Consider the following 120,465-nt stretch of genomic DNA (forward strand, 5'->3'; position numbering starts at 1 on the left):
CCATTAAACTTATTTTTGATACGCCATGTAAATATTTTAATTTGACAAATTCTTCATGCTTAAGAGTTCATGCTTAAGAGGCTTGGAGAAAATATCAGTAGCTTGGTAATACACTTCTTTAAGTACTCTAATTGCACATTGTTGTTTGAAAAAATCTCTCTAATAAGTGATAGTGTGTGACAATGTGTTTACTTAGATTATGGAAGACTTGATTCTTTTCTAAAACTATTGTTGATTTGTTGTCCATGAATATCTTGGTCGACTCCTTTTGTGGCAAACCCAACTCCTTTAACAAGTTTCACAACCATATTCATTACAACATTTATTACTTCTAGAAACCTTGTTTAATGCAATGATTTTTTTATTCTTACAATATCTTACAAATGTTCTCTAAAATACTTCTTTGAACAATTTTTAAGGGTTATAATAATTTATCTTTATCTTTATCTTTAATAATATCTGTCAAATGTCCCGCTTAAACAATTATGGAAACAATTTTAAATTGTTACATTATTCTCAACAAAAGACTACAATTTTTAGATAATGCATAAAAATTTCAACAACAACAAAATATTAGGTGACAACTTTTCCTCTAAATATTATAAAATAGATTTAACTATATATATATATATATATATATATATATATATATATATATATATATATATATATATATATATATATATATATATATATATATATATATATATATATATATATAATTACTGTGATTAAATAATAGAAATATATTTTATCATAGAATTTTTTTTTATTAAAGAAGTTGAAATTTTAATTTTTTAATGATATTGTAGTTTAAAAATTAATTAAAATAATAGTAAAATACTATTTAAGAATAAGCTAATATATTATTATAGGAATTGTTATTTTTTATTAAAATTAATTTTGGTATATATGTTCAAAAATATAAATATTTATCCATAAAAATAAAATTATTAATATTTATTTATAAATATTATTTTTTAAATAAAAATATAAATATTAATTGGAATGGAATATTAATAATAGATATTCAATCATATAAAATATATAGATATAAATAATAATAGTTAAGTTTATGTATATTATATTAAACAATTAAAAAAAAATAGTATGATAGAACAAAGGTACCTATAAATAAGGTAATGATCGACATAAAATTAAAATAAATTTAAAGGATAGAAAATCAAAGTTTAATAATATAATTTTGTTGATATATTAATTGAATTAGAAATATGATTAATATAAAATTTTCAATTTCTCCCTTCACTCAAAGTGAATTTCACCTTTCCTCTCATATCCCATCCTCACTTACAGACTAATTTTAATTTGGACAAAACTTAGGTACAATATTTTAGGTGTGATTTTTACTATTTTCCAATAAAAATAAGACAAATATATTAACTATCATTTAGTGGGTGAAGTTAAGAGAAATTTGCATACGTGTAAGACAAAATTATACCCTTGCCATATTTTCATTAGAAAATAGTAAGAACCACACATAAAAATTGTACCTAAGTTTTGTCCTTTTAATTTTTGTGTCACTCATACATCAATTTCAAAATCCCTTTCATTCACAAATCAATTATATATCTAATAATATTAATAGATTTTAGAAAACCAATATTCTTCACGGGCAATGGCGCAATCTTTCCTGCAGCTGTCTTGCCCACTTTTACATGCTTATTGGATAAGCACTTCATTTAATCATGTTTCTCGCCTTCTAATTCTCCTTAAACACTCTTTCTCACCGCAAACCGCTTTTGTAGGAGACGATAACTCCAATCTCGACTCGGCCGCCGCTAGCGATTCCTCCAAACCGCCTTCCTCGTCGTGTATTCAAATATGTGACAATCAACTCTTCCATGTTGAGCTTCGACCTGGCGAGATCACCATTGTGTCGTGGAAGAAGCTTCTCAAGGACGCTAAAAAGGCCAATGAGGGATTCACTTCCGCGGCTCCAGAGCAGGTTCTTAAAGCAAACCCCGCGCTTGAGGCTAGAATGGCTCTTAGACAAGCTGAGAATAATGAACAAGATGTTGTAATAGAGAAGATTAAACGATTTTACATGGGTAAGGATAGTGAAGATGAGGATCTACCTGTTGTTCCTGATGATCAATAGATACAGAAGACTCTTTCATTGATGATGCTGAACTGGATGAATATTTTGAGGTTGATGATTCTGTAATCAAACATGAAGGTTTCTTTATAAATAGGGGAAATTGGAACGCATAAATGAACCTCCGACATTACCTAATTAACCAAACTCTAATGCCATGTTAAGAAATGTGGTTGAGCCTAACTCAACTCTACATTGTAGGGTTGAATTACATATTAGGAATGAATTAGGTCCAATCACATTTTTTAACTGAGATCCCTTGAATCCACATCCCAAAAGAAAATTAAAAAGTGAAGATATATGCTTCTAGAAATTAGATTTAACTAGGGCTAAAAAAAAGATGCAAACTTAGCCTAATATTCAATCACATTAATGTGATCAAATGTAACATAAACTCAAGATTCCAGCCACATAAATAGGATCACATCAAGCTTAAGTGCAAGAATCAAGAAGATAAAAAAATTGTAAACTCCATAAAAGTTTTAATGACAATATATTTGACCTCTACAAAACTCCATAAAAGAAACTTCAAAATTCCAATAACAGGAAATTAAAAATAATTAAATAAGATAAAACTCACCTAATTAAAAATAATTAAATAAGATAAAACTCACCTTATTAACCAAAGAAATTACGGTCGTTGAAATAGAAAAAAATATCTCTAACAAAAAATCAATTAAATCGCATGATAGAGATGTCGCAGAATGAACAAACTTCATCTTAAACCGTTAGAATGAAGCTGCATAATTTAGAACAAGATTTAGTAGAAATAAGAATATCACATATGAATAATATTAAGTAGATCGAAGAATTAGATCTAATGAAGTTATGCAAAAGCGTACTTGTGTTTAAATCAAAATCGTGATATACTTTGTCTCCATTGATTCAAGTTTAGTTGGTATTAACAATGAAATATACCTACGACTGTTGCAAAACGGTTGAAGTTGAAGGGACGCACGTTGAATATAAAGCTAGAGATTGAAATTTATTAAATGGGTTTATAAATTTCAACGGATTATTGTATTCTTTGGCTCAATAATAAAAATATTAATCCATCTTAATATTTAAAAATAATTTCATATTAAAAATACAAGATATTGGAATGAAGTTTTGAATAGGTAGAGAAAATGCTTAACTATTTGGGAGAGGATATAATTTTTTTGAAAAAGGGAAGCCTACTTGTATTATTGGGTGCTTATAATGTTTGGCTTAATATAAACTAAAATACATTAACTCTATTTATACTAGTAGCATTCTTAAATCAACGATTAGGATTTTGCCACCACAAATTTAATCTAATGGCAATAAATCACTTTCTAGAAAAAACTCCAACTTATCTTTATCTTCTAGAGAGCTCCATGGATCTCTCTAGAATAGGTTTCTATGGATCTAGTACAACACACATTTGGGCTTAAAATTCTAGAGACCCAAAATTTAAAAAACACAAAATCAATTTATACAATCATGACCCCTTAAACTTATTTTTGATACCCCATGTAAATATTTTAATTTGACAAAGTCTTCATGCTTAAGAGGCTTGGAGAAAATATCAGTAGCTTGGTCATGCACATCTTTAAGTACTCCAATTGCACATTCTTGTTAGAAACATTCTCTCTAATATAGTGATAGTGTGTGACAATGTGTTTACTTAGATTATGGAAGACTCAATTCTTTTCCAAAACTATTGTTGATTTGCTGTCCATGAATATCTTGGTCGTCTCCTTTTGTGGCAAATCCAACCCCTTTAACAAGTTTCACAACTATATTCACAACAACATTTATTACTTCTAAAAATCATGTTTAATGCAATTATTTTTGTCAGTAGACAAGACAATTCTTGCACTATCTTACAAATGTTCCCTAAAATACTTATTTGAACAGTTTTTAAGGGTTTTAATAATTTATCTTTATCTTTATCTTTAGCAATATCTGTCAAATGTCCCCCTTAAACAATTATGGAAACAATTTTAAATTGTTACATTATTCTCAAGAAAAGACTACGATTTTCAGATAATGCATAAAAATTTCGTCAACAACAAAATATCAGGCGACAACTTTTCCTCTAAATATTATAAAATATATTTATATATATATATAATTACTTTAATTAAATAATAGAAATATATTTTATTATAGATATTTTTTTTATTAAAGTTGACATTTTAATCTTTTTAATGATATTGTAGTTTAAAACTTAATTAAAATAATAGTAAAATTTTATTTAAGAATAAGCTAATATATTAGTATAGGAATTGTTATTTTTTATTAAAATTAATTTTGGTATATATGTTCAAAAATAAATATTTATCCATAAAAATGAAATTATTAATATTTATTTACAAATATTATTTTTTAAATAAAATTATAAATATTAATTGGAATGGAACATTAATAATAGATATTCAATCATATAAAGTATATAGATATAAATAATAATAGTTAATTTTCTTATATTGTATTAAACAAATCAAAAACAAATATAAATATAGTATGATAGAACAAGGTACCTATAAATAAGGTAATGATCCACATAAAATTAAAATAAATTTAAAGGATTGAAAGTCAAAGTTTAATAATATAATTTTGTTGATATATTAATTGAATTAGAAATATGATTAATATAAAAATTTTAAATTCTCCCTTACTTCACTCATATAAAATATATAGATATAAATAATATAGTATGATAGAACAAAGGTACCTATAAATAAGGTAATGATCAACATAAAATTAAAATAAATTTAAAGGATAGAAAATCAAAGTTTAATAATATAATTTTGTTGATATATTAATTGAATTAGAAATATGATTAATATAAAATTTTTAATTTCTCCCTTACTTCACTTATATAAAATATATAGATATAAATAATAATAGTTAATTTTCATATATTATATTAAACAATTCAAAAACAAATATAAATATAGTATGACTGGACAAAGATACCTATAAATAAGGTAATCATCGACATAAAATTAAAATAAATTTAAAGGATAGAAAATCAAAGTTTAATCATATAATTTTGTTGATATATTAATTGAATTAGAAATATAATTAATATAAAATTTTTAATTTCTCCCTTACTTCACTCATATAAAATATATAGATATAAATAATAATAGTTAATTGTCGTATATTATATTAAACAATTCAAAAAGAAATATAAATATAGTATGATAGAACAAATGTACCTATAAATAAGGTAATGATCTACATAAAATTAAAATAAATTTAAAGAATAGAAAATCTAAGTTTAATAATATAATTTTGTTGATATATTAATTGAGTTAGAAATATGATTAATATAAACTTTTTAATCTCTCCCTTACTTCACTCATATAAAATATATAGATATAAATAATAATAGTTAATTTTCGTATATTATATTAAACAATTCAAAAACAAATATTAATATAGTATGATAGAACAAAATTACCTATAAATAAAGTAATGATCGACATAAAATTAAAATAAATTTAAAAGACAGAAAATCAAAGTTCAATAATATAATTTTTTTGATATATTAATTGAATTAGAAATATGATTAATATGAATTTTTTAATTTCTCCCTTACTTCACTCAAAGTGAATTTCAGCTTTCCTCTCATATCCCATCCTCACTTACAAACCAATTTTAATTGGAAATTTCTTCACCCACCTCCTAACCTTCTTGCTCACCCCTGGTGAATTTACAACACTACCCCTTGTTTCGGAAGTTCATTTCCGAAAAGGTACTTTTTTTTGAAAAAAAGATGTTTTCGGAAATGAACTTTCGAAAACGTGTTTTTTTTAATATAAAATATTGATTTCGGAGATGCATCTCCGAAATAAAGTTACATTTTCAGAAAATGTGGTGTTTCAGAAGTTCATCTCCGAACTCACCCCCCTTGGAGGAATTCGGAAATGCACTTCCGAAAAAAGGTCTGGACAGAAGAAAAATAACAAACAAGAACGATTCGCTTTATTTAATCGGATGAAGACGATGGAGGAGACGCTGCAACAGGTTAGAAAGTCCTGATCCTCTAGAAATCCATACCACATTGTAACTTACCAACATAATAAACAACAACAAAAAACTTATGAGCAAACTATACTTACATCATAGTGGTGTAGATCCTTATCAGCCACTCGCAACTGAAAATGATTAGCACGAACTTGAATTTTCCTTCCCAATTTTCCTTCTGAGACGACGGAGCCGACTCTAGAGTAGCCTTCTGTTTAACTTCGGCAGTCAGGCTCTCGATGGAGATCAGAGCCGAACTCAAGGAAGCAATCGGCGCTGCGACAGATGGAACAAACGGCGCTGAAACAGATGGACGAACAACCGGAGCTGCAACAACAGACAAAGGAGAGGTAACCGGGGCCGGAGCATATGACGGAGGAGGTGGATGTCTGGAGGAAGAAGGATTAGAGGTACGTCCACCGCGAGAGCCACGGCCACCACCACCACGGCCTGATCCTGCAGCATTGATGGATGATTGTTGAGAATGTGCAGGAGATGATTTCCTCCACCGCGGCGAGACATTGTGATGAAAGCAGTAACAAGAGATAGAAAACGTTAAAGCAAAGAAGAAGACTTAGGATCGAAAATGATTTGGGATATTTTGAAAGAAAAATGGGTGAGAAGCTTTTAAATAGGAAAGTGTTTTAGAAGTTAACCGTCTGAGAGTGGTGGGGAGAAGGAAAAGGGAACTTCGAAATTTCAAAAGGTTTTTTATTCTTTTAAATAGGGCGTGGCTGTGGAGCTTCCCAATTTTTGTTACGTAGGCTTTTATGTAGGAAAGTGTTACTACATTTTTTAGAAGGTAACCGTCTTAGAAGGCTTACATAGGCACATGTGTCCACATTTCTTACCTGATCAGGGGACGTCATTACAAAAAAATCAAACAAAGGGGTGCGCTGGGAAAGTCAAAGTTCTATGTCTATAATCCAGAAGATGGATAGTGTTCGCGGCGATGAAATCCAAGAATCTACATATTGAAATCAGAACAATCCAAAAACTAAGATGATAAATCCAATACAAAAACACTGTGCGATACAATCCGAAATCAGAACAAAACAAAACAAAACACGTCAAACAAAACAAAAACACGTTATTCTGCCCGACGAGCGTTACAAAATACACATCAAACAAAATAAAAACACGTTATTCTTCCCGACGAGCGAACTCCTCCGAATGAAGATAATTATACCAATCCTCATCCCACTCAGTATCAGAACCATCAGCGTTGATCACGCCTGAAGACTGAGTCTGCACGTCCGAGCCATGGACCCCCAGGGGACGAGAAGCAGAACCAGTCAAAACCTTCTTCTTCTCCTTCACCTCCTTCACCTCCTTCTTTGAAGAACCCTTTCTTCCCTTAGCGCCACCCATTCCTGCGTAAAAATGAAGAAAGAAAGGTCCATGAGACCTCCTTTTATAAAAGAAGAAAGGGACACAAACTTCAAAGAAACAGGCACAATAAACAAAGACGTTAAAAATAAAGTACTTGCAAATTAAAACGGACACTCCCTACCCTCTCTAGAAGACGCAGTCCTGCGTGCTGGTTGATTGTCTGACATGTTCCTGTAAACAATTGAAATCGATTAATATGCGAGACAAAATAAAAAACAAAAAAATTTGAACTTCTGATACATTTCGGAAGTTCATTTCCGAAAACTGGGATGAAGGTGTTTTCGGAAATGAACTTCCGAAACACCCCTGCGATGGAGTTTTCTGCAACTTCCATGGCAGACCCCTAAACCAAACTTCAAACCAAATCAAAATGCTTCTAAACAACCTAAATACTACTAACAACCTAACCATATATCATTTATGCAATTAAAACCCTAAATAACATGCATTTGAATAATATATCTAAAAATTTCAAAACTTACAAAGTGTTAGGATTGAGGGCTTTTGAATGTTGTTTAGCAGTGTGATTGGAGCCTTGATGCAGCTTTGGAATTCTGTTTGCACAAATTTTTGCCTTTGCCACTTTTTGTTTTGATTTAAGGTAAATGATTGGGGGAGGGGGAGTGTTTTGATAAATCTGCAGAAATCGCAGTATTTCGGAAGTGAACTTCCGAATTAATAATTTCGGAAATGAACTTCCGAAATAAGTCAATTTTTTCAAAAAAAGACGCTTTCGGAAATGAACTTCCGAAGCAGGGGTATTTTGGAATTTTCGCTGGGGGTGACCCCCATAGGGAGGTGGCTAAAGAAATTTTCTTTTAATTTTCCTGTCACTCATACATTAACTTCAAAATCCCTTTCATTCACAAATCAATTTCTATCTAATAATATTATTAGATTTTAGAAAACCAATATTACCCATCGTGTTTTCAAGTTCAATTTTCTAACCTTATGAACCTAATAAACCCTAAGAACAAGAGAAAATCAATTTCCTCTCTCAGAAGGTGACTATCCATTCAAACGACATAAAACCAATTTTCTCTTTCCCCTACTTTCGTTAAAGATATCATTTTATTAAACCTAATTTCTTTATTTCCTCCCTCTATTTGGATTGTCAATTTCTTGCTCCAATTATGGTTATCATTTTCAATAAGTTCTAATTATTATTTAAATTTGTAATATTCCATATCCTTTTAAGTGCTCCATTTTCTATATACTCTATAACTTGTTAGTTTGGACAAATAGAATAATTAATGAACTTAGATGAACTTAATTCTTAATCAATTCGATAGATTTTTATTAATTGATAAAAGAAAGGATAGGTTAGTAACATTTTTAAATGGTACAATGTTATTAGGGAACGAAAATATCTTTTAAGATATTTCTCTTCACTCTCTCTTATGATTCCTATGTTACTTTGTTAGTAAGGAAATAAGAGAAGGAAATAAGAAAAGGAAAGAAGAGAAAGAAACAAGAGAAGAAAAGAGAAAGAGTAGAGAAATTAAAGAAGAGGAAAAGAGGAAAAGTTTGGAAAGAGGAAAAAGCTTGGATCAAAAAGCCAAAATCATATCAATTCATCATCATCTTCTTCTCATGAGGTGGGTTCTAGTTTAGTTATAGCTTTGGAAGAATTTTTGTATGAAATTGGGAATTAGGTTTTTGTGAAATTAATAATTATCATTATGTAATGTATACATTCTTGTTTTGGTGTGTGATTATTTATCTTAATTTATTATCTTTGCAATGAAAGAAATACATAGAGTAAAAAAAAGCAGCCATTTAAATTTTGTAAAATAAATAACCTTACTACACATTTAAGCAAGTTACTTGTAACAATCATTCCTTACATATTTAAGAAAATTATTTTGTATAAATCATTCTTTAATACGAGTGAAGTCAGTACATGAGAACATATAGCTAGGAGATAGAAATTTAGCCTTAAGGAGGCTCAGGTGAATCCAATATCATCCATTAGTATTGTGATAATGTGACTTTGAGGAGGATTAGAAAGTATTATGTCTTGCTGCGGCGATGATGCAAGTCCAATCATAGTTTTTGGTAATGGTTCAGGAATTGACGAGAGATTAGATTCCATCTTTTCAGTTGCATTAGTCCTTTCATTCATTGATGATGAGTTTGCTTCCTTCATCAAACTGTTCTCTGTAGTTATTATTTTCAAAAATATTGTAGATAAACTACTTTTATTTTTAATCCCATACATTTCATAATTTATTTAATATTTAAACTTAAAATAGTCAATGTCTCTCTCTCTCCTACAAATTTTGAGCATAGCACATCATAACAATGACGAACATCATATTCATATGAAGTGAAGAATTTCAATGATGTGTTCAAAAATTCTTCGAGTCAAAGGTTTCTGAGTGTTGCCATTAACTCCAGCTTCAAGAAACATTTCTGAATTATGATCACTAAAGTTTGATAACATGCCCACTATTTTGCTCGGTATCCCAATGCACCTATATCCATCACAAACTAAATAAAATACAATAACAAAAACATTTTAGTGGTAGATATAATAACAATTAATCTCAGATTTAGAAAAGAAGAAAGAAATTGTCTATACCTGAGGTTCACTTACACTGAACAAATCAAAGTAAATAAAAATTATGATGTCAAAAGTTGCATTGCTTCTTGAGCACTATTTGTAGGTTCTGTTCGAATGCATATGCCTGTTGATTCAAGTATATGAACATTAATAAAACATAAGAAATTAAAAAATGTAGATATATGCAACTAGAAATTAGTTTTTGCTAGGGCTGAAAAAATACACAAATTGAACCACTTTAATATGATCAAATCTATCGTAAGTGCAATAATCTAGCTACTAAAATGGGATCAAATCAAGTATAAGTGCAAGAATCCAGCAAATACCTAGCAAATAGAGAAGAAAAATAAAAATTTCTAATGACAAACATTTGACCTGATCAAAACTCCATAACAGAAACTTCAAAATTCCAAAGACAGAAAATAATTACTAACATTTAACCAAGGAAATTACGGTCGTTGAAACGGAAAAAAATATCTCGGACGAAAGACCAATCAAATTGCATGGTAGAGATGCCGCTGAATGAACAAACTTCATCTTCAACCGTTAGAATGAAGCTGCATAATTTAGAATAATATTTAGTAAAAGTTAGAAGATCACATATGAATGAAATTAAATAGATGGAGGAATCAGATCTAAAGAAGTAGTGCAAATGCATACCTGTAGTTAAATCAAACTCATGATAGCATTTGTCTCCATTGATTTAAGTTGAGTTGGTATTAAAAGTGAAAAGTTCCAACAGCTGTTGCAAAAAGTAGTAGTGAAGGAGGGGCTTTTGTAGTTTCTTAACAATAGCGTGGATGATTTTTTTTTTTAATATAACTTTTATGAAATAAATTATGTTATTTTATTTTCTTCTTTTGATTGTGCTAGCTTCTGGTTGCAGAAAAATGTTTTGGTTAAAAAAAGTGCAGAAAACTAGACAAAAATGAAATCTAATAAAAAAGGATAAACAACTTTAAGATGTTGGAAGGAAGTTTTGTTAGATGGAAATGTTGTTTAATCATGTACTACATCATCTCTATTTATACTAGTGACATTCTTAAATCAACGGCTAGGATTTTGCCACCACAAACTTAATCTAATGGCAATAAATCACTCTCTAGAATTTTCTTAATTATTCAACAAAAATATTAATTTATCCTTTTCTTCTAGATTAGCCTTCTAGAAGTTGGACCTACACCAAATATTTGGGCTTAAAATTCCTAAGGGCAAAAAGCTAACAAATCCAAAATCAGTTTATATATTCAACACCCTCCTTAAATTTGATTTTGCTATTCCAAGTAAATATCTTAACTTGATAAATATTATTACAAATAATACATTTTATGACAAACTTTCAGCTCAATCAATTAAAAACCGAGGTCAAACGCCCTGGAACGCGCCATTTTAATTTTTTAAAAATTAAATCTTATCCCTTAGTTTTAATCTAAACCGACACAAAATGTAATTTACGGTTTGAGCTTTGATTTTCAGCTCATGTAATTTTGTATTTTATTTAGTACCAAAATGACACCCTTATTTTATTTAATTTTTTAAATTGAAATATAAATCGTCTATTCTCTCGGTTGTTTAATCAACTGACCGAGATATATAGTCTGTTTGGTAAGACCATAAAAAGATCTTTTAACTTTTAGCTTTTAGCTTTTCAGCTCATATAAATAAAAAACCTCTGTTTGGTAACTATTTTTAACTTTTAGCTTTTAGCTTTTTTACTAGCTTTTGTCTTTTTTTTTTAAAAGCTATTTGAAGTAGCTTTTGAGATTGTAGTTTTTAGCTTGTGACTTTTCCTTCCATTTATACCCTTATTATTTTAACAAGAATCTATTTTTACCTTTCAGAATATATTATGATTCAATGCTTAATTTTTTTTTTAATCTTTAATGTTTTTAATAACATCTAAAGTATACAGTAAATTTTGAAATAGTGTTATAATTTTCAAATTAATGAAACGTAATCGAAGAATCAATGAGATTAACCGAGACGAAGAAAATTACAATTTTTATTATATTCTTATGGTATAATATTAAATGATAAACTTATTTTTATCTTTATTTTGATTAATTTAACTGAATTCAAATTTCATGTATTTCGTTAAATTTATATATATAATTTATATACAAATTTAAAATATTTTGATGTTTCTTAAATTTTTCACATATATTAAAATTACTTTGTAAGTTTGTATTAATATATTTATTTTTATCAAATATAAATTAATTTAATAATATAATAATATAATATGATACGATAAATAAATCACAAATTTTTTAATAAGAATGTCCTTTTGTATTTATCAGCTAGTGTAACAGCTAATTTACCAAACACTCAAATTAACTTATCTCCTATCAGTCACCAGCTACCAGCTATCAGTCACCAGCTACCAGCCACCAGCTACCAGACACCAGCTACCAGCTACTAGCTAGTTTTACCAAACAGAGCCATAAAATCCAAACAATATTAAATTTCAACATCAAAATGCTAACTCCCATTCACTTTTGTTAACTCCTCTAAACTTTTTTCGCCCCAACAAAAGAACGAACGCCAATTTTTCATCTTCTCCATCTAACGAACAAAACATCATTATTCATCTTCTCTACCTAACGAACCAAAACATTATTTTTCATGTTCTCTAAATCAAAATGACTGATTGAAGGGACACATGTTGAATATAAAGCTAAGTTGAAATTATGTAAAGGGTTTATTTATATCAACTGGTTATTGAATTTTTTTTGCCCAATGACAAAAATATTAATGCTTTCTTCTGAGTATTTAAAATAATTTTTTTATTTTAAAAGAATCTTAAAATACTAGATTTATTTTTAATATTAAGTGTTTGAAATAGGCAATGATTCTATTAAAGGGAGTTTAATCCACACGGAAGAACAATTCGGAAAGCTTCTACTTCCTGAAACAGAGGAGTGGTAGAGTATTCCAATAATAAAAGTAACATAAGTAAGCTTTTTTACAAAAGGAACAAAGCCACTTCCACGCCCTCGTAACAATTGCCGACATGCAATCATAAAAAATAAAATCATCTTCCTTAAAAATAATGACATTTCACAAAAGCCAAAGGCTCCAAACCGTAGCTATCCAAATAACCGCTATGATAGTCCTTTGAGAAAATAAATCCAAAAAATCCCCGAAGATAAATCCACTAGAGTTCCCATCCACTCATAAACATTATTCCGAATTCAAACCGAATACGTGCAACTACGAAAGAGATGCGATAAAGATTCCACCTCCGTAAAACAAAAGACACAACATAAATATCTAGCTTACGACAAAATTTCACGTCTGAACAATTGATCCTATGTAGGAATCCTATTGAGCAAAAACCTCCATTTGAAAATGAGTAAATTAGAAGGAGCTTTTACCTTCCACAAATGGTTAAAGGAATTCACATCATCTGAAGGCAGAGAAGTAGCTTGTTTTTCAGTAAAAATCTCCAAACCGGATTTAACTAAAAAAACTCTTTCGAATTCTGGAATCCAATCAAATCTGTTCGAAACATTATACTCCAAAAAATCATGTTGCAGCAGTTCATTTAATCATGCCAGCAGACTTGGCTCGACATCACCTGCAGTATCAATAATCTTCCATAAATTCCATCTCCAAATCGAACCCTTCCACACACCTGTTTCAGCCACGCAACAGTCAGAGTTAAAGGACTGCTCGAATAATTTGGGAAACACCTTCCGCAGCGGCTGATTGCAGACCCACTTGGAATGCCAAAAAGTTATATCAATGTCGCAACCCACAGTGCAACGAACAACACTAGAGAAACGATTCTCAACAGGGACGACAGAAGAATAAAAAATCACTAAATGTCTCCACCAAATTGAATCTCTATTATTCAAGATCGAACTGCCTTTAACAAGAACCTGGTTCTCAATATTCCCATATCGATTTCTTGGGATATTTCTCCAAGCGAAACTTTGGTCTTTCAAAATCCTCCACTTCCATTTGTTAAACAGCGTCATATTCATCACCTCGACATCTTTCACACCAAGACCCCCTCTATCACTCGGAGTGCATACAATACTCCACTTCACCCAATGAATTGTTCTTTTAATCTTGCAACCATTTCACAAGAAATTACTTTGGATACTACGTATCTTACTAAATACTTTAGAGGGCGCTTTATAGAAGGATAAAGTATAAATAAGAATAGCGTTCAACGCGGAGTTAATCAACACTACACGACCCAAAAATGTGAGATGTTTACCTTTCCACCTAGCCTACCTATTCTTCAAATGGTTGATCAAATCCCTCCATATAGATAATTTCTTAGGGCTATCTCCCACTTTAACACCCAAGAATTTAAAAGGAAGGCTATCAATATTGCAAGATAAGAAAACCGAGGCCGCATTCAAGAACCACACTCCCACATGAATACCCTAGAGCATACTTTTGTGAAAATTAATCTTCAATCTGGACATCATTTCAAATCCCCTATGAATCACTTTCATACTCCAAAGGTTGTCACTACTATCATCCACCACACTAATCATGTCGTTCGCAAATTGTAACATATTTACTTCCTCCTCCACATTGGTTTTGAATCCCCAAAAGTCCCCTTCCTTCACTGCCTTATTCATAAGGCAAGTTAAAGCCTCAGTGACTAATACGAACAAAAATAGATAAATAGGTTCTCCTTGACTAAGACCTCTCTCCACTTTAAAATCCTTCGTTGTGCTTGCATTTACTAAGATCGACATCGAACTAGAGAACACACAACCTTCCATCCATCTTAACCATCTATCACCAAATCCAATCTTTGTTAATAAATACCTCAAAAAAATTCCAATTCACACAATCAAAGGCCTTTTCAAATTCCACTTTGAAAATCACACAACTTATCTTCACACATTTTTCCATATCCAAAATCTCATTAATCATCAAAACCCCATCCGCAATGCTTCTCCCGGAACAAAAGCTGTCTGATTTTCTGAAACAATGTTACCAATAACTTTCTTAAGTCTAGCCGCAAAAAGTTTGGATAACAACTTGTGCAAGCTACCAACTAGGCATATTGGCCTATACTCTGATAAAGCTTGAGGATTTTAACCTTCAGGATTAGAGCTAGGAAGGATGAAGTGCACACTTTAGTAAGCTTTGCCTTTTCATGAAAATCCTCAACAAGTCTAACCATATCCACCTTAATATCCTCCCAATTATGTTTGAAGAACTCAAAAGAATACCCACCCAGCCCTACACTTCTATTACTGTCGCAAGACCACAACACATCCTTCACCTCCTCCTCCAAAAACGATCTCTCAAGCCACTTCCTATCGTGGTCACTTATGGATTTGAAATAAAGCCATTTCGGAATCGGTCTCAAAACATTACTCTCTTTTAAGGAAGCTTTCAAAATAGAAATTGACCGCCTCCTTAATTTTGACAACTCCCTCCACTCTCCCGTGCTCACCTTCCAAAGAAGTGATATCATTCCTTCTATTTCTTTCCTTAATCGAATTATGGAAGAAGCGAGTATTCTTGTCATTAGGGTATAACTTTAAATCCCATTAGAGTTTTTATCTTTGAACGCGACTGAACACTCCACAAATGCAGGTAACCAATTCTTCATTGTATTAATGGGAATTAATTGATTGGTTAAATCTTGATCATATATGAATTAATCTATTTTAATCTTGTTGAATGGTATTTTGGGAAAAATTCCTTATTCCATAAAGCACATAATATATTTAAACATGATTAGATAAATATAGTAACAAATCTTCAATCAGCGCGTGATTTACTCAGAGCATAACAACTTTTGGGCGCGATAGGATGTCTTACAGAGGGTAACATCCCAGAACGGGCACATGCTTCAAAAGAATACAAAATAGGAACCAACCTAATATAGGGTAACAGGAACCATTATTCTGCTCGTATAGGGCAATTTAAACATTAAAATAATAAAACCCACGTAGGCAATTAGATCTTATTCGAATATTTTAACTAACCACTATTGATGAATGTGCATTACTTGAATAGAATTTACTTTATAGTATTACGACTAATTAACAATAACATTGTACCCAATTCCTTGGTGCACAACTCTCTAATTCCTTAGGAGAATTCAAAGTACAAGTTGGTGATATACATGCGTTAATTCTCTAGTCACAGCTTATAATTACATATCCCTATTATTTTAACTTGAACAATTTCTCTATTTCAGATCGGTAGCCTTACGGTCAATAATCCATACTCATCTGAATTCACTTTGCGCGCTTGTCAACACTTAAAGAGTATTAAGATTAAAAGTAATTGAATAATAATTATTATAAGGTAAAACATTCAAATAACATCAAACATTCATATAATCCAAAAGAGAACAATTAGGTTCATCTTCTAAGACCTAATCTAAAGAAACCTAGCTACTCACAGTGTAATGATGAATTACCATGAGTTAATATGAAGGGGCATGAAAATTAATGAAAAAATATGTCTCCAATGGCTCAAAATCTCTTCAAGTTTGGGCTTGAATATCTATTGTCGTCACTTTACCGCATGGAAACCATAACCCCTCCAAAAGTAGAAAAAATCACTATTTAAAGCTGCAACTGTGTGTCAAGATTTTGCATCATCGCGACCCCATTTTCTTGTACCACGATCGTGATACTTTACCATTGCGCCCACGATGAGAGCATCATGGTCGCAAGAAATCTTGGGGAAAACCCAAGGTTTTTCTTCATTTTTCATCTTAATTTTTCTAAGTCCCCAAGATCTCCACCTTTGGCCAATTTTCTCACTTCTTCGTTATTTTAACTTGTCTTTTGCTTATAATTCCACATATTATGTCAAAAATACTCGCAAAAAATATTACGTAATTACAGAGTGTCATCAATTATGAATTTATTGACTAACTTGGAATATAACTGGTTTATCTCACAGCTAAAAAAAATCTCACAAAGGAATTACTACAACAATGGCCCCACACTAGCTAGAAACAAATACGTCATATATAAGACTCAATCTCAAAAGCACTAAGGAACAGGTGAAGAAATAAAGAAATGAAGATGAGTGGAAAGATATGAATATGAGTGGGAGAAAATGGTATTTGAAATATATTTTCTGGTCTAAATGATACTAGAAATGAGCCCTCTATTTATACGAGAAAATGTGGCTTAGATATGGAAAGAATTTATGGGCCTTTTAAAGCTCAAAATTGATCATGCAATAAGGGTAATCGATTATGTAACACAAAAAAGAAGGTTTTTAAAAGCGTCGTTACTAGCCGATTAGGAGACCTAATAATAGATTATTAGGGTTGCAACAATGATAAATAACTACCCTAATGGGCTAATCGATAATGCAATGTAAAAAACCCCTTCCAATTGTTTACAATGTGTCTCTAATCCATTAGCGACTCACAAAAACATTTTTTTATTATTTTAATAAATTAAGAGAGGATTTTTAATTATTTGAAAGGCGAGTTTAATAACTCCGTCTCTTTCACAACTATAAAACTTCAGGTTTCTTACTACAATATCTTTGACTCTAACACTTCACTGGAACCTTGAATCTTCTCCCTTATGAGACATGAGATAACTCTTCATGGTATACACTATCATTAGATATACAGTTTAATTAGAGATCGTCACTAAATTCATTGAACGCCGCTTGACATTAGGTGGTATCCTTCAAAGATGTGCTTTGTTATATAATTTCCAAGTACCACAACTGGATCACCAAATCAGATGACGAATTAACCTTATAGTGTTATCATCATAAAAGCAGGATGGACTTGATCAACACTTCAGATGAAGAATTCACTTTAGAGTATTGTCATAAAATCCAAATAGATTGCTGCATACATCATGCCTGCGAGCATAGAGGTCCATATGCTTCCCCTTTTGATGATGACAGCGATCTCTCTTGAAAATTATTTAAGGTACTTATTTCAAAGGATGACGATGTTCAATCAAAGGTCACAACATATATGATTTCTTGGTCGAGCAATGACAAATATTACAAACTCTCGTCCTACAAAGCATAAACAAGGGCTTGGGGGAAACTATTCTGAACTGTCCACAAGACCCTTTTCACCACATGAAAGCCTTGAACCATCACAATATACCATAAATTCAACCTCTCCAATCATCATCTTATTTCAGAGAAGAACAAAAATCAATTTTCTGTGTTTCCAGTCTAATTCTTTTTTTAGGGCACCATCGTGTGTCTTCTCTAATTTGAAAATAAATTTTATGTGTACCAATTTCTTTTTGTTAGGAAAATCAATTTGATTCATTATAACAAAATATGTCGGGGTTAAAGAGGAGGGGTTTGGACTATTTTAAAACTTTTTATTTATCATTTTTAGAATAATGAAAGTGGAGGATTCACACTAAAAAAATAGCTAGTGGTATAGAGTTTTGGAGAGTAAATATACATTAAATAATGTGTGAAGATAAAAATGTTTAGGTTAGAGACATAATGCATGAGGATGGGAGCTTTGATGAAAAAGAAATTAATCTCTAGTAGAATTGGGTTAGGAAGAGGAGATTAAAATATTATATAAATGTTTCATGGAATAATAAGTATGAGTGAGGACAGTCTCCTATATGACAGCGCAATATAGAAACAGTTATAAAAAATTTCATGGTCCTATAGGTTTTGAGCTTGTATCATAGTCCTTCAGGTAGTTGGGCCGCTTAATTGACCTTTTCAAACGGCTCAAATTCGTATCACTCATATTGCTCATCTTCATTTTTGTATCACTCATATTGCTCATCTTCATTTTTTTCTTTGGGGGCAATGGAGAAGATTCATTGGGTATGTCATTGTGATTAACTTTGACATTAGTAGGTAATATCTCTTGATCTAAAAATTGATCTGTTAGAAGATTAACATGTTCAATGGTTAATATATTACACCTTCGAAAAAAGTAAACTAGTTTCATGATACTTCAAGAAAAAATTATTGATATAAGTTATATTTATGGCTGAAGATGAGGAAACATACCTTCAAGATTTAGTTTTTGTTTGGACTTAACATTAACAGTGTCTAATTCATGAGTGGATTTCTCTGCTTCATTTTCTTTGATAGATGAAGCAAAAGCAGCATACATATGAACTCCACCTATGCAAGATATCAAGATTGTCAATTTATAATCACAAACACTTCAGATTAAAAATGTGTTTGAAGTCCGCTACAGACGCATATAGGTATATTGAGGTTCTCCTTTAAAGTGATTCTCAAGCAAGAAAGAAGAATAGAGTGAATGAACTTACTCTCTTTTAAGGCAGTGTAAGCAATTTTTGCAGCATCATGTTCTGCCTGTTTTTTAGAGCTAGATGCTTTTCCATGAAACTCCAAGCCCTCAACTGTGACTGTTGAGAAAAAAGTTGGTATATGAGGAGGACCAATCTTTGTAGATTTATATGTTGGTTTGGAAAAACCTTCTTTCTGTGTTAATTCCAGAAGTTTACTCTTGGATGAACCCGAATCACCCTGAATAAGTTGAATACAAATCAAAATTCAATCATAACTATTTCTTATGCAAATAAAATGTTAATTTAGAATCACATGTGAAATTACAGGACACTAACCTGTTGAAACATGTGAACAATATTTATAGCAGCTTGTTCCGCCTCTTTTATAGTGCTGAAAAATGTAGGACTTTCAAATGATTTCCCGTCGATAACAACAGTAGCCTTATAGTGAGTGTTATGAGGTGGCCCTTCTGTTTTAATTGTAAAAACAGGTTGATCGAGATTGTTCTTTCGAGCATAGTTTTGCGGCTGAAGTTTGCTCAACTGATCCTTGCCTGGAAGAAAAAGTTGATTATTGTTGATAGATCATAGATATGTTGAAAGTGAACAATAGTATGAAAACTATCAAAGACTTGCAAACACAAATAGTAAAATAAAGTTAACAACATTTTTCGAAGACTCTACCCGAACACACAATGCTATTCAAGTTCATAAGTAGTTGCTTCATATAGATGTAAAACCTAAAATTCAATGCGTTATTCGAGCAAGCAATTATGAAAAAGTAAGACAAGAGGAAAGAAATTCTTACCATATATTTTATCGGGAGATTGTTGTGGAAATGGACTCTCCTGTGGTTTGGGTTTGGCAGCTTTAACTTCCTCTTTTGAACCATATTTGTTTGTTGGTATTGAAGAACCTATAGATGTCATGAAACACATACATTAGAGTAACCTATGAATTTGATGTAGCTTACTAATTCTTATATCATCATACTTGTAAAACATTCAAGAGCTTAAACAGAAAACTCATTTCCACAATACAAAACCATCAACATTATCATCTCACAGAAAAGATAAAAAAGAGAACATCTTAGCCGCGGAGAGTACTAAGAAAGAAAAAGAAGTGGAGTACATGGAGGTGGAGAAGAAAAGTTGAGGAAAGCATTCATAGCAGCTTGGTTGTAAGCTTCTTTGGAAGAATGGAAAGTATGATAAGAAGAAAAAGTATCGCCATTTACAAAGACAGATGCCTTAAAATTTGGCATGTGTGGTGGACCTTCACTCACGGCAGAGTACTTTGGCAAACTCCACCGTCTCCGTTGACATAGCTCCTGCAACTTCGCCTTGTACATTTTCACTTAAACTCTTTGAACATTCAATTAAATAATGAGGAATTAATCAGATAGTTATATGATAGAACTATTTTTTATAATTTGATGTTATACATATATATGGTGGAAATAACATTGACATTGAAAATATATAAACCATTTGAATGATAATTACATGATATATGGTTGGTTGCATGCAGAGAAAATGTATTAGACGTGAAGGAGAGAAGAGGATCATGAAAGAGTGGTTGGTACTTTGGGTAGTCTCTCTTGAAGCCTATTTTGGAGTTTTATGTATTCTTGTCTTCTTGGTTATGAGGGAACTACTTCAGTACCCTTCAAAAATAGTAGGGTAATTTAAATGCTGCCACATGTTTATAAAATCCATATCATGAAGATGTAATAGTTTATAATATTGGAAAGCTAGATTATTTAATTATATAAATGCATTCCTTTAGACTTTCAAATTGTTTATCATCACATTTTCTTTTCTTCTATTTTTAGAAGAACCTCTTAGAATTTCATCTTCTTCCCATGGACAAGTACAAGCGCCTTTTCTTCTTTTTAGAAATTCCTTTCTACCATAATCATGGTTTAGGTAAGAGTAAGACAAACAAAAGGAAATTAAGTTGGCTGAAAACTCCTCCTAGGTTGCACGTTCACTCGGACAATCATGGAACCTTTGGGCTCTTTCTTCTTTGATTTTCACCTACATCCCAAATCATTTACATCGATAACAACATCTTCTTGCAACATGATCTTATATAAAAAGTATTTATTATAATATATTAAATTAGAGTCGTAATATATTTTGCGACACATGTATTGTTGGAAGTAATTCATATTTAGAAGCTATTGTTAGAGTCAGAAGTTTCTGAGGTGATTACTTAGAAGCAGTGTTGCTCAAAAGCAGAAGTTTATGAGGTGATTTTTTCAGAAGTGTGTTTAACTTCTGGAGTTTGAGTTTATTATGCTTAACTATTAGGTTTAGTTTATTTTGTTTACTTAGTTATTAAGTTTACTTTTGTTAGGGCCTACGTGGCAACCCTAGTTTTTCAGTGTATAAATAGACTAGTAGTAGTTGTCATTTAAACCTAATCTTTTTCCTTACACTTTTGTAGCCGTCATTGCAGAGTAGTAATAATATTCCTTTTGCTTTCTTAAACCTTGTGCACTAACAATTGGTATCTAGAGCTTTAGTTCGGATCCACGGAGAAAAACGGGAAACACGAGTGAAACGGTGAGGTGTTGTGTGATTGGTTTTGGTTCTTGTATTTGTGCTGAATCTTGAACAAAATCGAAACAGAATCACATTTTTTAATTCTGCGGGTATTGGGAAACATCGTGTTTTGTGAGATCTGAGTGACTTGCACAAGGTTGAGGGTGAACGGAAACGGCAGCATGAGTACCAAACTTCTAGTGTTCGATGGTAAGAACTGGAATCATTGGAAGATTCAGATGCGTGTGTTGTTTGGCGCTCAAGATGTTCTTGATCTCATCAACAATGGTTATGTCTTAGTTGCACTTCTAGAAGATGCAACTGATGCGCAGAGAAATGTTTAGTGTGACCTAAGGAAAAAAGATCAGAAGGTGTTGTTCTTCATCCATCAGTGTGGATGTGAACGTGTTTGAGAAAATAGTTGATTCGATGACACCGAAGAAGGCATGGGACACACTGGTTAGATGTTATGGTGGTGACGCATCAGTGAAGAAGGTGAAGCTTCAGTCCCTGAGAAAGCAGTATGAGAATCTCAGCATGAAGAACAACGAGAAGGTATCTGAGTACATCTCCAGAGTGATTCTAACCACTAATGAGATGAAAGCTTGTGGTGAAACCCTTTATGAACAAGTAATCATAGAGAAGGTATTGAGGTCTCTTACTCCTCAATTTGATTACATTGTTGTAGCAATTGAACATTCTAAAGATCTGGACACCATGAGAATAGAAGAGCTGCAAAGCAGTCTAGAGACGCAAGAGTTGCGTCTGATTGAAAGAACTTCTGAGAGGGAAGTTGAACAAGATCTGAAAGTTTCTTTTGTCAAGAAGGACCAGAAGCAGAAAAGACATGGTAAGTCTCATAAGTCAGAAGTCTTCTATTCTTATGAGGAGAAACATCAAAAGGGAAAGGAGAATTATGGCAAGAGAATGGTTCAATGTTACTATTGTAATAGGTTTGGCCACTTTGCTAAAGATTGTTGGTCAAACAAAGAAGAAGCAAAGATAGCCATAGAAGATTCTGATGATGAACCTGTGTTATTAATGGCTTATGAATTTGATGAGGAACCTGTGAGATTTTCTTTTTCTAATTGTGAAAGGGAAGAAGAATATTCTGAACAAGGAGTGCTTGAATATGAGTCAGAATCAAAAGATGACTTTGAAGATTCTGAAGATGAGTCAGAAGATGACTTTGAAACTAAAGACAAGTCAGAATCCGAAGGTGATTTTGAGTCTGAAGGAGAATCAGAAGATGAGTCAAAGTCTGAAGAAGATTCTGCTTCTAAAGATAAATCAGAACCTGAAGATTCTGAAGATGATTTAGAACTTAAAAGTTTTGAAGGTGAGTCAGATTCAGAAGATGAAGAATCCTCTAGAGACTCTTAAGATGAGTCAGATGGTGAATCTGATTCTGATCCAGATTCTGATGATGGTCCAAAATCTGGTGGTGATCATGCTTCTAGAAGGGAAAACTATGAAGACATAGGTTCTAGAGGATAAGCTTCAGGAGATTATCATATTTTTGGTGGTAATCATGACTTTGAAGGTGGACCCCCTAAAGAAGGAGCTTCTGAAGGTAGTCCAGCCTTTGACGCTGGTCATGACTCTAGAGTTGGAACTTCTGAAGAAAGAGCTTCTAAAGGTGATATTTTGAAGGCGGTCCCTTAACAAAGGTGTAGCTTCTTGTGGTAGTTGAGCTTTTGAAGAATGTCCAAAAGGAGATACGGTTATAGAATCAGAAGTAAATTCTGAACAAGTCGGTCTTGAAGAAGCTCTCAAGAAGAAAGTGTGGCTTAATTCCATGAAAGAAGAACTTGAGGCTATAGAAAGAAACAAGTCTTGGGAGTTAACTGAGCTTCCAAAGGAGAATAAAGCCATCAGCTTCAGATGTGTTTTTCAAGGAGAAAACTATTTTTCTAAATGGAGTTGAACACTGTAGCAACTAGAAGCAACTTGCAGATGTTTTGACGAAGGATGTCAAGAATGAACACTTTATTCATTTGAGGGATGAAATTGGTGTAACACATTATATCAAAAAGTCATATTTATTCTGGGGCTTTGCCCTTCATGTAACAAAAAAATGTCATATTTATTCCACATTCATTGATTTCTCTTTATCAGTAGTTGTAACACTCTTGCTAAGGTGTACTTCTCCCATTATGACATCTAGACCTTTTGATAGCTTTCTCTATCCTATGAAATTCTTACTATCAAAAATCAAGTTCTAGATTGTTATATACTTCATTGTCAATCATGGAATGTATTCAAAGTGGAGTATTTGCATACTCATCAACTATATAGAAACACTTATATTAATATACATCTCTATGAATAATACATTTTTTTACAAACCTTTCACCTCAACCAATTAAAAACTGAGGTCAAATGAACTAAAACGCATCATTTTAATTTCTTAAAATTGAATCTTATTCCTCGATTTTGAAGAAAATCAACAGAAAATGTAGTTTAGGATTTGAGCTTTGATTTCTAACTCCTGCAACTTCGTGATTTAATTAGAACCAAAATGGCGCACTTATTTTATAAATCATCTTATCCCTCAGTTTTCTATAAAACCGACATGAAATATTGATTAATATTTTATTTAATTAAATTGAACTCAGCCTTTACCTCATATCTTGTATCTCAGTTTTTTTTCTAAAAACTAAGATATAAAATTTAAGCAATATTTTATTCTGATATCAAAATTTTAAGTCACATTCAATTTTCATTATTTGATCTCATAAAATTTTTGCACCCTAGCGAACGAAAGAAACAACATTCTTCATCTTCTCCGCCTAACAAACTGAAACATTATTCTCCATCTTCTCGGATAAGGAAACTTGAACCTCAAACAAACACTTTTCTTTGACTCTCTCATCACATTTTCAGTATGTGAAGTTTTCTCCATAATTGTACCAGTAATATTGTTGATGTTGATGTTGTTGTTGTTATGGTTTGAGACTTGGGGTATCATATTGTGTTGTTTTTAAGGTATTTGTAGTTGTTTTTTTTATTATTGTAAGACTCCATATAATATAAATCTAGAATAATATCATACACAATGTTAATTGGTACCAGTACAACATAAGTTCTTAACGGCATCATTTATATATACATGTCCAAAATTTACAATGCATCATATGGCTCATGATATACAAAAGGACAAAAAAACACGTTGAAGTCCCTTGAAAATACGTTGAATTTCCTAGAAAATACGTTTAAGTTCCTAGAAAACACGCACCCACAATTCGCCCACACTAGCTTCAAACGCGCCTACGTTGAAAGGCAGCGGCCAACATAGAAAGGTAACGCGCCCGCGTTGAAAGGCATTGCGCCCGCGTTGTAGCTTTTTGGTGACATGTTTTTCAGCATCTTTGTAAGGAATAGAAAGGAGAAAATAGGGGTTCGACGACCAAGACCCGAAAGTGACATTTGGAGAGCGATTTTGGATCTTTTGGAGGCTATTAAAGCCATATGAGACCTCCTTCTTTAGTGATTTTTTATGTTATTCTCATCTAAGTTATTGGTATTGGTTAATTTCAGCATATGAAGCTAGATTCCACTAGGTTAGGTCAAATTTGATGATGAACATGTTTTTTACTTGATTATGGCATATGATCGATAATGTTAATGTTATTGTTCTGAACTATGGTTATTATTGAGTTAATAATAGTGCGCATTGCTTTTTGGTTGTTACAGCATGCGAATCGATATTGATAAATAGTGACTACTGACCCTAAGGCTATTATTTGAACTACTTTAAATGTTGAATTCTCTAAATGACTAGGGATAGTATGATTAGGAATTGTGACTAGGTGATTAACAAGCTTTGTTGCCTAATCTGACAGGACAATTGGCCTGAGGGATCAGGGAGTTGACGCCTAGATTAGTGAGCTATACGCCAAGGAATTAGGTATAATGGTAAAGTTAGTTCGTCATGTAACTCTTTAGTCATCGCATGTCTATTAATGCGGCTCCCGGTTGGAGCTAACTGCCACCTAACGTCTACATGTAAACCTCTAGTTAATCTCTTATCTATTAATGTGGCTCCCAGTTGGAGCTAACTGCCACCTAACGTTTACATGTAAACCTCTAGTTAATCTCTTATCTATTAATGCGGCTCCCGGTTGGAGCTAACTGCCACCTAACGTCTACTTAGAAACCTCTAGTTAATCTCTTATTTAGAAGGCTCATTTCATGGAGGCATGGGTATGTCTCCCTTTGAGGGAGAGTGATCCTCTTTAAATACGTTCTTAATGTCATCCTTATCTTCTTATCTTTTTTGAAGATGTCTATTAAGGTTTGGGAGAAAATAGTGAAGATTCAAAGGAGGTTTCTTTAGGAAGGAGTGAAAAGGGAATCCAAGATAGCCTAGGTTCATTGGTGGATCTCTATAAGCCTAAGAAGTTAGAGGTCTTAGGTGTTCGCGAACTTCGGTTGGTCAACTTGGCCCTCTTTGATAAGAGGAGGTGGCAACTGCTTTCTGGTGCTTCTCGTATTTGGCGTGATATTTTCACTTCCAAATATGGAGTAGCCTTTATGACTTCTATTATGGGCAGGAGAGCTAGTTGTCTTTGACTGGCCTCGCCTTGGTGGAGAGGGGTTTCCCTTCTAGAAGCTAGAGGTGTTGATTCTACTGACTGGTTCAGGGATGATATCTCCTTGAAAGTTGGTTTTGGTTTCCTTACCTCCTTCTAGGAGGATATTTGGATTAGGGACTATCCACTTCGTCTTAGATTCCCTAGAATTTTTCCGATTTTTGACCAGACTAATAAATTTATTGGGGATGTCGTAATGAGATGGGAGAGTTGAATTTGGGACCTCAAGTGGAGAAGACCTTTCCTCTTTGACTATGAATTAGATATTTTTACCGAGTTCCAATATGTGATTAGAAACTTCACCCCTTCTGTTGAAAGTGATGAGTAAATGTGGTGTGAGTCGAGTGATGGGGTTTATTCAGTGTCTTTTGTCAACTCCTGTCTGTTGGCCCGAGCGTTTCCTCTAGTTGCCAATTTTCTCCTGTAGAGTTAGTCATTCCAACTATTTGGTGTAGCTAGACCACTTCTAAAGTTATAGTTTTCTCTTGGCATCTTCTTTAGAAACATATTCTTATCAAAGATAACTTACTTAAGGGGAGAGTCCATTTGATCTCTAGGACTATTTCATGTACCTTCTGCTCATTACACATTTAGACAACCTCACATCTCAATGTGACATGTGAGGTTGCATCCTCAGTTTAGTATAGAATCTTTAGGTGGTTGGGGAGGTGTGTCGTTTTACCTAGAGATACCTTGGCCCTTTTTCATATGTTTATCCCTTCAAATGGAGGTCCTAGAATTAGAGGGGGGTTGAGGATGATTTGGCATGTCATAGTTTGGTAAATTTGAAAAACTCAAAATGGTATTGTTTTTCGAGATCTTCGGTGACATCAGAACACGTGGAAGACATTAACATCTTTTTGACATGAAAATGATATCTTGGTTGATCCGTAAAAAACTCATGTGCCTTCTAGGCCCGACTTAAAATTAATGTATATAAGTGCATCCAAAAATATACTAGGCGATTTTAAATTTTTATTGAATGCTTCTCCACCACTAAGGCTGAGAGTAGGGGTGGGAATAGGTCAGACCAAATAATAGGGGCCTACGGCCTAGCCTACACAGGCCAGACTTTTTTTTAAGTAGAAAAGGCCTAGGATTTTTTATAAGCATATTTAGTTAAAGCCTAAATAGGCTAGGCCGCAGGCAACAGAAAAAGCCTTTTAAACCTATCAGGCCGGCCTATTTAAATAAATATGAATAAATTTATTATTTTTATATTATATTTTATACTTTCTTTTAAAATACAAAATTAAAGTCTAGTTATCTTGAAGAACTTGTAAAAAAAAATTGAAAAAACCTTATGAATAATATCATAAGTGGTTTTCATAAGTTTTCTCAAATAATAATATCACAAAACTTATACTACTATGTAAGCTCACATAAATCGATGTAAACAAACATTTAATCTTATTGTAATTTTGATTCTCTAGTATAATTAAACATTAGTTGAATTACGTATTTACATATGTTCAAATAATATAGGCTTTTTAAGCAGTCTAATAGGTTAATCAGATCTTTGAAAATGTCAGGCTCAGACTGAAAAATAAGCCTATGATAGACCACATGCCAGACTTATGCTTTGAGTTTTTTGGTAGGCCAAACTCAGACTTAGCAAAGTCCAGCTCGGTCCAACCTATTCTCATCCCTGGCATAGGAGAAGTAATTCTCTAATTAAATATATTGAGTTATATTCTACTCCCTCTGTCCCAAAATAAGTGTTTTTTTGTCTCAAAATAATAGTCTCTTTACTTTTCCAATGCAATATTAACTGACTTTTACTAACTTTACCCCTTATCTACACTTTTTTCAAGTCATGTCAATATATAACAATCAATAGTAATTAAGGGTAATTTTGTAAAAATGTTATCTTTATTGATTCAATCATTACTTTTCTTAATCTGTGTGTAAATGACCTTAAACGACATTTATTTTGAGACGGAGGGAGTAAATGAAAATGTTAACTTAATGGAAAGGATCCTAAGACCATCTCCAATGGTGCAACCCATTTTTTAGTTTTTTATGGGTCCCACTAGTCATATCATCTTAAAACATTTTATTTAATTTTTATTTTATTGGTGTAATTATAATGGGTCCCACAACTTTACCTCATAAAGTAATTTGATTGGGTACCACAATTTAGATATGTCATCAACTTCTCTACCCATCACAAAAAAATGGGTAGTGTACCTTCCACCAATCAGATGACATCATTTAATGTTTATGTATTTAATTATTTATTATATAGATTAATTGTTTGATATTTTCAATGCAATTTACACTAAAGGTAACCTTACCCAACTTTTTGAGTTGGGTAAATAAGAATTCACCAACATTTAAATAAGTCATCAAGAGTTTAACTTGATACTGAATTCAAAAACATAAACAACATTTAAATAAGTCTTCTAGAGTTTAACTTGAAACTGAATAACATAAACAACATCTAAATAAGTCTTCTAGAGTTTAACTTGAATCCAAATAGCAACATACATTTAACATCGTGTTTTCTAATACTTGAGACCAAAGTCATACATGAAACTTTTTAACCAGAATCAAACTTCTTTGTCATTGGGACATTCCAAGCTCGCTGCAACCCATTTATCTTCACCAATAGGTACAATTGTAATCCCCTCAGGAAATTTAATATTTGGAAAACTTGTGTACACCCTGTACCTGTTACCAAGTAAGTAACTACTTGGATTTGTATTTGAAGTCTTTCCCTTGTTCAACTCTGAAATCGATACAGGAGGGGGTTTGTTACGTGAAGATGAAGGGAACATGTTGTTTGTCTTTATTTTTTTGTTAGGAGGCAGTGGAAAAGAACCATTATGCATGCCTTCAGAGTAAACACAAAGTCATTAACATGTTCAATGATAAGTAAGATATGAATTTTGAATGAAGATGAAGAAGCAAACCTTCAGAATTGAGGATCTGCTTGGATTTAGCAATGTCTGATGTACGAGTTGATTGTATTGCCGGGTTTTCTTTGGTAGAGGAAGAAAAGGAAGCATACATATGAAGTCCACCTGTGTAGGACAATAATATTATCAAAGTATAATCATATTCATAAGTATATGTTGCATCTAAATTGCACAGAACATGTGATTTAAGGCCAAATTTGTTTGTGATCGGTATGAATGAACTTACACTCTTTTAAGGCAATGTAAGCAATCTTCGCAGCGTCATGTTCTGCCTGTTTTTTGGATCTAGATGCCTTTCCATGAAATTCAACACCCTCTACTTCCACAGTTGAGAAAAAAGTTGGCATATTTGAAGAACGAGACTCAGTAGTTTTATATGTTGGTTTGGATAAACCTTCTCTCTGTGTTAGTTCTAGCAGTAAACTCTTGGCTGGACAAGATTCATCCTGAATAAATAGAGTACAGAATCAAAATTCATTTAGAACTATATTAATGCAGATTGATAGACCATGAAGTGGATACTTGCCTTGTTAAACAAGTCAGCAGAAATTGGCAATTCCTTCAAAGCAACATTTGCAGCAGCCTCTTCTGCCTCTTTTATAGTGTTGAAAAATATTGGGCTGTCGAATGATTTTTCCCCAATGACAACAGTAGCCTTATAGCGAATGTCATGAGGTAGCCCCTCAGTTTTAATTGTACAAACAGGTGGGTCGAGATTGTTCTTTCGAGCATAGTTTTGCAACTGATGTTTGCTCGTCAAACAAGCTGACTCTTGATATTTGGCAGCTACAACTTCCTCTTTTGAACCATATTCATATGTTGGTTTTGAAGAGCCTGCAGGGAAGTCATGAATCACAAACATTAGAGTAAAATTGTATAAATATAAACAACATCTTCTACCATGTGAAGTTGGTGTAATTGTAACCCACTAGCTCCTATCATAATATTGTTTTCCTTATCTTTCAGTTACTGATAAGCACAATAGCAAAGGGAAAAGATACAGGAAAACTTTCTAACAAAAGCGATTTTAAAAGAAGTGATTCCAAACTTCAGAAAATTATGAATGAGTAAGAAACCTTCAATACTATTTTGTGTTTATTTATCATAAATAAATCACTTTTTTATGAAAAATATATCATTTCTACGGCAAGATTAAAAAAACATCTTTTTAAGGAAACAAAGCAAAATCAGAAAGAGAAAGAAGTAGAGTACCAAATGAAGGAGAAGAGAAATTGTGAAAAGCTTTCATAGCAGCTTGGTTTTGAGCTTCTATGAACGTATTGAAAGTATCAGAAGAGGTAAAAGTAACACCATTGACAAAAACAGAAGCCTTATAGTTTGGCTTGTGTTGAGGACCATCATACATGGCAGAGTATTTTGGCAAACTCCACTTTCTCTGGTGGCATAGCTGTTGTAGCTGTGTCTTGTACATATTTGCACTCTCACTCTTCCTTCTATTGCTACAATGTGAAGATAGAATGAAAATGAAAAGTAAAACCAATGTAAACTATATATATTACATATTGGTTAAAATTACATGATATGATATACGGTTACATGCAGAGAAAATTGCCTTGGGCGTGAAGGATCATGGAAATAAAAAGTACACTCATGCATTCCACAAGGGATGAAAGTACGCTCATGCAAAACTAAAGAGAACTGCAAATCATGATTATACTCATGCAGAAGTGAAGAGAACTACAAATCATGATAAATATTTAAAGTTTAACTATGAAATTTGTACACTTTTGGAATTAGTTGTGTAGCAGATAACACGTGTCATGATCCTGGATTTTTTTCACTATAGACATATAGTTAATTTCATTTAATATTCCTATATATTTAATTTTGTTTTATGAATAGCCCTAAACTAACTACTTCTAACTACACGTATTGTTATGAATAGGAGTATTTGGTGTAATTTCATCTAACTAACTTCATTGAATTGAAATGGTGGATACAAGCTCTTACTTATAGTACAAATAAAGTCTACCTATATACAGTGTACAATAACTTATTACAATCTCTAACTATTTTTTAATTTTCATTTTTGAAGTATGCCTTAAAGTATTGGTCGATGAAGAGAAAAAAAACATATTTTGACATTTGTCAAAAATTAGAAAATCAAAATGCAATTTCAAGTTTGACCGGTTTAGTTTGGGAGTCTGTTATTTGATGTTAGAATATTGGGTATATATTATTTGGAAATAGTCTAAATTAATATAAAATATATTATAAGATATTTATAATATTTTATTCTAATAATTAATAGATTGTGTTTTGGGCTTTGTATGTTCGATTTTAGTAATTATGTATCTTTTCCGTGTTTTAAAGTGTGACAATAGGGTTTATGTATCTTAGGTTTGAGTGATTCATATATTGCGAGTTGTAGAGGTTGGAAAACACTTCGTAGAAAATAGAAATTTTCTTTTAACTTATATGTAATCTCTTTTAACAACTTTTTAAGTATAGTGAATTGGAGAGTTGTTCTCTCCCCAAGAATAGATCGTTTGATCGAACTGGGTAAACAACCATTTCGTCTTTTTTCGCTTTATTGTGTTATATTTTCTATTTAGTGGTTATTATTAATGAAGGCCATTTATTTTTGTTGCTATTGTTCTTTGCCTCACATATCAAAGTATTTATTGAAATTGAACCTTGTCGTTATCCCCCATGGAGAAAAACAAAGATGCAATCAATTTTAATTCATAAGAACTGTATTGATGCTTTGAAATGTGAAGTATTGATACCCGCGGCGCTTACACACGCACAGAAGACTAAGATGGTGAATAAGGCCAGGAGTGCGATTATCTTGTGCCTCGGGAATAATGTTCTAAGAGAAGTCGCTAGGGAGCAAACTGCGGTTGTGATGTGGACAAAACTTGAATCATTTTATATGACCAAGTCTTTGGCTTACAGGTTGTGTTTAAAATAACAACTCTATTCATTCTGAATGGCGGAGAACAATCTATAGTGGAGCAGCTTATAGAATTTCACAAGATTATTAATGATCTTTAGAATATTGAAGTGAAGATTAATTATGAACACAAGGTTTTACTCTTGTTGAGTTCATTAACCAATCTTTTGAGTACTTTAAGGATGTTGTCCTTAAAAGAAGGTAATGTAATTATATTTATTATAATTAATATAATTATATTATATTATTATTATTAAAAAATCAAAAATAATATTAAATTATTTTTTAGTTAAAAGAAATTAAATTTATAATTTCAATAATACAAAACAATAATAATAATAATTCTTCGATTAAAATCTCCTTGTTCAAGATCTCTCCCTTTTATTTTTTTAAATTATGGTATTTGATTTTCGGACAGAGTAATTTAAGGAGATCAATCTCACCGCCTATTTGTGGGAGTCCTTTTAAAGTCAAAACAAAGTTTTGTATTGATTTGACCTAGTATAAGAATTATTTTCCCCTAGCAGAATTCAAACCTGAGACATTGAGAAGAGCACATTTTCAAAACTCAAGTCTTCACCACTAGATCGATCTTTGGGGTTACACACCAAAATTGAATAGACGTAAATAATTACGAGATAAATTACTGCTCACAACAGGAACACCTAGGGATGGAAATGAGTCGAGTAGAATCTCGGATCGACTCGTTCAAAATTGGTTCAGATCAAATCTCAGATCAAGTTTGACACGAACTTTTATTTAAGCTTTAACTCGACTCGTTAAAAATTCACGAACAACTCGGTTCGACTCGTTAGGTTCATCGTTAGGTTCAACTCTCTTGCTTCTCGGACTTAAAAGTCATTTTTAAAGACATTTTTTTATATAATTGACATTTTAAATTAATATTATTAAAAAAATATTAAAATAAAATAAAAATTATCATTTTGGAATTTAACTTTGTCTCAAAAATCTAGTAATTTAAAAATTACATAATTTATATAATGTTGATTTTTTTTATTTTTTTTTTTGTTTAGAAATATTTTTCTTATTTGAGAATATAAATTATCAATTAAAATTGCTAGATAAAAAATATAGGGTTAAGATTTAGAGTAAATCTTTAAACCTACTCTTAAAAATAATATAATTATTCTCTTATATAATCGAGTTGACTCATGAACCTAACGAGTCAAACTATGTATAGTTTAAGTTCAACTTATTTAGTTAACGAACTTAATTTTTTGCTCTTATTCACCTCATTATGTTCATGAACCTAATTCAAAGATTTAATTGTCTAACCGAGTTCTAAACTATTTTCGAGTTTATTCGATTCATTGTCAGTCCTAGGAAATAGAGGTGGGAATAGGTTGGACCGAGCTAGGCTTTGCCAAGCCTGGGCCTGGCTTGCTAAAAAATTCAAAGCCTAAGTCTGGCCTGTAGTCTATCGCAGGCCTATTTTTTTAGCCTGAGTCTGGCCTTTTTGAAGACCTGATTGGACTACTAGCCTACTTAAAAGAGCATTTCATTTAAACATTTGTAAATAAGTCATTCAACTAAAGTTTATATAGACTAACAAGTTAAAAAATCAATTAGACTAAATGTTTCTCTGTGTTGAATTATTTGAGTGTACCTACTAAAATACGTTTTGTGATACTATTTATTTGAGAGAACTTATGAAAGCAATTTATGTCATTGTTCGTAAGATTTTTTTCATCTTATTTTCACAATTTCTTCAAGATAATTAATATTTATTTTTAAATTTTAATTTAAAATACAAAATACAATATAATATTAATAATATTATTCATGTTTATTTAACTAGGCCTTCCTGATAGGCTTAAAAAGCTTTTTATATGGCATGTGGCCTAGTCTTTTTAGCTAAATAGGCTTATAAAAAAAACTAGGCTTTTTCTATTTAAAAAATGTCAGAAATGAGTCTGAGCCTGTGTAGATTAGACCGTAGACCTTTGTTAGTCGGCCTGACCTATTGCCACCCCTAGTAAGAACATCCATAATCACTATTCCATTAAATGAGTGCATCATAACTAGCAATAATTTTCCTATAAGTAATATAATTAGTTTTTCCTTTTATATTATACACAATTAAATAAAAGGTCCAACAATTATCCCCCTAAAAATATTTACCTTTTCCTTAAGGTGAGTGTTACCCATGTGTCAATTGGGGTCTCAGAAGAACTCAAACCCTTCTTATTTGGATTTGTCACCATATAGTTATCATTTTTTCTATATTATTCTCCAATAGCATGTTTGTTTGCACATACATGGCCAAGACTAATCTTCTCATCAAATCAGAAACTAAGGACCGGTTTATTTTGCCTTTTTTTTAAAATGATTTTTATAGTGTTATATAATTTTATTAAAAAAAAATTAAAAAAAAAATTTTTAGAAAAGTTTCAAATGAAAATTTTGTTTGAATAGTTATTCTTAAAATGTGATTTTAGGTATTTCATTTATTTGTGGGGAAAAAATTAAATATCAAAATTTTAAAAAATCACTTAATTTTGAAACTATTTCAAATAGATTTTCATAAAAATCATTTTTGAAATACAACTTTTTGAAAAAATTACGATTTTGACTAAGTTTTTATCTTTAATAATGTATATTTATGTTATAGGATGTCAAATTAGTGTTTAATTTTAGAAAAAACAAATATAAAAAACAAGACCCTAAATCCATTTTTTTGAAAAACAGTTTTTGAAAATCTATTTTCAAAAATACAAAAAAAAAATCATTTTTTTAAAGCTGAAACAACCATGCCCTAAATCCTTTACATGATTTATCTTTTATTTGTGTATATGTCAACCTTATAAAGCACATGCCTTTGAAAAGAGTTTAATTGCGACTGATATGCCTCAATCGTGGAACTTGAAGCACCGAAAACATTTTGTGCATGGCTTTTATTCCCTATATCACATGTCATAGTCCTTCTGTTTCTGTAGTTTTTAATGGTTGGTTCACCACAAAAAAAGTTACAATCATTACTTTTACTCAATAAGTTATTTTTCTCATCCACCCCTTTGTGCATAATCAATAAATTCAGTCAAGTCAATCTTTCTACTTGATGTTGTTTGCCCTTATAAAATCTGAGTCCATTAAAAATATTTCCTTCAAATCAGATGGTTGTGTACATTTTTGGTGGCTTGCATATAAATCAAATTGCTCTCTATATTCTTCCACTCCTCCAGTTTGTTTAAAGCAATAATTCAAAGGGGCTTTGGATCAACGAAAAGTTTCTACCAATTGTGCCACATGACATTCTTCACAGTGTTTATCTCATGTCTAACGACAACAGTTCAACCCCACATTCTAATAGTTCAACTTGGGCCTCCATCTTGCTCAAAAAGCATCCAAAGCCAAATTTGATCACATTGTTAGTTTCGACGGTATACTTAGCATTTCTATTGCAGGACTCATTTGTTTAATGAACACTTATATATTCTATTTGTTTTAATCATGAATAGATACTTCTATTTATAGAGATTAAATGCATAGAGTAAATTATATTGTAACAGAAAATGTCAATTAAATGAGGAGAATCCTAAGCATGCATATATAGAGGTTTTATAGTGGAGTTTAACTTTTGTCTCTCTTGAAACTGAATTCAAACAAAAACAACATTTAAATAAGTCTTATAGAGTTTAACTTGAACCCAAATAACAACATAGATTCAATATCATGTCTACTACTACTTGAAACCAAAATCATACATGAAACTTTTTAACCAGAATCAAACGTCTTTGTCATTTGGACATTCCAGGCTTGCTGCAATCCATTTATCTTCACCAATAGGCACAATTGTAATCCCCTCGGGAAATATGATATTTGGAAAACTAGTGTACACCTTGAACCTGTTACCAAGTAATGAAGATGACGGGCACATGTTGCTTATCTTTATTTTTTTGTTAGGAGGCAGTGGAAAAGATCCATTACGTTTGCCATTGTTAACTTTGATATCAGTGTTTAATATCTCCCAATCCAAAAGATCATCTGTGAGAATAAACATAAAGTCATTAACATGTTCAATGGTTAGTATTTTACATCTTAAGAAAAGCGAAATAGTTTCACAATGATTCCGAAAAAAAGTTATTGATAAGTAATATATGTTTTTGGTTGAAGATCAATAAACCAACCGTCCGAGTCGAGGTCCGAGTTGAGGATCTGTTTGGATTTAGCGATGTCTGATTTACGGGTTGATTGTAGTGCCATGTTTTCTTTGGTAGAGGAAGAAAAAGAAGCATACATATAAAGTCCACCTATGCAGGACAATAATATTATCAAAGCATGATCATATTCATAAATAATAATCTGCATTCAAAAATATTCGGCTATATTTTGCATCTACATAGCACAGAACATCATATTTAAAGCGTTTAGTGTTGGATACCAACTTGATATTAAAACTTGTTTGTGATAGGTATGAATGAAAGCGAAGTTAAGTGAACGAACTTACACTCTTTTAAGGCGATGTAAGCAATCTTGGCAGCATCATGTTCTGCTTGCTTTTTGGATCTAGATGCCTTTCCATGAAATTCAACACCCTCTACTTCCACAGTTGAGAAAAAAGTTGGCATATTCGACGAACGAGACTCAGTCGTTTTATATATTGGTTTTGAAAAACCTTCTGTCTGTGTTAACTCAAGCAGTAAACTCTTGGCTGGACAAGAATCATCCTGAATCAATAGTATACAAAATCAAAATTCAGTTAGAACTATATTAATGGAGATAGACCGTGAACATACAAGTAAACTTGAATAAGTTTGAACTTCAAACACAGTTGAGATATTATAGGTCTTGTTTGGATAAGAAAAACTTGATGAAAGTGCTTATCGCATAAGCACTTTTGAATAAGCTATTTCTATAATAATAAACTAAATAAAGTCAAGCTGTTTTCTTATATTTTTTAAGCAATGTATATAAGCTATCCTAGACTTAAATATCCACACAGAAAACATCCATTTGGAATCACATAAGAAAACAAGGACTCTTGCCTTCTGAAACAAGTCAGCGGAAATTGGCAACTCCTTCAAAGCAACTTTGGCAGCAGCATGTTCTGCCTCTTTTCTTGTGTTGAAAAATGTTGGGCTGTCGAATGACGCCCCACCAATAACAACAGTAGCCTTATAGCGAATGATATGAGGTAGCCCCTCAGTTTTAATTGTAAAAACAGGTTGATCGAGATTGTTTTTTCGAGCATAGTTTTGCAACTGAGGTTTGCTCGTCAAACAAGCCGTCTCTGAAAGAATGAGTTCATTATTTTTGTTAGATAATGTTAAAATAGAAAAGAATAGTAATAAGATTTTCAAAGACTTGCAAACACAATAGTGAGTAAGGTGAAAGAAACTGTTTACCAGTCATTATAACAGGTATCTCTTGAGGTTTGGCAGCTCCAACTTCCTCTTTTGAACCGTGTTCATCTCTTGGTGTTGAAGAGCCTGATGAAGGAGTAGATAAGTTGATAAAAGCAGTCATAGCAGCTTGGTTTTGTGCTTCTTTGGAGGTATGGAAAGTATGAGAAGAAGTAAAAGTGACATTGTTGACAAGAACAGAAGCCTTAAAGCTTGGCATGTGTTGAAGACCTTCATTCATGGCAGAGTATTTTGGCAAACTCCACCTTCTCTGTTGGCATAACTCTTGCAGCTGTGTCTTGTACATTTTCACTCTCTTCTTCCTACTATTGCTACAATATTGAAGATAGAATGAAAATGAAAAGTTAAATCAATGCCTTGGGCGATAAGGGTCTATCTTGAAGATTATTTTGTTGTTTTATGTTTTCTGTGTTATGGTAGTTTACAGCATTATGAAAACAAGTGTGTTAGGTACAACTAGTATTATACCATATCATGCCATACATGTTCTGCAGAGTTCTCTGCAACTAGATTGTTACAGACAATGTGTCTGCGATTCAAACTGTGTTTTTTTTTCCTTCACAAAAATGGAAACAAAATTGGAGATACTCCAAAAAAGTAAATCCAACCTTATGCTCAAAATGGGAGAGTACTCTGCAAAATTTGTGTTTCTTCTTTACTCTTTTGAATGTACATTTTAATGTTGGTTTGATTTTCCATTCCTTGAACCTTAAACTAATTGTTACTAGCTAATAGCATGTTGTTAGGATTTAGGGGTGGACAAATTTCAACCGACCGATTCAAACCGACCGACCCATTGTAATTTTTGTACAAACGGTTCGGATTATATATATATATATATATATATATATATATATATATATATATATATATATATATATATATATATATATATATATATATATATATATATATATTGATTAAAATTAAATGATATGACACGGTTGCATGGAGAGAAAGTGAAGGATCGTGAAAACTGTTTGTACTTTTGTGCAAGCTTCATGGTTGAAGCTTGTTTTGTTGTTTTGTGTATTTTTGTCTTGTGGTAGTAGTATATAACATTTGGAAAACAAATACGATTATACCATAATGGTTCTGCAGAGTTCTCTGCAACAAGATTTTAAGAGAGAGATAGTACGATATTATGATCTTGTAGCAGACAATGGTGTCTACATTTCAAACTGTGTTTTTGCCTTCACAAAAACAGAAAAATAATTGCAGATACTTCAAAAAGTAAAATTGACCTTATGCTCAAAATGGGAGAGAACTACAAATCATGATAAACATTTACAATACAGGTTTAACTATGTTTGCACACTTAAGATATTAGTTGTTTAGGAGATATCACTCTTATAACATGCGTCAAGATCCTGGATTTTCTTATTATAGAAGTATCATCCTGGATTTTCTTATTATAGAAGTATCATCGACATGTTCTTCAAGACCAAAGAAACATCTTGAAGATAAACAAATAGTTAATTTTCGTTTAATACCCTTATAAATTTAAATTTGTTAGATTATGAATACCTCTAAACTAATTATTTCTAACTCCACTCCTAATATTCTCTCACAATAAATAAATGTACAGATGAAATTTACCATTTGAGTTAGTCAATGTTTCTTATAAATGGACATTTTTGTTTCTCAGATAAAAAGATAGAGGGAGAATTTAGTTTTAACATATCTACTAGAGATTTTTTAGCCAAAAAATAATCAACTTGAGTTTTAGACTTAAACTCAAATAACATCTATGCCAATCAGAAGGTTCAACTATAAGAGCTAACTTGTTATTATATTTTTCTTTTTCTAAGAAAAACATACTGTAAAATGCAAACCGACAATTGGTACATGTTTTCCAACAAAACATACAAGAAAAACTCAAACAAAAAAATAGATAATTTAACATATTCACATGCTGTATAATGTAAACCTACAACTGAAAGAGAAAAGAGCATCATGTTAGAGACATAATTTGAAACATAAAGCATTCAGTTTTCCAACTGGAGCACGTCCTTTCACATAGATAGATGACTCTGTTGTCTCATCATCAACTCACTTGGTACTAGTTAGTTGGTTGCGAATGAGCTTGACAGCATCAACCAGGTTGGTGAGGGCGGGCTTAACCTCAGTGTATTTTCGGGTTTTAAGGCCACAATCAGGATTGACCCAGAGGATGTTGCTTTCAAGGACTGCAAGCATCTTATTGATTCTGTCAGCAATTTCTTCTGTGGGTGGAATTCTTGGTGAGTGAATATCATAAACACCAGGACCAATGCCAGCACCATATTTAACTCCCTCGCGGAAGACAGATAGTAACTTTTCATCTGATCGGGAATTCTCGATGGTGATCACATCTGCATCCATATCTATGATCGAGTGAATGATGTCGTTGAAGTTTGAATAACACATATGAGTGTGAATCTGCCAAACCACACGTTATATTAAAATTAATACAAGCTCGGTAAATAAACTGCATAATAATCATTAATGAAGATTAGAGCCAATGAAGTGAAGCTGAACCTGGGTAGTGTCTTGAACACCACAGTTTGTAATCCTAAATGAGTGAACTGCCCAGTTTAGATAGAAAGCTTCCTCAGATTTCCTTAGAGGCAACCCTTCTCTTAAAGCAGCCTCATCGATTTGGATGACGGTAATGCCAGCTTTCTCAAGATCCTCAACCTCATCCTTTATAGCCAAAGCAATCTGGTAGCAAGTCTCAAATCTAATAACAAAAAGACAATGTTAAATAAAACTGACATACTGCAAAATGATCATCATTTATAACTTATAAGGTGTTTTTGCATACCTAGGTTGGTCATCTCTAACAAAGGACCAGTTCAGAATAGTAACAGGGCCCGTAAGCATTCCCTTCATAGGTCGTTTGGTCAAACTCTGAGCTGTCGAAGACCAGAAAACAGTCATTGGCTTGGGACGGCTCACATCACCGTAGATAATCGGTGGTTTGACACAGCGGGATCCGTAGGATTGCACCCACCCGTTGGCAGTGAAAGCAAAGCCAGATAATTGTTCTCCGAAGTACTCAACCATGTCATTCCTCTAAATTGGCAAAAGAAATAAATTTATAAATATTTATAGTTTTGAACCGTCTTTTCACATAAGAAAGAAGCCTCCATTAAACCACTAAATAAATAATAAATATCCACTCCATACCTCGGGCTCTCCATGCACCAAGACATCAATGTCGAGCTCTTCCTGGATCTTAACAACATTATTAATTTCCTCTTTAATGAAATTGATATAATCCTCCTCGGAGATCCTATTCATATAGTGACATATAGCAGGTTAAGTGTTAAAATGTGATAATTATGGATTGTAGTAGATAACTGAAGAAAAAGAAGAAGAATTATGCTTACTTTTTGGCCTTGAACTCGCGGCGAACCCTTCTAAGATCTGCAGTTTGAGGGAAAGATCCAATTGTAGTGGTTGGAAGAATAGGAAGATTCAATTTCTTCTGTTGTGCACCCAATCTGGAACTGACATTAGTGGCCCTTCGGTGATCAGAGCCCTTCAAAGTTGCAGCCTGCGAAAAGAAACCAACAATTTAAGAATAATCCTACTAGCTTATAATTAATCAAATACGGAAATAACATCATTGAAATCCAGAAGAGCACTAACAGCCTTTTGGACAGCCTCATTTGTCACCCTTGGGGAGGACTTCCTTGAAGCCAAAGCAAAAGCATTAGAAGAAAAGTAAGCCTGCAAAATAACACGCATTAAGAAGCTGAAAAATATAAAGTATGAATCAAAACATCCTTCGAGAGTATGATTTACCTCATCCTTTTGTCCAGACAATGCCTTGGCCAAGGCATTTACTTCAACTATTTTCTGTGCTGCAAATGCAAGCCAAGACTTAATCTCTTGGTCCAGCTTCGTCTCATTCACCAGATCAACTGCAGTGTGAAGAAGAGAACAGGATGTGGAAACCACAACTTTGTCTGCAGAAGAAAAGCATAACTCACATTTACGTTGTTGCACGTTGAATATATATGTCAACAGGAAAAAAAAAAAAAAAAGACATCCATTAGTAAATACCCTTTCCAACAATGTCCCCAAGGGTCTGCAGGGTGTTTAGAGAAGATTCAAGATTATTGGCCCAAATATTTCTACCATCAACAACACCGGCAAAAAGTAGTTTTCCAGATGGAAATCCTTGCTTGATCAATTCAAGGGTCTTGGTTCCACGGACAAGGTCAAACCCATATGCAGTAACAGCCTTCAAAGAGGTGAGTGTTTTGTACGCTTCAGCAGGGACATCAGCAAAGTATGTCTCAATCAGAACATCCAAACCAGATAAAGTAGATTCTAGCTCAGCATAAGCATGATCAAATGCTTGTAACTGGTGAGCATCAAGATCCTTAACAAGGGTAGGTTCATCAAATTGAATCCAAGTAGCACCAGCCGCCTTCAGTTCAGTGACCACTTGCCTATGAAAAATTACAGTATGATTAAAATTTTAAACAAGTTAAATTCATGATTCAAAAACACATCACTACATTAAGGCCTTACTTGTATACAGGAAGGATCTTGTCAATTAGAGAAAGAAGGGAAAATGACTTCTCAACACCCTTAGCAGGTTTTGACAGCAACAAGTAGGATACTGGTCCTACAAGTACAGGTACAGTATTCACTCCTAGCTGCATAGAATAAAAATACATTGTATAAACATCAGTATGAAATAAATAATTCAAAACAATAGTCTCTTGTAATAAACATTCTTCCCCAGTTTCAATCTATTTTAATATATCATAGGATGGGTAGTAAAGATTCTTCGAAGACCGGAATATTCAGTAATTATTTTTAAAAAATTAAATTAAAGATTCTTATGCTAAAGCAAGTTTTAAACTTACAGCTTTGGCCTCCTTGTATTCATCCACCGCTTTGTGTGATGCATAGGAGAACTTAACGTCTGGACCCAATTCAGGAACAATGAAATGGCTGCACAATAATAGATTATGATTTTGTTATGACTATGATAAATATCAAACTAAATTGCCGATTCAACTTGTATCTAGATATTTTGTATAGTTATGCATCATAATCTTCATTCATACACTAACCTAGCTGGTATCAAACTTAAAATCTCCAGGTATAACTTCAAAATTAAGAAAAACTTTTTGAGTGGGGTTACTTACTAGTTGGTGTCGAACCACTTGGTCATTTCCATAGCTGGCACAGACGCATTTCCTCTAGCCATGGAGAAGTAAACATCAAAGCCAATCTCTCCGCCTTTCCAATTATATCTGTCGGGAACTGCACCGAGCATGGCTGTAGTATCCAATACTTGATCATAGTATGAGAAAGTGTTGCTTGGAATGTGCTTAATTCCGGCATCGGCCATCTGCTTCCAGATGGCTGCCCTAAGGCCCGCAGCAACCTGCTTCAGTTCGTCGGCGCTACTCTTTCCATCCCAAAATGATTCCAGAGCAAACTTAAGTTCCCTCTTTGGTCCCACGCGGGGATAACCAACAATATGGGATGTCATTGCTCTGTTATTTCAGATAAACAATTTTAATATATCATTGGACCAATCCAAACATAGCCTTAATTCAATCATAAAGAACAACTACTAGTAGAATTCTCAATAAACCTAAACCCTAAACCCTAAACTAGTCAAGTGAAATGAAGATAAAGACCAAAAGAGTACTCGTGCAGCATGTTAAGAAACATAGCAATACAAAAATGATATTGTGTGTGAAGTTATGAGAGAAAGGGAACAAACCTAATAGAAGTAGCGCGGAGAGAGAAGCGATGAAAGGAGCGTGGCGAGTGGTGACGAGAGAAAAAGAGAGAAGAGAGTGAGGATGTAAACGGCGTCGTCAGACACTGAGAGAATACTCTGTTCATTTATTATACGCAAGTAACGCAACACGTCCTCGCTCTCTATCTTGTTTTGCCTTCTCAAACTCAACTTCTACTCTTTTTGTAAGTATTATTATTCTAATTTTAATCATTAATTCAAATAGGTGTGCTCGCGGTGCGGTTTGGGCGGTTTTGACGAAAAAAATCATCCGAACCGCAAGAGAAAAAATAGTGCGGTTTGGTTTGGTTCGGTTGACTTTTAAAAAAAATCCGAACCAAACCAAACCAAACTAATGCGGTTTGGTTCGGTTCGGTTGGTTCGGTTTTTTACAAATATTTTATTGAGCCATACATACACATATATATGATAACATAATTTTATATTTAGACATTCATACACTAACAAATAACAACAAAACTCGTCATATTTTGACAACAATTTTTCATGTAATATGTAAAAATTAAATTAGACAAAAGTGGAATATTAAACATAAAATAATAGCATAAAACAATATAAAATTATTATAATGAAACAAAAAGAATAGAAGAGACGAAAGATTAGTAAAGGTGAAAAAGAAAAAGAAAAAGTGTTGAGAGATTAGAGAAGAAGATGTGCGATAAAAAAACTGATATACAGAATATTTACATAAAAATGAGAAGGTGAAAAAGAAAGAATATAGGAGAGTAAAGATTATAGAAGAAGAGGGAAGATGTATGTAGCAAAGAAGGTGAAATAATGTTATTAGAGATTTGAGAAGATCGGGACTGAAATTATATGTGTAAGGATGAGAAAATTGTTCGTATTCATAAGGCTAATGTATAATAGGTTTAATTTTGGGTTGGATGTGAGTTAAGTAAAATTTAGGTTGTAACATAATGCGGTTTGATTCGGTTTGGTTCGGTTTACCAAATACAAACCGCAAACCGAACCGAACCGTGCGGTTTTGTTAAAAAATGACCCAAACTAATCCGAACCAAATGCGGTTTTTTGCGGTTTCGATTTGGTTTGGTTTGTTTTGCAGTTTTCTATTGGGTTGGTTTGGTTTTGAGCACCCCTAAATTCAAATATAAATATGTTGGTTTTGGGGGTTACATAATGTGGGTTTTTTTTTTTTGAATTTCGTGAGAAAAATAAAACTTAGAAAATTTGAAAATGCCCATCACTTTTTAAAAAGGAAAATGTTTAATGTTAAGAAAATATTAAAATAAGAAAGGCAAGAATAAATCTTAATCATTCAATATCACAACCACCTCATGATTCCTATTAAAAAAGAAATTAAATTAAAAACCACTAAATTAATGACACTGGTACATTCTTGTGTTTCTTATTCAAATGCTTTCGTACTAAATAACATTACTCTTTTAAAAATACATTCTCAAATTCATCCTTTGTATTACACAACACGCGTAAAGATATTGTCAATTTTATTCTAAAGATACATCTTTGTACATAGAATACAAATAATTTTTTTATGCGTTACAATATGTGTGTTTGATTTGCTAAAAAATAAGGTATTGGACAGCACAACTCTAGTTGTCTTGTGTTTGATTTAAAAAAATATTTATGGGACAAGAAAAAATAAGGATTAGGAACGAAAATACCTTTTTAATTTCTATTAAAGATATATTCTCCCCCTCTCTCATATTAATATTTACGAAAATATTCTTCTATTAAAAATATTTTTTTCTCTCTCATATTAATATATACAAAAATACTCTTTTATTTTTTATTAAAAATATATTCTCTCTCTCATATTTTTTTTTTTAATAAGCAATTTGTAACTAGCGGGTTTCGAACCTGAGCCCTTGAGAGGAGCACACTCTCAGGACCAAGCGTTTCACCGTTAGATCACACACACGCACACTCTCTCTCATATTAATCTTTAAGAAAATACTCTGTTTTTTTATTAAACATGTATTCTCTCTCATATTAATATTTACAAAAATACACTTTTATTTTCTATTGAAAATATATTCTCTCATTTTAATATTTACAAAAATACCCTTTTATTTTCTCTTAAAAAATATATTCTCTTCCCCTCTCATATTAATATTTACGAAAATACACTTTTAGTTTCTATTAAAATATTTTTTCTCTCTCTCATATTAATATTTACAAAAATACCCTTTTATTCTTTATTAAAAATATATTTTCTGTCATATTAATATTTACAAAAATACTCTTTTATTTTCTATTAAAAATATATTATCTCTCATATTAATATTTACGAAAACACCCTTTTATTTTAAATAAAAAATACATATCCCTCTCTCTCATATTAATATTTACGAAAATACCCTTTTATTTTCTATTAAAATATATACTCTCAAGTATTAATATTTACATTTATAATGAGTATTTTAGTAAATTTAAATTTATTTTTATTTGTCCTGTCCATTTCTATCAAACATTGTACAAGATAAAAAGTTGTCTAGTACTTTAAATGTTTGTATTATTATATCCAACACTTACCCTTTTGCAAATCAAACGCACCCAGGGGGTTATTCAGAGATGTAACTCCGAAAAATTGAAGCGCAAATTTGAAAATTTGGCACCTTAGCATGTCAAATTATTTCGGAGATGTATCTCCAAAAAAATCAAATGTGTTATTGTTAAGAACAACCACCTGCGTGATCAGACATCATATCTATTTTTTCCATAAACCTTTTCCACTAGTCTTGTCATTCTTAATCAACATTTTCACTCCAAAACCTCATTCTTGTGTTTCATCCAATCAAAAGGAGCAAAAGAAGTTGGAATTCAATGTAAAGTTATGTCGTATCCGGAAATATATCTCTGAATTCTTTATGAACTCATCCGGAGATGCATTTTCAGAAGCTATTTGTTCTCATTTTCCAGCAACCTATTTTCTGTTAAGATATTGTTGAGTATTTTTTGTTTTTGTTTTCATTAGAAATTATTCATATTTCTTCAAACCTATTGTGTCTCTAGATTCTTCACGTGTAGTTGTGAAGCAGGTAGATATTGGCAACCAATTTAAAGATGAACAAGAGTTTGAATTTCGAGATCATGTGCTTCAATAAATTCGTATAGAGGCATCTAATCTGGGGTTTAGTATTGTAACTGGAATGTCATACAATGGTTCAGATATAATAGATGCATTTGTGACATTGACATACGAGAGAAGTGGGAAATATAAACATTATCTCCGTAATTTCAAACGAGATAAAACTTGTTCAAGAAAATGTGAGTGTCCTTTTAAGTTGTGTGGTTATTGGTTGGAAAATAACAAGTGGAGTTTTAATGTGTTATGTGGTTTACATAACCATGATTTGTGTGAAAAGTTAGATGGTCATCCAATTGCATGTCGTTGTTTACGGTGATTTCCGGTAAACAACCGCTAGTCTTCCAAACTATAATAAATATGATTTGGTTACTCGCAGGATCGACTAGATTGATCCTAGGACACATAGTCAAAAAGATTGTTATCAATGTTCATTTGAACCATATTCATGATTCGTCTTCTTCAATAAGCGTTGTTCGATTAAAGAACAAGTAATCTTGATAATCACTTTGTTATATGTAAGTATGATTTCAATGAAAAGATAAGTAACATAACATATGAAACTAAAAGGACTGTTAAAACGTAAAGAATCTTAGAATGCAGAAACGTTAAAGACTTTGAAAATAAATGACATGAAAGTAATTCGAAAGTAAATGACATTAAAGTAAAGATACATAAATGTAAATGGCAAGAAGTAAATGGAATGCAGTAATTCTGAAAGATATTTGAAAACGAAAGATAATACACATGTATTAAAGTGGTGGTGTCATACGTACATTTTCTCAGCGAACTCTTTCTCTTAACACTTGATACTTGAGTAAATATGTGAGTGATTTGTACAAAATGAACACACAGAATCCTAATATTAAGACTCCTATTTATACTAGTTTCGACCTTAACGGTCCTACACTAATCTGCTGCCACGTCTCTCATAAGAACTTCCAGCGACGCCATCTGTTACTTGGACAGTTACGAAACCGTCTTCGAATTTCAAATCTTCCCGCCTGAGTCCGTCTTCGACGCGTGGCAGTGTATTAAAAACACTACGAAAACACGCTAAGTAGTAATACTTGAATATATTTTATAAATTTTGTCTAAGTCCCCGAAGACACATACTTTCACTAGCTTTCAGTATTCATTATCTTCATAACGAACTTAGAAATCTTTATTCTCGAAGCATGGCCATCAGTAGCCATCTTTTATTTTTAAGGGATGGCCATCAGTAACCATCTTTCCTTCGATTTTCCACTTCTTCGAAGGACAAATATTACAAGACGAAATCTTCAGCTAACAGTCGTCTCATGCTGAAACAGAAGGAATGTGTTTTTGACATGACATTGAATTTGGTGCAACTTAAAAATCATACTTGCAACCTTGAAGCGTAAAAGACCCGGGAATATCGCAAATATCAGACAAGTGCGCAATAAGAGCTATCAAACTAAATTAGCGTTGAGGGGGGATAGAACTGGAATGCAACACCTCTTGAAACTTCTAGATGATAACAATTATATATCTAGGTACCAAAAGTGCGAGGATGGAGTGATCGTTAGCGATATTTTTTTGACTCATCCAGAGGATAAATGGATGAGCCTCCCTAAAATGAGTCATCTAAAGGGGAGATACATTTGCGAAGAAGTCAAAATTAAACTCACCAAAATATTTTGTTCAAACACAGTGAAGGGCAATTCGAATCAATAATTTTGGAAAGTGACATCTTACATGCGAAAACTACAGCTAGGGTACCAACCAAATATACAATCCTCTTGGACAATTCCAATCTATCCACAAAAAGGGTGAGACAACGGTAACATATGATACACTATTTCTTCTATTGTATCATAGTAAGGCTAATAACCACATTAGAAGATTATTCAAGTTTTAAATAACTACTAAATAGGGGGAGATACTATAAGGAGGCATCGCCGCCATAAATAAACATTTCAAAGATTTTCATGTCAACACTCAATAAACAATGTCACCATCAATAAAGTCACTTTGACAAATTGCAGAACATAAATGAAACTAACAAGTAAAGAAGAAAGAGAGAAACATACCAAGATAGTTGTCCAGAAAAAAGGGATGACAGTAGTGACAAAGAGTTGGAAGCATTAAAGACAAAATAATTGACATAAAAAGATAACTTTAGATCTAATACCCTAAAATTAGGAATACCCAAGAATTAAAGCTTTAAAAAGGAGAAGATAACATAAGAGGATAATAAGAAGAAGAAAGCCTTTATTTATGAAGGCCTTTTGAACCCAAAAAATCCAAAAGATCAAAAGAAAACCTCAAAATTCAGTAGGAATGAGAAACCAGTAACTAAGGTTCACATGGCTTCATCGAGGGAGCATTCTCATGCTATAAATCATGACACATCGATTCCTCATACCGTAATCATCATTCCTTGATTATTAGGGGAAAACATTAAATGTTCCCTCAATCTATAATTTATGGTATCAAGCCTACTAACCATGTGGCGGCGTCAACAAATACTAATAGCCAAAATCAAACTAACAACGATACCCCTTTTAGAAGAGGATACATGGGTACGGGGTGATGGTCCCCATAACAACAAATAAAGTACCATTCGACCAACTTGAGCATACCCCTATTGATTCGTCTAATGGGGTCAACCAATTAAAGTGCAATGATACTCAAAGAAAACCCTACATCAGACTCATCTTCTCAAAGTATGTCCTTCCATCAAGGGATTCAAAATAAACCACAAATTGAACAACTAGAACAAGCGAATACACTTTGGTCCAACTCGATAAAGATCGTCTTATGAACTTAAGCCAATGGCCATTAGATTCAGCTAACGGACCCCATGGAATGACCCTACCATAGCAACATAGAAAAGTGATATTGATAAAGCGATACAAGTCGTTAGATCTGAATATCAAGAGATACTAATGCCACTTTTATAACGTCAAGCCAATGACATTATTCCTTTAGAATAATTATCTAAAAAAAAAGTTCTAGTATCGTAGAACCTAAGATGGACTTGTCATAAAACAACACCTAATTAGAGCTATTAGAAAGAGGAACACTTTCAAAACCTATCCTAAAGGATCCTTTGACACATATGCTCTCATGAAACTGTCAAAAGCATAAGGTTCTAAGGCCTTAAAATAATTCTAGAACCGTACTATAAAAAGGTCTAACGAAGGTCTTAAATCAAAGTATACACCATTCTAATCCTAAAAATCTCTCACTTTTGTTTGTCACTAATTTTACCGTCAGAGTATTTGCAAGTACCCTCTATTGAACTAGGACAAACAATTATCAAGATCTTCAACAAAATTTATCATCACATATCATTTGACACTCTATTAAAGATCTAAAAAAATCCACGTCGGATCACTAACTATAAACTTTTATACTGATATTGATTATGCAGTGATTGATATAAGATTTACATCATAATATTATACTTTTTGTGTGAAAACATTGTTGCTTGAAGGAATAAGAGGTGTTGTGAATATTATATCATAAATAGTAATACTTAAAATAATTTTAGTGTACTATAATCCATTGCAAGCCTATTAGTTCAAATTTATGCATGTTAATTCAAATATTTTAACTATAACTTGTAATATATTGAAACCCTTCTACATATATTTTCAATAATGTAACCATATTAGTCTACATCAATTTTCAAAATATTTAAATATATAATTTTAAAATGAAATTTAACTAAGTTTCATTTTCTAAAAAAATCATACTTAATTTTAAATAGAGTTGAATCTCATTGATCAATTAGTTCATTAAGTAAGTAAAATTACTAACTTAAAGACACTAATATACTAGTATGAAATAAAAATTTTAAGTAGTCTTATAGATTATACTAGACATTTAAAAATGTGATAATACCTAAAAAAAAAAAAACTTAATTTTTAGAGAAATTTGGAAGAGAAGACATTGAAAGCGTTTATCTTTTTAAAGTTATAAGGTGTTTGATATTTTAAAAGAATTTAAAAAATAATATGATTTTATATGTTAATATATTATATTATTTTTTAAATTTTTAAAAAATATCAAATCAATGTTTTGAAAATTGGACCAATAATTAAACTGATGAAGGTATTGAATCGCTGGTTTATTGGTCAAACCATTGGACCGTTGGTCGAACAATATGACTAAATCAGATTAAACTGATTAATTCAATATAATAAATCGATCCCTATAAAAAAAATTATATAGTTATTAAACCGGTCGAACCAGATGACTCGGTCTTTAAAAAATTCATGATACTTTAAATTTTTTAAAATATCATAATTTAACATGTTCGTTCTTTAAATTCAAATTCTAAAGATAATCATCACACACAATAAAATAATACAAATACAAATCTAAATAAGTTTAGGACAAATCTAATTCTAATAAATTTAATTTTAAAGAGGAAAAATTGTTCGAAATAAGTTTGGAAATTTCTTATTCCACCCTATAGGGGTGAACAATACCCTATGAAATTCCAAAAATGTCCATGGAAAATCGGAAATGCATTTTCTGGACGCACCTTTTTTTTGTTAGCTTTTAGTTAGTTCTGGAGATGCATCTCCATTTTGAAACCGGAAATACATTTCTGATTTAGCAGCAAATACATTTCTGGTCTGTCAGCAAATACAATTTTTGTTTCAAATATTTTTGTAAGTTATAAAATTAACCAGCTGCAACAAATTTTGAATACAATTCAAGCATAAACACACACACACACATATATACATAATACAAATTGTGGGAAAACTAACCAAAATATATCCAAATACAGTCAGTAACAAAAATGATATCCAAATACAATCCAAAAAATCAATACACATAATATTAAATTTAAACCAAAATACATAAAGATATACGACGTCTACTGGGTATGGCGGACTATGAGTCAACCCGTCACCCCGACATTCCTCTGCTGCCTCCTGTACAGCAGAGCCCCCTAAGCCTCCGCCATGATAACATCTAGTACACCTCTAACCTCATACCCATCAGAAAATAATCCTCCATCAATACCCGCATGTGCGATCTCCATGATACGACGACACCAAGACACTACATCAGTGGCATGAACGTCCCTAGCCTACTCCTCCTCTAAAATCTCCCGATGAGCTGGCCTTAGTGGATTTCCTGGAGCATCCTATGTTAGGTATGAATGGGACACCTTGAAGAACAAAATGATATAGCCGTCAATGTAGCTCCTGTCGTATGGTGCTATGGTACTCCGGGTCTCATCTAGCATAAGAAGATTTTCAAAATCATCGAATAAGGCATTCATATCCCTTCGTTTCACGAGGGGAGAAGCAGAAACAGTAGGATCCCATGGAATATCATGCATGTACCCGAACTGGCGCATGACGCGCTCAAGCAAATAAGCAGCCGTCTTGCCAATCTGCAAGCCAAACATCCAGAAAACATAGCAACGCCGTCAAATGGAATCGATTCCCTTTGAGTGGGTCGAATGCAGTGGCACGCAGACAATCCTTAGTATAACCTGCGGTAAATGAATAACCCGAGATACGAGGTAAGTGCATTTCTAGTTTGTTTTTGCGTGTAAGCGTTCTTCAATCTTAAAAATTCATATGAATTTGGGGCGGTTCCGGAAATACATCTCTGGTTCCTACCCGTAGTTGTATTTTCGGTTAATTTAAAGCTGTTACATAGGGTCTCGTCCACCAAAATCCAGGTTTCCAAGGTTTTGGTGTGTCCTGGAAATGTATTTTCAGTTTTCGGGAGCATTTTTGGAAATTTGCGTGGTACGTAAGAAAAGCATAGGGTAGGTTAAGAAATTCCTATGAGTTTTAAGTAAAGTCTACTTATATTTTAATTTTATTTTTTTAAAAAAATTATCAAAACGACGTCGTTTGTTTGAAAAAAATAACCATTTAACCCGACAGTTTTTCAAAACCGTTGATTCAATGATTTTTATTGATTCTAGTCGGTTCTCCCCGATTCAATAGCTTATCCAGTCCAACAATCACACTAAATCAATGGCTCATTCAATTCCCGATTCGCTCGGTCTAGTTTAAGTTTTAAAATATTGTATCAAACACATTTTAATATAGACGCAACCCTCCAAATCTGTCTCCTCCAAAACCATTCAAAACCTACTTCCAAAATCCACCTTAAATAAATTTGATAATAACTGAAAATAAAAGACAATTTCTTTATACACCCATATACCTTCTTACAGACCGTGGTGAAAAACCCAAAATACCCCTATATTTCGGATGTACATCTTCGAAGACATCTTTTTCTAAAATAAAAAGGGTGATTTCGGATATACATATCCGAAGACACCTTTTTTATAGAAAAAAGGTGACTTCAGATATGCATATCCGAAGACAGAAAAAAATGTGACTTCGGATATGCATATCCGAACTCACCTTTTTTTTTTTTAGAAATAGATGTTTTCAGAGATGAATATCCGAAATATTCCAATTTTTTGTGTTGAAATATTTCGGATATGCATATCTGAAATAACTCAATATTTATTAAAAAATTAAATTCAAAGTGAATCAATACAATTAATAATATAATTAATTATATTAAATTAAAATATATTATTAAATATATATATATATATATATATATATATATATATATATATATATATATATATATCATTATAATCAAGATATAATAATAATAATATTAGCGTAAAAAAAATTTAAGTCAACACATTATTTTGATATAAAATTGATTAAATAAAATTATTACAAAATTAAAATTTATAATTAATTAAATAAAATTATTGAAAAAATAAATTATTTGGTTTTTCTATCTTTTAGATAATAATATATACCATTGTTGTAAAATTAAATATAAAATATTGTATTTTTCAAAAAGAAAATTTTGCATTAAAAACAGCAATTTTTAAATTCTTAAAAAATTAAATAATTATTTTTAAATACATTTTTTTAATTTATTTTTTAATTAAATATCCTAAAGTAAGTTATTAATTCCTCAACTTTTAAATAGAAACCATTTAATTAAATAGGACAAAGATAATATTAATATATATATATATATATATATATATATATATATATATATATATATATATATATATATATATATATATATTATGACAACAATTTTAGATAATAATTAAAACCGACAAAATTAAAACTTCTAAAATAATAATTAAAATAATAAATATTTAAAATAAAATCAAAAGAAATTTGGGTTTTTAATTAATTCGGATACGCATATGATAATTTTTTTTGGGTGTCTTCGAATATACATATCTGAATTAACCAAAATCCCTAATTTTTCCGGTATTCTCGAAAATACATCTCGAAAGAGTATTTTGAGGTTTCAGGTGTACAAATAAATTTTCAAATAAAGTATACAACATGTTATGGCCCAACTTAGACCTTAAATTCTTTGAACAAAACCTTTTATGTAAAGCCTTCCTCGAGTAAGCATATTCCCACCCCAAACTAACAATATATTACAGATGCTCTCAGATGGAAATACATTACTGCATAAACCATAGCAATAAGTTAGAGGAACAAATACCCCATTAACTTTCAAAGTTGCTAAATTTTTAAATAACTTCACATGGTTCTAGAAAAGAGAGAAAGAACAATTCAAAGGAGAAACTTAATGAAATCAGCCGGCTAATATCTATACATAGTAATTGTTCAATAGTAATGTTATCATTCTTTTGTTTCATTCACATGTCTCCAACCACAACAAAACAACTCCTACAAGACTTTCCACTGTTTTTCATCTATAAATAGTTAGAAACTAGAAACTTATGATATATAGAAACCGAGTTAAGAACAAGATGAAGAAGGTTTCTCTTTATGCTTGTTTATTACTCAACTTTAGTCTTTTGGCTATTGTTCCATATAGCAAAGCTACTCAAGCTGATAAACTTGATGAGTTGATTCTGTCCAGAAGCTCACAGAATCCTCCTAAGACTTTTTCATGGGAAGCTGAAGATGCATTGAAAACACAGTCTTCTTCTGCTTATGTTGTACCTCCTCAAGAGGGCAAAATACTAGCTGATAAGATTGTCACATTGCCTGGTCAACCCTATGGAGTTGATTTTGACCAATACTCAGGCTATGTCACAGTTGATCATGAGACTGAGAGAGAACTTTTCTATTATTTTGTTGAGTCTCCACATAACTCTTCCACCAAACCTCTAATATTGTGGCTCAGTGGAGGTAAAAACAGTCTCACAAACGGCTTTATGCTTAAAACTTTTGTTCCTTTATGTGTTTTTTTTTTTAACACGATGTTTGAAACATGCAGGACCTGGTTGTTCCTCACTGGGGTATGGAGCCTTTGAGGAGCTAGGACCCTTCAGAGTCAACTCTGATGGAAAAACTCTCCACCGTAACCCATATGCTTGGAACGAAGGTGCGACAATCATCAGTATAATTGATTTTCCTTGAGAGATGAGTATCTAACCAACTAATATCATTGTGAAATATGCAGTTGCAAATATACTTTTCTTGGAATCTCCAGCAGGAGTAGGCTTTTCCTACTCGAACACGACTTCTGACTACAACAATTCAGGAGATAAGACAGCTGCAAAGGATGCATATGTCTTCCTAATCAACTGGTTGGAGAGATTTCCAGAGTACAAAACAAGAGATTTTTACCTAACTGGAGAGAGTTATGCTGGTCACTTTGCTCCTCAGCTTGCATCCACTATTCTTCACAATAATAAACTCTATAACCAATTCATTATTAACCTCAAAGGCATTTCTGTATGTTGTTCAAACTTCAAACACTCATAATGCAGTATAACTCACAATCATTTATGTCTAACTTTCTTATCTTGTATTAAAAAATTTCAGATAGGAAATCCTTGGATTAATGATGCTACAGATTTAAAAGGGATATTCGATTTCTTTTGGACTCATGCTTTGAACTCAGATCAAACTCATGAGTTGATTGACAAGTACTGTGACTTCAACTCTGAAAATGAATCAGCAATATGTTACAATGCAACAATAAGAGCTTCAAATGAGATAGGGCACATAGATTTCTATAACATCTATGCTCCACAATGTCACGATTCTTCTCTCAAAAATGTCTCAACTGGTTATGTAAGTAATGAGTTTGACCCTTGTTCTGATTACTATGGTGTTGCCTATCTAAATAGACCAGAGGTTCAAAAGGCTCTTCATGCAATACCTACTAATTGGACCTTTTGCACGTAAGTAATCCCTAATCCCTTTTAAGAAATTTGCAAAATAGTACTGTTTGTTTCGATACCTCCATAATTGTATTTTTTTATGTTAATCAAGAAGGTATTATTTTTTTGACAACTTGCAGCCGTGTCATTCGTAACTGGATAGACAGTCCAGTTACCGTCCTTCCCACCATCAAGTATCTCATCGACAGTGGCATTAAAGTATGGATATACAGGCAAGATCAATTTCATATCATATAACAAAGTGTTAACACTGATATGAAAATTTGAATACACAGAAAAATAGTTTACCATGTAGACTATTGTGAATAATGAGATGTTGCATTTTTGTATTATCTATTACAGTGGTGATACAGATGCAAGGGTTCCAGTTACATCTTCAAGATATTCCATCAACACTCTTAAGCTTCCTGTCAACTATCCTTGGCGTCCATGGTACTCCGGAAAAGAGGTACGGAAATTAGTCTATTTAGTGACTTTTCTTCTAGAGCAAGTAATTGAATATTTTTGAAATGTGACCAAATTGTGATAATGACAGATTGGAGGATATGTTGTGGGATACAAAGGATTGACATTTGTCACAGTAAGAGGATCCGGACATCTTGTTCCAAGCTGGCAGCCGGAACGAGCTTTGACTTTGATCTCATCATTCATCTATGGAATCCTGCCTCCTGTCTCACCATCAAATTAATGGCTTCTAAGCATGCTCTATGTTTCAATTTACTTTGTTGAAATGCACTGTGAGCCTAATCTACTTGTTAGATTGTAATAAAAAATTAGTTTCAACTTCCAATTAGTCACAACTCCATCCCTTAGTCTAGAAAGGTTTTCTAGGGAATCTTCACCCGTGAAGGTACGAGGATTGTCGAGGGCGCGTGCAACATGTCCCATCCAATCTCCACCTGGGTGAAGGCTTGCCATGACCTGACAGATCATATCAACCTTGATCTTGAATAGGTCATCTGCTTGAATCCGAGCCGTAGGATCTCCCTTGTTGTGAGAGTGTTTAATGTTTGTTTTTTTATGTCGCATTTGTATGAACCAAATGATAAGAGATCTCTAATAGAATTCTAGTTTATTGATTGTGCACAACTTGATTACAAAGCTATATGACACAATCAATAACTACTAATTTTGTGACAACTAAATTGTTAAGATAACTACTAATTTTGAATAGAAACCCTATCTATGAAAACTAACTTTATCTTTTATCTTAACTTCTAGGAGAGGGAAAACAAAATTGTTACATAACAAATTCTGTTATGAACTTTATAACTATTGACACTTTATTACTTCCCTTCAAGTTGGTGTCTTGGATTATGAACACCCGACTTGGTGTCTTGGATTATAACTATTGACACTTTATTACCGCCTTAGTAGAGAGAAAGTATTAGTGCACAAGGATTTTGTAAAAATATCAGTTGGTTGTTGTTTAGTTGGCGTGTAGGCAGTAGAAATTATGCCTGATTGTAAATGTTGACGTATGAAATGACAATCCACCTATATGTGCTTAATTCTTCCATGAAAAACAGGATTTGTCACGAGATAGTCTATCTCAGATAGAGTGCAAATTAATTGTCACCATACAAAGTTGTGGGTGAATCACAATTAATGGGTAGACATTACAATAAGCTTCTCAAATCTCAACCAAATGATTTCACTATTGGCATGAGAAATGGTTCGATATTCCGCTTCACTGGATGATCTTGACACGATTGCTTGATTCTTTGTTTTCAAGAGACTGGAGTTGAATCCAGTTTCATCAAATATCATGAAATTGATTTTTAGTCACTAGGCATGAAGCCCAATCAGAGACAAAAAAATGTGACACCCTAAACCCTAATGAAAAAAATTCTTTATAATATGACATACTTTGCGAAATATGTAATTATAAAATCAAAAGGGTATCAGATTAATATAGATAACATGGAAATTTCTCATAAATAAATACTTTGATCAAAACAAAACATAACATCAACATAATAATTTCAAAATATGAATCCCGACCCCGATGTCACAATATCATAGCCTTATTACAAATTAAACAAACTAGCTAATTAAATGGTTCAACAAAACATAAGTATAAAGGAAAACTAATGAACTGACATTCTATACCATCTCCCAGATGGTACTGCAAAACGACTACTCCTCAGTCTCGACCTAAGAATACTCTGCATGTATATTCACATTAAAAAAACATAGAAACAAAGATGTGAAAATACATTCTATAATATACATGGTATAATAACAACAAAGGGTAGCATAATCACAATATGTCACATTTACACAATTCATACCACATTACGTAGAATCATACAACATTACACAGTATGCACATTATTAGGAAGATCCTAAAGTCCCACATTGGCTAGAGATAGAGCATTGAAAGAGTATATGTAGAGGGACACTCCTCACCTTACCAACCGGTTTTGTAAGGATGAGTTAGGTCAAACTCTAATATGGTATCAGAGCCTATCGATCGGACCATGGGCCGCCCACCATTAATATCCACGCACCAAGCCCAAAAGAGTGCTGGGCGTGAGGGGGTGTATTAGGAAGATCCTAAAGTCCCACATTGGCTAGAGATAGAGCATTGAAAGAGTATATATAGAGGGACACTCCTCACCTTACCAACCGGTTTTGTAAGGATGAGTTAGGTCAAACTCTAATACACATAAATGCTTATTAAATGCGCTTATCATCTGCTTTAATGTATGCGGTACCATCACTGAACTCAGAGCTTATTTCCCTGAGTTCTAATAGTTTAGGAGGATAGATGAGCTACGCCCCGCTCTACAACATTCTGCCAAACGTCCGCAGATATGCAATGTCTAGAAGTACAAGCGAGTCACACATGCACTACAACACCCTTCGCTAAACTCTACTTCTAGGAGTACATGCGAGCTACCTCTGAGTTGGACCCCCGTGTGAGTGATTTAGGATTATGTAGTGCCACAACATTTCTATAGGCCTTAGAATAAGGGTTTATTCTAGTAGTGAAGTTTGGAATGTATGAGTTACCTTGATGGATTGTTGTTAGGTGCCAAATATTGTTAATATTTAGTTTAATTAGTGGCACCTTTGAACCGATTTTATCGAGTATGCTTTTAATTCTTTGAAGTTTTAGATAATTATTTATAGTTTACATTTTTTAGCTTTCATTTTATGTTAATTTGTGTTTTTAGTTTTGATTGTGTAGGTTTTGGCCAATTTTGGGATGTTTTGAGCTTGGCAAGAGAGTGCCTGGCAGAAGTATGCGCGCGTCGCGCGGGCATGTGGGCGCGTCGCGCCCTGGGCAAGAGATTTTGAAGCTTCATCCAGAGATCTGCGCGCGTCGCGCGCATGGGCGGTTTATATTTTATAAGTGTAATGGCGCGTAGCGCGCTGGAGGGCGCGACGCGCCCTGGACAGATTTCAGAAAAACTATATAAAGAGATTTTCAGATATTTTGTGGTGTGTGGTTGATTTTGAGAGCTTAAGAACACTTGTCTACTGTAGCAAACATAGAGTTGAAGATTGGAAGCCTTGATCGTCGATTAATCGCCTTTGATGCTTGTTGATCTTCATCCTTTCCTTCTTGTGCAAGCTACCATTCTCATGGATAGCTAAATCCCTTTTGTATCAAGATAAGATGTAATCTTCCTAGCCTTTTGTATGTTTTTCTTGTGAATATATGTGTATGAACAAGTGATGATCAATATAGATGGTTTAGTTTGTTTATTAAAGCTTTTCTTTGGTATAAATGTTTGAGACATCAATGTTTGTATCTAGACCTAACTCATCATCTTTCAAACTATAATTTGCAGACATGGATTTAGAGTTTGATGTTTACTAAGTATCGGTTTTAAAACGTTATTTGTATTGTTTAAACGGTGGAGAAATCGTCGGTTAAACAATACGGTAAATCTAGCTATATCGTTGCAGACACGGACGATATAGGTGTCGATACGTAATTATATTGATCATTAGCAAGAACATAAGCATATATTTATAAGGAAACATACAAACTTAGGTCGATGAAATCGAATCTTGATACATTTTCTTTAACTTAGAACTTTCATTAATTTACTCTTTGCTACTAAAATTGAATGATCTTTTACAAACTTAAAACTAAAGTAACATTAACTCAAGACAAAATAGGCTATAGAACGGCGGTGATATCGCAATAATCCCTGTGGATACGATATAAACGAAAAGTACACCACAATACTCTTTCAACAAAATGGCGCCGTTGCCGGGGATTGTTGTTTAGATATTGCAAGCATTGCAATAGTTTGTTTTGTATTGAGTCTTATAATTAATATCTTGTTTCTAAATTTATTTTCCTTGTGTTTGTTAATTTGCTTGGTTAGTTTTTCAGATTACAGTTTATGCGAGGACGTATACCTGCAGATCAACTCCTTTTTGATCCTGAGATTGAGAGGACTGCTCGTAGAGAGAATAGAAAAACTCGTAGGAGGAGACAACTAGCTAGGGAAAGAAGACAACAACAAGAAGCATCTTCTTCAACTCCGGTTGAAAACTTGGTTGAGGAAGAAATGGCTGCGGATCCTCCACCTCGAGGGCCATGTGTTAACAGCCCTCGTCTCAATGCACAATTTGCTCGTGATCAGGCCAATGGAAGAAACTCCGAAATGAAGACGGGGTTACTTCAATTATTATACCAAAATCCGTTCACAGGGGCAGATCACGAGGATCCATTTACTCATCTAACAAAGTTCTACGAGATCGCCGGAACAATTGGTGCTCCGGAAGACCAAGAAGAACAGGTGTTCAGGAGACTCTTTCCTCATTCCTTAATTGGAAAAGCTAAGGAATGGTACCTTAATCAACCAAATAATGTCATGACAAATTGGAACGAGTTAGAAGAGAAGTTTTTGGATCGGTTTTTTCCTCACAATAGGTTCATGGAAGCGAAAACTTCTATTGCGGTGTTCTCTCAAGGTTCGAATGAATCTCTCAATGAAGCATGGGAGAGGTTCAAGTCCATGGTTAGAAAATGCAAAGGTCATGGGTTTGATGAATTGTCTCAAATCCATATCTTTAGAAATGGACTCCAACCTCAACCAAAAACTCTTTTAGATGCTACCGCGGGTGGTTCGTTGATGTCAAAAACTGCTGCAGAAGCAATTGCTATCATTGATAGGATGGATTTGAATGATCATCAAGGGCAACACAACCGTAGTGCATCGCAAAGAAAACCGGGAGTTCTTGAATTGAATACTAGTGATGCAATACTTGCTCAAAACAAGTTATTGACACAACAAGTAGAATTGCTCACTCAACAAATCAAAGAGATAAATGGGAGCCCTTCTAAAAATCAACATGTGATGTGTTGTGAATTGTGTAGGGGTGACCATCAAACAGGTTTTTGTCCTCCACCGGGTGAAGAGGTGAATTATGTGTCTAATCCTAATCAAGTTTATGGTGGGAGACAAGTACACCACAATACTCTTTCAACAATTGTGCAATTTTACATTGAACCGTGTAGAAGGGTAGTAAGAGATTAAATGGATTAGTTCGGGAACCCAATGAGATTAGCATCTCATTCCAAGTTGTTATATTAATTTTAAAAATAAGAAGATGCTTGAATGAGATTTGCAGCTAAAGGTTTGGCACTGAAGATTCGTTGAATCACATATTTGATGTGCTAGAGATTTCTATCTGACAATGATGTATAAGTTCGACTTGTTGTATTGTAAAAAAATTACTCGGTCCAATTCTAGACTTGTACATTGAAGTATCATGTACCAGTAGTAAATATTGTAATTATTAATATTGTGAAAATTAAAATGATGCCAAGAACAGAGTATAATAGGGAACACAATGGGAAGTAAGAAGAACAACAAGGATTGTTTATAACTGTTATTCTTTACTTTCTCTTTTAAACAAGATTACAAGTGTCACAAGAATAACAAATAACCCTCTCACCCTAAATTTGGATTTCTAGTATGCAATAATGAGATGTTAGTATGCTATTTATAATAAACCTAACATACTAAACTAATGGGATTTTTCACAAATACCCAAACAAGCTAACTTAGGGTATAAGCTAACTTAAACAATTGAACATTACAAACAGGCCCAATTCGAAATACCAACAACCCTAACATTTCGACACCCACATACTAGAACACACTTCGACTACAGTATGTAGGTCTTCGACAGTAGCATGCAAACAATTTTCGACCTCATGCATATTTTCCGTCGAACCAGAAGTTACACTTAGATATAATAGAGTTCGATTCAATTCTCACCATTATTCTAGACATATGATTATGGTGTTAAAGTATTCATGGACACCGTAAATAAAAATGCAGGTATCTCAAAATCCACTGATACCTATCATATGGATATCTCCACGGGTATGGGACGGACACATGTATCACATTTATACAATGAGACAAATAGATGGAGACTAGTACCCGTGTCCATGGGTACTTATTGTCATCCGTAGATAGAGCCCTTATGTATGGTGATAGTGACTCTTTCATGTATTTTCAAACCCTAATTGCACAAAGATTCTAAGCCTATGAAACATGGACATTGGAAACACGACATCGACACTGACACTGATAATAATATGAAAAAATAAATAAATTTAATGTAATCACAAATGTCGATGTCGGTTTCAGACACCAACATTAACACACATTTCTTCAAAGGTGCCAGTTCTATAGAGTTTTGAGTCTGTACTCTCTCTAAAGTTTTTCTTAGTTTGCAATTAGCACTATAGACGGAATACTCCCTTGTCACACATTCTATTCGTGTGGACTAAGTAAAGATGTTGTTCACGTAACGTTAGTGATCAATATGTTTTGACAATAATTCTTTTTGTGTTATAAGAGGTAATCAATCAATTCCCGACTTATGAGAAATTTTTATACCTATCTGATGCAGTCACTTTTATTATTCATGATTTCTCTTAAAGTAGTTTTGTTAAAATTTTGTACATTTCATAATAGTAAAAATATTAGAATGTTTAGACTTATATTTACTTTTAAATGTTAGTTTGCATTCCTTTTGATATCGACTTGCATTGATTCGCCTTGTTTTTATTACGATTTGTGGCAAAAGAAAGCTATGGAGAAGTTATTTTGTTACTTATGAATTAGGCTACATTAGATACCGAAGTTATATTAACACCAGTTAGAACGTAAAAAAACATTTAACTGAAAGTTGAAACTAATTTTTCTTTTATAACAATCTAACTAGTAGATTTGGCACAAATGCATTTCAAGAAAGTAAATTGAAACAAGGATCATGCTTAAAAGCCACTAATTTGATGGTGAAACAGGAGGTAGAATTCCATAGATGAATGACGAGATCAATGTCAAAGCTCGTGCCGGCTGCCAGCTTGGAACAAGATGACCTGCTCCTCTTACTGTAACAAATGTTAATCCTTTGTACCCCACCACATATCCTCCAATCTGTCATATTTAAAAGTTGGTCACGCTTCAAAATATTAAATTACTTGCTCTAGAAGAAAAGTCACTAAATAGACTAATTTCAGTACCTCTTTTCCGGAGTACCATGGACGCCAAGCGGAGTTGATAGGAAGTTTAAAAGTATTGATTGCGTATCTTGAAGTTGTGACCGGAACTCTTGCATCTGTATCGCCACTGTAAGAGAACAAATCATCTAGAATTTTGATAAAACTAAAATGCAACATCTCATTATTCACAAGAGTATGCATGTTATCTCATTGATTTGTGGATTTTTTTTCAAATTTTCATATCAGTGTTGTTAACACTTCAGAATAATGAAATGAAATTGAGCTTGCCTGTATATCCATAATCTAATGCCGCTATCGATCAAATACTTGATGGTGGGTAGGATGGTGATTGGACTGTCATTCCATTTAGTAATAAGATCACTATGAATTGTCATAAAAAATAACATATTCTTGATTAGCATAGAAAAACACAGTTATAAGGTGTCAAAACCAGTAGTAATATATTACGATTTCTTATTACCCGCAATGACTCCAATTTGTAGGTTTTGCATGAAGAGCCTTTTGAACCTCTGGTGTATTTAGATAGGCAATACCATAGTAATCAGAACAAGGGTCAAAATCATTACTTACATAACCAGTTGAACCATTTTTGAGAGAAGAATCATGACACTGTGGAGCATAGATGTTATAGAAATCTATCTTTCCTTTTTCAATTAAGGCCTTTGCGGTTGCATTGGCACATATTGCTGAATCATTTTGAGAAGTGAAGTCACAGTACTTGTCAATCAACTCATGAGTTTGATCTGAATTTAAAGCATGAGTCCAAAAGTAGTCATATAACCCCTTTGAACCTGTAGCATCATCAACCCAAGCATTCCCTATCTGAAAATTTTGAAGTAAAGATAATAATGAAGTTTGATATATGAGACTGAGTTATACTGCATGACTAGTTTTTGAAGTTTGAAAAACATACTGAAATTCCTTTAAGGTTGATAATGGTTTGATTAAAGAGTTTATTGTTGTGAAGAATAGTGGATGCAAGTTGAGGAACATAGTGACCAGCATAACTCTCTCCAGTTATGTAAAAATCTCTTGTTTTGTATTGCGGAAATCTCTCCAACCAGTTGATAAGGAAGACATAAGCATCCTTGGCAGTTGTCTTATCTCCTGATTTGTCGTAGTCAGAAGTTGTGTTTGAGTAGGAAAAGCCTACTCCTGCTGGAGATTCCAAGAAAAGTACATTTGCAACTGCATATTTCACAATGATATAAGTTGGTAAGATAATCATGTCTCAAGAAGAAAAAAAATTGTATTGATGATTGTCTCTCACCTTCATTCCAAGCATATGGGTTCCGGTATAGAGTTTTTCCATTAGAGTTGATTCTGAAGGGTCCTAGCTCCTCAAAGGCTCCATATCCGAGTGAGGAACAACCAGGTCCTGTGAGTTTCAGACAATATGTTGTCATGATACAAAAGAACAAAAGTTATTAGCATAAAAAAATTTCTTAGGCAATTCTTACCTCCATTGAGCCACAATACTAAAGGGTTAGTTGATGAGTTATATGGAGATTCCACAAAATAGTAGAAAAGTTCTCTTCCAGCCTCATGATCAACTGTGACATAGCCTGAGTATTGGTCAAAATTAACTCCATTGGGTTGACCAGGCAATGTGACAATCTTGTCAGCTAGTCTTTGCTCCTCTTGAGGAGGTACAACATAAGCAGATGAAGAAGACTGTGTTTTCACTGTATCTTCTTCTTCCCATGAAAGAGTCTTCGGAGGATTCTGGGAGCTTCTAGACAGAATCAACTCATCAAGTTTATCAGCTTGACTAGCCTTGCTATATGGAACAATAGCGAAAAGAGTCAAGTTGAGTAATAAACAAGCATAAAGAGAAACCTTCTTCATCTTGCTCTCAACTTGGTTTCTATATATCATAAGATTCTACTTTCTAACTATTTATAGATGAAAAACAGAAGAAAATCCTGCAGGAGTTGTTTTATTGTGGTTGAAAGCATGTGAAAGAAACAAGAGAGTGATAACATTACTACTATTATTGACTAGTTAATGACCATACATTGATTAGCCGGCTGATTTGATTTTAGCATATGATGTTACTTAAAATTTTAGCATTTTGTGATTAACTTTGAAAAGTGGGTGAGATATATGTTTCTCTAACCTATATTAGTTTGTGGTGGAGGTAATGTGTAATTGGGTTACATAGAGGGTTGAATATGCTTTTTCATAAATAATTAAAATAAATAATTGTTTTGTTATGTTGGATCATCTTAGGTGTGCCGCGGCTCTTTTGTTTTTAGGTGGTGGAGAAGGTTGTGATTTATTTGTGTAGGCATTTGTTTTGTATGTTGGTGCATTGGTCTGTCTTGAGTGGTGTTGCTTGACAGTTTGTATTCTTTTTATTGGCAACTGTGCATTTTTCATGCTATAGTGCTTTAATTAAATTTTACTTTAAGAAAAAAGCTGGATCAGCCTCCGTAAAATAGCGATTTAAGGTTCATTAACACCTTTGGAAGGCAAGCTTACAACACATGTGTCTATATTGTAACTGTTCGGATTGTCAAAAGAAGTTTGAGTTCAGAGATATTAACTTCGTATTGAAGATGCAGTTTTGGGTATTTTTAGCTTTTTGTTTCGTATTTGTAAATTAATTTGCTTTGTAATTTGCACGTTGTTAGCACTAATTTGTACATCACATTGAGACTCTATTGTATCATAATTTGAGTATAGTGAACCTATTCTTTTGATCTAGACGGGGTTTCACTTAGGATTTGTTAAAAAAAACCATGAACCGAACCGCTGAGCTGGACCGAATTGAAGTGAAAATAATCAAACCATTAGTAATGATTAGTGAATCAAACTTATATTTTATTAATTGTTCAAGAATCGAACCGTTAAACAATTAATCAATCTCAAATTAACTCTGAACCGAACCGTTTGGTATTTTAGTTTCTAAATTTAATTTCTTTTTCAAAAATAAAAAAAAAAAACTAAATTCAAAATTTTGATTTTTTTAAAAATAAAAAATTGTTTTTTTCGACAATAAAAAAAGTCGATTTTTTTTCAAATAATTAGAAAAGTCATTTTTTTGAAAATATAAAAAAAAGTCGATTTTTTTTCAAATAATTAGAAAAGTCATTTTTTTGAAAATATAAAAAAAAAAACGAATTTTCTAAAGAAAAAAAAAAAAATATTTTTTACGAAAATTAAAGAAGTCAATTTCTCCAAAAATAAAAACCCAATTTTACTGTCATTTCAAAAAACTCGATTTTATTGTGTTTTTTAAAAATCTGATTTTACATTATTTTCAAAAAAACCTAATTTCATTGTACTTTGGGAAAAAAACTCGATGTACTGTATATTTGAAAATCTCGATTTTACTGTAATTTTTTAAAAAACTTGATTTTACTGTATTTTTGAAAAACTCGATTTTACTGTATTTTGAGAAAATCCCAATTTTACTATATCTTTGGAAAAACCTGATTTTATGGCATTTTTTTATATAACACGCTTTTATAGTATTTTCAAAAAACCCGATTTTACTGTTTCTCTTTACAACTTTATTTTATCTTATTGTCAAAAAACCTGATTTTATCGTATTTTCAAAAAACACGATTTTACTAATTGTTTTTTAAAATTGAATTTACTGTATTTATCTCGATAACCCAATTTTTCTGTATATCAAAAAATTGAATTTACTGTATTTTTAAAAAAACTCGAATTTACCGTATTTTCAGAAAAATTCATTTTTACTGTATTTTCAAAAAACGCAAATTTACCGTATTTTTAAAAAAACTCGATTTTATTGTATTTCCTAAAAATTGAGTTTTTCTAAAAATACAGTAAAATCAAGTTTTTTCACATTCACGATAAAAACAAATCTTTCCAAAAATTCAATAAAACCAGGTTTTTTTTTTGAAAATACAGTTAAATCGGGTTTTACAAAAATACAGTAAAATAATAGTTTTTGAAAATGCCGTTAAATCGAGTTTTTTTCAAAATACAGTTCAATCGATTTTTTTAGAATAAAATAACATCGAATTTTTTGAAAATATAGTAAAATCAGGTTTTTTGAAAGTACAGTAAAATTGAGTTTTCCTAAAAGTACAATAAAATCAGGTTTTTTGAAAATACAGTAAAATCGAGTTTTTTGATAAACAGTAAAATCTAGTTTTTTGAAAATACTGTAAAATTGAGTTTTCCATAAATACAGTCATATCGAGTTTTTTGAAAATACTTTAAAATCGAATTTTTTTGAAAATACTTTAAATTTTGAGTTTTTTGAAAATACTTTAAAATCGAATTTTTTGAAAATACTTTAAATTTTGAGTTTTTTGAAAATACAGTAAAATTAAATTTTTTATTTTATTTATTTCATTACGGAAAAAATCCATGTTGCTCAAAACATCAATTTATATCAGTTGATTAAATAACCAATAAATATGTAATTCACAAAATGAGGGGAAAAAAACTTGATTTTTCCCCAAAATAAAAAAATTTGATTTTTTTCCAAAATAAAAAAGTCATTTTTTTCGTAAATTTGAAAAGTCTTTTATTTTTTAAAATAAAAAAAAAAGTTAATTTTTTTGCAAGAAAAAACAATTATTTTTCTTCTATACCAAATATAACGGTTTGGTTCTTTAACAAATGGTTTAGTTTGAAAAAATTTGTCTTCTAATGATTTGGTATGATTGGAAATTAAGAACCGTTATACCAAACCAAAACTTTTGGTTCTGTTTGATTCTAAAAAAATTGAAACGGTTCACTTCAATTCGGATGACCTTATATAATTGTTCGGTTCAGTTTTCTTATAGAATTGTACAAGGAAAAGCCCTAACCAAGACACTTCCTCCCTCTAGGTTTTGAAGATCTGGGAAGCAAGTTCACTGTGTGACTCTATTCAAATCAACCACAATGCAGCTTGAGGGGGCTATTAAACGAGTTAATCATGTAATATAATAGGATTTATGAGTAAACTCATAGGAGCCTACTGTAGACATGATTACATTAACGCAGCCTGTATAACTAACTATAGCCGAACTGTCTAACACAATTAGATGCAGTTACATCACATGAGCTTATTCTAAACATGATGTACAATAACTCAGCCTATGTAGCTAACTGTAACTGGACTGTCTTACGCAATTAGATAAGCTAGATCTGATCTAACAACTTGTAACTAACTCAGCGACACTTTTTAGAAAGTCCTAGGCCTTACCTACTACATAAGGTCACCAATTGAATGTATAAATAGATCTGATCTAATGTAATTCAAAGATCAATAAAATACTATTCATACTTTCTCCATAGATTCGAGAGAATCATGGCTAGTATTCATGATTCTAACACCAACAATTAAGTCAATTTTTTTCATATTTCTACCATGGCACAATATGAAGCAGTTTGCAGAGTTATTAGGTACCTTCAACAGAGTCTAGACAAAAGACTTCTTTTTCCTAAACAGTCAGAGTTGTAGATTGGGTCGATTGCATTCAGTGGCGGAGCCAGAAATTTTAGGGAGCCTGGGCAAAAATTTTACACTTTATTTTTACTAATTTTATAACCTGTTTCTATTAATTTTGCCCTTGATTTTGTCTAAAAAAATTTCCATTGATTTTGTCTAAAAATTTTGCCCCCTGTTTTTACTAATTTTGCCCTATATTTTGTTTAAAAATTATTAATTTTGCCTCTGGTATTGTCTAAAAATCTACTATTAAGTGGGGGAGTATACAACGAAAGGAGGGGTTGAGCCCGGGCGCGTGCCCGGGCTGGCTGGGCTATACATCCGCCCCTGATTGCATTGATTCTAGAAAGTCTATATCTGAGCTTATATGGTTGTTGTACTTGCTCAAGGATATCCATATTACTTGTCGTAGAGCACTTGTTCTTGGATGTGATAGCACCACATACACCAAAGTTTCAAACCTTTGTTTCCAAGCTTAGCATGATTAATATCTACCATGCTTCAGCTTGTGCGAGACTGTTTAAGTAATGGTGATGTTAGTTTTATTATAATTCATCATTAGTTTAACAGTTACACAGTTGTAACTACTGTAACAAACTTTAATTTTAGTTAAGCTGCATTAATCTTATAGTTTCCAAGCTTAGCATATACATTGGAGCCTGTAGTTTTAAAGTGGTTCCAAACACTCTATAAGTCACCATTCCATAATCTACAAATTTAATACAAGTGTCATTGTATTTCAATTAATCTGATTCATACAGATGCGACATAAAAAACAAAAACATGAAACACTCTCACAACAAGGGAGATCTTATAATATTGCCATCACATTAAAATCAATTGATACTAAAAAACATTTAATTGAAAGTTGAAACTAGTTTTTTTTATTACAATCTAACTAGTAGATTAGGCACAAAGTGCATTTCAAGAAAGTAAATTGAAACATGGATCATGCTTAGAACTTATAAGCCATTAGTTTGATGGTGAAACAGGTGGCAGAATTCCATCGATGAATGATGAGATCAAAGTCAAAGCTCGTTCCGGCTGCCAGCTTGGAACAAGATGTCCTGCTCCTCTTACTGTCACAAATGTCAGTCCTTTGTATCCCACAACATATCCTCCAATCTGTCATTATCATAATTTGGTCACAATTCTAAAATACTTATATTACTTGCTCTAGAAGAAAAGTACTAAATAGACTAATTTCAGTACCTCTTGTCCGGAGTACCATGGACGCCAAGCAGAGTTGATAGGAAGCTTAAGAGTGTTGATTGAATATCTTGAAGATGTAACTGGTACCCTTGCATCTGTATCACCACTGTAATAGATAATACGAAAACGCAACATCTCATTATTCTCAACAATAGTCTACATGGTATTATATTTGTTATTGTGTATTCAAATTTTCATTGCGGTCTTAACACTTTGTTATATATTATGAAATTGAGCTTGCCTGTATATCCATAATTTAATGCCACTGTCAATGAGGTACTTGATGGTGGGAAGGATGGTAACTGGACTGTCTTTCCAGGTATGAATAACACGACTGCGAGTTGTCATAAAAAAAAACACATCCTTGATTAGCATAGAAAAATAAGGTTATAAAGGTGTCAAAATAAACAGTACTATTTTGCGGTTTCTTAAAAGGGATTATGGATTACTTACGTGCAATGGGTCCAATTTGTAGGTTTTGCATGAAGAGCCTTTTGGACCTCTGGTGTATTTAGATAGGCAATACCATAGTAATCAGAACAAGGGTCAAATTCATTGCTTACATAACCAGTTGAGCCATTTTTGAGAGAAGAATCATGACAAAGTGGAGCATAGATGTTATAGAAATCTATTTTTCCTTTCTCGATTAAGGCCTTTGTGGTTGCATTGACACATATTGCTGAAACATTTTCGGAAGTGAAGTCACAGTACTTGTCGATCAACTCATGAGTTTGATCTGAGTTCAAAGCATGAGTCCAAAAGTAATCAAATAGCCCTTTTAAACTTGTAGCATCATCAATCCAAGCATTTCCTATCTGAAATTTTTTTAAATACAAGATAAGAAAGTTAGACATATGTGACTGTGAATTATATTGCATTATCAGTTTGTATGAAGTTTGAACAACATACAGAAATGCCTTTGAGGTTAATAATGGTTTGGTTAGAGAGCTTATTGTTGTAAAGAATAGTGGATGCAAGCTGAGGAACATAGTGGCCAGCATAACTCTCTCCAGTTAGGTAAAAATCTCTTGTTTTGTACTCTGGAAATCTCTCCAACCAGTTGATTAGGAAGATATAGGCATCCTTGGCAGTTGTCTTATCTCCTGATTTTTCATAGTCAGAAGCGGTGTTTGAGTAGGAAAAGCCTACTCCTGCTGGAGATTCCAAGAAAAGTATATTTGCAACTGCATATTTCACAATGATATAAGTTGGTAAGATATTCATGTCTCAAGAAGAAAAAATTTAATTGTATTGATGATTGTGTCACCTTCATTCCAAGCATATGGATTACGGTATAGAGTTTTTCCATCAGAGTTGATTCTGAAGGGTCCTAGCTCCTCAAAGGCTCCATACCCTAGTGAAGAACAACCAGGTCCTGCATGTTTTAAACAATATCGTCATAAAAGAACAAAATTTATTCGCATAAAGCAGTTTGTTAGACTGTTTTTACCTCCATTGAGCCACAATATTAAAGGTTTATCGGAAGAGTTAGAGGGAGACTCCACAAAATAATAGAAAAGTTCTTTTCCAGTCTCATGATCAACTGTGACATAACCAGAGTAATGATCAAAATTAACTCCATAGGGTTGACCAGGCAATGTGACAATCTTGTCAGCTAGCCTTTGCTCCTCTTGAGGAGGTACAACATAAGCAGATGAAGAAGACTGTGTTTGCAATGCATCTTCAGCTGCCCAAGTAAAAGTCTTGGGAGGATTCTGTGAGCTTCTAGACAGAATCAACTCATCAAGTTTATCAGCTTGACTAGCCTTGCTATATGGAACAATAGCCAAAAGAGTCAAGTTGAGTAATAAACAAGCATAAAGAGAAACCTTCTTCATCTTGTTCTCAACTTGGTTTCTATATATCATAAGTTTCTACTTTCTAAGTATTTATAGATGAAAAACATTGGCAAATCTTGTAGAAGTTGTTTTGTTGTGGATGGAGAGATGTGAAAGAAACAAAAGAGTTACAACATATTATTGAACATTACTATGTAAAGATTAGCCGGCTGATTTCATTTAGTTTCTCCTTGAATAGTTGAATGTAATGGATTTTCCTTGTTTCCACTTCTCTAGAACCATGTGAAATTATTTTACAATTTATCACTTTGTTATTAACAATTGAAAGTTAATGGGATATATTTTGTTCCTATAACTTATTGCTATGGTTTATGCAGTTGTACTGTATCTCCATCCTAGTTTCTGAGAGCTTCTGTAATTGGGTTAGTTATAGTGGTGGAAATATGCTTACTATGGGAACGTTTTACTTGTTCAAAGAATTTAGAGAATCTCTTTATACATCCATATACTTTTTTTTTAGGGATCTATGGCTAAATTCTTTCTTTGTCCCCATATTTCGGAGAAACATCTCTGAATGCACCAAATTCATAATATGCATTTCTAAAATAACCCAATTTTTAAAATTGAAATTTTTCGGAGATACATTTTTGAAATAACCCAATATTTATTAAAAAATTAAAATCAAAGTGAATCAATTGTATTAATAATATAATTAATTGTACTAATCAAAATATATAATTAAATATATATATATATATATCATTATAATCAAGATATAATAATAATAATATCAACCTATTAAATATTTAAATCAACACGTTATATTCATATAAAATTAATTAAATAAAAAAAAGCTAATGTAAACTAGAAATTGCAATGCTAATAGGAAGATATTTTTAACATGATTATTTCATTAATTATAATGCATAATGTTGTAGTCATTTAAAAAATAATTACTTTTATAATTTAAAAAAAATTGTGATAAATAAATTAGGCTTAAATAGTGTTTTCGTCCCTGTAAATTAGCGAGTTTTTGCGATTAGTCCCTAAATCTTTTTTTCATGTCTGAATCCTTATATCTCATGTTTGTGTTGCATTTAGTCTCTGACGTTAGTCTTCTGTTAAAAAAAGACTGAGTTGGCAAATATCACTGATGTGGAATTTCATTTATTTTTTATTTTGTTTAATATTGTGTATGGAACCTAACATAAATCTAACAATACAAGGATAGAATCAAACAACTAAAAATCTTATAGGGACTAAAACATAAAAATTATATTCACCATGAACATGGAATTCACTACCATTTCTGGTAAGCAAAGAACAAAACCCATGACAAAATCAATAACATCTTAAACAAATTGGCATTCTTCCTTTCGTTTTCCAACTTCAATTTCGCGTTTTGTTTTTCCCTAGCTTCAACCTCTTTGATAATGGAACTTAATTTCATTACAACTTCTGAACAATTGCAACCAATTGGATTTTATGTTCACTTGATATGCTGCCCTGAAGTTCATCATCCCACAAGAATAGGTTGCAAGTTGACATTTTACCCGAATTCACACATTTCCAAAATCTTCGTTTAGGGTTTTCCCTTGAATTTGAGGTGAACATCCGCATTGCCCTATTGCAACCACAAACTGGGATCTGAGACTCCGAGCAATTGCCTACAGATGATGTTGTCATGATACATAAAAGGAAAACACAGCAACTTACACAATTTTTTTTTGAAGAAGAAGATGAAGCAAATGGTGTCTTTTTATCCATTTAGTCCTCCTTTAAATCATCCTCCCACGTATTGAATCCACGTCTTCACAATATTAAACAAAATAAAAAATAAATGACATTCCACATCAACGTCGTTTGCCAACTCAGCATTTTTTTAAAAGAAGACTAACGTCGGGGACTAAATGCAGCACTAACCTGAGATATAAGGACTCATACCTGGAAAAAAAGATTTATAGACTAATCACAAAAACTCGCTAACTTACAGGGACCACAAGACTATTTATTATAAAATTAAAATTTTATTTAATCTCTTTATTCCTTATTTATAACAATTTGTATTTAAGTTATTCTTTAGTAATAATAACTCACCTTAATTAAATTATAAATAAATATCTTTTCAAAATAAAATCAAAATTTTTTTGGGATATTGGTTAATTCGGATATGCATATCCAAATTAACCAATATCCCAAATTTCTTTTGGGTGAATTCGGATATATATATATATATATATATATATATATATATATATATATATATATATATATATATATATATATATATATATATATATATATATATATATATATATATATATATATATATATATATATATATATATATATATATATATATGAAGGGTATTTTGAGGTTTTCAGAGGTGTTTTTCACCCTATATGGGTGTATAAAGAGATTCTCAAGAATTTAAAGTCTAACTTGGAAAAGATTTAACTTGTCACCCCAAGTTGAACTTGACACCCCCCCCCCCCCCCAAAAAAAATTGAATGAAAAGACCATAATATATCAATTCAAAATTTCTACCATTTTCAAATTCACTAAAAATTTTGAAATCTCTCGAGCAATAGGAGGTTCCTATTGCTGAAGAAGTTTCTGTCTTGGTTACAGATGTGGAGGTGGCTCTCATACCTCTTATTGACGCTGATGATACTCCTACTAATAAAAATGATACGACTCGTGCTTCTACAAAGGCATTTATTCACACTTGTGGGGCGTTCCCGTGAGGACCCAGTGATCTATCAGTACGCACGGAGTATGCTGACCATGAAGCATACAGATCATGGCAGGGAGAAGTATATATGTTTTATGTTTAACTACAAATTATTTATTAGTGTTCTACGATGTGTTGAAAGTTTACTTAAAAAATTTAACCTTGTTTGTTACGGGACCGTCAGCCGCTGAAGATGACATCCCACAGTTCGAAGATGAAGAACTTCCCACTCCGTTCGATGCCTGAGCAGGTCAAGGGTATTGTTGTTGATTTTGGTCTCCTAGAGTTCACCGCCTGCTCATTAACCATGTTTGACGCTTCACTTCTGTTTGCTTTTGTTGAGCGATGGCACAAGGGGACATCTTTTAGAGACCTTCAATTCTATCCCCCAACATAGTCATCATCACAGAATCCAACTAGCTTATAGTCTAGATATTTCTTGTAAAACAATCCTAAATTAGTTGTTCCCTTCAGATACCTAAATATCCTCTTAACAGCAGTAAAGTGAGTTTCTCTAGGACCTGACTAAAACCTTGCACACAAACAGACACTAAATAAGATAACAAGCCTAGAAACTGTTAGGTAAGATAAGGAACCAATCATACCTCTATACATATTTTGACAATTCTTGGTGTTGCTATCCTCTTTGCTCAGATTGCAGGATGGACGTATAGGAGTTGTCATGATTTTCCAGTCATCCAACTTAAATTTCTTCATAAGTTCCTTTGTATATTTGGTCTATGAACATATATTTCATCCTTACATTGGTTGATTTGAATTCTAAGGAAGAACTTTACCTTTCCCATCATACTCATGTCAAATTCAACCTGTATAGTCTTCAAAAATTCCTTGCAAAGAGTAGCATTAGTATAACAAAAAATAATATCATTTACATATACTTGAACAATCAAGATTTCATTTTTCAGTGTCTTTTCGGATAGTGTAGTGTCTACTTGACCCTTTTAAAAATAATTTTTAATATAAATTGATCAGTCTCTCATACCAAGCTCTAGGAGCTTTGAGTCCATATAGAGATTTCTTAAGTTTAAAAACATATTCTAGATGGATAGAATCCTCAAATCTAGGAGGTTGTTTGACATACACTTCTTCAAAAATCACACCATTTAAAAATGCGCTTTTGACATCCATTTCATATAAGATAATATTATGATTAGTAACATAAGAAAAAAGTAGTTTGATTTCCTCTAACCTTGCAACAGGTGCAAATGTTTTAAAAAAAATCTATACTTTCTTATTTACAGTAGCCCTGAGCTACTAGTTTATCTTAATTATTTACAATTTCTCCTTGTTCGTTGAGCTTGTTTTTGAATACCCATTTTATTCCAATTATGTTCTTCTGATGAGGTTTGGGTACCAAATCCCAAACATCATTTTTAAAATCATTTTTAATATAAATTGATCAGTCTCTCATACCAAGCTCTAGGAGCTTGTTTGAGTCCATATATAGATTTCTTAAGTTTAAAAACATATTCCGGATGGATATAATCCTCAAATCTAGGAGGTTGTTTGACATACACTTCTTCAAAAATCACACCATTTATAAATGCGCTTTTGACATCCATTTCATATAAGATAATATTATGATTAGTAGCATAAGAAAAAAGTAGTTTGATTTCCTCTAACCTTGCAACAAGTGCAAATGTTTAAAAAAAATCTATACTTTCTTGTTTACAGTAGCCCTGAGCTACTAGTTTATCTTAATTCCTTACAATTTCTCCTTGTTCGTTGAGCTTGTTTTTTAATACCCATTTTATTCCAATTATGTTCTTCTGATGAGGTTTGGCTACCAAATCCCAAACATCATTCATTTGAAACTGGTTCAGCTCTTCTTGCATTGCCACAATCCATCAATCATCTGATAATGCTTCATCAATAAAAGTGGGTTTAATCATGGAGATAAATCCTAGCATATAGTGTTATGCTCTGAATGCAGATCTTGTCTTCCTAAGATTATCCTTATTTCCAATGATTAATTCTTGTGGATGTGAAGATTTATCATGAAGAAGCTCTTGGATTGTGTTTCATCTTGGGAACCAACATGAGCTTGTTCAATAGCTTCTTCATCTGGATGAGCTTCAGAAGTTGGATCACCTTTTGCACAACCATCTTCTAACAGTTGAATAGCTTCTAAGCACACAAATTTTGGGATTTAAGTAGTTTCTAAACAGTTAACTACTATAGGTTGAGAAATTATGGAACAAATAGTGCCAGACGTGTCTTCAGATACTTGGGATTCTGCAAAATTCTCATTAAGCTCTGACATTTTAGTGTTAGGATCTTTGTCATAAAATTTGACATGTATTAACTCTTCAAACATTTTGGTATCATAGTTATACACTCTGTATGCCTTTCAGAGTATCCTAAAAAGATACCCTTCTGAGCTTTGGCATCAAATTTCTTATGATAGACTTTGTTGTTAAGAATGTAACATGTACAATAAACTTATAAAAATAAGAAATGCCTGGCTTTCTTCCCTTGAAATGCTCATATGATTTGTTTTCATAATAAGTTCAATATATATTTTATTCTGAACACAACATGTACTGTTGACAGCTTCTGCTGACATGTACTTTGGTAAATTATTTTCATGGATTATGGTTCTAGCAATTTCTTGAAAATATTGATTCTTTCCCTCTACAAATCCATTTTGTTGTGGAGTTCTAGGAGAAGAGAACTCATGGATAATTCCAAGTTTTTCACAAAAAATTTCAAATGGCTATTTCAATTTCTCCCCCAAGGTCACTTCTGATCTTCAAGATTTTCGAATCTTTTCTATTTTGTACTTGTATGTAGAAGATGATGAATACATCATATGATTCATATTTGGATCTAAGGAATATAATCCAAGTCCATTTGTTGTAGTCATCAACTATGACTGGTCCATATTTCTTCTCATTGATTGATGCAATACTAATAGGACCAAACAAGTCAATGTGAAGCATCTCTAAAGGTCTGGAGGTAGAGACAATGTTCTTTGGTTTAAAAGAGGTTTTAGAGATTTTTCCTACTTGACATGATCCACAGAGAGCATTTTGTTAGAACAAGAATTGTTCTGATCAATATTCTTAGTTTTGATGATAACAATGTATATGAATTTTGTATAAGACATTGTGGTACTCTAATCCTATGCATTTTCCATTTCAGGAAATACATGATGAGTATGCACAATTCAGCGCAATAAGCACTGACTCAGAAGGTTCAAGTATGCAACATCAGAACATGCTCTCGCAAGACATCTGAAGATGGTCAAGCAGAACCAGAACATGGTCTATTGAAGCATCAGAAGAACTTGAGTTCAGAAGCAGAAGCACTGAAGTTCTTATGGTATCCCGCTAGAAGCACTTCAAAGTCAGAAGACAAGAAGATGCTCTGCACCAAGCTGAATGACTCTGATATTCAAATGTTGTATCTACAAAGATCAGATCAGAAGCAAGTACAAGATGGCAGGCTACGCTGACTGACAAAAGGAACGTTAGAAGCTATTAAAGGCAAAGTCAGTTAAAGCAGGAAAAGCAAGGCTCGAGGTAGTTGACAAAAGAGTGAAACATTAAATGCAATGATGTACGGATCACGCAACACATTAAATGCTCCCAAAGGTCATCTTCTCAAAACGCCTATAAATAGAAGTTCTGATGAGAAGCTGAATACACAACTCTTGCGCAAAAATACAGAAACGCTGTCAAATTCAAAAGCTCTCAAACTTCATCTTCAACCTCACATTACTTTTGTAATATCTTAGTGAGATTTAAGTTAGAACTTAAGAGAAATATCACAGTTGTGATTATAGCTTATTAAGAAGCATTGTAATACTCTTGTAAGAATTTGTTTACATTAATTTGTAAAAGGTTCCTAGAGTGATCAAGGTGTGATCAGAATACTCTAGAAGACTTAGAAGGTGTCTAAGTGGAAAACCATTGTAATCAAGGTTGATTAGTGGATTAAATCCAGGTAAGGTAAATCACTCTAAGGGGGTGGACTGGAGTAGTTTCGTTAACAACAAACCAGGATAAAAATCATTGTGCAATTGTTTTTATCTTAAGAGTTTTTAAAGTCACACTTATTCAACCCCCCCCCCCCCCCCCCCCTTTTCTAAGTGTTTTTCTATCCTTCACATTTGAGTGATAAATAAGGTCTGAAAAACCATTAACAAGTTTCAACTTGTTGAGCTTAGAGATTAATATCCAGATAGCATGACATAACCTTCTGTGCTAGAGCTATTTTTCATCACTCATTGATAGAAGGAAAATCACATTCTGATCAGCTGATTTTGAAAAAAAATAATTTTATAAATATTGTCTTTCATGTTACCTTTGAACACTATGGATTTGTCAGAAATATTAATAATTGTATAGATGTTCTTATTAAACATCTCTTCATAACCATTGTCATAAAATTTACTTATGCTAAGTAGGTTATGTTTAAGTCCATATACAAGCCAAACATTATTGATAGAGATAGATTAGTTACCAATAGTACTCATACCAATGATCTTGCCTTTTTGGTTTCCTCCAAATCCCACATTTCCACCCTCTTTTAAAGTGAGGGTTTGGAACATATGGTTTTCTCCTATAATATGTCATGAGTAGCCACTGCCCAGGTACCAGGACTATTGCTTTGCTCATCCCTTTAAGCATATCTGCAACAAAATCAATTTCAGATTTAGAAACCCATAATGTGATGGGCCCTTTAGGGTTAGTTCTAAAATGTATCTTCATCATCTTTGTGAAATTCTTCCTCTTTGTCAGATTTTTCCTCTTTGTCAAGTTCATCCCATGTTGCCATGATACTTTTCTTGACCTTGTTTATGACTATGTTCTTTTGAAAGCTTCATTTCTTTGGATGGTTATTCTGCAGCTCTGAACATTCTGCAATATAGTGACCAAACTTCTTGTAGTTGAAGCATCCTTTCTGATCATCTTTGTTGATTCTAGAGTTTGTTCCTCTGAAGCCAATGCCTCTACTTGAGAATCTTCTATTCTTCTTATTGGCCATATACTAAAATCTCTTGATAATGAATGTCATTTCTTCATCTTCTGATTCTTTTTCAAAACCTTCTTTATGAGTACGTTCTTTAGATTTCCTCATTAGTGAATATTTATCATAATAATCAATAGACTTTAAAGCAAGAGACTTTGACTTTTGAACAGGTTGATATCTAATCAACTCCATTTCATAACTCTGGGGATTACAGATTAAGCTTTATAAAATTATGTTGTTTAAGTCTCTATCTTCTTGATTAATAGACACCTTAGGTCTATACTTGGTAGGAAAACTCCTTATAATCTTCTTGACATGAACAACAATAGTATAACTTTTGCTCAACACTTGAAGACCAGATACAAGAACTTGAAACCTTTAGAACATGATTTCAATATCTTCATCCTCTTGCATTTTGAGTAGCTCATACTGTTGAACCAAAAGGTTTGACTTATCCTTTTTAACTTGTTGATTTGCTTCAGAGGTAGCACACAAAGATTTAAAGATAGTTTTGGCAATAGAATTATCAGGAATCTTTAGATACTCATAATGAGGTAGAGCATCTATCAAGATTCCTCTAACTCTGTGGTGCTTTCTATATATCTTTTTCTGAGCAAGTGATAGGCTCTTTCTATCATCCAACATATCTACTTGATCAACTGAAAAATCAATTACATCTTCAAGAATATCCCATAACTCATCATCGAGACCTATGACGTGAGTATACATCTTGCTTTTCCACCACTCAAACTCAGTAGAATTTCCACTGAATGTTGGTGGTTTGAAAATATAATTTTTTTCTCAAATGTACTTGGATCAACATTGTTAATAACTTCAGGATCAACCATGATGTTGTTCTCTTAGGATCTTTTCTATACCACTGTTAAGTGTTGATGTGCGGACTGTGCTCTAATGTCAATTTAAGGTGAGAAAAACACAAGAAGAGGGGTTGAATTGTGTTGACTTTTACTTCCTTTTCTCCTTAAATCTCTTATTAGATTCTGGTCACAAGGACGAAATCTAAGTCAGAATTTGATAGTGATAGCAGTGAATAGTATTGATCAGAAATAAATAAGAGAACAAGACAACACACATGCAATTATCCTGATTCCTCCTACAAATCAGTAGTAGTCCGGCCCCCTTGCACTTCTACGAGATTTTCACTATAACCAAATCTAATTACAAGTTGCTCAAGCGCACAAGTAAGAGACTTCCAATGTCCAAACACACAAGTAAGAGACTTCAATGCTCAAGCACAGAAGCAAGAGACTTCAATGCTCAAGCACACAAGCAAGAGACTTCCAAATGATCAAACACACAAGCAAGAGACTTCCAAATGCTCAAGCACACAAGCAAGAGACTTCCTATAATCTATCTAGCAGATAAATGATAATGATAGACTGATAATTAAACTTGATATACAATCAGAGGTGTAAACAGAATACAATCCAGAAAACTCTAAAACTTAAGAACTTCTAAGAATATACAATTGGTAAGAAGTTCTAATTTAGCTTGTGCTCTTTGTTTTGAGAAAGTAACTTCCCTGTTCTTGTCAAGGCGCAGGGTTGTGTGTTTCTCCAAATCTTTAGCTCCTTTTATAGAGTTCCATGAAAGAGTCATTGGAGAGAACTTCAAGCACAAGAGAGTCTTTAAGAGAAGCATCAACAAATTCGTTGTAAAGCTTACTGGTATGGTTAATGCTGTTGCAATCCCATTTAAAACTTCTTTGATACAAAAGGAATTATCAGTTGTAAATCTTCAGGCTTCTGCAACTTTCTGCTAAGTCTTCACGTGACTAAAACAGGACAAATTGACCTCAGAGTCTAATAATGACCTGTCAGGAATTCCCCAGTTCTTGAGCTTTGATTGGGTTCAGGTTCTGGCCCTTCAAATTCTGAGTCTTAGCTTTTGGTCCTTCAAACTCTGACTCTTCAGAGGCTGACTTGATCTTCAGAAGCTGAATTGATCAGAGTCTGAAGTCTTCAGGTTCTGATCATTAGAAGATGACTCGATCAGAAGTTAATTCTTCAGAGTCTGATCTTCAAAATATTCATCTTAAGAGCTTCTCTTAGAATGTTTAGTGCAGTTTTAAAACTAATTTTCAATCAATATATTAACCTTTGTACTTGCACACTTGAACACACATCAGTCTTCCTAATTGTTCTTTAAATACTTTGTTGTCATCAAAACCTAAAGGATATGGTATAAAACAATTTTGTTCCAACGGAATCTTCAACTGAATTTATGATACAAGAATGAACAAGCATGTTGCAGTGACTCCATGCTCTGAAATTTGAATCGAATTCAGAAGGGATTGCTATCATTCCTTAACAAATTTGAATTTCTTCTTGCTACCAAGAGTTTTCCTCATGGATTGATTCCAAACATGGTAATTTGAATGATTCAAAACTAGTTTAATAGCCACTGAAGAAGGTCCATTGGAGGAATGGACATAGTACACATTTCCCGCGATTTGAGAGGGATCAGGAAGAAGATTGATTTGCATTGAAATGAGAAGTTAGTTACATTATAGTATATGTAGCCATAGAGACTTCTAACTAACTTTTAACAAACTGTTAGCAACCTATGATTGTAATTCAAATGTCACTAACTGTTCATAATAACTTGGATCAGGGTGATTTGCTTCATAAGTGCCGGTTGTAGGTAGTTACAATTCTGTTACTTGATGTGTAAGGCATAAGTTCAACAATGTTAGTTGAGTTTAAGTCTAAAATTCTCAAGTTAGTCAATCTTTGATAAGAGAAAAAAGTGTCCATTTTTTTAGTCCATTTATAAGAAACATTGACTAACTTGAATGGTAAATTTCATCTGTACATTTATTTATTGTGAGAGAGAATATTATCAGAGGTATACAAAAAACAAATTTAAATTTATAGGAATATTAAATGAAATTAATTATTTGTCTACAATGAAAAAATCCAGGATTTTGACACGTGTTATACCAGAGATATCTGCTACACAACTAATTCTAAAAGTGTGCAAATTTCATAGTTAAACTGTATTGTAAATCTTTATCATGATTTGTAGTCCACTTTACTTTTGCATGAGTATACTTTTTTTACTTGTGGAATGCATGAGTATACATCCAAAAGAAAACTATGCAGAACATGTATGGTATGACTGTGCTAGTTTTCTAAATGTTGTAAACTACCACAAGACAAAAATACAATAGACACACAACAGGCTTCAAGATAGTACTTGTACCAACACTATCTTCCACTTTTTCATGACCCTTCACGCCCAAGGCATTTCTTCTGCTGCATGTAACCGTATATCATATCATGTAAATTTAACCAATATGTAATATATATAGTTTACATTGGCTTTACTTTTCAATTTCATTCTATAGTGAGAGTGAAAATGTACAAGACACAGCTACAACAGCTATGCCACCAGAGAAAGTGGAGTTTGCCAAAATACTCTGTCATGTATGATGGTCCTCAAAACAAGCCAATCTATAAGGCTTCTGTTTTTGTCAATGGTGTTACTTTTACTTCTTCTGATACTTTCAATTCATCAAAAGAAGCTCAAAACCAAGCTGCTAAGAGTGCTTTTCTCAACTTATCTTCTCCATCATCTCGTACTCTACTTCTTTCTCATTTTAACTTTGCTTTGTTTTCTTAAAAAAATGTTTGTTTTTTTAAATCTTGCTTTGGAAATGATATGAAGATCTTGTAGTTGAAACGTTTGGTATTATGATAACTAATATATTTTTCATAACTTCAATGCAGGCTCTTCCATAACAACAAATGAATATGGTCCAAGAGAGGAAGTTGAAGCTGAAGCTGCCAAATCTCAAGAGACTCCAGTTATTAGGACTGGTAAACAATTTCTTTCACTTTACTCACTAATGTGTTTGCAAATTGTTGAAAATCTTGTTACTATTCTTTTCTGTCTAAACATTATCTAACAAAAATAATGAACTCATTCTTTCAGAGACGGCTCGTTTGAGCAAACAGCAGTTGCAAAACTATGCTCGAAAGAACAATCTCGAGCAACCTGTTTATACAATTCAAAATGAGGGGCTACTTCATGACATTCGCTTCAAGGCTTCTGTTGTAATTGGTGGGAAATCATTTGACAGCCAAACATTTTTCAACACAAGAAAAGAGGCAGAGCAGGCTGCTGCAAAAGTAGCTTTGATGGAACTGCCAATTTCAGCCGACTTGTTTAAGAAGGCAAGTATCCACTTCATGGCCTATGATCAATCTGCATTAATATAGTTCAAACTGAATTTTGATTTTGTATTCAATTTATTCAGGATGATTCTTGTCCCGCCAAGAGTTTACTGCTTGAATTAACACAGACAGAAGGTTTTTCGAAACCAATATATATAACTACTGAGTCTCATTCGTCGAATATGCCAACTTTTTTCTCGACTGTGGAAGTAGAGGGTGTAGAATTTCATGGAAAGGCATCTAGATCCAAAAAACAGGCCGAACATGATGCTGCCAAGATTGCTTACATTGCCTTACAAGAGTGTAAGTTCATTCATTTAACTTTGCCTTAAAACAATATCTATGAATATGATTATGCTTTGATAATGTAATTGTCCTACACAGGTGGACTAAATATGTATGCTTCTTTTTCTTCCTCTACCAAAGAAAACCCGGCAATACAATCAACTGATAAATCAAACATTCTTAAATCCAAGCGGATTCTTAACTCTGAAGGTTTGTTTCTTAATCTTCATCCAAACACATATCTTCCTTATCAATAATCATCATGAAATATTTTACTTTTTTTAAAGGTGTAATAGACTAACCATTGAACATGTTAATAACTTTCTGTTTATTCTAACAGATGAACTTTTGGATCAGGAGATGTTACAAAATGGCATGCATAATGGATCTTTTCCTCTGCCTCCTAACAAAAAAATAAAGATAAGCAACATGGGCTCTTCATCTTCGCATAATTATAAACTTCCTCCTGTAACGGTTTCTGAGTCCAACAAGGTAAAGACTCCAGATACAAGTAGTTATTTACTTGGTAACAGGTTCAAGGTGTACACAAATTTTCCGAATATTATTTTTCCTGAGGGAATTACAATTGTGCCTATTGGTGGCGATAAATGGATTGCAGCGAGCTTGGAATGTCCAAATGACAAAGAGGTTTGATTCTTGTGAAAAAGTTTCATGTATGACTTTGGTTTCAAGTATTAGAAAACATGATGTTAAATGTATGTTGCTATTTGGGTTCAAGTTAAACTCTAGATGACTTATTTAAATATTGTTTATGTTTGAATTCAGTTTCAAGAGAGACAAAATTGATTCTTCTAAAAAGATTGATTTGAATATTTTGGATATTATCGAGTATAATTTGATTTTGTTTATTGTCATAGTACACATCAAAATAGGACTGCAAGTTAAAAAACAAAACTTATCTTTAGGCATGACAACGGGGCGGGTCGGGACAGTTTTTACCTCCCCAAACCCAAATTCGAATCTTCAATCAATCCCCATTACCCGCCCCAAACCCAAACGGGGATGGGGAATTAAAACCCAAACCCGTCCTTAACGGGTTCGGTTGGGTTCGGGTATCCCCGCCCCGCCACCATGTATTTCGTAAAATCAATTTTTTTAATAAAAATATTTATTTTTTCAAAAATCAAATTACATTATAAATAACAAAATAAAACAATCTCAAAAAATTTCATACATATATTTCAAATATTTAAAATAATAAATACAAATCAAATTATTAAAACATTAACCACAATTTAATAATATAAATTATGAAATATAAATAATAATGTACATATTGAAATAAACGGGGCGGGTTCGGGGTGGGTACTAGTGTCTTCATTACCCGACCCATCCCCATGTTTTCTAATCGGGGAAAACCCAAACCCGAACTCAAACTCAGTCAAAGCGGGAAAACCCATGTTTTCTTGTATGTAGAACACTTCGACAACATTCATAGTTTAGAAATTGTTTGTTTCGAATGATGTAACCTTGCATAATGTAAAGGAAATGCAATAAAAGTACTTTTAAACTAAATTGCAATGAAAGGTAAATTTTGGAAATGTAAAATAAACTATAAATTGGAATGTAAAGAGGGTGCTTTTACACGTACATTCTCAATAACTCTTTTCTCAATTCAGCAAATACTTTGAGTATTTGTGAGATTTTGTGAAATGAATGAACACCCAGAAATCCTAATACTAAGACCCCTATATATACGGAAGCAGATTCTCTGACTTAAGCGCGTAAAATGTTATTCTATGTGTTTCTTGTTAAACCAAAAGACACCTGGCATAATTTGAAGCTTTAGATTTATCATGTGGTCTGCAATAGTTAAAAGTCACTCTGCAGTTCGCGCCATAATGGCAGACAATCCAGTTCCTATATATACTAAGTTGAAATAACTACGAATCAAAGGTCTTTCTACCAGAAGGGGACACGTTTGCTCGGCATGTCTTCCTTTCGTCTTCAGATTACATGTGTCTCCTCTTCGAAACTGAATAAGGATGAAAAACAGTTATCTCTTATTCAAATTCAAAATTCTTCGTCGAACGTAATTTAATGTTCGTCGAATTGTTACTTAAACTTAGAAAATATTTTTAAGTCCTATCTAACTTTTCCCACTCCTACAAGGACGACTTTGATTGGAAACTTTCCAACAAGCTTTTCTGTCGAAAACTTAGAACATCTTCAAACATATTTCCTTTGTACTTATCATGTCAAACTCAGCTTGGCGTCGAAACTCCCAGCTAACAAATTTCCCCCAAAAAATATCATTTTCAACATACTGAAGAAAAGGTATATTTTGAAAGCTCTTTTTGACGCCATAAACTTTTCAACTGTTGTGACGTCTTGGTCATTATGACGCTTTTCTCAAACGTCTCCTCAAAATCCACGTGAAAATCTTTTCAATCATCATCACACCCTTAGTTTCTAGGAGAACGTGGGCTAGCCTCAACCGCCACCGTCTTCTCACAGGCTCTTCTGACTAACACACATCCCACTCACAACTTCAACCATCAATAACCTTTCAGCGGCTGACGGTCATGTAACCAGCAAAGTTAAAAATTTATCAATAATCTTTCAACACATCACATAACAGTAATAAATAATTTGTAGTTATAAAATATAACATATATACCTCTCCCTGCCATAATCTATATGCGACATGGTCAACATACTCTATGAGCATTGATCACTCATTGGGTCCTCCCGGGAATGCCTACCAGTGTGAACAGAAGCCTCTATAGAAGCACGAGTCGTAGCGTCTGTATCAGTAGGAGTATCATCATCGTCAACAGGAGGTGTGAGAGTTACCTCATCAACAACAGGAACTTGCTCAGCCGACACATGAACCTCATCATCACCAACCTCAACAACCTCCTCATTAGTAACCTTAGTAACAAGAACCTCCTCAGCAAGAGGTACCTCATCAGCAACAGGAACCTCCACAACAGCAGGTACCTCCACAAAAACTCTAGTTGCTCGGCGTCGGGTGCGTGGAATTGGCCTTGCGCTTGCTCAGCCATCCATTTCTAGTGCAAGCTGGTCGGAGCAACTCATCCAGCCCGTAGTTGGGGAGACTCTGCCTCAGCAATCCTAGCATGGGCTATCGCTTTATCAGTGACTCTGACAGTAATGGTGTTGTCCATCCCCTAGTTCTCACTGAAAAATGAAAAAAAATTAGAGTAAGAAGATTGTATTGGAAATTTTAAAATTTTCGAAAATTTTAAAAAAAATTTGTGCAATAAATTTTTTTAAAATTTCTAGTATACATGGTCGAAAAACACTCCGAAAATTTCAAAATTTTTAATAAATATTCTCGGAATTTTCACAATTTCTGATATATTCTTTTGAAAAAGTTAAAATTTTCAGGAAAATCTTCTGGCAATTCCCACTTTTCCAATATGTTACCAAGAATTTTTTATATGCACTTGAAATTTCCAATATTGCCTATAAAATTTAAAATTTGTGTTTCATGCGAGTAAAGTTATTATCGTCTTCTCCTTTAATTATAACCCCGAATTTAAAAAATTAGGACAAAGCCTCTTAATTATTAGAGACGAAATCAATGAAGTAAAATAAAATATAAGAGAAATGCTAGCAACACTCTCTTTTCAACACTCTCTCCAACACTCACTTTCTTATTGGTTGAAACATGTGTGGGTCCTACCACTTTATGTGGGATCCATTTCCAAAGTGAGGGGCCCACACATGTTTCAACCAATAAGAAAGTGAGTGTTGGAGAGAGTGTTGAAAAGAGAGTGTTGCTAGCACTCCTCTAAAATATAAAAGTAACCTAGAGAATCCGGTAAAAAACGTGTTGATTGATGAATGGAATGAAATAAAAGTAAGAAACAAAATAGGTCCACTCCACTCTCCACCCCTATCTTATGCATAAACGTTACCCAGCTTCAAATATTTCTCACTCGTCCTTCGATTGAAAACAACCCACTGCAGCGGCGGCAAAAACCACTCACTCACTCTCTCAATCACTTTTTCACGATTCCCTTTTCCTCATCCATAACTCATTCATCATTTCCCTTCCAGTGAGTTCTCTCTCTTTAACTTTCCAATTTACATCATAATTATTCGATATTTTTCACGCTTTCATTCCTGCATTTTCTCATTTTTGACGCGGTTATATGTATTTCGTATTCACCCTATCTTTTTATAACTTAATTTATTGTTAAAATAACAATTCTAAAACACCAAACAACCAACTCCTATTATTATTATTTTCTAGTTTCCTTTCAATTCTGACTCTATCAACATACAACAATTATAATTGCTTGTTCTGATTCTGTATTTTATAGGATTATTTTAAAGGGGGAGTGAAATTTAATTGATTTTGTTTACTAATTATTGCTTTTAGGGATTGAATTTCACTTATTGCGTGTTTGGATTGACGATGAGGTTGGCAGAATCACGGCGAACTCATAATTAGTTTAGGGAAAATTGGCTTTGTTTCTTTAGTAGAAACAATTGTTGAACCTAGTCTTGTGTGGTTTCAACATGAAGAAAAACCGTAAAGTCTGCACTACGAAATCAGATGGAGAATAATTCAATAGTGAGACTGAGAGATAAAGAGATGTGAAGAAAACTGTTATTGGTTAAGCCACTAAGAGAGATATAGAGGAAAATGATCTATTTTTGAACTTAAAACATGAAACGACATTATGAGGGCACATGTCATTAAATTCGCGAAAAAAGTCCTCACCTAATGGGAAAAAACTTTTGTTTGTTACTGTTTGATAGGTAAGGGTGGGTGCATAATGTTTTAGTAACCTTCGTTGCAGGATAGTGTCTTCTTATAGATGCGGATCCTCTAACGTTTGGGCGGGAACTGCACCCTACCATTCAATCAATTTTGTCCTCTAGATCAATCAGAACACCAATATTATGACACGTGGCCAACAAAACATCAAACACAGCAGAAACCAAGTAAGCCATGCATGTTGACATCCTCTCTACTTGACCGCCACGCCGCCTTTGTAAACGATATCGCCGTCAACTGTCTCCAATTACTATCGTCTCTCCACTAGCCATCCTCGTTGCCACTTGGTGGTTTGTCGATATCGCAAAATCATCTTCATAGTGTTCTTGATGTCATTTTCATTTTTGTGCACTGGACCTGAACTTTGTTCTGCTTCCAACAACAAGCACCAAACCAATTTGGGCAAAGTGTGTCAAAACTCTCCATAGTCATTCAAATTGAAATGGTAACATTGAGCAGAGCTAAGATTCAAATGAAATGGAAGAAAAGGGGAAAGAAAGAGATGAAGTATTGATAATATTTTTATTTTCCTGTCACAATTTTTGTTTTGGAACCTTCTATTACATCCCCTGAGTTCTCCATTCAGTTTTAGAACCTGCAAATTTTGACAACCCGGTTCTTAGAATTTTTCTTCCCCCTCTTCTTATCTGTTAGTCTCTAGTTTATTCTTTGACTGAAGTAATGAGATCATTTTGCAATCATGTAAACGGGCATAGTTGCAATGACGGTGAATGATGGGGAGACAACAGTTGTGGCTAGCAGTGTTGGGACGACGACGGTCTAAGGCAGCTGTCGCGGCAAGACGGAATGACGAGAAAACATAAGGGTGTCTTGTTTTCTCTTTTTTCTTCTGATGTTTTCTTGGATGTGTCATAATATTAGCGTTACGATTCATCTAAAGGACAAAATGGATTGAAAGGTAGGGTGCAGTTCCCGCCCAAACGTTAGAGGACTCGCATCCGTCCTCTTATTTGATTCTTACCTGGACTGCCCTTTTATTCTTCTTATTCTGACAGTAACATGTCAACGTTTTGTGTATTTATTTTAAAGTTGGTGCAGTATTTAGTTCAGGCATTCTCAGAATCTGAGCACGTGACTAAATTTTCTGCAAAATTTATTTTTCTGATACAGGATAAGTTACTTGATACGTTAGTATTGAGATATGATTTCCCATGTGGGTTGTTTGTCATTCCATGATTTTTTTAGTTCACAGTGAAGATAAATAGGTGATAGTAAATGGAGCATATTAGTGTGTGAGTATTTGTAAAGTTATCTTTTCGCTTCTGCATCATTATAAACCCATAATTGATTTTTGGTGATGACTAATATTAATCAATGATGAAGATCCGTACTACTACTTGACCCTGTGGCATGTGCTTTAGTTCTGCGTTCTTGAGATTACGGTTGCATGCTCTGCTTATAAACATTCAAAATTGTTTGCAACAACTGGACAAAGAAGCAATGAATGGCAACAACACTAAGCTAGGCTGAAATGTTTTTCGATGAGAAGACTCTGTATCAATTAATATCTTATTCCTATTTCCTTTTGGTTCGGGTATACGTGTTAGTCTTTTCACTTTCAAATGCTCATCTGTACATATTATTTTATGTAAGATGATACTGCTAATTCTCACTATACTTTCATTGATACCAACATTCAAATTTGTTTAATCTTAATATGTCTAACTATACTTATCATTATTATTATAAATAGAGATCATTGAAGCATACAGCTGTAGCAACATGTGGTCAAGCATTAATTAAGCAAGAAAAACTATTTAAAAAAATGCTGTCTACTAGTGCTGCTGCTCAGCTTCCCAGTTGCTCGTACCGCATTCCCAGCCATCTTAATGTCCATCATCATACCCGACAAAAGAGAAAACTCACCACTCTATCACTTGCCAATGCAGATAACCAAATCCCTCTCAGAAACTTCTACGGTCCAAGTCTTCCTCAGACATACAGTTGCTGCAACGGGATAGAAAGCAATTACAGTTCTAGTTACAATTCCAATTCAAATCAGGACGACAGACACCTATTCCTTATTAAATTCTTCTCACTTGCTGACTCAGAAGATACCGGTAATCAAAATCCAGAATCCAGAAACCATAGTCAACATCAAGTAGACAGACAAAGGGAATTCAAGGAAAGCGACAAACAAAGTGCACTTTTCACTAAGATGTGGTGGGCAGATTTGAAAGCGGCATTCGGCCAAAGCATCAACTTTGAGGGCATTCTTTGTTCAACTATGGTGATCTTAAAAGACCCACATTTGGCTGTGCCCCATATTTCAGTTCGTGATATAAGATACATTGACTGGGCTGCTCTACGTAGAAAGGGATTTAAGGGTGTTGTCTTTGACAAAGATAATACTATTACAGCACCCTACTCTTTAATGCTGTGGCCTCTGCTCGAGTCTTCACTGGAAAGTTGTAAATCAGAGTTCGGTCCAGATATTGCTGTATTCAGTAACTCAGCTGGTAATTCTAACATGGAGCATTTCGAAATTATAGCAGTAGTTGTTATTCATGTAGTCATACAGCATGTTTTGTGCTGATACGTTGATATTGTAAATCAGGACTTCGCGAGTATGACCATGATGGTTCAAAAGCTAGGAATCTTGAGAGTGCAATTGGAATTAAAGTCATCAGACACAGTGAGTGGTGCCTTTTTCTGCTTAGAATTTACACTATAATGTTTGTTTCATCTTGAAAATAAACGTTATCTTAAACTTGTGTAAAAATACTAGGATTTGTGAAAATTCCAAAGGAGAATTAACTCTGCGATTATTGTTGATATGTGTATGTATGCTGGTGCAGGAGTGAAAAAGCCAGGTGGCACAGCTGAAGAAGTTGAAAAGCATTTTGGCTGTGATTCATCACAGTTAATCATGGTAAATATGAATATGTATTGTTTATCTTCTATTAGATTAGATATTTATTATGTAGTTTGATTCAGGTTTATGTTAAATCATAAATATTCAAATGCAGGTGGGTGATCGTCCCTTCACTGACATTGTTTATGGCAATCGAAATGGATTTCTTACTATTTTGACAGAGCCATTGAGTCTTTCCGAGGAGCCATTTATTGTTAAGCAGGTATGTACTTCATATTCATTTTCTTTTTTGGGTGCTACAAATGTTCAACACTTCAACTTGATTTTCTGATAAGTAATGTTTTGATGATTGTGATGATAGGTGAGGAAGCTAGAAACTACATTTGTAAATTACTGGTCTAGAAAAGGATTGAAGCCCCCTGAGCAGAAGCTATTGCCAGATCCCAGACATTGTGTCAAAGAGCCACGTCCTTGATAGACTTGTCTCCAAAAGACACTAATTTTTTGGGTTATCAAAATGCAGCCCTTTAGTAATGCATACAAGTGAATTTTTGTTAAATTATTTAGTTTTTTTTTCCCTTTACAAAACTGGTAATGTATCCCTCACCTTCCAACCTGTCTTTTTGGTAAGTTAAGGTATCTCCTCTTACTTAATCCGTGTTTCCTTAAGATGCAGGTATAAGAAATATCAGGAAATTAGTTTTTGAATGTACAATATAATTTATTTATTTTTTAAATTTTAGTATCGGGCTTTGCGACTAATTAATAAGATGATTAATCCTACTGTCTACCAGCGAAGGTCCCGTTTTAATTAAAAGCAATTGAAGAAGAAAAAAAAATGATCATTTTGTCCTTTCAATTAAGGTATCAAATTTGCGGCACAAAAACTAAACAATAGCATATAGTCAATTCTATATATTCATACTAGATTTAGGTTTAGCTCTTGGAAGTGGAAAAAACAATTATAGAGGTCTAAAATTGATTTTGAAATGATTTTGGTTTGTCTTTTGAAAGTGTTTGTTTATCCCTACTACGGAAACTTATCCTAACATAAATTGTCTAGAATTAATTCATTTAAAATTAATTTCTTTTAACGCATAACCAATCATGCATTTAATTTTAAAGGAGAATAATTTTAGAGACGAAATCAATTTTACTTAAGAACAATTAAACATTATCAAAATCAATCTTACGAATCCATAATCAATTTTGTGTGTTCCAAGTTAAACCAATGACCAAATCCACATCCATATTATTATTATGTAGAATAATGAATTCTTTAATAAGAAAAATAAACTATATGGTTTTCACTATGCAACCAAATAAAACATTTAGTTTGAAAAAAAAAAGGACATAAACAAGTTAGAGATATGAAGATATAGTTATCCAATATCTAGTGAATCATTAAATGCCTGCCACATACTCAAGTGACAAGTCCATCTCCCATGCAACCAAAAGCAAACAACTCCATTTCATTTCTCAGTCACTAATCAAACAATTCTAGCAGCAATGGAAGGCATAACAAAATCTCTCTACCTAACGAAAATTCCCAAGTCTCAAACCTACTCTGTCTCTTCATCAAATTCACCACTTTCATTACACTCTAAAGCCTCTTCACTAGCTTTCAATTCATCAACACATCAATGCTTTCTTTTTCAGCAACATGGTGGTGGTGTTATAAATCCCATAGCAAAAGAAAAGGGGAAAATGGGAGCTATTCATGCATCAGAGGCTACAACTCCAACAACAAACGCTACTGGAAGATGGATTCTTGAGCCAATTGGTTAGTTACGTTTTCTAAAACCAATAACCTAGAAATAACAATTGAAAACTACTTAAAATCTGTATCTATTTGACAGGAGATGGTGATACAAGCCATATAGGCTACAAGGTTGCGATGCCAGGTGCATATGAAATCAATTCTGTAAGTAATTTCAGAATCAATTATTTGTGCAGCTGAGTATGAGTATGCTTCAGATTAACTGGTTTGTTTTTGAATTATATAGAATGAAGTCACTGTAGGACGTGTTCCAGAGAAAGCTGATCTGGTGATTCAAGTTGCAACAGGTATATAAGTTTCAATGTATTTTGATTTTTTTTATCCTTCTTATTTTTCCTAAATTACAAGTGTAATTTCTTTTATACTGGCAGTGTCGGGTGCGCATGCACGCATTCGAAAAAAAGAAGACAATCTTCTAGTTATGGATTTGGATAGCACCAATGGGACATACGTTAATGAGATACGACTGAAACCTGGAGTAGTTACCGCTGTATCTCCCGGGAGTTTTATTACTTTTGGTACTATTCTAACTCTCTTTTTATGTATGGAACGTTTTAATGTTATACCATATTTCTATTTGTGCATTATAAGTCCCCATATTCCAAAAGAGATTTTCAACTCAGGTTTTTTAACTGGTTAAGTTGATGATCTTTTATGAATTATTAAAAATTTAGCTTATTTAAACTTTGTTAGGGGATACAAATTTGGCTATGTTCCGCGTGTCAAAGATAAAAGAAGAGAAGGCTGCAGATACAACTGGAGAAGCAGAAGGTGAATCAGACAATGGTGACAAATCTGATATTACTGAAACAAGTTGAGCTTGTAGTTGTAATGCAAAGTACGTTGTTTTGTATAGTTAAGGTATTTGCATTGTTTCGCAATGCTGTTTTGATACAAAACATTTTCTAAGGTTGATAGTTGCTGTTCTGCTCAATGTTGTCACTGCCAAACAATAAGAAAAGATAAATTTGCACTTTGACAAGATTTTGAATGTTTGCCCACTTTAGAATGGGTTATATCATCACATTTTATGTATATTTTCTTGTTATACTTTCTAGTCTTTTGAATATCACCAAACAATTTTTAAAAAATTCATGGTTTTGATTCACATTGGATCTGGATCTTAAAGTGAAAGTGTTGTTAGTCTCCTCTCTAATTTTGTGTAGAATAACGGTTTGAGTGATAGCCATCATATTGGCAAGGGTGTGCTCAATATTAGCTTCCTTCACATGACTCATATTATTGAGATAATTACGAGTTGTTAATATAACTATGGATTGTGAGAGTATAATTCATATTGTTGAGATAATTATAGGTTGTTGAGAGAATAGCTTGTTGAGGGAAACTAGAGAATAGGGTTTTAGATAAACTAAAACCTCGTATTACATATATGACTTGTAACACTGTAATCATAAATATAATGCACTTCACAAAACATAAACAAAGGAAATTATAGCTATTCTATTGTCGCAGACGTAGAAAATTTGGGTGAACTGTACGAACAAAGCTTTTGGGTGTTTCTATTTACTCTAATATGTATTCGCGGTACTGTTATAACAATTTGTATCAGTTGACGCTTAATTATGGAGGTGCAAAATTCGAAGTGACTCGATTTGACAGACGAAATGAGCAATTTCTGTTAATGGGAAAGGAGGGTTAATGATTTTTTGGCTCATTGAGGTTTACAGAAGGCGCTTTGTGATAAGAAATTGAAAGACATCACATTCATTGATTGGAACGAGATGAAGAAGGTCATGGGTTTGATAAGATTCTGTGTTTCTAATGATGTGATGAATCGTATCTTGGAGCTCACCACTTCGAAGGATGTCTGGGAAAAATTAGAAAATCGGTACATGTCCAAGACGCTCATGAACAAATTGTTCGTGAAGCTGCGTCTCTATAGCTTGAAGATCTAGGAAGGAGGCGATTTACAGTCTCGTATCAATGCCTTCAACAACATTCTCGTTGATTTAACACGACTTGGTGTGAAGGTTGGCAATGAAGATAAAGTCATTATTTTGTTGTGCTATTTACCAAACTCTTATGAACACTTGGTGACCACTCGCACATACAAAAATGAAACAATCACAATGGATTCTATTTCTTCTACTCATTTGCAACACGCATAACGTTGCCAAAGTGTAGAGGAATGTGGAGGAAGCTCAGGTGAAGGTTTGTTTGCGAAGGAAGGTTAAGACTGTAGCAGAGCCGAGGGTAAGGCAGTGGGTTCTAGAAGGAAAAAGATGTTTAAGTTCAAGGACAGAAAAACAACAGAATATTATGGTTGCGAGCAAATTGGTCATTAGAAGAGGGATTGTCAAAACAAGTTAGGTAATAGTAGCTCAACTGATGGCTCCTATAGTGAAGAGGATTTGGTTTGCGTTTCATCTGCAAAGTGCATTAATACATGGATCCTTGATTTTGGATGCTCTTACTATATGACACCGCACAGGGAATGGTTCAACTATTTTAAATTAGGTGATTTTGGTTTTATCTATCCAGGTGATGATAAAACTTGTACCATTACTTAAAAGGGGAAAATTAAAATTGTTTTGGATAATGGTGACGTGCGCACGTTGAGTAAGGTGCGTTATGTTCCAAAATTGAGCAAGAATTTGATTTCTCTATGTACTCTTCAAGGGAATGGTTATTCATTCTAGTCATATGGATATATGGACATCATGAGAGTTAACAAGGGTTCAATGACAGTGATGACAGAAAGGAGGACTGCATGAAACATTTATAAGGTGTTCGGGGGGCACAGTTTAGCATTTGTTGAAAGTGATAATGATGTAACCAAACGGTGGCACGTGTGTTTGTGTCATCTTAGTGAACATAGGATGATATAACTACATAAAAGGAATTTGTTGAAGGGTGTCCGTCGTTACACAATTGGTTTGTGTAAGTATTGTGTTCTTGGAAAATAGTGTAGAGTTCATTTCAAGACCGGGCAACACAAGATCAAGGAAATATTAAAATATGTACATTCTAATGTCTTGGAGCCTTTCAAAAGAGCCCTATGTTGACGGTTCCAGGTACTTTGTGACATTCACTAATTATTTTTTGTATGGTCTAGGTTTATTTTATGAAATATATATATATATATATATATATATATATATATATATATATATATATATATATATATATATATATATATATGAGGTCTTTGCCAAGTTCAAACTGTGGAAGGTAAAGGTTGAGAACCAGACAGGGAGAAAAATAAAGTATTTGCGGTCTAATAATGGAACTGAATATACTGATAAAAAATTCATACATTTTTGTGAGGAGAATGGAATCCTGAGACACTTTTGTGTGAGGAAGACACCACGTCAAAATGGTGTTATAGAATGCAAATCTACATGGTATCCAGAGGGATTCTGTGATACTAGATATGGAAAACTTGTTTGCAAATTAAAGAGGTCTTTGTATGACTTGAAGCCGTCTCTAAGGCTCGGTGGGGGAGTGTAGGTGAATTCTAGTGTGGATCAAGGCTAGTGATGTGGATGACTCACACTTATGGGGGAGATTGTTGAGTTTCAAGTGTGAAAGTTGTGCTAGAAGTCCTACATCGACTAGAAATGGAGCAAATGTTGTGTTTATAAGAGTGGTGATCCGTACCCCCATTGCCTTAAGGTTTTTGGTGAATATGTGGTGTCAAGGTCTCTTTTAACCATGAATGTTTGTCCCATTGACACATTTGAACCTTACTATCAGAACCAGAACTCCTCAACAATTACTCTTACGAGTTTTCATTTGCGACCAACTTCTTATGCTCATTGCTTATCTTAGCAACTTTATTTTTGTGGTTTCAAATTTTTGCAAATTTCCACATTATGACCACTGTTTTTATAATGACTACAGAATGAATGGAGTGTCTTTATCAAATATGGCTTGAAAAGTCAATATCAACCAAAATAAAAGCGAAGTAGTTCATGATACAGTTACTAGTAGCTTCATCAAGAGAAAGATATGAGTTTCTATACCCAGTGGCGGAGCTAGGGGTGGCAGGGGAAGGCCAGGGCCACCCCATTACTTTTTAAAAAACAATTTATAGACAAAGGTGTTGAATGCAATATAGGGCAAGCAACAAAAAAAAGATTTGGAAATATTGATCTGGGAATTATCGTCCTCAGAGATGGAGAGATGTCATTCAACAGTTTCTACGGTTTTGAACTTTGGATTGAATGAGCAAAAAGTAAACAAAGATATAGACAGGAAAAGAATAAACACATTCTTAGAAGAGAAATAACTTATCAGGAATGTAAATATATTCACTCTTCACAAACGTACACTTACCGACCCATTATACCCAACCTACGATACTCATCCATGTTATCACGTACCTCTCACATAAGCGTCCATCTCTGGAGCACAAACGAGATTAACTCACAACCAAGGTTATCTCTAACACGAAGTCGCGAGAACATCTGTATTCTCGCGTCGGCGATCTCTCGCGCGCCGCTCAAACACGAATGCATTAAGTACAGATACCCACAGTGAATGCTAGCTCTAAATCTATCTCTAGAGTTCAGAACCAACAGATTATCATCCTAGATAAGGATTCAAGAAGTTTATCTCTAAAGCAACCAAAATCCCCAACATAGAGCAAAAATCCAGAACAACATCAGCACAGATTTGTAAAGCAAGTTAAACATAACATTATAATCGGTAAATATACATAAGATTCGAGTGACTATACAAATAAACCCAACACAAAAGAAATACACAAATAATAGAAGAGATAAACCAAACATCTCGCGGGTTGTCAGCTCCTGTTGATGAGAAATCCACCTCCGATCTTCCAAGTGCATGACTCTGTGTTGTTTTCTAAGCTAATCTTGATCTAATAATGAAAATGATGGAGTTGGGACTAAAACTCTCCCAAAACCATAACCTAGAATGTGTCAAATGAAAGAATATAAAAGCAAAATCTGCTATGGTCGCTAAGCGGACTAATTGGTTTCGCTGAGCGGACCACCTTTATTCACAAAATATCTTCAGCTGTACACGTAAGCTCGCTGAGCGGGCTGACCTCCGCTAAGCGGACCCAAAAATACGGTTCTCCTCTGGAAAGCGCGCTGGACGGCCGCTTAGCGGACTGGCCTGCATAGTTTTGCTTATTAGCTCCAAAATTGCGCAATCGAAGCTGTGCCTTCTACACTTTATTCCTCGAGGCTCCGATAAGCATAAATACCTTTAAAAACAAAGGAAAAACTATTAAACGGTACATAAAATGAATCAAAACTCAATTATGCTAATATTTACATAAAAGTCGGGATTTTATTACAAAACTATACGAATAGAATTGATAAGTGCCACAATTATATACTCAAAATATCGACATTTTGGCACTTATCAAAAGGTTACTTTAAAAGAAAAAGCTACTGGTATTTATTATGTACTATTATGAATGATTTAAGAAACACTAAGGCTTTGTTTGGATTGATGGAATCGGATGGAGCGGAGCGGAATGGAATGAAATAAAATGATATTCCGTTGTTTGGATAATTTAAAAACGGATGGAGCGGAGCGGAAAGGAGTGGTATGGATTCCATTCCATCACATACCACCATATTCCTTCCCCTTCGATTTGGGCAGAATGAATAATTTGTCTTATTCCGTTCTAAAATTTCCAAACAATGGAATGGTACATTCGTTCTGCTCCGTTCCACTCCGCTCCATTCCATTCCGCTCCGTTCATTTCGTGATATCCAAACATACCCAAACTGAATAAATGAATTTAAGAAACACTAGTTTTATGTAGTAATGATATTGGAGTCTAATGTCGTGGTCCCTCATATCATGCTCGCTTTCTAGTTCATTCATTTAGTCTACAAGTTATTCAGTCTACAACCTAGAAAAACCTCTCTCTGCATAAAAAAAACTATCTCTTCAATTATTCAACTAAATTAAGTATTATTTTTTAACTAATATTTTTAATTATATTTTTTATAATTTATAAAACATAAGTTGAATATTATTATTTTTCTTTTTAAAAATAAATTTATAAAATTATTTTAATTGTCAACAAATTTAATATTATATACAATGAGAAAAAGAGATATGCACTTACAGTGTAAAATATTTTTACACTGTAAACCAATCACAACCATGTATCCAATTAAAACATAATTTTAATTTAAAAAAACTAATATGACATGGCAAGGATAAGAATTTTGATTGCATTTATGTGTAAAATTAATTTACACTGTCAGTGCACTACCTTTAAACTCTATATGCAATATTTTAAATTTTTGTAATATATTCAAATAATATTATGTTTAGTGAAAAATTTATAATATATAAAAAATTGATAAAAATGAAAAATTAATAAAATCTATTTTAACAAGCGGATTTCATTAGTAGATTCTACAAATTTATTAATTGTATCAATCTTTTTTACAAAAGATATATTCGAGTATTTTTAAAATAATAATAATAAAAAATACAAGTAGTTAATTTGGTTCATAATTTAGAGGCTTTTCTATTCTTAAAGGCTTTGATGTTTCTATTACTCCTAGCAAGACTTTACGTACTATTGATGTTTTTTGGAGTCCTCCCCCAAAAAGATGGATTAAGGTAAATGTGGATGGTCTTGCTAGAGGCTCAACGTCATTAATTATGTGTGGTGGCATCTTCCGTAATGAGGATGCTATTCATATGGGAAGTTTCTGCCATTTCATGGGGGAAGGTGATGCAGCCCTGGCCGAGTTACTTGCAGCGATTGTTGCCATGGAAAAAGCAAAACAATTGGGTTTTAAGAAGCTTTGGTTGGAATCCGATTGCATATTTGTAGTTAAATCATTTTCTGATTTAAACATGATCCCTTGGAAGATTAGATCTCGTTGGCTTTGATGTATTACGTATACTCGCACGATTGACTTTATGATCTCTCATGTGTATAGAGAAGCCAATTTTTGTGCTGACTTCCTCGCTAATTTAGGATTGTCCATTGGTAGATTCTCTTGGTTTTCATCTGTGCATTCTGTTATAGTTAAAGATTACCTCTTAGACAAGGAAGGTACCTCTAGGCTTCGCCTTTGCTATTAAGGGGTCTTGGCTTGGTCCCCCTTGTGTAACATGTTTTCCTCTTTTATTTTAATGATATTTTGAGTTTTTTAAAAAAAAAAGAGAGGCAAACGGCCTTAGCCAAATTTGATTCTAATTTTTTAGTTTCAAGACTTTATTTTGGTGACAATGTAAATTTTTAATTTTAAAATTTTATTTTAAGATTGAAATTGTACATCTTCTATTTAAAAAAACTATTTTGATTAATTTTATTATAGTAGACAAAAAAAATTGATATGTATATATATATATATATATATATATATATATATATATATATATATATATATATATATATATATATATATATATATATATATATATATATATATATATATATATATATATATATATATATATATATATATATATATATATATGTCTTGTTAATATTTTCTTATAATTTAAATATTTTATCGGCCACCCTAATTTTTTTATCCTGGCTCCGCCACTGTCTATACCTTGTGTAGAAAGATGTTAATATAGCGAAGTAGTTCATGATATAGCTACTAGTAACATTGGATGCTTAATACTCCAATGTTATAGGGGAAGGTTATGTACTCTTATTAAATAATGAACATTAATATTTTATCGGTCACCCTAACTTTTTTATCCTGGCTCCGCCACTGTCTATACCTTGTGTAGAAAGATGTTAATATAGCGAAGTAGTTCATGATACAGCTACTAGTAACATTGGATGCTTAATACTCCAATGTTATAGGGGAAGGTTATGTACTCTTATTAAATAATGAACATTAATGTCATCGGGTTTTGAACTCTTTAATCCACAAGAATAATGTTAATATTTTTGACTTTGGGTTCTTATAGTTCACAAATGTTGTATTTGCTAGTGCTTGATACTTTAACTCTAATGAGGATCTTGAGATTGTTAATTGTTTCTTACTTCTCCATGATATCAATGACTTGTCGAGGAAGAATAATTGTCGTATAGATATTTGTGTATCAAGACATCCTGCACACTCGGCATTAGAATATCCATTCAGTTGGATATTTGAGTCTCTAAGGAGGACTAGGATGAACACACATGATCATTGGCTCCATAGTTCAAAATCCGTGAATATTTTTTGACTAACTGGTTTAGAGATGCTATTACATAATATACTTGATGTAGATTCTACAAGTGAATGACTTGCTGAAATTTGATTTGTGGGTAAAGCGTGAACTGAATTGGCCAAATTTTCTTGTTAGAGCAAGTTCACAAGTTAATCATATTGAGCTTGATAAATGGGAGCATTGTTACTTGTAGACGAAGTCATCAATGTTTCATCAACTGGTTAGGATGTTTCATTTTCATCCATCTAACCTACACTCATAGCAGAATTGTGTTTATTGGAATTAGGGTGTCCATGTTTTTTATAGCAGAAATCTATGATATGACCACTTTTGTGGCTAAAGGTGCAAACCCTGTTTGAATTCTTAGAATTGTGGAATTTGCTTTGTTCTTGAAATCGGGTCTTTGTGCGTCATTAATCAAAATAAAATAATCTTCAATTTGCATCAAATTCTTATGATCTTCTTCTTCTTGAATCACTAGTGAATATATCCGGTTAATAGATGGTAAAAGATCCACGAGTAGAACATGAGTTTTTACGACAGAAAAAATGTCATTCATTAACAGGTAGAGGTTGATGGGAATTGAGTTCTTCCCTTAAGCTTTTCAATTCAAGTAAATATTACACGACTAGTCTTGAATTTTGCTTGAGGTTGTTCTGGAAGAACGAAGAATAACAGTTCTAACTCAATCAACTTTTGAGAATCTTCATAAAGATCATTCCATATATCCAAAGAATTTCATGAAAATTGATGGTTGAAGTAATTTGATATGAGACAGAGTTGATGATCCATGAGTGAATGAGATGGTTACACCGTTTCTGTTGAACATGATTCACATCATCAGGTGCAAGAGTTTCAATGGATCCATCGATAAACTTCAACTTGTTCTTGATTCCCAAAACTTGTTTCATAGTTTTCTCCAAGCTAAATAATTTGAACCATCTAACTTTAGATTAACATCGATTGTATTCAAACCTTCACTAGGATGAACATAATAAGTTGATTTGGTAATTTGATGACTTTGAGGTGCTTCACGCAGAGGCATGTTGCATCAATGAAGGTGATGATACATAAACAATAAACACTAATAAGAAACAATGAAGAACATATGCACTAATAAGAAACAAAGAAGAACAACTGCAAGCATATCAAGAACAAAGGATGAATGAAGAAGAAAAAAAAACAACAAAGGATGAAAGAAGAAAAAAAAAACAACAAAGGATGAATGAAGAAAATTGAAAGAGAAGAAGATGAAATTTCCTGGTTTTGCTGTGATATCATATTAAAAAATCATAAATAGATTATTCATATTAGATTTTCTCATTAATTGGATCATCAATAATTATCTATTACATACAAAATGGTGTTTCTTGTACCATAAGCAACTATAAGATGCTACACAAGATTGTTATTTTAATAACAAATAACAAATTTACCCAAATTCTTAACTGAATTACAACTTAAAAATAATTAACTACAGCGTAATTAACTTTGCCTTCATGTTTCAATATGAAAAAAACCACATGTGTACTGATGTAGTTGTAGAAATAGTATTTATAAACTTGCTAATAAAATGAAGACTGAATTTGTTATTGTTTAAAAATGTCAAATTCAGAGAATAAATACTAGTATATAATAAAAGTTCATGTAAGCACAACAAATATTGTTTTTATTGACGAATCCTTTATGATTTATAAGTTTTTAAATAGTGTGGAGCAATATATAACTTGAATCATTCTCTAGTAGTAACTTAAAAGTACATTCCAAACATCTTAAAACCTATCTAAATTATGATACTTCTGAATGAATGGTAGAATTTCACTACAAGAATTAAAAATTATTTGACATATTTTATCAGTTGAAAATCAAAATTCATGATATTGAAATATAATATTGGCATTTATTCTGTCCAAATATGTCTGAATATTGACATTGGACTAAGTGACGGGGTATAGCTTTATCAAAGAATTAAAACTGAAACTGCATGTCAGAGGTGTAACCAAGTTCTTCAAGGTGAGCAGCCATAGCCTTGTTCATGGGAGGTGGTCCACACCTTAATATCTGTAAAAGAAATATTTGATTTAGTCGACATTTTCTCATTTAAATGTGTAAGATAAGTGATCTCAACACAGTAAGTGATCTCAACCGTTGATCAAGATCAAATAGTTGAAACAATAAGCTCTCGATTAGTAAAAACAAGATTTGAACCGTTTAATCTCAACACGACGGCTTAGATGAACTAACTATGGTGACTGTAGAAAATTTTAGCTGCTGGAAATCGAGGTTTGAGAGTGGAAGATTAACATGGAATGCAAAAATGACCTTAATATTGGATGCTGGTGCAGGGAAGCGTTTTTGGATCATTTCCTTGGTTACGAATCCGACTCCAGCATTCCATATCTCTGGTGGCTGCAGAGTATAGTGTTTAAAATCAACATGAGAATACGATGAATTTCATATAAGTCGATAAAATAATTCCAACTAAAAATTAGGATAGCTACTTTGAGACACATAAGAAAAATGAATATTATTATTAAATTGACTGAGTTGCTGTAAAGAACAAGAGTTTGATTACCTGATTTAGAACATAATAAACTTTAATTCGATATGGAAACTTAACTGCCAAAAGATCCAACTCTTGCTGCAAAAGGAACCATGCAGGATGTATAAAGACAATAACATAAAATGACCGGGGATGAATTAAGTTTATGATTTTTCCATAAAACTAGAATAAAATACGACGCACACCACAATCGTTTAGAATATCCACCTTTAGAAGAATGTCCTCACGTGTGACATTGGCATATATCAAATTTATGTAGGTTTTATCCTGTGGATTTTCTAGTATAGCTCTTATAACCTGAACACAAAATAATATATGTATTATTAAGGATTCGAAGTTTCAAATTGCAAATAATGAAAGATCAATGGAGGGCACATAAGCTTAATAATCCTTTTCATATTCAACACCTGAAACATTGGAGTGATACCGGTGCCACCAGCAATCATTCCAAAAACTTTTACTTGGTTGGGTTGGTACTTAAAGCGTCCCTGAAGACATTGAAGTGTATTACAAATTAGTTTGCATTACATATTTTTAGAATATAAAGAGTTTTCTATGCCAAATCTCACTTTGACCAAACTAAATCTCACTTTCTAATCGGGTAACGATCAAACTACACTAAAAGCCACTCGAATAACATAAGAATATGATCTAGGTAGGGAATGAATTATTCGAACCTTTGGTCCTTTCACGTCTAAGTAATCACCTTCACGCATCTCACTGAAGTGATGAGACATTCTTCCTTGTGGATACATCTAATTATTAACAAAACAATAGAGGTAGAAAAAACGGAAAATTTATTAACAATTATAAAATAGAATACTATAAAACCCAAGTTAGTGATATCTGATATTATATACAACCTTTACGACCAATTCAAAGTATCCAATATCAGTATCCAATGTTGTTGGAGTATATGGTTTGATTACTTCTTCGCCAAGACTGTCTTTCCCTCTACAAGAAAACAAATATTTTCAGAATGAAAGCATTATAACTGCCCAAAAAGTTATCATGCTAAAGTGAAATTAAGTAATGGCATTATGAAATGAATTGGAAAAGAGAAAAAAAAAGAAGAAAAGCAAAATGCAAACCTGCAGCTGATATGTTGTCCAATGGGGAGTCCCAACACGGAGCTTGAATCGGGAAGTTCAAATCTGAACTTGGCAACATTATGACTGAGTTGAGTGCGCTTGACAAGTTTAAATTCCTGGAAATTCTCAGGATCCAAGCACCCTACCAATAAATATAGAAACTTTAGTGATTATGTTCAATTTATACATTTTTCAAAGGCAGTGACTTGATATACATATTAATCTCACAGACATTTTTCATAAATAAATTAGAACGAATAAGTAATCCATTTGAATATAAAAACGAAAAAGAAAAAAAAAAAAAACTAGAAGAGAAAAACGGAACCTTTAGGTTTCTTGGTGAGATAGTAATAGTAAGCGGTACCACCAACAATGGCAACAAGAGCTACTGCCATGCTTATCACCTCGATCCTCTGAGTCCGAAGAAAATCCATTATTTTGAGATCTGAGATTTTGCAACGAAGAATGGTTCTTTGTTTGCAGAGAGTGGATATGTATGTATGTATTTTGGGTTAAAATTGGTGGCATTTTCATTGAATCAATGTTTGCTCTGTTTGTAAGGGAGCATTATGCACACGTCACTCTAAAATTCTACACTTTTACTTTTCATTTATTTTAATTTATTTATTTATTCCTCACCAAGTTTTTGGGTTGTTTTATGTACCAATAGAATCTCTCACTAAACTTGTCAAACAAAATTTGTCTCAATTGGTATTATATTAATGAAAAAAAATATCCCTTTCTTCCTTATATTCATCATTGAATTCAGATTGCTCTTTAGTTTAGTTTTTGTCAATTTGGTCTTTTAACTTTTGAAATATTGTCATGTTTGTCCTTTCGTTAGTGGACGTTATTCAAAGCCGAAAAACAGTTTTCAAGTAGAAAACTGGCATGTTATTTGATGACGTGGATGTAAGACTCAATATAGCTACTAAAATGTTTTGTATTGTACAATACGAATGAACCCTAAGCTGAAGATACACGAAGGCGATTTAGAAGAAACGATTGAACTTGCATTTGAAGGTGCACAGTCTGGCTAAGGATTGAAGACGAAGTTTCGAATATAGGTCAGTATTATTTGCATGTTTTCGTAATTGAATTAGGGCGAAATTTAGGGATTTATGTACATTTAGGTTTTTTTTTATAGATTTTGGACATTTACTGTTTTAGGGCTTTGTGTGTTTGTTTTGAAAATGTGTTAGGTCAAATTTTAGTGACGAAATCTATTTGAATAAGGATAATGGATGAATGTCTCTTTCTTTAAAAGTTACAAGACATTCATTTAACCATTAATCACTCTTTTTGTTCATAACCGACCCTTCACAAACTTCATAGTTAAAAAACATGTTTCATACTTGCAATTACAACTTTCAAGACTATAGCCAATTTAATAAGCGTATAAACCATATCAAATATTTTGCACTTATTTGTTTCCACAAGTTTTGCATAAAGATATGAAAATCCTTTTAACTTAGCAAATTTTAGGTCACATCAAACATTTCTAACATAATTCCCAAGTTAATGTCGCACCACCACTTTCGACGTATCTAAAAAATCATTTGGATAAAATTCAACTACCCTCAATAATTTTTACACATCAAAAGCTGCAAATTATGACGAGAGACTCAAACATGAAACACATTGTAAAAGTTCTCTATTCTCTTCATCGAAGCTAGCATTGAGCTCATGCAACTGCAAATCTAAAACACTAAACAAGCAATCATGCTTATAATGATGCAAATTAGAAATATTATAATTTGTAACGTTTCTTCTAGGTTTCTTCCATTGCATATACAATGCATCAATATCATGCTTATTATACATTTCTGTAACCTTAGATATAAGTTCTTCCCATCCATCATTCCTTATTTCTTGTAATTCATGTTTGGTACATTGATAAGTGGCAAAAAATATTCAAAAGATCATATGAAAATAAAACCAAAGGATTGAAACACATCCAGCAAAATCACAATTTTACCATACTTTTCAAATGATGTGTCATTCTCGACTTCTTCAAGTGCCCTAATAATGACATCATACAATGTCATCGAACTAGTGAGAATCCTAAAGTGGAAACCCAAATGAGTTTCACCTGTTATAGCAACAAATGATTCTTGGTTTAATCCACTATCAGTCTCCAAACTGAGTTACTTGTTTGTCTCGAAACAATTCATGTTTCTTGTTAGAAGATCGTTTGAAATTAATAAGCATATTAACCTTATCAAAATCAACTAGCATTTTTACGAGTCTTAGAAAATGCAACAATTTTTCAATAGGCAACCAAATTTATGGCCTGTCTAAAAACACTGTTTTTGTTAATTGTAGCTGCTAAACCCGACACAACTTTCTTGAATTAAGTATTGTAATTAACATATTTTTATAGCATATATATATATATATATATATATATATATATATATATATATATATATATATATATATATATATATATATATATATATATATATGATAAAAATAATTGGTGTGGCTATAGCCACACTCAGCCACAAAGTGGGTCTGCCCTTGTACTTAGTAAATGAATTTTGAGAATTAATACACTTAAATAGGTAGTAAACATATCAGACTTACTTAATTACTTTAGACTTAAAACATTAGAGTTGTAGTGATAAACAAGACGAGTTTTAATAAAAAATGTAGAGATATTAGATAATGCTTAGACATAAGGGAATCTTAACAAACCATTGCATGTTCTCACATTGTAGATAAACACTACAAGGTTTCACTATTACAAAATGCGAATAAAACAACGCCCAAGTCATCATGATTCTTCCAAACACCGTAGTGTCATCTCTAAACTCATGCGTTATCATTTTTTTAATTAAAAATTGTAAGAATATAATAACGGTTGATGACCTCATCGTGGTGATACAATCAAGCTTTCATGAGTTCGAACCTAACGCTCTCAAATATTTTATTCCTTTAACGTAAAGGTGCGCCTTTTCTTTTTTTCCTTAAGCTTTCACTACTGTTGTTTCTTGCAACTGTTGTGAAATACTTTTCACTTAATAAAAACATTACAGACAATTTATTTTGTTCATAACACAAAAGGATGCCCTAGAAGCGAGACAATGGCGATAGCAATATCCTCTTCGACTTATGGTACGCTACCATTATGTGATTGTTGTTTATTTCTTCTTCTCTTTCATTGCGGTAATGGTACTACTTTCAGAAATTTCTTCGCTAGAGTTTTTTTTTTTTACATAATAACATAATGATGACACTGTGATGTGTATTGGGTTATTCTTATTCAAATTTTGTGACAATAATTTTTTGTAGTTAGATTTTGGTGTTGTTAAAGGAAGTAAATGGTACGTAACAGACACAAAGAGACAAGACATGCCAATAGAATAAGGTATTGGGAATGTTTATGTTCTTATGAATCTATATTGTTTATGTTTTAGAATTTGTGTACGAGCATTTCTTTATATTTGTTTTATTGTAACTGTGTTTTGGTTTTATTCAGATTTAGTAGCATAGGATGAAAGCTGATAGATTAGTGTGTATGAGAAAGGATTTCTTGAATTCCTTGAAACCATAGATTAATCATATAAGAAACCTTAATCGTATAAGAAAGCCCTAGATTAGATGTAACCTTAAGCTGACAAATAAGAAACCATAGAATAAAATTTTCATTAAATAAACTTACAAAAAGGTATTTTTTTTATTAATCATATCTAAATCCTTTGGCTAAGAGAAAGTTTGACCAAGTATAATCAACTTCATCGTCATCATAATTGATGATGACTGGCCTTTTCACTCTACTTCTTCTTGATCTCCTATTTCTGAGAGCTCTCCTATGTCTCTCAGGTTTGGTAGCATGGCCTCTTTCAACAACTTAGAACTTTACAACCACAACAACTTATGTTCTCTCAGCATTGGATGAAGTACTCATTTTGTGTTTTGGTTCTTCCTCTTCTCTTATTTCTTTGGATGAAGTTTCAGCATAATTACTCATTTTGATTCTTCCTCTTCTTTTATTTCTTTGGATGAAATTATTTTTGTGTTTTGATTCTATTTGTTTCCACAAGTTTTGCATAAAGATCTGAAAATCCTTTTAACTTGGCAAATTTTAGGTCACATCAAACATTTCTAACATAATTCTCAAGTTGATGTTGCACCACCACTTTCGACATATCTAAAAAATCATTTGGAAAAATTCAACTACCCTCAATAACTTTTACACATCAAAAGTTGCAAATTATGACGAAAGACTCAAACATTAAACACATTGTAAAAGTTCTCTATTCTCTTCATCAAACCTAGCATTGAGCTCATGCAACTGCAAATCTAAATCCTAAACAAGCAATCATGCTTATAATGATGCAAATTAGAAACATTATAATTTGTAATGTTTCTTCTAGGTTTCTTCCATTGCATATACAATGCATCAATATCATGCTTATTATAAATTTTTATAATCTTAGATATAAGTTCTTCCCATCCATCGTTCCTTATTTCTTGTAATTCATATTTGGTAGCATTAATAAGTGGCAAAATATTCAAAAGATCAAATGAAAATAAAACCAAAGGATTGAAACACATCCAACAAAATTACAATTTCACCATACTTTTCAAATGATGTGTCATTCTCGACTTCTTCAAGTGCCTCAATAATGACATCATACAATGTCATCGAACTAGTGAGAATCCTAAAGTGGAAACCCAAATGAGTTTCACCTGTTATAGCAATAGATGATTCTTGGTTTAATCCACTACCATTCTCCAAACTGAGTTACTTATTTGTCTCGAAACAATTCATGTTTCTTGTTAGAAGACCACTTGAAATTAATAAGCATATTAACCTTATAAAAAATCAACTAGCATCTTTATGAGTCTTAGAACATGCAACAATTTTCTTATAAGCAACCAAATTTATGGCCTGTTTAAAAACACTGTTTTTGTTAATTAAAGCTTCTAAAGCCGACACAATTTTCTTAAATTAATTATTATAAGGGAATACCTATTTTCACCCCTGCCATATGGGGTTTGTTTGAAAAGTCCCCCTGCCAAAAAAGAAAGTTGCAAGAATTCCCCTAACATTTGAAGATTCTCTCATTTTAAACCTTGTAAAAATTTTGTTTTTAAAATCAACCTTGCCATTTGAAGATTCACTCATTTTAAACCCTATAATCTTGTAGATTATGTCATTTTAAACCCTCTGAAATATGACGGGCAAGGTTAGTTTTACTAAAAAAAAATTTACAGGGTTCAAAATGATAGAGTCCTTCAAGTGGCAAGGTTGGTTTTAAAAATAAAAATTTTACAAGGTTTTAAACAAGAGAATCTTCAATTGTTAGGGGAATTCTTGCAACTTTTTTTTTGGCAGGGAAATTTTTCAAACCAACCCCTTATGGAAGGGGTGAAAATAGGTATTAACCCTTATTATAATTAACATATTTTTATAGCTAATATTTATGATAAAAATAATTGGTGTGGCTATAGCCACACTCAGCCACAAAGTGAGTTTGCCCTTGTACTTAGTAAATGAATTTTAAGAATTAATACACTTTTGGTAGTAAACATATCAGACTTACTTAATTACTTTAGACTTAAAACATTAGAGTTGTAGTGATAAACAAGACGAGTTTAAATAAAAATGTAATGATGTTAGATAATGCTTAGACATAAGGGAATCTTAACAAACCATTGCATGTTCTCACATTGTAAATAAAGACTACAAAATTTCACTACTACAAAATACAAATAAAACAACGCTCAAGTCATCACGATTCTTACAAACACTGTAGTGACATCTCTAAACTCAGGCACTATCATTTTTTTAATTAAAAATTGTTAGAGTATGATAACGGTTGATGACCTCATCGTGGTGATCGATCAAGCTGAAATTCTGGACTCAGACACGCGATGTCTTACAGGATGTCACGACATCACTATCTGAATGTTTTTAAACAAATGAACAAAGTGTAAACAGAAAACAACACAGGAAAATTGTTAACCCAGTTCGGTGCAAACACACCTACATCTGGGGGCTACCAAGCCAGGGAGGAAGTCCACTATAAGTAATATTAATTCAAGGTAATACAACTCAATATTACGCCTTTCACTTAATATCTACCCAATGCAACTTCAATCTAAACCGCTAGACCAGAGCTCCTACTCACTCCCCCTCAATCACAGCAGTGATGAAGAACTAACAGATGAAAAACAAAAGAAGACACTCTTCAAAACACAACTTGATCTTGCTTAAAAGCTTTGATCAAGTACAATGGTACTCTTGCTTAAAAGCTTTGAGTACCTTTTACAACTCAAAACAAAACACCTAGACCAAGACAATCATCATCATGATTGTTTGGCTTACAAGAAAACTACAACCCAAACGAAAAAAAAACACAACCAACTCCTTGACGGCAAAACCCTTAAAAAAAAATACAGCAGCTTCTTCAAATGTTATAAATAACCTTGCAGCAGCTGGGCCTTGGATCCAATATTAGTTTTAAACCTAATTTAAAACTATTTCCATAAATCAAAGATCCTATGAAAAAAAACATCGCATAACGTTGTTCTGAAGCGAATCAATATCCAAAGTTTCCAAAAGAGGCGCGCAAAGTCTTAACAGATCAAACAACCATGCTGAGAACATAATAAAACACAGCAGCTTCGGATGTCATGACATCGGTCTTGACATCAGGTAAAAGCCTGCACAAGAAAAAACTTCAAAACAATGCATGTCATGACACCAGGTTTGACATGATAAAGACATTATTTGTTTTACCAAAAAATACAGCCAATCAATAACATCTACAAACTCCCCCTTTGGCGAATTTTTGGCTAAAACAATAATAGATGATACCATCAGAGATTAGAGAACGCACAGCATTTAATCATAGTACATCCAAGGAACCAAAAGTAACACAGAGAAACAATTACAGCAAACAACCAGCAACAACATCATCTATCACTTTCACTTCTCCCCCTTTCTAGCCACAAATGGAGCCAAACAACAGATAAAGATTTTCACTTCAGAACCAGCAGTATCTTCAGTATCCTCCTTACTCATTTTCACTTCACTGGAACTACTAGTCCGGGCATCAGCATTCTTAACCTCCCCAGCCATCACTACCAACAGCAGAGTATACTTGACATTCAAGTGAGCGATAGTGCTGGTCGCACACCCAAATAATTGCTATAATCCTTCACAAAGACAAATGCCCAGTTTGCTTCTTAGATTTTCAAATTGATTTGCATCCAAAGCTTTTGTGAAAATATCAGCTAGTTGAAGGTTTGTAGCAACATGTTCCAAGACAATTGTTTTATCTTCAACAAGATCTCTAATGTAATGATGTCTAATATCAATGTGCTTGGTCCTGCTATGCTGAATGGGATTCTTTGAAATGTTGATGGCACTTAAATTGTCACAATATAATGTCATGACATCTTGTGTGACATTGTATTCTGTTAACATTTGTTTCATCCAAACAAGCTGAGAGCAACTACTTCCTGCTGCAATGTATTCTGCCTCTGCAGTGGACAGGGACACACAATTTTGTTTCTTGCTGAACCATGAAATAAGATTATTACCCAAGAAGAAACACCCTCCTGAAGTACTTTTTCTGTCATCAGCACTTCCTGCCCAGTCTGCATCACAATATCCAGTGAGAATGGGTTCACACCCATGAGAGTAAAGCATTCCATATTCACAAGTACCATTCACATATTTCAGGATCCTCTTGACTTGATTGATATGGCTGGTTTTGGGTTCTGCTTGATACCTAGCACATACCCCAACAGCAAAGGCAATATCAGGTCTACTGGCTGTAAGATACAACAGACTTCCTATCATGCTTCTGTATAGACTTTGATCAACACTGGTTCCCTTTTCATCTTTAGACAGCTTCAAATGGGTAGGTGCTGGTGTCCTTTTGTGAGAAGCATTTTCCACTCCAAACTTTTTGACAATGTTTCTAGCATACTTGCTCTGAGAGAGAAAGATTGAGTCTTCCATCTGTTTGATTTGCAGCCCAAGAAAATAGGTTAATTCTCCAACTAGACTCATTTCAAATTCAGATTGCATCTGATCAACAAAATGTCTAGTCATCTTGTCTGACATCCCACCAAATACAATATCATCCACATAGATTTGAGCTATCAGAATCTTCCCTCCTTCATCTTTAACAAAAAGAGTTTTATCTATCCCTCCTTTCCTGTATCCATTGCTAGTAAGAAACTCAGTTAGTCTCTCATACCAAGCTCTAGGGGCTTGTTTCAGACCGTAAAGAGCTTTTCTTAATTTGTATACATGATCAGGGTGGTTTGGATCTGCAAAACCTTTAGGTTGTTCGACATAGACTTCCTCATTCAAATATCCATTCAAGAAAGCACTCTTCACATCCATCTGGTATAGTTTGAATTTCAGAATACACGCAATCCCTAACAACAGCCTAATTGACTCAAGTCTGGCAACAGGGGCAAAGGTTTCATCAAAGTCAATTCCTTCAACTTGGGTGTATCCTTGAGCAACTAGCCTTGCTTTGTTTCTGATAACAGTTCCCTGTTCATCTGACTTGTTCTTGTAAACCCATTTAGTTCCAATGACATTAGTACCTTTAGGTCTTGGTACCAGCTCCCATACTTCATTTCTTTCAAACTGACCTAATTCTTCCTGCATGGCATTAATCCAGAACTCATCTGTTAATGCTTCCTTGACATTTTTAGGTTCAATTTTTGACACAAAACAAGAGTTTGAGACAACTTCTCTTGACCTTGTAATAACTCCACTGTTGAGATCTCCTATAATAAGATCTTTAGGATGATCTTTCTGAATTCTTATAGAGGGACTCTTGTTAGGGGGTTCAGTCTCAGCTTCTGTGATAGTGGGACTGCAATCATCTTCTCTTGTAGAACCGTCTGCTGTAAAATCCCAGAATGTTCCGACATCTTCTGTGACATCTGCTTGATTGTGAACATCATCAACCATAACATTTATGGATTCCATTATTATTTTGGTTCTTGAGTTGAATACTCTATAAGCTCTACTGTTTGTAGAGTAGCCCAGAAAGATTCCTTCATCACTCTTGGGATCCATCTTCCTCCTGTGATCTCTATCAGCAAGAATGTAACACTTACTACCAAACACATGGAAGTATTTGACGGTGGGTTTTCTTCCCTTCCAGATCTCATATAGGGTGGTAGAGGTTCCTTTTCTTAAGGTAACTCTATTATGGACATAACAAGCAGTATTCATGGCTTCAGCCCAGAAATAGATAGGAAGATTCTTAGCATGGATCATGGCTCTTGCTGATTCTTGAATAGTTCTATTCTTTCTTTCAACAACCCCATTTTGCTGTGGAGTAATAGGGGAAGAGAATTCATGATGTATTCCTTCAGAGGAGCAGAATTCAGCAAACTTTTGATTCTCAAATTCCTTTCCATGATCACTTCTAATTCTCACAACACCATTTTCTTTTTCTCTTTGAATTCTTTGACATAGGTCCTTGAAAACATCAAACACATCTGACTTTTCTCTGATAAAGTTCACCCAAGTGTACCTGGAGTAGTCATCCACAACCACATAAGCATATTTCTTTCCTCCAAGACTTTCTATTTGCATTGGTCCCATCAAGTCCATATGTAGAAGTTCAAGAACTCTGGAAGTAGTCAAATGTTTAACCTTTGGATGTGACATCCTGGTTTGTTTTCCTACCTGACATTCACCACATATTTTTCCTTCATCAATTTGTAGCTTAGGAATTCCTCTTACAGCTTCCAGAGAAATAATTCTTTTCATACCTCTTAGATGAAGGTGACCAAGTTTTTGGTGCCACAGCTTTGCTTCTTCTTCTTTAGAACAAACAGTAGAGTAGCTGGATTCATGAGACACCCACAAGTAGCAGTTATCTTTGGATCTGACACCCCTCATTACTACTTCCTTTTCTTTATTAGTAACCACACACTCAGCTTTAGTAAAGTTGACTTGGTATCCTTGGTCACATAGTTGACTGATGCTTATGAGGTTAGCTGTCAGGCCCTTGACCAACAAAACACCTTCTAAATTTGGCACTCCTGAACAGTCTAATTTTCCAACTCCTTTGATTTCTCCTTTAGCTCCATCACCAAAGGTTACATAACTAGTAGAATGACTTTTGATATCAACAAGCAGATTCTTGAGTCCAGTCATGTGTCTGGAACATCCACTATCAAAATACCAGTCTTCTTTGGCTGAAACTCTAAGAGATGTATGGGCTATTAAGGCCATACTTTTAGGTTTCCATTGTTGCTTCTGGATGGGCATGATCTGCTTAGGTTTGTAAGAAGGAACTTGATTTGGATATCCATATAGTCTGAAGCAAAAAGGCTTAATGTGTCCAAATCTTCCACAGTAATGACATCTCCATCTTTGAAACTTTCTCTTCATTTCACCTCTCTCGTGATGTTGAGTCACATGTTTTGACATCGGCTTCAACATCTCAGCTTCAGGTTTAGTTCTGCTACTATCTTGGACATATTTCTTTGCACCAACAAATCCTATACCAGACATATCTCTTGAACTTTTTCCAACCTGCAAGATTTCCTCCAACATATCCGTGCCACTGTTCAACATTTTTACTGATTTTGACATCTGATCAAGTTTGGATTGTAACAGGATAGTTCCACCATTCAGTTCAGATATAGTTTCATTAAGCTCTTTGTTATCAGCCTCCAACTGAGCTATGTATTTCTTCTGCTTTTCACCTTGTTGACACACTTCAGCACATTTGATACACAGCTTTCTGTAGGAAACTGCCGGTTCTTCAAAGGATAGCTCGTCTTTCCTAGAATCTTCATCAGAATTGCAAACTCCAGTAAGGGCTGTGACATGTTTGGCTGATTCTTCTTCAAAATCACTCTCAGAATCTTCATCAGACCAGGAGACTGACAATCCTTTCTTTTGTTTCTTGAGATAAGTAGGGCATTCAGCTCTAATATGACCATACCCTTCACATCCATGACATTGAATCCCTTTGTTGTGGTTGTACTTTTCTTCTGGTTTAACTCCTCTGCCAGAGTCATAAGATCTACTGATGTCAGATGAGATGTTCTTGACATTAGGTCTTGGCTTCTGATCCATTCTTCTTATAATTTTGTTGAATTGTTTGCCAAGCATAGCTATAGATTCAGATAGATTCTCTTCTCTACTTTCCTCTACTTCCTCTTGAGAGTTGGACACAAAGGCTATGCTCTTGTTCTTCTTTTCAGAATTTTCACTGATTCCCATCTCAAAGGTTTGAAGAGATCCAATTAACTCTTCTACCTTCATTTTGCTGATATCCTGTGCCTCTTCTATAGCTGTAACTTTCATATCAAATCTCTTAGGTAGGGATCTAAGGATTTTCCTTACCAACTTTTCATCAGACATTTTTTCTCCCAAAGCTCCTGAGGTATTAGCAATATCGAGTAAATTCATATGAAAATCCTTAATACTTTCATCATCCCTCATCCTTAGATTTTCAAATTTTGTAGTTAGCAGTTGAAGTCTTGACATCTTCACTTTGGAGGTGCCCTCATGAGTAGTCTTTAGGATATCCCAGACATCTTTGGCTAGTTCACACTGGTGCACCAGTCTGAATATATTTTTGTCAATTCCATTGAATAAAGCATTTAGAGCTTTAGAGTTGCCAAGCGCCAATGCCTCTTCATCTTTGTCCCACTCTTCCTCTGGTTTAAGAGTTTTGTTGCCATCTTTATCAGTAATAACAGGATGTTCCCATCCTTTGTTCACAGCTCTCCATGCTTTGCTGTTCACAGATTTCAGAAAAGCCACCATGAGAGGTTTCCAATAATCATAATTAGAGCCATCCAGAATGGGTGGTCTCATTATAAATCCACCACCTTCTTTGTCCATCGAACCAGAAAATACTTTCCCTAGATCTCACCCAGTAAAAACAGGCAGGGTGCCTGCTCTGATGCCAATTGAAATTCTGGACTCAGACACGCGATGTCTTACAGGATGTCACGACATCACTATCTGAATGTTTTTAAACAAATGAACAAAGTGTAAACAGAAAACAACACAGGAAAATTGTTAACCCAGTTCGGTGCAAACACACCTACATCTGGGGGCTACCAAGCCAGGGAGGAAGTCCACTATAAGTAATATTAATTCAAGGTAATACAACTCAATATTACGCCTTTCACTTAATATCTACCCAATGCAACTTCAATCTAAACCGCTAGACCAGAGCTCCTACTCACTCCCCCTCAATCACAGCAGTGATGAAGAACTAACAGATGAAAAACAAAAGAAGACACTCTTCAAAACACAACTTGATCTTGCTTAAAAGCTTTGATCAAGTACAATGGTACTCTTGCTTAAAAGCTTTGAGTACCTTTTACAACTCAAAACAAAACACCTAGACCAAGACAATCATCATCATGATTGTTTGGCTTACAAGAAAACTACAACCCAAACGAAAAAAAAAACACAACCAACTCCTTGACGGCAAAACCCTTAAAAAAAAATACAGCAGCTTCTTCAAATGTTATAAATAACCTTGCAGCAGCTGGGCCTTGGATCCAATATTAGTTTTAAACCTAATTTAAAACTATTTCCATAAATCAAAGATCCTATGAAAAAAAACATCGCATAACGTTGTTCTGAAGCGAATCAATATCCAAAGTTTCCAAAAGAGGCGCGCAAAGTCTTAACAGATCAAACAACCATGCTGAGAACATAATAAAACACAGCAGCTTCGGATGTCATGACATCGGTCTTGACATCAGGTAAAAGCCTGCACAAGAAAAAACTTCAAAACAATGCATGTCATGACACTAGGTTTGACATGATAAAGACATTATTTGTTTTACCAAAAGATACAGCCAATCAATAACATCTACACAAGCTTTCATTAGTTCTAACCTCAACGCCCTCAAATATTTTATTCCTTTAACGTAAATGCGCACCTTTTCTTTTTTTCCTTAAGCTTTCACTACTGTTGTTTCTTGCAACTATTGTAAAATACTTTTCACTTAATAAAAACATAACAGACAATTTATTTTGTTCATAACACAAAAGGATGCCCTGGAAGTGAGACAATGGCGATAGCAATATCCTCTTTGACTTATGGTACGTTACCATTATGTGATTGTTGTTTATTCCTTCTTCTCTTTCGATAGCAATATCCTCTTTTGTTCACAACGCAAGACTTTTTAATCTATCTTGTGACATTGTATATCTCAAATAAGATTTTAATAATTTTAATTTAGAATAACTTCTTTCATCAGATGCAACACTGATAGGAATAGTCAATATTATTCTATAAGCTATGCATGCATTAGGAAAACAATTAAAATTCTTTAAAGAACTCAATATCATATAGCTTGATTTTGATTCAACTATTAAAACTTCCCTAATAACTTTCAATTCTTCAAACAAAATTTCACCATCAAGATCAAGAGATTTGTCGTGTTTTAAACAAGTTTCAAGATGTTTACAACATGCTTTCAAGTCCATTTTAGACAATGATCTAAGCCTTTCAATACTAAACAAGAATCCAAAAATAGTTTCATATGTGCTATACTGCTCAAATCTTCTATCAAGTGAGTCAATTGTTTAATCTATAATATATAATAAATAATGATTATGAAAATACTCTTCAACAGACTCAAGATTTAATTATGTGGGTTGAGATAGATTTTCATCATAATATTTTTTCTACAAATTTGACGTTTTTAAATAAACACACATTCAATCTCCATTTCATTCTCAATCTTTTCAGAACTTGATCACACCTTTTACTAGTTCTATATCCACATCAATGCACATGTCTTTTTTTTAAAATTTATTGCTCCAATTAGACTCTTTAGTTGCTAAAATTATAAATGTATTATTAATTATTTTTATTTTAGAGTAATAATTGATTTTATTGTACTCTATATTTTATTTAAGGAAAATTACATTTACTTAGAAAATTTCTTTACCCACCTCCCTATGGGGGGTCACCCCCAGCGAAATTCCCAAACTACCCCTGCTTCGGAAATGAACTTCCGAAGCGCTTTTTTTTTAAAAAAAATTTCCTTGATTCGGAAGTTCATCTCCGAAAACACCTCATGGGGGGTGCGTTCGGAGATGAACATCCGAAAACACCTCATGGGGGGTGAATTCGGAAGTTCATTTCCGAATTATGCAGAAACTGTGTTTTTTTTAATGTTTTTTCTTAAACGCAACCGCATTTTAATTAAACGTTACCGGCAAATAAAATAAACAATAGATAGACTGAAAACACTAATATGATAAATAAACAAAAAAAAATACTAATATGAAAATATTATATACAAACCGAAATAAATAAAAATAGTGTGCTAAATATACAATCCAAAATCAAAAAATGAATAAACCCCACCACTACTGGGTGTGCCTAACCCGCTCACCCTGGGCCCTCCTCTTCCGCCTGTACCCCGCCGCACGGCCCGCATCAGTGACGATCATCTCCATCACGGCGACTGCCTCTGGTCTGCCCTGATGAATGACACCTCGATGCAACGCGTCCCGCCCAAGCATCTCTATCCGCTGGCAGATCGGAAGGAGATCAATGGCGTGGTCATCCTCCGCCTGCCGGTTCTCCAGGATCTCCTCGTGTGCTGGCCTAGGAGCGCCGGGAACGTCGGGTCTCAAGAGAGGATGGGACACCCGGTAGAACCATGTGACGTACCCCTCCACACTGTGCCAGTCCTGGGTGACCCGCATGCGACGGTACTCCTCCGGTACCACATGATGCTGCCACTCCTCCCATATGGCAGTGAGCTGCACTCTGGTCACTGTGTCGGGAGCAGCCTCGAAGGGTGACCTGGGTATGATCTGCACGAACCCAAAATGCCGCATGCACCGCTCCGGGAGATACCGGATCATGATGCCGGTCCCGCATGCCAACCAGCCTGAATATAGAGCAACCCCGTCGAAGGGGACAACCTGAGCATAGTCGGCGAACGGCCTCCAGGTGACGTCGTCGTGCATCGTGCGGTCCAGGTACAGGCGGTATGGTCCCACCGCATCGTTCCCCCTCTGGAGGTCGTATCTGGCGGCCCTGGGCATGGCGTCAACGTACGCAGGATCGATGTGGAAGCCGTGGATGCGGGAGAAGTAGGAGATGATCCAGCTCTGAAACACAAATACGATAATGTATTAAAAATAAATACGAAACATAAATAAATAAATAAATACGAGAATGTGTTAAAATCAAACGTACCGTAAGCAGAGTGCAGGATCCGACCAGCTGCCTCGTCCTCCAGTTGGAGGCCTCATTCAGCTTCTGGTAGAGATATGCCAGAGTAGCTGCCCCCCAGTTCCACTGGTGAACGGTATCCAGGTCCATGAAATAGCGGAGGTAGGTCACGTCGACGTACCTGGCGCTCTTGTCCACAAAGCATGCAGCGCCTACCACATGCATGTACCAGCATCGGAGAGCGCAGCCG

The 120,465-nt window shown here is 33.3% G+C and overlaps 8 protein-coding genes, 1 long non-coding RNA gene and 3 pseudogenes across 11 annotated transcripts; 4 read left to right on the forward strand and 8 right to left on the reverse strand.

The window, feature by feature from the left end:
* Nucleotides 1–9,411: 9,411 nt before the first annotated feature.
* Nucleotides 9,412–10,887, reverse strand: LOC131655978 (uncharacterized). 2 transcript variants are annotated; one of them, XR_009299935.1, is made up of 4 exons: nucleotides 10,737–10,887; nucleotides 10,511–10,633; nucleotides 10,095–10,200; nucleotides 9,412–9,987 (listed from the first exon to the last, which is right to left on the reverse strand). It is a non-coding gene; the product is annotated as an uncharacterized LOC131655978 (long non-coding RNA). The 2 variants fall into 2 exon arrangements; XR_009299934.1 differs by having other exon boundaries at nucleotides 9,412–10,003.
* Nucleotides 10,888–18,681: 7,794 nt separating this feature from the next.
* On the reverse strand, nucleotides 18,682–21,383 carry LOC131658230 (double-stranded RNA-binding protein 1-like; annotated as a pseudogene).
* A 7,610-nt stretch (nucleotides 21,384–28,993) lies between these two features.
* On the reverse strand, nucleotides 28,994–34,504 carry LOC131658231 (double-stranded RNA-binding protein 1-like; annotated as a pseudogene).
* A 1,414-nt stretch (nucleotides 34,505–35,918) lies between these two features.
* On the reverse strand, nucleotides 35,919–38,126 carry LOC131655979 (double-stranded RNA-binding protein 1-like). Its single transcript, XM_058925771.1, has 5 exons — nucleotides 37,646–38,126; nucleotides 37,286–37,530; nucleotides 36,748–36,967; nucleotides 36,428–36,550; nucleotides 35,919–36,284 (listed from the first exon to the last, which is right to left on the reverse strand). The coding sequence occupies exons 1-5, from the start codon at nucleotides 37,947–37,949 to the stop codon at nucleotides 36,025–36,027; spliced, it is 1,152 nt and encodes a 383-aa protein (XP_058781754.1). The 5' UTR covers nucleotides 37,950–38,126; the 3' UTR covers nucleotides 35,919–36,024.
* A 1,299-nt stretch (nucleotides 38,127–39,425) lies between these two features.
* LOC131661713 (5-methyltetrahydropteroyltriglutamate--homocysteine methyltransferase 1) lies at nucleotides 39,426–43,576 on the reverse strand. Its single transcript, XM_058931316.1, has 12 exons — nucleotides 43,404–43,576; nucleotides 42,817–43,170; nucleotides 42,532–42,619; nucleotides 42,191–42,318; nucleotides 41,717–42,108; nucleotides 41,456–41,619; nucleotides 41,300–41,380; nucleotides 41,038–41,204; nucleotides 40,835–40,940; nucleotides 40,470–40,720; nucleotides 40,184–40,385; nucleotides 39,426–40,084 (listed from the first exon to the last, which is right to left on the reverse strand). Exons 1-12 carry the CDS (start codon nucleotides 43,526–43,528, stop codon nucleotides 39,716–39,718), a joined length of 2,427 nt encoding a protein of 808 aa, XP_058787299.1. The 5' UTR covers nucleotides 43,529–43,576; the 3' UTR covers nucleotides 39,426–39,715.
* A 10,722-nt stretch (nucleotides 43,577–54,298) lies between these two features.
* On the forward strand, nucleotides 54,299–56,389 carry LOC131655980 (serine carboxypeptidase 1-like). The gene is made up of 7 exons (XM_058925772.1): nucleotides 54,299–54,683; nucleotides 54,772–54,879; nucleotides 54,958–55,232; nucleotides 55,323–55,684; nucleotides 55,804–55,896; nucleotides 56,027–56,132; nucleotides 56,220–56,389. Exons 1-7 carry the CDS (start codon nucleotides 54,299–54,301, stop codon nucleotides 56,370–56,372), a joined length of 1,482 nt encoding a protein of 493 aa, XP_058781755.1. The 3' UTR covers nucleotides 56,373–56,389.
* Nucleotides 56,390–62,842: 6,453 nt separating this feature from the next.
* Nucleotides 62,843–65,148, reverse strand: LOC131655981 (serine carboxypeptidase 1-like). The gene is made up of 7 exons (XM_058925773.1): nucleotides 64,658–65,148; nucleotides 64,468–64,575; nucleotides 64,111–64,385; nucleotides 63,658–64,019; nucleotides 63,465–63,557; nucleotides 63,198–63,303; nucleotides 62,843–63,111 (listed from the first exon to the last, which is right to left on the reverse strand). The coding sequence occupies exons 1-7, from the start codon at nucleotides 65,073–65,075 to the stop codon at nucleotides 62,959–62,961; spliced, it is 1,515 nt and encodes a 504-aa protein (XP_058781756.1). The 5' UTR covers nucleotides 65,076–65,148; the 3' UTR covers nucleotides 62,843–62,958.
* Nucleotides 65,149–69,591: 4,443 nt separating this feature from the next.
* On the reverse strand, nucleotides 69,592–71,669 carry LOC131655982 (serine carboxypeptidase 1-like). Its single transcript, XM_058925774.1, has 7 exons — nucleotides 71,282–71,669; nucleotides 71,099–71,206; nucleotides 70,741–71,015; nucleotides 70,285–70,646; nucleotides 70,073–70,165; nucleotides 69,832–69,937; nucleotides 69,592–69,744 (listed from the first exon to the last, which is right to left on the reverse strand). The coding sequence occupies exons 1-7, from the start codon at nucleotides 71,667–71,669 to the stop codon at nucleotides 69,592–69,594; spliced, it is 1,485 nt and encodes a 494-aa protein (XP_058781757.1).
* An 11,075-nt stretch (nucleotides 71,670–82,744) lies between these two features.
* On the forward strand, nucleotides 82,745–84,501 carry LOC131658232 (double-stranded RNA-binding protein 1-like; annotated as a pseudogene).
* A 3,223-nt stretch (nucleotides 84,502–87,724) lies between these two features.
* LOC131661715 (phosphatidylglycerophosphate phosphatase 1, chloroplastic/mitochondrial-like) lies at nucleotides 87,725–92,202 on the forward strand. 2 transcript variants are annotated; one of them, XM_058931317.1, is made up of 7 exons: nucleotides 87,725–87,896; nucleotides 89,969–90,233; nucleotides 90,339–91,104; nucleotides 91,203–91,280; nucleotides 91,444–91,517; nucleotides 91,615–91,722; nucleotides 91,822–92,202. In XM_058931317.1, exons 2-7 carry the CDS (start codon nucleotides 90,117–90,119, stop codon nucleotides 91,933–91,935), a joined length of 1,257 nt encoding a protein of 418 aa, XP_058787300.1. In that variant the 5' UTR covers nucleotides 87,725–87,896; nucleotides 89,969–90,116; the 3' UTR covers nucleotides 91,936–92,202. The 2 variants fall into 2 exon arrangements, with proteins under 2 accessions (XP_058787300.1, XP_058787301.1); XM_058931318.1 differs by lacking the exon at nucleotides 89,969–90,233.
* Nucleotides 92,203–92,857: 655 nt separating this feature from the next.
* Nucleotides 92,858–94,224, forward strand: LOC131655983 (uncharacterized). Its single transcript, XM_058925775.1, has 5 exons — nucleotides 92,858–93,243; nucleotides 93,320–93,384; nucleotides 93,467–93,527; nucleotides 93,612–93,758; nucleotides 93,934–94,224. Exons 1-5 carry the CDS (start codon nucleotides 92,970–92,972, stop codon nucleotides 94,056–94,058), a joined length of 672 nt encoding a protein of 223 aa, XP_058781758.1. The 5' UTR covers nucleotides 92,858–92,969; the 3' UTR covers nucleotides 94,059–94,224.
* Nucleotides 94,225–103,182: 8,958 nt separating this feature from the next.
* Nucleotides 103,183–105,575, reverse strand: LOC131655984 (NADH--cytochrome b5 reductase 1-like). Its single transcript, XM_058925776.1, has 9 exons — nucleotides 105,365–105,575; nucleotides 105,040–105,181; nucleotides 104,812–104,902; nucleotides 104,626–104,703; nucleotides 104,356–104,436; nucleotides 104,156–104,245; nucleotides 103,961–104,026; nucleotides 103,708–103,794; nucleotides 103,183–103,446 (listed from the first exon to the last, which is right to left on the reverse strand). Exons 1-9 carry the CDS (start codon nucleotides 105,471–105,473, stop codon nucleotides 103,354–103,356), a joined length of 837 nt encoding a protein of 278 aa, XP_058781759.1. The 5' UTR covers nucleotides 105,474–105,575; the 3' UTR covers nucleotides 103,183–103,353.
* Nucleotides 105,576–120,465: the final 14,890 nt, after the last annotated feature.

The sequence above is a fragment of the Vicia villosa genome, linkage group LG3 (genome assembly GCF_029867415.1).
Source record: "Vicia villosa cultivar HV-30 ecotype Madison, WI linkage group LG3, Vvil1.0, whole genome shotgun sequence".
Classification (NCBI taxonomy): Eukaryota; Viridiplantae; Streptophyta; class Magnoliopsida; order Fabales; family Fabaceae; genus Vicia; species Vicia villosa.

Bases quoted from the DNA above. Each gene is read 5' to 3' on its own strand.
- LOC131655979 (XM_058925771.1), bottom strand. From the start codon at position 37,949: ATGTACAAGACACAGCTGCAAGAGTTATGCCAACAGAGAAGGTGGAGT. The intron at 36,968-37,285 runs GCAAGAGTCCTT...CTATTGATTCAG, and splicing joins CCGCTGACTTGTTTCAGAAG to GATGATTCTTGTCCAGCCAA. The intron at 36,285-36,427 runs GTTGGTTTATTG...TTATTCTCACAG, and splicing joins CTCGGACCTCGACTCGGACG to ATGATCTTTTGGATTGGGAG.
- LOC131661713 (XM_058931316.1), bottom strand. From the start codon at position 43,528: ATGAACAGAGTATTCTCTCAGTGTCTGACGACGCCGTTTACATCCTCA. The intron at 42,319-42,531 runs GTAAGTTTAAAA...TATTCTATGCAG, and splicing joins AATACAAGGAGGCCAAAGCT to CTAGGAGTGAATACTGTACC. The intron at 40,721-40,834 runs GTATGGAGTGGA...TTGCCAATTTAG, and splicing joins TGGTGCATGGAGAGCCCGAG to AGGAATGACATGGTTGAGTA.
- LOC131655980 (XM_058925772.1), top strand. From the start codon at position 54,299: ATGAAGAAGGTTTCTCTTTATGCTTGTTTATTACTCAACTTTAGTCTT. The intron at 55,233-55,322 runs GTATGTTGTTCA...AAAAAATTTCAG, and splicing joins TTAACCTCAAAGGCATTTCT to ATAGGAAATCCTTGGATTAA. The intron at 55,897-56,026 runs GCAAGATCAATT...TATCTATTACAG, and splicing joins ATTAAAGTATGGATATACAG to TGGTGATACAGATGCAAGGG.
- LOC131655981 (XM_058925773.1), bottom strand. From the start codon at position 65,075: ATGATATATAGAAACCAAGTTGAGAGCAAGATGAAGAAGGTTTCTCTT. The intron at 64,576-64,657 runs GTAAGAATTGCC...TGAAACTCACAG, and splicing joins AGTATTGTGGCTCAATGGAG to GACCTGGTTGTTCCTCACTC. The intron at 63,304-63,464 runs GCAAGCTCAATT...GTTCTCTTACAG, and splicing joins ATTAGATTATGGATATACAG to TGGCGATACAGATGCAAGAG.
- LOC131655982 (XM_058925774.1), bottom strand. From the start codon at position 71,669: ATGAAGAAGGTTTCTCTTTATGCTTGTTTATTACTCAACTTGACTCTT. The intron at 70,647-70,740 runs GTATGTTGTTCA...AAAAAATTTCAG, and splicing joins TTAACCTCAAAGGCATTTCT to ATAGGAAATGCTTGGATTGA. The intron at 69,745-69,831 runs GTACTGAAATTA...TGATAATGACAG, and splicing joins CATGGTACTCCGGACAAGAG to ATTGGAGGATATGTTGTGGG.
- LOC131661715 (XM_058931317.1), top strand. From the start codon at position 90,117: ATGTTTTTCGATGAGAAGACTCTGTATCAATTAATATCTTATTCCTAT. The intron at 91,518-91,614 runs GTAAATATGAAT...ATTCAAATGCAG, and splicing joins ATTCATCACAGTTAATCATG to GTGGGTGATCGTCCCTTCAC. The intron at 91,723-91,821 runs GTATGTACTTCA...TTGTGATGATAG, and splicing joins AGCCATTTATTGTTAAGCAG to GTGAGGAAGCTAGAAACTAC.
- LOC131655983 (XM_058925775.1), top strand. From the start codon at position 92,970: ATGGAAGGCATAACAAAATCTCTCTACCTAACGAAAATTCCCAAGTCT. The intron at 93,385-93,466 runs GTAAGTAATTTC...TGAATTATATAG, and splicing joins GTGCATATGAAATCAATTCT to AATGAAGTCACTGTAGGACG. The intron at 93,759-93,933 runs GTACTATTCTAA...AAACTTTGTTAG, and splicing joins CGGGAGTTTTATTACTTTTG to GGGATACAAATTTGGCTATG.
- LOC131655984 (XM_058925776.1), bottom strand. From the start codon at position 105,473: ATGGATTTTCTTCGGACTCAGAGGATCGAGGTGATAAGCATGGCAGTA. The intron at 105,182-105,364 runs GTTCCGTTTTTC...ATTTATTGGTAG, and splicing joins TCTCACCAAGAAACCTAAAG to GGTGCTTGGATCCTGAGAAT. The intron at 104,903-105,039 runs GTTTGCATTTTG...GTTTTCTTGTAG, and splicing joins GGACAACATATCAGCTGCAG to AGGGAAAGACAGTCTTGGCG.